Source organism: Zootoca vivipara, chromosome 10 (genome assembly GCF_963506605.1).
Source record: "Zootoca vivipara chromosome 10, rZooViv1.1, whole genome shotgun sequence".
In the NCBI taxonomy this organism is placed as follows: Eukaryota; Metazoa; Chordata; class Lepidosauria; order Squamata; family Lacertidae; genus Zootoca; species Zootoca vivipara.
Window position 1 is genome coordinate 32,023,946 of NC_083285.1, and position 144,179 is coordinate 32,168,124.

Genomic DNA, 144,179 nt, shown 5'->3' on the forward strand with positions numbered 1-144,179 from the left:
ATCCGATGTATGAACAGAAAAAAAATTCTGATGCAATTTCTGATTAAATATGCATGAGATTGGGCCTAATAGTTTTAAGATAAGTTTTCCAAATGATGGATTGTATGATTTTAAAGTTCAGAATATACAAGCACTAAATATATAGCACGGACCCTGGCTTCAATATTTCCCTAGAGCTCAGGGGAAGAGCAGAAACATGTGGGTGCGTGAGGCTTAACTTGTAAGCGAGCACAATATGCAAGACTTAATAGTGACTGTAACTGCTTGCCTTCACACAGGTTGAAAGTTAATGCAGAGGCCTTAAATTAGTGCTTTTTGATGCATGAGTGATTTACAAGACTTAAATATAATCTTAAATTGAAGGGTTTTTTTATCCTAGAACTCTGATTTATGTCTAGCATTCAGTTAATATAGACACTCTCAAAATAATAATCATAGTATCAACACTACCAATATAACACACACACACACACACACAAATTGCTGCTGTTGCTGCCAGTTTCACAAATGGCTTGATTTAAAGGCAAAATAAAACAAAACCACCCAGGTTTCTACAGACATTTATTTCTGCATAATTCAAGCATGCCTCTCGCATGTACTGTTCTTGTAGCACCAAATGTAATGTTTATCTTGGCATTTTAATTGGTTTCTAATTAATGGGATTCATTATTAGACCAGTCTCTAGTACACTCTGCTTCACATATGATATGGTGGCCATAAATCAGGATTGCTTAGCCTATTAAGAATTTACAGCTGCTTTCCTTTGCTTTCTGCAAATAGGCTCTTTTTGGTGTCTACCTATCCCCCAATGCAACCAAGTAAGCTGTGCTGTTACAGTACACGCGTAACAACAAGCAGTTCAATCTGATTAGAAACCAAATCCCTCTTCAATTTGATAGTCAAAAATAAGTAAATAAATGAGCCTTGAATTTAAACACTTGCCTGGCAGCTATAGGTGACCAGGACCTCAATGCAGGCGAGTGTGCCAGCTCCTATGGATCTGCTTGCCTCCAAGTGATGGCAGTAGAGGTAGCTCAGGATACTATGGATTTACACCTGCCTGTTTGGGCTTCTACCTGCCTGTTTGGGTAGATGCACCAGCAGAGTTTCCTGGCTAAGGCTGGCAAGGCAGGGGGGCACCTCTGCTCCATCCAAACCCCCTGCAGCATGGTGGGCTGGAGCGTTGGATTGCTCTGTAAATAAATAAATCTCCAAGAAGAAAGTGAATTTCTCCTTCATAGATGAAATCTTCGCATAACCAACTTCCTTGCATTAACCCTGCTTCAAACATTCTCTTAATGGTAAGCTTGTTGCTGCTCCCAGTTGCCCTCACACCAGTCAGATAATGTCTTAATGTAGGTTTGCCATATTTCAGAAAGTGAAAGTCTGGACACAAAAGTTGTTGAGCTGCTTTTTTTCCTGCAAGATCTCAAAGAAGAAGATTTTTAAAGGAAATTCGCCAAAATCTACACTTCCAACATGGGTTGCCATACGTCCGGATTTTCCTGGATGTTTAGAACGCTTTCCCATCCAGACACTGTTTCCGAGGCTGAATCCTGGCAATGTCCGGGAAATTCCAGACATATGGCAACCCTACTTGATGTCTCCTGCAAATAACATCTAAACCTGAAAAGTCTTTTTTGCCCATCCTTCTTTCTTTTGGCGCTCACTTTGTGTGTGCCTTGACTCTGCCTTGTCGTATCTGCAGACTACAGGCTTGTTTAATTATCTCCTACTTTTCAAAGGTAGTGGCAGCAGTAAAAAACAGGATTCATAAATTTGAAAAATACCGTAAATGAATCACATTTCAAATGCTAGATAACAGCTCACAACTGTTGCTCTCATCATTAAAACAAACCCATGCCTTTTACACTGTGTGCACAAGGCCTGTTTAAAGAACCTCATTAGATGTGAATTTTGCCTGCCTAAATAAAACCATCTGGTCTAAACCATATGGTTTGTCTAAAAAAATTCAGTCTCTGGAGTGTTACTCACACAGGCCTAAGTATCACCAATTCTTCACAGACCTTGTAGTTTTGTAGAAGCTTTCCCACAGCAATTTGGGCTTAATTGTTGGTCTGTTTCTAATCTTGTTTTTCTTTACAAGAGTGACATTTTAATATACTTCCTAATGTTCATGTTTCCACAACTGCTTAGGGTGTTACTACTGGCTATATTTTGCTTCCTGTGTGCACTGGGACAGCTGAAGGAAGAACACATATTGATATGTTAGATTTCTGAGTCATGAAAATGATATGGTTCTTTGGGCATAAAGAATAGCCCATAAATACATTCAGTTGCATGGCTTGTTTATCAGGTTTTCTGCATTCTCAAAGTGTTCAATGTGCTCAAGTCTGACAAAACTCCCAGAAAGCACCTGTATGTTTTTCTTATTTGTTTGTTTCATAAAAGTGATGCAGCACTTGATGGGTGGGTGGGACCTCAAAGCAGTTTATAAAGAAAATAAAGCAATAGAATTATTAATAAAACAACTATTTAAAAACATTTTTAATCAATTATCAGTATCAAATGCAGTTGGCAAAAGGCACTTCTAAAGCCACTGAGGCTAGCTGAGCCTCCAGCAATATGACTGGGTCCAGAAGCACCCTCAGACTGCAAGCCTGTTCCTTCAGCAGCAGCACAACCCCCATCCAGGGAAGGAAGTTGACCAATTTCTCAGATACTACTCACTCATGGTACCTCCGTCTTGCTAGCATTCAAGCTCAGAATGTTTTTCCTCATCCATCTCACCACTGCATCCAAGCACTGGCCCAGGGACAACATGGCCTCTCCTGATTCAGATGTTATGAAGAAATAGAGCTGAGTCATCAGTGTACCAATAATGCCTTGTCACCAAACTCCTAATGACCATTCCCAATGGCTTCATATAGATATTACAGAATTTTAGAATCATGGAGTTGGAAGGGACCCTCCAAGAGACATCTAGTCCAACTCCCTGCAATGCAGGAATCTTAACTAGAATATCCATAACAGATGGCCATCCAACCTCTGCTTAAAAACTACCAGTGAAGGAGAGTCCACAACCTCCCAAGGGGAAGGTTAAGGGGTGATATGATAGCCATGCTCAGATATATAAAAGGATGTCATATAGAGGAGGGAGAAAGGTTGTTTTCTGCTGCTCCAGAGAAGCGGACACGGAGCAATGGATTCAAACTACAAGAAAGAAGATTCCACCTAAACATTAGGAAGAACTTCCTGACAGTAAGAGCTGTTCGGCAGTGGAATTTGCTGCCAAGGAGTGTGGTGGAGTCTCCTTCTTTGGAGGTCTTTAAGCAGAGGCTTGACAGGCATATGTCAAGAATGCTTTGATGGTGTTTCCTGCTTGGCAGGGGGTTGGACTGGATGGCCCTTGTGGTCTCTTCCAACTCTATGATTCTATGATTCTGTTTCACTGTCAAACAGCTCTTACTGTGAGAAAGTTCTTCCTGATGTTTAGTCTAGCAGTGAAGACAAGAAAGTGCCCTGCAGCACCCCATAAGGAAGCCACCAAAGGGCTGAGAAGCACTCTCATAGTGCTGCTCTCTGGATTTGGTCCCAAAGCTAGGATTGGAACCACTGTTAAACAGTGGTCCCGATTCCTATTCCCAATTCCTATTCCTGGTTCAGGATGACACCATGGTCAAAAGCTGATGAGAGATCAAGAAGCAGGAGCAAGTTTGCACTCCCCCGTCCCACTCTCTGTAAAAGTAATCCATCAGAGCAACCAAGGCAGGCTCAGCCCCGTGGCCAGGCCTGAACCTGGACTGGAATGGATCTAGATAACCTGTCATCCAAGAATTTCTGGTGGTTAAAATTGCAGTGCCTGTTTTTCTTATACATCTGGTATGCTGAATTATGGTTACGGTTTTCTTTCCTTACAACCCATTTTCTGCCATGCATGCAATCATACAAACATTCCAAAGTTATCTCAAGGTAATTTTTATAAAACGGTTTGCTCACTGTGTGTTGGTTCATGTCACGATAAAGCTGCTTAACTAGTAGGCACAGAGGCAACTAGCAGCTTTGAGCAACAAAGCTCTGATAAGTATGAGCAATAGGGAGAGAGGTGTGTTGTCAAACACACCCCATATCAAAAGGAGCAACTCATTTAGCCCTTTTCTTGTCATGGGTCACGGCAGCTGGAAATGAGCAGCATGTCACCAAAGAGGCATCTTGGCACTGCCAAACTGGTTTCTGAAAAAGCAGGCAAGAGGATGACACACCCAAAGATGGACTACTGTTGCCATGACCCATGCAAATCTTCTGAAAAACTAATTTGTGCTGGTATAACACCCCCATGTGAAAAAAGGTATAACATCCTCATATGAATTTCTCATGTGATTTTAGGGCGTGGTACCTACAGTATATTTATTTTAACACAAGGTTAGGGAATCATTATCAGCCTGAGGGCCGCATTTCCTCATAGGGAAAATTCCAGGGGCCAGCGGCCGGTTATGGGCAGGGCCAGAGGATGGAGGGATGGACTCTTATGTTTGCACAATGGGATACATTCCAGCCATGCAAAGGGCAGAGGTTTCCAGACACACTTTTGCATATAAGTATCTCTCCACCCTCCAATAAAGCACTTATAGGAAGAGGCATTATTATAGGCCATTTCAGCCAGGCAGACACAAGGAGGATGTAGTGCAAGCTGAGGTCATACCTCGCTTTCCCCACCTGTCTTAATCATTAAAAAGAGTCATTGAAGCACCACACAAACCACTGCTATACATTAATAAAGCTCCATTATATTTTGGGACTTAAGAATTCCTCAAGTTATTCCAGTAGTCTTCTATTTTTTTAATTGGACATTTAAATATTGTATTGCTACAAGGGACACAGGTGGCGCTGTGGTCTAAACCACTGAACCTCTTGGGATTGCCGATCAGAAGGTTGGCGGTTCGAATCCCCGCGACGGGGTGAGCTCTCGTTGCTCAGTCCCAGCTCCTGCCAACCTAGTTCGAAAGCATGCCAAAAAGTGCAAGTAGATAAATAGGTAATGCTCCAGCAGGAAGGTAAACAGCGTTTCTGTGCACTGCTCTGGTTTCGGTGTTCCGTTGCACCAGAAGCGGCTTAGTCATGCTGGCCACATGACCCAGAAAGCTGTCTGCAGACAAACGCCAGCTCCCTCGGCCTGTAAAGCAAGATGAGCGCTGCAACCCCTGAGCCGTCTGCGACTGGACTTAACTGTCAGGTGTCCTTTACCTTTACTGCTACCACACTATTTTTTTACTGCCTCGCCAAAGCCCTAGCATGATGATAAAAGGGCCAGTTCTGTATGAGCAGGCAAGGCTCTCTAATTCAAGATTTCTTAGCTAGAACATTATAGCTGTTCAGTGACATATATAAAGAAAGTCAAATCACAGACCTTGGTAATCGGTCAATTAAAAAACTGAACAGATAATACAGTTTAGTCTCAAACCTTTTTACACAAACCCAGTTCACTTCAATGACAGTTTGAACCTGTGCAATATTTTTACAAAATAAGGCTGTGGAATTTTTTTGACAATAAGGCTGCTATTAGCTATTTCAAATTCAAGCTCTCCTCTGAGAGCATTTAAATGTGTGAGAAAAGCATTTATCCTTTCCTAGGGTGATCAGGTGCTTCCGTTTCTAAGGAAAACAGTTGGGCCTCTGCTTGATCTTCCCCTTCTGCCATATGCCATGTAATCAAAGGCAGAAAAAGTCAAAATTAAAAGGAGAAAGATTTCAACTAAAGACTTACAGATGAGTGCTGTTGGACAGCTGGGTTTTGGACCGACAAGCTCCAATAAGAATTGGGGGCCCTCTAGACCAGTATTTCCCAGACTTGGGTCTTCATCAGTTTTTGTACTACAACTCCCGTTATCCCTAGCTAGCAGGACCAGTAGCCAGGGATCATGGGAGCTGTAGTCCAAAAACAGCTAGAGACTCAAGTTTGGGAAACACTGCTCTAGACAACCTGTTTATGGAGCATTCATCCTGATATGCTTACCTAAAGCTTACATGGATATTAGATTGTATCCAGTCTTTATTGAACTTATGTTCTGATAGCTTTGTAGAGTGTTTGTACAACAATGAGCATTTGTTCTGCATTCATCCCGATTGGCTTGTGGGATGTTCATACATATTTCCCTTCATCGTTCCTTCATTCTACACTTTTCAATGCATTTCCCTGTCACTTTCTAAACTGGAAAAAGTCAGATCCTCTTCTAAAGTGGGTTTTTGTGTGTGCAGTTTAATCCATTTTAACTGCACAAACCTAAAATTGTGGCATGTGCTTGAATTCCTCCCGCAAAATAGTGAAAGTTTGGAGGTGCCCTTAGGAGGCACACAACTGTGGTGGTGATTATGGGAATGCTACATTTTTGGACCCTGCTTGCAGTGCTGACCTTTCTATTCCCAACAGCAATGCAAAGCCCCTCCGTGTTAGTTAACAGGCAGGGAATAGCAAGACCTGAGTTGCCTCACTTGATGTTCTGCCACATACTTCCTGTGGCATCACTCCCCTTCCTGTATCAGGGCTTGTGGGGAGATGTTTCTGACTGGTCTTTTGTCACAACTCTGCAAGAGAGGTGGTAGCTGCCTTGCAGGGAGAAAGGGAGCAAACTGGTCATTACAGGACTTAGTCCTTGCGTTTCTTTTGGGCTCTTTAGCCACCATGTGAGCCCAATCCTATGCATTTTCAAATCAATAGTAGAACTGGAGAAGGAAAATATCACACCAGAGTTGCTCTACTGTATATGGATATACTATACTATTAATTCTGGCAAGTTACAGACCCAAGCCCTATGTGTATCTAATTACATTGTTGGTTAGTCCTGCTCAGCAGTGGCACGAGAGTGTGTGTAGAGTGGCAGTGGTGCCTTTATGGTGGTAATAAAGCAAGTCGCCAGCATGAGGCAGGTTGGCAGTGAGGCTGGGGGAGATGCAGGTTGGGTGTAGCAGCCCCTCAAATGAACACGTATCTATGGGGCTGCTGCAGTGCCAGATTTATGTATAAGATAAACAAGCTATAGCTTAGGGCCGCACTCTCTTGGGGGCCCCAAAAAAAATTAAAGAAAAAAAGTGGATGTACATTTCCAAAATATAAGATAAAAAACAAATAAAATAAGACCTTCATACAGCAACAGTGTTTTGTGTTGTGTAGGCTCCTATTTGTTATGTGCAAATGGCTTTAGATACCTATTAGGTCCATAAATTACCATATAGCATATATTCAACACAAAAAACAGTGGCAATTTGTTGTTGACAAAGGACAGCTGGACATATAAAGGGCCCCATAACCTTCAGTAGCTTAGGGCCTCATCAAATCTAAATCCGGCCCTAGGATGCTGCTACAAGCCCAAATCTCTCTGAACCGTGCAACTACCTCACCTTGCCCCATCCAGCAAGTGGAAGCAGTACTGTACTCCAATCAGAAAGGCCTTGCTGCTCCTCCATTCTACTTGTGTCCTGCCGCTGGTCTCGCATGGAATGCCCAGCTGCCATCAGTCTCGTGTTCCTCACTACATTCTACATCTATCAGCCTTGTTCCTTCTATGCACAGTGTAGCACTGCTTTACATGTGCCATTCTTTCTATAAAAGCAGATAGGTGTACACTTCTGTGTGGTGCCCCCAACTTCAGTAACAAACCCGAACCTTACAAGAATAGAGCACTATGGCTGAAAATCCAAGGCAAAGTGTGTCTGAACAAAGTCTAAATTATAAGTTAACATGTTGGGAGACTGTAAAATGGGAGAGTAATGGTTGGACCAAAAGCTGTGCTTCTGATCATGGGAGGCACCTTTCTTCAAATGTAACAGACTTTGATCCAGCAGACCAACACACAGAGGAGTTGCTTTGTTTTGTTAATTTCTCCTCCCCCTGCAGCCATGGGCGTAGTCAGGATTTATTTTAAGGGGGGAGGGCAGGTTTTATGGGGGGGGGTAGAACCAAGTTATCTGTGATGCAATTGGTCAGCTAGTTAAGCATTTTTATTTGATGGGGGGGGGCAATTGCCACCTTGCCCACTGTTTTCTGTATTTAAAAGGTTTGGAGTACTGCAGTGTGGAGAAGGAATTCGTGAAAATTGTCTCCTACTTCTGTTTGTGGGAGGCTCTGGTGGAACAAAGGTTTTAGATCCAAGTCATGGTGCATAAGCTGAGGTGACTGCACAAAATCAAGGTAAAATAGTTTAAAAATTAAATAAAAATGTATTCAAAAATGAGAAAACAAGAACCAAAAAGAACAAAATAATCAAGTTAGCAGTAACATTTCTGAAAAATCAACAACTACTGGTAATATACTCTACACAATTCTGTTTTGTTTTTGTTTGAAGGATACAATATACTTCTTTTCTTCTATGTAACAAGATGACATCAGTTTAGTGCTGAAAATGGGAAAACAGTGCCAATTTTGTCTTAGAGGGGCTCATTAATTCAAGTCATGACACTGAAGATGCATACAGTATCTCCAAATATGATGTGCCTAATAATGCATTTGACTCAACATATACTGAGAAAGCCAAACATACTCAAGTTATAATGTCCATGTTGGCAAGAAAGAGCGAACTCACACTTTCCACAGCTCACTGAAATACCAAGTCGTTCATGAATGTCATTTATAAAATATACAAGAAAGAACAAGATGACGCATGTTCTCAGCAACAGTTACAGCATTCATGCTGAACGAATTCAATATGGAAATTATGTACTGTATGCTGAATGCAGTTGAGAGAGAACTCCATCTGTGAGCTTTGGATGTCATGACCAATGCCGTCCATTTGTCCAATGTAAATTTAATTACAAAACAAATGTGGAAGTACTTTACCTTCTAAGGAACATAAGCTTTGCTACAGTAAGGTAAAGGGACCCCTGACCATTAGGCCCAGTCATGACCGACTCTGGGGTTGCGGCGCTCATCTTGTGTTATTGGCTGAGGGAAACGGTGTACAGCTTCCAGGTCATGTGGCCAGCATGACAAAGCTGCTTCTGGTGAACCAGAGCAACACATAGCAACACACAGAAACGCTGTTTACCTTCCCACTGTAGGGGTCCCTATTTGCCTACTTGCACTTTGACGTGCTTTCGAACTGCTAGGTTGGCAGTAGCTGGGACCGAGCAACGGGAGCTCACCCCGTCGCGGGGATTTGAACCACCGACCTTCTGATCTGCAAGCCCTAGGCTCTGTGGTTTAACCCACAGCGCCACCCGCCTCCCTTTGCTATAGTAGGTCTACTGAAATCTCAGACGTTTGTTATTTATTCATCAATATCAAAGAAAAGAAAAATGTGAAAACAGGAATTATCTTCTACGTATTTTCATTAGCCCCACAACAGAAACTTGAGGGCAAGATAAGGGTTTGAATGTTCAAATCTCCCTCTACTTCAAAGCTCGCTGGCAAATAAGTGGTATTATTCCAATCCTGTGTTATGCTTATCAGTGATAAGAAAATATTTAAAATAACCGCTAGGTGGCATACCAATTCTGGCAATTTGCTAAACCAGTTAGTCAACATGTATAATATGGGAAGAAAGAAAATTATAAAACAGGAGGCTTCCAGTTCTAATAAATAAAATTTCTAGTAACATTTTATAGTTTTATTCTTATTACTACTGGAGTAACAACAGCAAGAGAGAAGGCAAACCTTGGATGAACTGAAAAATGTTTAATTTGAAGGAAGTCCCACAAAATTTAGAGAAATACATGACCTATCTAGAAACCATTACTTTCAACCCAACATTATTTGTTTACTCTAATAACATTTGTATTTAATGGCTTTATTCCTCAGGTATCCATTGTGATACATACCACAAAACTTAACTTATTTGAAAGTGAATCCCCCTGTATAAGTTGGACTGGATATGGGAAACAGGACTGACTACAACTAATAGATTAAGTCTGTGGCAGGGGCTATGCACCAGAAACAAAATACATACAGTGGTACCTTGGGTTTTTCGGGTTTTCCATGGAAAAAGTAGATAGTGCAAGCCTGTATGTATGAGCTCAGAAGCAAATCTCATGGGGTTCAATGGTATTTACTCACAAGCAGATATAGGATGGCAAACTGAATCAGATTCCCCTACATCTGTGCAACTGCAAAGCTGCAGCATGACATTATTATGCAAGAACTAAATTGTATAGAACCATCAGCTGCACTTTGGTCCAGTCAGTGGTTGCTGGGATAAGTGCAACTTGGTTCAGTTTCCTGATACTATAGGCTTAGTTCAACCCATGCACCTTAAAGATATTCAGTGGACCTTTTAAATTCACAGCATAATTCTTTGCCATGTCTAGGTAAAGATAAAGGGACCCCTGACCATTAGGTCCAGTCACGGACTCTGGGGTTGCGGCGCTCATCTCGCTTTACTGGCCGAGGGAGCCAGCGTACAGCTTCCAGGTCATGTGGCCAGCATGACAAAGCCACTGTTTAACCCACAGTGCCACCCGCGTCCCTCTTTGCATGTCTACTCATAAGTAAATTGAATGGTGCTTGCTCCTAGTGTGCGTAGGATTGCAGCCCGTCATAGTTAAAGGGACTTCCCTTCCCTTGTCTAGTCATACCAACTTTGGAGAGGTGTTCGTGGGAAGAGTAAATCGGAAAAATGTCAGGGAAAACCTGGATGTATGGCAACACAATAGAAAAAGCAGGGGAAACAGCTCCCAAAGCTTAAAACCACTATTTTGGGGGTAAACGTAACGGTAAAGGGCCCCCTGACCATCAGGTCCAGTCGTGTCCGACTCTGGGGTTGCGGCGCTCATCTTGCTCTATAGGCTGAGGGAGCCGGCGTTTGTCCGCAGACAGCTTCCGGGTCATGTGGCCAGCATGACAAAGCTGCTTCTAGCGAACCAGAGCAGCGCATGGAAACGCCGTTTACCTTCCTGCCGGAGCGGTCCCTATTTATCTACTTGCACTTTGATGTGCTTTCGAACTGCTAGGTTGGCAGGAGCTGGTACCGAGCAACGGGAGCTCACCCTGTTGCAGGGATTCGAACCGCCAACCTTCTGATCAGCAAGTCCTAGACTCTGTGGTTTAACCCACAGCGCAACCTGGGTCTCCATTTTGGGGGTAGGTTTCCCCCCAAAAGCTCAACAACTGGGGTTTGTTCCCAAAAAGAGCTCAACAGCTTTGCAGGTGTCAGGAATTTTACTTTTTGAAATATGGCAACCCTACACTTACTTATCTGAGTTTAAGCCCCACCAAAACTGCAGAACCTACGTATTTCTGAGTAAACAGGAATAAGGACGGCTGTAATCTCTAAACAGATTTACTTGGATATAGATCTCACTGCAATAAAGGAAATTCATTTTGAAATATAAGCAGTAGTTATGGAATGGGTGGCATTATTCTCACACTATCTGGGTTGTGGAGGGAGGATATAGCGTAATCAGGAGATTCCAAAAAATGCTAATTGCTACCCTGCAATAAAACGCATACTGTATATTCAAGTCTTCTGTCCGAGTATCCATGACGACCGCTTTTCTAATACAGGATGACGGGGGTGAGTAAGCCTGCGCACACACTTATAAAGCATATCTGAAGCCTTCCCTAAAATAATAATGGGAACTGTACTCTTTATAAGAGTTCCAGTGCCCACCAACCTTCAACAAAGTCTTTGGAAGGAGGAGGCTGGGGCGACGAATGCGCTTTAAAGCGTTGGTGCGTTCGGAGCTTCAGCAGCGCGAGCATCAACATCAGGTGGGGGGAAATGTGCCTATTAAACGCTTTACAGCATGAATGCGCCTGACTGCCTCCCTCCACCCTCCCTCCCTCTCCACACGGGAATGACCCTCGCGGAGGAACCCCTGCGAACAAGAGAGCCGTGAGCGCCGCCATTTCCCTCAGGCGACAGCGGCAACGGCGACGGGAGGCCAAAGCGGAAGCTTTGCCAGGCAGCGCGCGGCGTCGCCGGAAACGACGTCACGCTCCGCGCGACCAAGCCTGCCCCTGCGAGATAGGCCTGGGAAACCCGGTGCGCTTCCTTTTCTCTTCCGCTCTAGCTGACGGCAAGGTGGGTAATCCGTGGGGCTCCGGCCTTTTCTTGGTCGCGGCATTTAACGCGGGTCTCGCGAGCTGGTCTCTGACTCGCCCGTTTCTTTGTGCTTTTCTCCCCTCCTTCAGGCGCCATGCCGGCTAAGGGACCCCTCCAGAGCGTGCAGGTCTTCGGCAGGAAGGTGAGACTGGCGGGGCCGAGGGGTGGTGGTGGTGGTGGTTGGGCCTGGCTCCTTCCCTTGCCGACTCTTGGGCTGTCCAGGGGGAAGGAGGGAACGGGTACCGGACCTTCTCGGTTCATTCTGCCCCGCGAGTCTCGTCTGCTGCGGTGGAGGCGCCGCGTGTCTCCTTTTCCTAGCGTGCCTCGGTTCCCTCGCATAATTCATTGTCCTTTCTTCCGTTGCCCAAAAATAAAGTAACTGCAGCTGCTTGAGTGGAGGGCGGATTGGGTTCAGCGCCCTGCTCCCGACGAGTTGTCTTGTTTTCTCATAAGTTGGCGGGGTGATGGGAGGGCCTTCTCCACGTGGCTTTTGTAAGCCTCCCCACCCCCTCTTTTTTAAACTTAGAAGCCAGGCAAACACATTTCCCTCCCTTTGCCTTCTGAAAAACTTACAGTGTAATTTAAAAAAAATCAAATCTAGTTTTGTTTTATTGTCTATTTGAATGGGCTGTTTCTGCTTTGGTTTGTTTCAATTTTCCGTATTTGTTTGTGCATTATTCTTAATGTTATGTCAATAGTATTCGTTTCCCCCTTTCTATACAGTATTGTTAGCTGCCCTACCCCAGCCTTGGTATATATCAGGCATCCCCAAACTTCGGCCCTCCAGATGTTTTGGACTACAATTCCCATCATCCCTGACCACTGGTCCTGTTAGCTAGGGATCATGGGAGTTGTAGGCCAAAACATCTGGAGGGCCGCAGTTTGGGGATGCCTGGTATATATTAAGGTCACATGCTCTCTTTCTAATAATGGGTCTTTGCCACTCCATTGCTCCACCAATGCTGAAGTCTGGAGTTGTCCGTAGGAACATAAAAAAAGAGAAGATGATTGAATTGGGATGAGGGCCCATCTAGTCCCAATATCCTGTTCCTGCAATAGCTTGTGCAAATGCCCATTGGAAGCAGGGCATGAACGCAACAGTGCTCTCTCACCAGTTGTGGTTCCCAGCAATTTAGTGGTGTTGATCTCTGCAGCGTTTTTTCTTTAAAAAGGATTTATTTACATTGCATAATGAAAAATGAGGATAGGATTTTATAGATATATGTGAATAGCAGAAGCTACACTGAAGCCACAGCTACTGAAAGTGGTTTTAGTAGTAGTGATCTGTATATAGGGGTTGCTTCAGAATTATATTCTGGGAAATGGGAAAGAGACAATTTATGCTGCTCAATTATATACTATATGTTAGAATTGTTCTTGTTTTTTCCCTACCTTATTTTAGAAAACTGCTACTGCAGTTGCTCACTGCAAAAGAGGAAATGGCCTCATTAAGGTGAATGGAAGGCCTCTGGAAATGATAGAGCCCAGAACTCTGCAGTACAAAGTAAGTTGCTACTTCCATTTTAGCATCATGAAATGATTGTTGTATGGAGGTACCACCTAGCATACTAGTACTAACTGGAACCCCCCCCCCCAAAAAGTAAATAAAAGTATTTTTTAATTGACCGATTTCCAAGGTCTGTGATTTGACTTTATATATGTCACTGAACAGCTGTAATGTTCTAGCTAAGAAATCTGGCATTAGAGAGCCTTGCCTGCTCATACAGAACTGGCCATTTTATCATAATGCTAGGCTTTGGCGAGGCAGTAAAAAAATAGTGTGGTAGCAGTAAAGGTAAAGGACACCTGACAGTTAAGTCCAGTCGAGGATGACTGGGGTTGTGCCGCTCATCTCGCTCTATAGGCTGAGGGAGCCGGCGTTTGTCCGCAGACAGCTTCCGAGTCATGTGGCCAGCATGACTAAGCCGCTTCCGGCGAACCAGAGCAGCGCACGGAAACACTGTTTACTTTCCCACCGGAGCAGTACCTATTTACCTACTTGCACTTTGACGTGTTTTCAAACTGCTAGGTGGGCAGGAGCTGGGACTGAGCAACGGGAGCTCACCCCGTTGCGGGGATTTGAACCTTCTGATCGGCAAGCCCTAGGCTCTGTGGTTTAGACCACAGCACCACCCTTGTCCCTGATGCAGTCATACACTGAAGTAATTAAAAGAACAATCATTCTTATTATATCCCTGGGATGCAAACCTGTGCATATTTACCTGGAAGTAAGTGACACCAAGCACAGTGGGACTTTTGAGTTGACATGCATAGGATTGTGCTGTTAGTGATCTATTCTTTCCTACATACAGTAGGTTCAGCCTGATAAACATGTATTGGATGGACATAGAGCAGGCATGCTAATTTTTTTGTAATTGCTGTATTACAGAATCAGAACTTGTAGCTGCACTGCCAATTAAAGTGTGCTGAGATCATGAGTGCTTGAGCATTTTATAACTTAAATGTTCTTTCTCCAGCTGCTTGAACCAGTTCTCCTTTTGGGCAAGGAACGCTTTGCAGGAGTCGACATCAGAGTCCGTGTGAAGGGTGGAGGTCACGTAGCACAAATATACGGTATGACTTATAAGCAATACTTGTTTGGGCTGAAAACAGACATTTGTTTACATATATTAGCCGCTTCCTAAAATTCTCATAAGTATTTTTAACCCACCTTCGTACAATTATATACAGTGGTACCTCGGTTTATGAACACAATTGGTTCCGGAAGTCTGTTCATAAACTGAAGCGTTCATAAACTGAAGCGAACTTTCCCATTGAAAGTAATGGAAAGTGGATTAATCCGTTCCAGACGGTCCGCGAAGTAACCGTTCATAAACTGAAGCGAACCTTCCCATTGAAAGTAATGGAAAGTGGATTAATCCGTTCCAGACGGGTCCGCGGAGTACTTAAACTGAAGCGTTCATAAACTGAAACATGGGTGTAATTGTTTCCGGAAGTCTGTTCATAAACTGAAGCGTTCATAAACTGAAGCGAACTTTCCCATTAAAAGTAATGGAAAGTGAATTAATCCGTTCCAGATGGGTCCGCGGCGTTCATAAACCGAAAATTCATAAACCGAGGTGTTCATAAACCGAGGTTCCACTGTATGTTATAAGAATATTGATAAGTTTAGAGTCCCATCTATTAAATTTGCCAGCTAGTTCTTGTATCAGGTTTCCCCCCTCTCTCAAATTTATACATGAGATCCCACATCAAAAGAGGGCAGGATTGTGCAGGATAGTATTGCTGTAGATGTGTACATGTATATGCAATATGTGTGCATAGTCATATTAGCTCAGAGGTACTACCTAAATAACCCCAGTCACCCCATAGTTATGTGCTCTGGTCTGCATTTCACCTTGCTAACCAGCTTTTATCTAGTGCTAATTGTTGCTTTCTTCTACAGCAATTCGGCAGTCTATTTCCAAAGCACTGGTGGCTTATTACCAGAAATGTAAGTTTCTCCATTTAACTTTTATTCTTGTCTCTTACAAATGCATAACTTCAACCAGTTGTGTAGGGCAACAGTTTGTAGAGTATTATTGGTACTTAATTGTGTTGCTCTGAGCCAGATCCAGCATCACACATAAGTGAATGTTTTGAGGACTAATGCAAGTATTATTTTGTTTTCCCAAGATGTTGATGAAGCTTCAAAGAAGGAGATAAAGGATATCCTTATCCAGTACGATAGGACCCTTTTGGTTGCTGATCCTCGTCGTTGTGAATCCAAGAAGTTTGGTGGACCTGGTGCTCGTGCACGTTACCAGAAGTCTTACCGTTAAAAGAAAACTATGCATTTGTTCAGTCTTTTAAATAAAGATGGAGGAAACTGAATTCTTGTGTTTGTCTGAAAACTTTATTCTCTGCATATTTGGGTGTTCAAGAAGAAAATTGATCAGTTGGTTGAAGTTACAGGATATAACTTCAATGTGTAGAACACATATTAAAGCTGCATAGTCCTTCCTGGTGTGAGATCAGGGAATCTTAACGGGTCAAGGGACTTAAAGGGATCACAAAAGAAGTAGTAGATGTGATTGCTTCTGGCTGGCTACTCTTTCCTGGCACTTGTCCATTATTTGGTAAGGAGTCTGAGTAGCAAAGAGCTTGATAGCATTTTAGAAGCATCAAAAAGGTAAATGCAGAAGTTATATCATCACTGTTGCTGCTACTAGTTCTCTTGAGGTGCAATTGTATGGATGAAAGTCAATAAATGAGATTTCCTCTCAGGAAAGTGTGTATAAGACTGTAGTAGTTGACTTATTTCCACAGTTTGATTATACCGGGCGAGTCCTTTAAAAGAGGTCTCGTGGATACAGAGTACACATGTTCCACGGGGTCTCTTTTAAAAGACTTGCCCTGTATATGGGTAACTGATGGAGCGCAGTTATTGGGAACTAGCCTGTACAAATTGTGTTTGACTAGTAGAAGTCCCAGAGCTCTGATTACAGATGGCTGCTATTGCCCCACATGATAAGCCTGCATACTAGCTTTTTCCTATGCAGTTGTGCACCTATAGTTTTTGTGGGAGCACTAGCGTATATATCACAATGGACATATCTGAGGAATAAAGCAGTAACTTAAAAATGTTATTTGAGTAAACAATGCTGGGTTGTGCTTGACAATAAAGTAGTGATAATTTTCTAAATATTATCCCAACAGCTCATGTATACATCAAACAGAAATGCCTAGTGCAGATTTTCTAACCACACACATCATTACCATTTTGACCAAGGCCAGATAACATGCTAGTAAGACTATTTCAGGCACCCCCAAACTGCGGCCCTCCAGATGTTTGGCCTACAACTCCCATGATCCCTAGCCAACAGGACCAGTGGCCAGGGATGATGGGAATTGTAGTCCAAAACATCTGGAGGGCTGAATTTTGGGGGTGCCTGCTCTAGTTTATAGCCTATTTTCATAATGTGCCTGCTAAATTTATCTTAGAAATTCATCAGGGTCTTTCCTCAGTATCTGGCATAGGTCTGTGAGTTTCATAATAAGGTGGTTTTGATAATGCCAATGCTGGGAAAAAAAGATTATTAATCCTTGTCCTGAGACTTCCAGAAATTTAAGTGGTAGAGAACTGGCCTAGGGTCTTCAAATATTCCCCGTTTTGTTTGGAAGGCACCACATTGACTTCCTTTGCTCCAACTTCCTTCCATGCACACTACCGTTCTGTTAATAGGTTCTCACAAGAAGAGGCAGCTGGATCAGGCCAAAGGCACTTCTATCCCAACACTCAGTGGCCAACCAGATGCCCATGGGAAGCCTGAAAGCAGGACCTGAGTGCAACACTACTTTCTGTACAGTACTTGTGATTCCCAACAACAGATTTCGAGCACACTCCTTGGAGACAAAAAATGAAATTCAAATCTCTCTTTTGTAGAGGATGTTCTGCTTGTCGATATCTAATAGCGACAGAGCTGTGCTGCTTTCCATTAATAGAATATTTTCGAATCTTACAGGATTTGCAAGTTGCTGGGAGCTGTTCATTATTGACAACCAGATTTTGATCTCTTATAGGTAACCTAATTTTTAAAAAAATTAGGTTTGTATTGATCATAATACAAATAAATCGGAGATGGCACACCCTCCCAATATAGGTGGTGATGGCCAAAACAATAAGGCAGTATGCTACTAGAACAAGCAGTAACAAGTGAGAGATGGAAGGAAAAAAATGTTTTTCAATTCAAAATAACTAGTAAATCCAGCTTGCATGTTGCAGGCATATATTCATTCCTGGGTGTCACTGATAATCTTGTTTCATCAGTTCTGAAAAGGAAACCGTGCAATCTTGTGTATCTAAAGGTAAAGGGAACCCTCACCATTAGGTCCAGTTGTGACCGACCCTGGGGTTGCGGCGCTCATTTCGCTTTATTGGCTGAGGGAGCCGGCGTACAGCTTCCAGGTCATGTGGCCAGCATGACTAAGCTGCTTCTGGCGAACCAGAACAGTGCACAGAAACGCCATTTACCTTCCCGCTGTAGCAGTACCTATTTATCTACTTGCACTTTGACGTGCTTTCGAACTGTAGGTTGGCAGGAGCTGGGACCGAGCAACGGGAGCTCACCCCGTCGTGGGGATTCGAACCACCGACCTTCTGATCAACAAGCCCTAGCCCTAAGCGTTCCTTGTGTATCTAATTAGAAGCAAATCCTATTGAGTTCATGGGGCTTTCTCTTGGGTAAATGGACATAGGACTGCAGCATCCCTTTCGTTCTGTTGCCTTGTTACTAAGCTCATATGGTATCTAGTAGGCACCCCTTATTTGGTTTGGGACCCATTTCAAGCAGGATTACTGTGGCCCAAGCTTGACTTGGGCTCTGAAGTATGGGCCTTGCAGGCAGCAAGTGGGGTAGTGGTGGGGAGAGATGATGTGGGTGAAACATCCTGCATCAGTCTCATTCTTCCTCGTAACCTGATTGCTTCCCTGCTTTTGGCAAGTCCAGATCACTCGGAGTGGAGTTGCACCAGTCTGGAAGAATATCAGTTGAATCCAATTCATTTCAGGATTTGTGAACACAATTAATTCCTTGTTCTCTGTGAGCATTAATGTTGATGAACACTTAGGGGAAAGGCATGAAGCAGAAGATGTGGTGGTGGTTATACTCTGTATTTTGGTATTTGCACTGGGCTTGCTTGTCTGCAAAAACACTACATAGCATTACACTACTGCAGCGTTATCTCAACTGAACACCTGCTGCGCAAAATGTTTTAAGTAGAGGGCCACAATGGCTTTGTGTAAATCCACAGCAACAATAACCATAAGCTTTTAAATAATATTAGTGTCAACAGGTTACGTTTAGCTCCCCTCTAAGGACTGAGCATACTTTTTGACCCGTGTGGAAGGATTTGCATGATTCAACCAAGAAGAGCTGGAGGAGGATTACAGCGGGAAATACTAAACGTCATTGAAGCTGTGATTGCTGTTTCCACATCCCTTCAGGTAAAGAACTTGCCCATGTTCTCTTCTAAAATAGTTGCTAAATACAGGAAGTCTGGTGATAAAACCTTGTCCTCGTCAGATAGTTTTGCTTGTTTATTTGTACTTGCAAAGCTCGCGTTATACCAAAATGGCCCCCGGTTGAGTTACGAAAAATATCGCAATGAAAACAAGTACAGTGTGTATTAAAATAAATAAACCATGGCACCAGTCGTTACAGTCGTTATTAGAATAAAAGCACAGCAGTGAGGAGGGAAGACAAAACTCCATCAAAGGCTTGGGCAAAGAAATGTGTCCTGATCAGTTGTCAAAAAGCGTACTGTGATGGTGCAAGTTGTATAACCTGGGGTCCGACAAGTCAGCTCGAAGGGGCCAATGCACTTTTGGACCTCATAATGTTTTTTTGGAGGGGGCCAGACCCCCTCAATGTTCAGAGGGCATTCGGCTCTGCCCCCTGGCTCCTCGCAACGTCACAAGCGTGATGTTAGGACATCATCTCAGGCCCCCTCAAGCATCTTGAGAAGATAGCGCCTCTGTCTGGAGTCCACCACAAGCAAGGTCCTTTTATGTTTTCTTTGAACCAGGAAGGGTGGCAGACCTACCAGCAGGGCCTCCCTTATCTTAACATCCAAACATGTTGATGTGGGGTGGATATGCTCCTGTTGCATGACAGGACTAGTGTTCCCCTAGCCCCATCACTTGAATGGAACACATTCCTTTGCATCTCTTTTACGAGAGCTATTGAACTATTCTGATCAAGAGACGGTTATTCTGTCGCTTGATATGGTTCCATATCTGACGTCTTTGAGAGCCCTACACACATCAGAATGGCACCGCTTATTTCTGTAGACTATGCAAGAGAGAGGATTACGGTCACGTAATTTCAGAAATTCAGGTTAAACCCATTACAAATGGATGCTTGCTTGATGTAAATTGACAGCATTGCTATTGAAACAAATGTGCTTCAAATACGAACGTTTCTGAATGTTTGAACTCTTAAGTTGTGGTTGTAAGATGAAGATGGGAGAGAGGGAGGAACTCTTGGTCAGTATGGGCTTCAAAGCAGACAGATGCAAAATGATCTCTCAAAGTAATGTGGCACAGAAAGATTTCTTTCTGTGTCACTGTCCCCAAGCGTTATAAAGGGTTGATTCAATCCAAAAGAGGAGTAGGAGCGTCAGGTCTCGTGTAACTAATACTGACTCAGGTAAGGAGCTACCATGCATTACTAATGAGAGAAACCCAGCCAAAGCGCATGCTGCGTTTCCAAAGCTCTAAAAAAGTGAGTGTGGCAAGAAAGCTCCGTTTTGCTTCCCCTCCTTTTTTTTATTTCAGTTTACCAAATTTACAAAAGATCTGCGAAGGACGTTAACTTTTAAGATGCCATCATAGTTAAGGGCACCAGTCTGGACACTTTCCATTTTAAGAAGTTACCTTGAAATGAACATTGTGAGAAAAGTCAATTTCATGATACCTTGGGACATATTTTGGGTTCATTGTCTGCTGTTTTCCTTGGAAGGTACCGGTAAGTTTTGTTCGTTTGCTTGGTTTATTTTACTACAATTAATTGATAAAAGCTCTAAGAAATAAAATGCAGTTATGGTAGTTGCTTTCTCCCCTTTCTTGCAAAAGAATAAAAACCTATCTCTGTTACTGAATAAGGTGTATTCTTTATCTCAGGTATATTGGAAACAAAAGCATCTTTGACGCGGTTAAAAAAAGTTGTGGTCTAAATTGAGGAATTTTGGTTTAAAACAGCTAACAATGCAATTCTGTGCGTGTTAACTTGGAAGCCAATCCAACTGTATTCAACGGGGTTTGTTTCCAATAAAGTGTGCATAGAATTGGATGACAAATTTATTTCCCTTCCAAGTAACTTACAGCTTTTTTCTGGAGTTCTGCTTTTCCTTCAGAGTGTTGAAATGTTAAAAAAACCCACACATTTAACTGACAAAGTATTTCTTAGCTGGCTCTTTATCCCGCTTGCTAATAACAGAAGTTCTGGAGAGTTTGGGGAATTCTTTGAGACATTCTTGCTTTATGGCAAAACGAAAAATGTATAAATAATAGTTTGTCAAGCAATAGATATGGCTTGAAACAGATGGCTCTGTGTGTTGTCTAAAAAGGGTGCTAAAGAGTCCATTTTGCCATGTCAGGACTCTCATATTTAATGACAGTGAACCTGATCCTGGAAGGATTGCATAGGAATCACTGCAGGACTTACATTTAAGCCTTATATTTCATATGCATACCTACTTGTATGTAATTCACGCCATGACTTATCTCTCAGTAAACACAGTTTAGATTGTGCTTTGCATGCAGTTTTCTTCGTGTGTTCGAAAGCAGCAAGTTCTGAGTTCTCAAACGCTTCAGTGTTTTCAAATAACAGGCTTCTGCCACTCATAAAAAGTCTATATTCTACATTTTTTCTGGATGCATCTTAACTGAAAATCCTATTAATCATTTCTGTAAGAGTACAACTCATCCTTGTTTTTGAAACTGAACTCAGATTCATCATAATCTTCAGAGCTCAGTCTAGAGCAGATACAAGGGGGAAGAGTGAGAGTCTTTCTGCCTTTTTTTTTATCTAACAGGATCCCTCTGTGAATTGTCTCTTCTGAAAAGAGCTTCAAGGTGAGTCTGCATTCATCATTTGCAGGATATAATAGTCCATTCAATCAGAGCGTATAGCATGACTCTGATGCATTGGAAGCATATAAAATAAAAAGTATTATTAAGCAAGTATGTGCCAAACATTTTTTTTTTCATGGTGACAGCACTGATTTTCAGAGCATTAGCAGCCAAAATGTCACCCAAAGGCATTTTGTTGGTAATGAAATATGCCTGTTTTGTAACTGTGGTAATTGAATGTAAGGCAAGCTTGGGAAAAAAAGTGCTTTTGATTGAGTTACATGGTACTTGGAACTGAAAAGAAATATTTGAAAATGTATATCTGAACTACCAATTATAATACGTTACTTGCATGGGTGTGGTGGAAGTATAAAGTCAATATATATCAGTTATTTCAGTTTAGTTAGGATTCTCTTTGAGTAGAAAGATACCGTACACTATTTTGTAGACTTAAACACAATACTCCTCCCCCCAAAAATAGGGCCTAATCTCTTGTCAAATTATTTGCATGCAGCAATGTAGGACACATTACCCTCAATTAAATGGGATGCTCTTAAATAAGGAAGGGCACCCAGAAGCTGAAGCGTCTCATAATAATAATTTACCTGATAACTGCTTATGTTCTTGAAAGCAGAGGTAGTTATATTGGATCTTGAAACTATCCTTAAAGCCCATCAATTCTAATTTCTCTGTGTTGCTGTTGCCATAGTCCACACAGCAGTAGCTAAATTATATTTAATAATTTAACTTCCACTGCTTTGGTGGCAATTTCAGTTTGCAAGTCAGGGAAGATAATCAAGTGAGGTGTAATTATAATGCGCTATTCAGAATGAAGGTGGGAAAAAGAAAAGAAAAATTAACCTGACCTTGAAAAGCACTTGAGTGTGTCACCATTTGCTTCCCTACAATATTTCGTAAAACAGACTGAGATCTTGGTATCACATCATTTCAATTACCAGTTTCATAAAAAGCAAAATGGGGAGGAAGTTGCTCAAGCCATCTTGTCCACACCTTGCCCAATGCAGAGCACCCTCAAAAAATACCTAAATCAATTAGCTGGCTGGCTGGATGGGTGCTGTGTCTCACTGCAACCTCAAGCAGAGGCTAGATGACCATTTGCAGATGTTACAGGTAGGTAGCCGTGTTGGTCTGAGTCGAAACAAAATAAAAAAATTCCTTCAGTAGCACCTTAAAGACCAACTAAGTTTTTATTTTGGTATGAGCTTTCGTGTGTATGCACACTTCATCGGATACCAAATACATTTGCAGATGTATTAGCTATGCTGAGGTCTTCCTGTATGAAGCAAGAGTTTGGACTGGAAGGGCCTATGGAGCACCCTTCAACTCTCACTATTATTCAATTGGCAGCATATTTCTTTGTTCAAAACTGCCCGTAGGTCCACTGACCTAAATCTATTTATACTCAGCAGTTCGGATTGGGGGATTTAATTCAGCCCTTGTTTTACAAACTAAACTAGATCCAATTCTGAGTTATTTCTCTTACTAACTGTTCACGTTGAAAGGCAGATAAAAGGGGGAGGGGTCCCTCTTGTATTTTGTCATCCGAGAGAAGAAAAAGAGGGGACGAATGTTGAACATGAACTTTAAAAAGGGGGAAAGAAAAGAAGAATTATCTCAAGAAAGGTGTCTTTGATAAAAGGAGAGAAATCAAAGAGCAACACCTCTCTCCTGGGAGCCTGCCGATTCGGGTTGCTTCGAGACCTTTGATTATACAAGATTCTTTTTGTTTTCTTCCAGGAATGAATTTAATGCAATTCGTCAGAAAAGAGATCTCTTAGCAGCTGAGGTAGGTTATACCTCAAAGGGAGCAAAGAAAAACCCACACACTCTTACCCGCCAGCCTACAAGGGGAGCTTGCTATCCCTACAATGAAGCCTTTGTGCAGCAGAATGGAAATGGTAATAGCAAGGCAGGGATGAGGAGGAGTTGCTTTTCCATACCTGTTTTCCTGCAATTCTCAGAATGCAAACCTACATTCAGCCATTCATTCATTCTTTGCAAATCGCTTCTTGAATTAACCACCCCAACAAACCAAGTGACACACATCAAGCGGGGCAGGGGGTGTATTTCACTGTTATCTCTTTTGTGAGAGCAAACAAAGAGACTGGGAATTTTGTTAGTGCTTGGCAAAAGGCAAGATCACGAAACAGTAGATGAGCTGTTTTTCAGACGGTGCTGTTATTGTGACAGCTTCTGCTCCGCTCCACAATAGGTTCCCAGGACAGAGTTGCTTACTTGTGAAAAGTGCTCTCCCTGCTTCAGTGCCTCACTATATTGGAGATCTCTGCAGACTAGTTTTCTAATATAACAGTTTCCATGTCGGTTTTAATGTACAGCAGGGTTGGGGAGCCTCTGGCCTGGGACCAAATGCAGCCCTCCAGGATTCAGTACCTGGTCCTTGGAACTCCTCCCAGGCCACACCCCTTGGTGCCCCTGCATTAGACCCCAAAATGGTTTCACTCAGCTGCTCTGGATGAAGGGTAGAGAGGTGTGTGTGTGTGTGTGTGCATTGAAACCAGCCTACTACACTAAGGTAAAATTTAAATTCAGTGCTGTACCACCAGTGTCATGTGGCCCTTGGAAGGTTGCCCAGAAGGGGAAATGGTCCCCTGGCAGAAAATATTCCCCATCCCTAATGTTCAGTTCTTTTAGATAAGAGTGGAGTAGAGAACTGGGCTTTTGGGTCAGCTCTGAACCAATACCTATTGAACAAGGAGGGCTTTCAGGTCCCAGCACTGAGAGCCCAGACCCTATACTTGGGAGACATTCATGCCGGTTCTGAGATCCTCCTTCAGACTTGCCTTAAGATACTCATTAAGCTGCTTTGTTGTCTTAATTTGCTGCTGGGTTTGCTGCTCCATTTTCATTTCAACCAAATGCCTTTGCTGTTCCAAGGCATCCATCCTTGCTCCAAGCTGCTATTTTGACTATTGGGACGCCTTCATTTGCTGTTTCGATACATACCATTGAGTGTTTTGGGCTTGCTGATCAGAAGGTCAGTGGTTCGGATCCCCATAATGGAGTGAGCTCCCATTGCTCTGTCCTGGCTCCTGCCGACCTAGCAGTTTGAAAGCATGCCAGTGCAAGTAGATGAATAGGTTTCACTGTGGCGGGAAGGTAAACGGCGTTTCCATGCGCTCTGGTTTCCATCACACTGTTCCATTGTGCCAGAAGCGGTTTAGTCATGCTGGCCACATGACCTGGAAAGCTGTCTGTGGACAAACGCCGGCTCCCTCGGCCTGAAAGCAAGATGAGCGCTGCAACCCCATAGTCGCCTTTGACTGGACTTACCCATCCAGGGGTCATTTACCTTTATGATGATGATGATGATGATGATGATGAGTTAAGAATGTTTCTGCAACTTCCTCTGTTTTAGTTCAGTCACATCAAGTTAGTTTCTCTCAAATAAAAGGTCATCTCACTGCTAATGCCATTGTTCTGTATTTTAATGTTTTGTTGGAAGCCGCCCAGAGTGGCTGGGGGAACCCAGCCAGATGGGCGGGGTATAAATAATAAATTATTATTATTGTTATGTGCTTCCATTTTCCTGAGCAGTGGGATGTCCCAGGACCAGTGCTACTAATCTAAATTTGCCGAAAGAGCCTCTGCTGTCCAAAAGACCCTAAAGAAACATCTAAAGTTTTAACATTAACTCCCAGTAAGGAAACACCTACCACTATTAACAAGCAAATTCTCTAAGAAAGGAAGGTTGTCCTATCATGTAGCAGCTTTATGTGTGAAGGACCAACCCATGTGATAAAAAAGTAAGGGAAGAATTGCACAATGTCCATAATCTATATGTGCATATCACCTGCTTCACATGTGTAGCCTCAAAGGTATGTGTATTGGTGTACATCTCCTGCTTCGCTAGAAATACAACTTTCCCACCTTGGGTTTTGTGTGAACTGCAGTCTGGTGGCTTTTAAGAAACATCAGTGGTGGAAACAAATGACACAAAATGGCAGTACATTTAACCTGTACATTTCAGATATGGAATACAGTTTCTATTGTAATGTATCACTTATATGAATTTTAAGTAGTGCCCACATCTGTTAGCTTGCTGTTTGTGCAACATATCTAGTGTCTGAGTTATCGAGGCTTTTTGGATCTTGAGTGCCGTCTCTATGTAAATTCAGGATAATTTAGTTTAATTATCATAATTTTCTTTTGCACCATTGTCAGAAACATTGGTTTTGTACTTCCAAGGGCTTTAATTAAACTTGCATGATTTGTTTTGTCTCTGTCTTTCTCTCTTAGACTGCTGCAGTTTCTTCTGGGGCTCACATACATGAAGCCTTTTCTCGGGCTCAGAATTCATCAGGAGGTCAGTAGCATATCATTACTATGATGCCTCTTTGAAAAGACATTTGTGAAATGTTCCATACAATAATCCTTGCCAGTAATTCTAATCACGAATGCTGATATACAATTTGATTTTCTAGAGTTTATTACATTATCACATAGAGGATTGAAAGCGGTCTTGTGAAACCACAGGCCAAAATCATGGGATCCAGCAAACATAGCAACGATTCTATACATTAGTTGCTGCAACCTCTTTGTCCTCACCATGCACTGAAAAAGACTTTTCATTGTTTAAGTATTTACTGTGTTTCTCCTGCTCCCTGACCAAGTCAATATTTCGGGGGTGGAGGGCATCAACAGTTGGTAACCTACTATGCCTCCATATTGAATTTGAAATTGTTTTTACGTATGCTTTTTTAAATATAAAAACTGCTGTTATACATAGAAATCTAAAATTGTTTTTGATTACTGATGTTTTTACTGGTTACAGGTAGGTAGCCGTGTTGGTCTGGGTTGAAGTAAAATAAAAAAATTCCTTCAGTAGCACCTTAAAGACCAACTAAGTTTTTATTTTGGTATGAGCTTTCGTGTGCATGCACACTTCTTCAGATACAGTGAAATAGGAGTCCCCAGGCACTTATATAGAGAAGGGGTGGGGATGGGGTGGGGAGGGGGAGGGGGAGGGGAGGGGGGATCACTCAGAAGGGTGGTGGAAGTGGGTGATTGACTGACTGATAGCTGTTGATGACCGAAAACGACTGCAAATGGTTTTGCATGAAAAAACAAGGGTTGAGATGGCTGAAGATCGCTTATCATGTACAATGAGATAAGAATCCGATATCTCTGTTCAAACCAGGTCCCTCCATGGTTTTGAGCTTGGTGATAAGTTGTAATTCAGCAACTTCTCTTTCCAGTCTATTTCTGAAATTCTTTTGTAGTAAGACAGCTACTACATGATGTTTTTACTGTATGATTGCTTCAATATATTTTTATGGGAAGTAGTTCATAAGTGGAATCAAATGGCTAAATGCACTCTTAAGTTCCATATTTAATATGAAACAACCTGAGATTTTATAGTGTATTTCAAGTGTCCGGTATCTCAGTATCATCACCAAAAACTTTTATTGCACTAGCCAAAGGCCATGGCATCATCCCAAAACATCAACAGTCACTAGCATCCCAGTGGTAATTACAACTGCCCTGTAATGTATGCTAGTACTGTTCCCACCGTTATGATGGAGATTTTGGAGACTGGTACTGAAGCCGAGAGAAAAGTGGAATCCACCATGTGAATCCCTGCTTGAGAAAGATTTGAACAAAGGTTTTCCCATTTCACACTCATACACTGCAATTCTGCATGTGCTTACTCAAAAGTGCATCCTATTGGCTTCAGTGGTGCTTATTCCCAAGTTGTAGTTTAGCAATGCCTGTAGGACATTCTCACACCTGGGCTGCATTGTACCATCCAGGTTTTTCCTGACATTTTGTCAATTCGGCCACATTTTCCCCCATCGCCGTTTTTACCTCCAAAAATTAGGACATGTAAGGAATTTTCCTGATGTATGGCAAGCCTAAATGGGATGATCCTTTTAACTTATTATATACTGTTAATAGAGTTCAGTTCTGAGAGAACTCTTCCACTTCTGAAAATAAGGAACTGAATATATGCTTGGTGAGGAATGATATCTTGTAGCTTTTTGCAGCAATAAAGGTAATGGTGATTTCTGGTCTGTTTCTGCTGTGCAGGTTCTTGCCCTCAAGAATGCCTTAATGGAGCAGTTTGCACAGAGGCAGGAATATGTGACTGTGAGATTTTCCAGGCACAGGGTGAACGGTGCCAAATTGGTAAGTTCCAGGAAGTGGTTAAGGAGCTGAATTTCATATTAAGGTGAGATGTTACAACCTTGCTTGTGAAAACAGTAATGCATACAATGCTTTTGCAATTTGCTTCCAACAGTTTGTGGAAGTGAATTGTAAAAGTGTTACACATATCACTATTTTAACATTTTTGTTTTTTGGGATTGCACATTTTTATCCTTTGTAAGCTACTTTGAGACCCAGATGAGGTGAAAAGCAGGGTATATGGTTTTTTAAAAATAAACATAAAAAATAAACATAATCAAATGCTAGATCCCAGTTTAATTGCATGGAACTTTCACTAAAAGACCAGTTTACACTGGGTTATATTCAGCCACCTGGAGTTTCTGTACAGAGTTAGTGATGAATGGATACAGGAACTGATCCTGTACCATCACAAATAGCCTGTGCTGAAGATGGCTGAATATGCATGGTGAGTCACTACGTTTGAGTAAATTGTTGCATGAGGCAGCCTCCACATGATTGCATAGAAAGTAGCTGTCTACCCGTGTGAGTCTGCCATGAATCTCAGTGAATTTAATAGTACTATTTAACTACTGAACAAGAATAATGGGGTTTCAATGCAAGCAATTACAAATTTATCCCCCCCTCTTTAAGAGCTCTGAAGTTGAGCAACATTCAGCCTCTGTGCTATTTTCCTTCTCTTCCACACTGCAATGAGAGATGTTACATCTGTGAAATTATTTTCTATTTTATTTTTTGCTCCATCTTGAGCTCATGTTCTCTGGTTGCAACCCAAATTTGAATGCAAGTGAAGGAAGGAACCACACATATTGAAGGAACTTTCCTGGGTTCATTTCTCTGCAATAGCTCTGTCTTTTTCAGGAGAAAGAGATTATTAAAGGGAAAAATTCAGAGAATACTCAAACTGTTCATGTGGTGCCAACATGAATGTGAATTGATTTTTTTTATTGTGATCCAAATAATCTGGACTTCATCTGACAGGCATTTTTTAGATCATCCCATTTATAATCTGAATTTTTAATGTGTCATTACACACACACACACACACACACACACTGATATGATGGATATATTTGAAATGGGCTATGTTATATTTGCCACATGGGCTTCTTTTGCTGCACCTGAAAACCAACACTTTGCTCTTTCTAGTTCCAAATGCTGGCAAAGACAGAGATGGAATTTGCAAATCATGGGGTCAGCATCACTTTGAAACATTTGATGGCATCTATTATTACTTCCCGGGAAATTGTTCATACATTTTTGTGAAAGACTGCAGTGATCCAGAGCCTCAATACACTGTGTGGGTAAGATTGGGAATTTGGCTTGAGAAGGAAGTAAAAACAGAATAAATAATAAATTATTTCCACTTTCTTTAACTCCTCTGCAGTTGCTCTGCACAGATTGTAATTTTTTAAATTTAAATATGTATATCTGCTTTTCAAGACAACTCATACACACATAGCTGGTGTTGATGCCCAGGTTTAAGAGAGAAACATATATGCTTCTATGTCGGATCTCCTATGCATGGTATTTGTGCTTGCGAGTTCTGGCTAGGGATGTGGGAAAAATTTGATTTGATTACCAAAGCTACCAAATTTACGCTTTCCAAAGCAACACATGAAGCAAAAACCAACCATCCTTAAAAGTTTGCAGTGCGCTGAATTTTGCAATGCAGTTTCCCAGCTGAGTCCTGTGTATAAAAATGCTTATACAAGATCAAAGCATGCATTGAAATGAATATATTAGTGAAAACAACATGAAAATGTGTTACATTACAGGAAATAGTTATGCACTCTGACTATTAAAACATTGCTGATGAAGAATTGTCGAAACAGGGCCTTGTCCTGGGATCTTTTCACTGGAATTTATTTTTATTTGCCTCACTATCATACTGGAATTGATTCCTATTTGAATTCATCTCATCATTACATAAATAAAACCTTTTGAAGACTTACTTGAAATTCATCTTCCTCCTGGCCCGAGTTCTTGTAATTTACTGTTTATTTCTGGACTTCACCAAGAACTCCAATTTCTACAGTAATTCAACGTGCATTTCTACAGTAATTCAAATTGCATATAGGCATGTGTATATTAGAGGTGGGTGTGGGTGGTGCTGTGGTCTAAATGACCGATCCTCTTGGGCTTGCCAATCAGAAGGTCAGCGGTTTGAACCCCTCGAAGGGGTAAGCTCCCGTTGCTTTGCCTCTGCTTCTGCCAACCTAGCAGTTCGAAAGCACACCAGTGCAAGTAGATAAATAGGTTCCGCTGCGGCGGGAAGGCCGCTCCCTGCAAGGCCCTTTCCACCTGGCCTAGGGGGCGGGGCCCACACCCACCTGCCCCACAAAAGAGGCTCCTCATGAAACCAGAGGAACATCGCCCGGCTATTACTTTATTGCTTTAGTATGCGGTAAACCGCTTTGAGATTTTTATTTAAAATATAAAGTGGAAAGAAATTTTAAAAATATAATATAATAAAATAAGGTAAATGGCATTTCCGCACACTCTGGCTTCAGTCAGGTGTTCTGTTGTGCCAGAAGCAAATTAGTCATGCCGGCCACATGACCCGGAAAGCTGTCTGTGGACAAATGCCTGCTCCCTCAGCCTGAAGTGAGATGAGTGCCACACCTCACAGTCTCCTTTGACTGGACAACCGTCCCCGGGCTCCTTTACCTTTTTACCTTATATTAGAGGAAATATGCAGTAAAGTGCTCATGAATTTTCTTGAAGACTTGAAAGAAAAGGCAAACTGATGTGGAAATAATGGAGAACTGAATTTAAGACTGGAAAATGAGAGAAACCAAAACTGATGCATATGTATTTTGTACTTGAATATTTGTACAAAAAATATGGGGTAAAAAGCTGCCCAAAGTATTATTTGGGGTAAAGTTTATTATTCTTATTTCATTTTATAATTTATATAAAGCAGAGAGAACACTTATAACAACAGACAAATATTAAAAGATGAAAAACCAAACTATGAAATAGGCACGTAGAAAGAGTAGTTAGATGCACATGAGTTAAAATTGCCCAAAGTATTATTTGTCCCAGTCCTTGGTCTCTTTTGGATAACAAGGTGAGCTGCATGCAAATACCAGGCAAAATAATGTATTTGTTATTCACGTAAATCTATTTCTCTCCCTTTAAGATTAACAACAGCCCACATTGTGTTGGTTCAGTGTATTCTTGTTTGCGGTCAATCAGCTTGTTCTTTGCAAATCAGGAAGAAATAATCATATTGCGGCACGAAGTAAGAAAGGGCAGGATCAGGTAAACAGTCCAGAAGTTTTTATCTAAAGATGTTTTAAAATCAGAGGTAAAGTATTGTGATAATGCTTAGGGAAATAATGTAACCTAATACAGCTCTATTACAGGTCCAGTGTGAAAAAACTTTGATGTAGGAAATAAAAATTGATTTGGAGTATAAAAGTATTGCCCTCCCCCTGCCCCACTGTAATGTCATTAAATCAATATGGGGAATAACATGAGCTCACATTAATTTATCTAAAGTGACAATTTATGTTTGAATGATGGAAAAAGTAAAAAGTATAATTAAAATCAAGAATTTCAACTGTACATTTTTAATGTAAAGTGGCCCAGTTTGTGAAATACAGAAAGCTATAGTTAATGGTTTTCTGTGAATACGCCAATCTCATTCCCTTTGCTTCTCTTCAGTTGCATGCAGGAGAAAAAAGCCATGATTCCTGCCTTAACATTAGGTCTGAACTGAAAATTGTGCTTTGTTTTACTCAAACTGCAATCAGTAAGCCAGGAACAAATCTTGGCTTTAAATCATGGTTTGTTGGGAGTGAAACAAACCACAACCCCTGGTTTGGATGTAACACTAAGCCAAGGACCATAGTTTTTTACTCCTATGTGAGAGTGAGAGTGTGGATGAGTAAAGTGGTTGAGATCACCACATTCATTGTAACTATGGTTTACTGTGCTGTGAGCAAGGCCTCATGTTGAAAACCTTCAGTGCTGCCAGGTATATGTTGGCAATCAAGGAAATATCCTATAATAGTGGATTTCTGATTTTATTTTTTTATATAGTTTTTATTGTATGGTTTTATGTATCAAATGAATAAAAAGACAACATGAAATGCACTTGACTTGCACTTTTTGAACTGAAACTTGTTCTGCTTCCCCAGATTGAGATTGCCCCAAACAATTGGAAACGTTTTCATTGAAAGATTAGCAGATTATATTCTGGTGAAAACTACCTTTGGCTTTTCCCTAGCTTGGGATGGAAGCTCCGGGATTTACATCAAACTGACTGAAGAACACCAGGGGAAAACATGTGGCTTGTGTGGAAATTATAACAGCAACACATCAGATGACCTCATAATACAAAATAGTAAGCAAATAGCAGAGTCAGATACTGGTAATTTGTGAATGCAACCCTCATGGATCCTAGCCTCTTACAAGTGTAAGGGAACACTGCAAGGATATTGTATTGTGAACTGTCGTTATTCTCCCCCCCCCCAAGTTTTGTTCGGGCCAAAATGTCAATAGATTTATATAATGCTTATGCATGTTCAAAGTACACAATATCATTTTTTTCTTGCTGCAACCCTTACAATACAGTGGTACCTCGGGTTACGAACACGATCTGTTCCGGGACGCCGTTCATAACCCGAAATGGTCGTAACCCGAAGCGCCAGTTTGCTCATGCGCAAAGCACGGTTTTTGCGATTTTCGCGCTTTGCGCATGTGCAAACTGCGCAGAAGCGCTCGCAGCAAAAATACTTCCGGGTTTGCGGAGTTTGTAACCCAAGTTGTTCGTAACCCGAGGTGGTCATAACCCGAGGTATGACTAACCTTGTAAGGAAGGTCAGTGGTGTTAGCCTTGTATTACGACATAGGGGGCCGATGTTGAGAGAATGACTTGCATAAGGTCATCTAGTAAGTTTATTGCAGACATGAGATTCATGCTGGGTGTCTCTCAGCTGGGAGCCATTGATGCTTTGCCAAGTGATAACAAGATGCTCTCATATCAGCTCTACAGTGTATCCATAATTCAGAGCAAAGTAGATATAATGACAGAAGCCAACTGAGAAGCCAACTGAGTTATACTCAGAGTAGTGGAGGCAGTGATGACTACCAACTTGGATGACTTTTAAAGAGAATTATCCTGAAGGATAAGGCTACCTATGGCTACTGGCCACATTGGCTATGTTCTGCCTCCACAGTTGGGGACAGTTACTGTTAACCATGGTCTTGTGCCTGGAACTTGCTTGTGGGTTTCCTACACACATCTGATTGGACACTATGAGAATAGGATACTAAGCTAGAGGGGCCATTTGCCAGATCAAGTAGGCTCTTCTTAGGAGTAGACCAAGTGAAAATAATGGACCTAAGTTAGTCGCCTCCAATCATTTCAATGAGTCTACTCTGTGGATACAACCCCATGTGGTTGTTGTCTTTCGAAGCCACCAGTATGCCACAAATGCATTGTCGTGTGAGATATGTTGCAAAGGTTTAAGGTTTAATGTGCTCAGGTCAAGGGTGCTTCTGGACATGCACATGATGTCTGGAAATTGCAATCATTCCCATGACATATTTATATTTATATGCATAAATTAATGACTATTTTAATGCTATCTACAGTATATGCATTCACGCTATGCTAGCCATATGTGATTTACTCTTGTGGGAAATTGTGTTGTTTAATAGGTGACTATAAGGAGGATATTGCTAAATTTGCTAACAGTTGGTCTGTGCAAACTCCAGATGATGCAGCTTGTGTAGCTACTGCCTCTGATTTTCCTAGTCCATGCTACATTGACACAGAATCTTATGAGGTAAACTGACTAGATTTCTGTTTTTATATAGTGGCCTCTAGGGAATTTGTTTTTCTGCGCTTTGGTTCTGAGAGCATTGAATAGAAGAAATCTCATAGAAGAGACATTTGCCATTCTCTGATGCTCCTGCAGCCCCTTGAAAGCTTCTCAGGAGGGTTAGGAGACTCTGTGAGTGGGAAGTGGAGGCTTGCTTCCATATATGTTTAGGGGTAGGGGAAACTCCAATACTGATTTGTGGAGGGGTCACAAGAGAGAAGTCCTGTTGCATAGTGGAAGTCCTTATGCTAATGGGATGAGTTCACTGGATACAGCCCATGGATACTGGTAAGGAGGTTGGGTCAAGAAGTTTAATCTGATTATCAGCAGTTCAGTGTGGGACAATCCTTAATTCTTTTTTGATTTTGAAGAAATGTGAGGAAGTTAGAAGAGCTATACATTTGGCATGGCTCTCCTGCGAGTGCAGACGCTGCATAGACTATTGTTCATTTTATTGCCAAATTAAACTATGATTTAATTTTCATAGTTACTTAAAGAATGAAGAGTTCCTCAGGGGAATGTTCTCTCTTTCTTTATCAATTAATCTGGGAGATATTTTGCCAATTCAACACGGTTGGGAAGGGGCAAACATTAGAAATACAATGTAGGATAACAGGTGTTGTGGCAGAAATTGTATGGGTCTCAGGGAGAGTTATTAGGACATTTAAAAAGTGACCTTGGGATGGGGGTGGAAGCTTATGCTTGTTTTATGAAACATACATGAATTAATAATCAACTATATTCTTTTTTTGCACAGAACATATACTTCAAGTGCCAAATACTCTTGCAGTTCCCTTTTCTCAGCTGCCACCAAAGCATAGATCCTTACCCCTATATTTCCAGCTGTATGAATGACCTTTGTAGGTAAGCAGAGTAAAAGCATTTTCCCCTGTTTCTTTTTTTTATTGTCCCCAATTGGGTGGTGTATTGCATTTTCACCATTATTGTTTTTTGCCTTGTAAGTGATTTTCTCTATTTTAAAGTACGTACCTGGAACAGTTCAAAATGCCAAAGTCAACTACAATTAGAGGTAGGCAGACTCCCTGCCCCAATATCTCCCATTAGTTTAGCTAGGAAATGAGCTGACATTTACCTGGAAACTGTCTGTAGCTCAATTCATTGTCAGCCAATCCAGATACACTTCATTTTCTCAGGGACAGCTCTTCACAGTAGCCCCCTGCAGAGCTGCAGAGAAACATCTCTGCTGCTTTGCTAGGGGCATAGCTGCCAAGTACCCCGTATTTCCCAGGAAACCCCCGTTTTTCCTTACCGTTTCCCGGCGGTCCCCGTTTCACCTCCTCTCTCGTTAATCTGCCTTATTTTGGCTCCTGTCGGCGGCCATTTTTCTGGTGCCAATTTGCCCATCTATGAGCACCAGAAAATGGCCAGCGCCGGCACTGGAAGTCACATCTATGTACTTCCGGACATACGTAGACGCGACTTCCGGCGCCGGCCATTTTTGGTGCCCATCGATGGGCAAAGCGACACCGGAAGTTGCGTCTACACACTTCCGGACATATTTAGATGCGACTTCCGGCGCTAGTGCCAGCCATTTTTGGTGCCCATAGATGGGCAAAGCGACACCGGAAGTTGCGTCTACGCAACTTAGGGTGTTGTGCAGCTGCCGATCCCGGATTTCTCCGCGACAGACTTGGCAGGTATGGCTAGGTGACTGCAGAAACTGTAGAAAAATTTTCTGTGGGCAGCTCCTTAAACACAAAGCAATGCAGTATGTAGAGGTGCCCCATTTCCCCAGCTTGCCAAAGGATTTTATGTTAGATTTTAGCTTGGGCATTTCTAACGCTCAATTCTTGTATGAGATGAACACTATCAAGCCCATAAAGCTTGTTTCTATGCCCAGGCCCAGCAACCCTTTATGGCACCTCTTCACCGGTATCATTACTTATTTTTCCCAATGAACATTTGTGAAAACTAAGGATGGTACAAGTACAGAAAACTTTCAGATTATTTTATTTTATTTTTTGGAGGTGGCGGGGTGGGTGGGTTCATTAACTAGGCTTGGGCTATTTGCGAAAGTTGCTCTGTGGCGGGCTGCAGGAAGCAGTTTGTAGAATGACAGTTTATCTATGCCAAGGCATGTATTCATTTAATTGGATTATCTGTGGTAAGGTGAGGAGAGTGAGGGAAAGAAAACAGCATAATGGCGTTTGACATGGTGGCTTTATAATAAGGGATTTCAAACCACCAGCACGCATACGATGTGATACATCATTATATTAAACATAAAACTACTAGAAGCTGGAACATCTGCTGAAAGGTAGATTTCATTTTCATTTCAGTGTCTTTGGCACGGATTCCAACTTCTGTTTTCTGTTTTGTGAACATAATGGGCCTGTGTTCACAGAGCAGGGTTTTGCCACCTATGCACCCCCTTAAGAGTCCTGAAAATATACTCCTGAGGATTGAGGGACCCCATCCCCCACCCCGCTTGTGGTATAAGGGGGCTGTAGTAGGAAGGGGTTATTGCTGAAAACTGAATCCTAGCTTGTATTATATCAATTTTCTTATGAAGTTACAATAATCCTACAGATATAGTTTAAAGATTACAGATTTAATCAGTAAGGGTTCATTTTTGTATTTTCAGAGAGGACGATGATGAAACTTACTGCCGAGCGGTGACAGAGTATGCTCGATCATGTTCACATGCAGGCTACCCAGTGCGAGACTGGAGGGATGATTTTCCAGCATGTAGTAAGTTTGGTGAAGATTAGTACTTTAATACTAGGTCAGCCAAACAATAGCTTCAGTGTGTCAATCAGGGTTAAAGGTGTTTGTTGGACCAACCTAATACCACTGAGTCATTTCCATTGCAGCAACCTAATGGTATAGATGGCACATTGCAGCCATTCAGAGTGGAAACAAGAAAAATTGCTTTCATATTTTTGGATTTTGACTACTTGGCCAGGGTAATAGAGATGTTTCAATATCTTGTCAAAGCAGATGTGTACTCTGCATTACATTCATATAAATATTTATGTAAAATATTTATGTACCACCATTTTTCATACTAGATTTCAGGGTTATTTACATTCTCTCTCTCTCTCTCTCTCTCTCTCTCTCTCTCTCTCTCTCTCTCTCTCTCTCTCTCTCTCTCTCACACACACACACACACACACACTCCTAGTTCCTATATGTCTACAACTCCAGATTCCTATGAATGTGTCTATTAAATTTGGTTTTAAGATTTTTTTTACTTGAAACATATGCTAAATTTAGGATACTAGTAATTAGTTACAGTACTATTAATACGCTGTAGAACAATACTTTGTGGGTGGTATTCAATGCTAGTCTCAAGGTAGACCCACTGAAGCCGATGAACACAACTAACATAAGATCATTAATTTATTGTGTTTGTGCAATATGTCTCCTTATCTATATGCAATGACCAGGATCAAAGCAATGTTTTGAACTTCTTGTATTTTAGCTGATAAGTGTGAAGATAGTTTCATCCATCGGGATTGTATTAGCTGTTGTCCCCCAACCTGCACTTTTGAGAAAGATTGTCTTGGCAGTAATCTTCATTGCTTAGATGGATGCTACTGTCCTGATGGTAAGCAATCTACTTTTTCAATTACTTTATTTGAATGTTAAAACCTCTCGGCTCACAACAGACGTGTGTTTTAATGGGGACACTCCTTTTGACCTGCATCTTCTGAAGTTCCTGGGTTGCATGTGCAGAAGAACCTGTAGAGTTCTGTGTAAAGATAGTCAAAACCTCGGGAAAGTGTATGTGTGTTTCTATTTCATTTCTATATATCTTTTTTTCTTCCCAACTCTTGCAATATACTGTTTTGTATATTGTTTTAAAAAGGTATTGAATACTTTACAACTCTGGGTCAGTATGAAGGCTCACCAAACATGTAAATGGCAGATATAGATATACAAGTAAGGAATGCTATTTGAGAGTTGTAAGTATTGGTCACAGCAGTATTTGTTGTCTCTTAATAGGATGGTTTTGTTGTCTGTACAGAAGTTCCCAGTTTTAGGCCATAGTCTAGTCTAGACATGTATATACGCTGTGAATTGGTGCAGATATATCATGGCAGTCTCTTAATCCTGGTTAATGGATAGGGAATAAACTGACAGGTTATGAACTTCTTTCTCTATTTACTACCATTACTACTTATCACCCCCATCATCATTTTATTTGTACCGGTATGCCGCCTTTCCATTGTTACATAATCACAAACATAACCAAAGTGGTCATAAACAATAAAACCAAAAAGCATATAACCAAATCGAACAATTTCCACATAAATCATAAAATCTAAAAATAGGGATACAGAAAAATTAATATCAACAACAGCAACAAAATCCCCCAAACCATACTCTCAGTGTTCACGCTGTCATCAGCCTCAGCAGTGATTAAGCATGGAATGGCAGTGCTGATATATTCCTTAACCACAGTTGAGTATTAATGCTTCATTTAGTATCAAACTCTGTTGCATCCTAACCATGGTTGAGAAAACATGGTTTTAAACTGTCCAAGTCCAGAGAAGGCCTTATCAACTGTTCAGTTTCTGTTAATTGGTTAATTGGTTCTCATGGGAAACTTACAGATTCTGGCTTCACACAATTAACTCAAGGCAGTGTCAATTTACTCTTGGCAGAAAGCCAAGGTCTGCCTGACCTGGAAACTACTCTCTCTGATTGGTGACCAGCACTGAACTCTGTTATCTAGGAATGCTAGCACAGTTGGTTTTTGTTAGGTGTTAGGAGTAGAAGTGCTGTGTATATGGTTGGAGAGAGAAAGAGTAAGGATTTATTTTGCTTTGCTTTGTATGCAGAAACTCTGCTGCTTTTATTTTCTTTTAATAAATCCTGTAAATAGTTATTCTGCGTCTAGCCGACTAGTCACTTCCACCTCAACTAGCTTCTGCGCTGTGCAGGAAAACTCTGCTACGTTTGGGCTAAAGCCACTAGAGCTATGCCTGACACTTCAAAATTCTAAGATCAACACCCCTCCTTAAACTTCACTTGATGAACTTCTTTGCTACATAGTGAATGACAGGATACACACAACAACAACAACAACAACAACACACACACACACACACACACACACACAGACACACACAATCTGTTTATTGTGATAACATAAATGGTATTTTTTTCTATAACCTTAGGTCTCATAATGGACAATGGAACTTGTATTTCCCTCTCTGATTGCCCATGTGTTTATCACGGGACAGCATTTCCTGTTGGCTCAAAAATTGAGCAAGAATGTAGTAATTGGTATGTAGACATTACTTCTGTTATCTCTGTCTTGTGTCTGAATACCTTTAATTACCTGACTTTAAAGCATTTGCCTTGTTGTGCTATTATTGTGGGAGTTTTTATAGTTGCATTTATGCAGTAAATATCGAAAGGGTTACGATGTTTTCTCCTAACATTCTATTTTGTTAACACATTGCCTACTGTACTTTGTTTTAGTATTTGTATTGGTGGAATTTGGAACTGCACTGAACATGATTGTCCAGGTAATTTATTTTTTTCTCCGTTTTTGTAAGATAGTTTTCATTTACTTTTTATTAATATATTTAAATGTTGGTATCTTAATAAGTTCCTGCTAACCTAGCAGTTTGAAAGCACATCAAAGTGCAAGTAGATAAATAGGCGGGAAGGTAAACAGCGTTTCTGTGCGTTGCTCTGGTTCACCAGAAGCGGCTTAGTCATGCTGGCCACATGACCCAGAAGCTGTCTGTGGACAAACGTCAGCTCCCTCAGCCAGAAAAGCGAGATGAGCACTGCAACCCCAGAGTCGTTCACGACTGGACTTAACTGTCAGGGGTCCTTTACCTTTACCTTTTTATCTTAATAAGTAAAAATACTCAAAGTGATATATCAGTTGAAATCTAACCAATACAAAATATATTGTAAACTTCTAACCACTAACAGTGAAATCTTATACATCTACTCAGAACTGAGTTCCATCAAATTCAGTGAGCGATATCCAACTAAATATTTAACTGTTCTTGCCTTAAGCTGAATGTTCAATCATTGGTGATTCCCATTTCACAACTTTTGATGGTCGCCATTATACCTTCCTTGGGATTTGTCAGTACATTCTGGTGAAGGGCACTGGGAAAGACAAATTCACAATTACTGTACAGAAAACTCCATGTGGTCAGGTAAGGTCATGCTTAAAATATAATTTCATGCTGATAAATAAATACCTACACCATTGGAGCCAATTAATTAATTAATAGGATTAGCAATAATAAATCCTTCTTTTTTCTTAATATTGAGTGTCTACCTGATCATAACCTGGATTCCCTTTCAGTTGTAAGTATTGCCTTTTTGCAAACCCAATTGCGCCTTTGACTGAGATTAAGTCTACAGAGCTTTTCATTCACGCATGATTACACAAGCATCTACATATTTGGTTACAGTCTGAGCAGGTGTCTTAGGCAGATAAATGCTCTTGGTGACAGGGCTGAACAGGTTTGATATACTGCCAGCCAGATAAGAGGCATTTTGAAATGGACTGAGATATTTATTTGATATTTTATAAGCTCTCTTGTGTTTTGGTGGGGTGGGGTGGGGTGGGGGAAAACAATAAATCTGAGAGCTCACAGAATATTAAAATATTAACGATAGGGCATTTCAGCTGCTGGCTAGTTAAATCCAGAATACTTCAGCATTAACCTCTTCCTCTTATGTATGAAACCATTCTTTGAGTTTAATATGTGTAGCTCAAGGTTAGCCAACATGACACCCTCCAACATGACTCCCATCAGCCCCAGCCAGTATGGCCAATGGTCATTGATGGGAGTTGTAGTACAAGGAAACTCTAGAGGGTGCTGCTGCATTCCACGAGTAAAAGGAAATTTCCTTCATTTATTATCTCTGAAGTTTTTTTTAATGGTATATTACAGCTTTTTCCTCTAGGCCTGGTGTAGTGGATAGAATGTTAGATGGGGAGACTAGGGTTGAAATTCCTGCTCACTAGGTGTCCTTGGGTCGGTTACTACCTCTCAGTTTAAGTTACTTTCAGGGTTGTTGGGAAGATGAAATGGGCAGGGGGCGAAAAAGAACATTGCCCTCTTCCTTGGAGGAAGGCCTAATAAAAATGGAATGTTGCTCAAAATGGAATGGAATGAATGGAATGCAATTTAGGAAATACTTGACTATATTTTTCCTTTCCTTGTGCTCCCCGTTGCCCTGCCTTCCTGGGCCCATTCAGAACCTTGATCACGTCTGCATTCAGTCTATAACCCTAGTTCTTGAAGATGACTTCAACAAGCAAGTGACTCTGAACCGAGGAGGTGAAGTTCAGTATAGCTCTTCCAATCAGGGTTTGAACCTAAATGGTAAGACATTTATTACAATACCCTTCTATTAAAGTTCTTATTGTTCCTTTTCTAGCCAGTCTGCTTCAATGAAAATACACACATTTTTACATTAATGTCTCTCTGTGTGTGTTTTCTCATGCCTGGCACAAAGATGAGTTAAGTAATGGTGTGGTTTTGTTTTTTGTTTTTTTTAAAATGAACTGCTATCAGTTGATATGAATCAGGGTTTCCAGCTGCAGAAAACTCTTCTTCAGTCTGGGAACTGAGGAATCGTCCAAATTAAATAACTGAAGGCATTGATAGATTAGTATACAAGACTTCATTCATCATGTGACTTGAATTAACTAGTTGGCCCACATCTCCGGAATTCTATATGTGAAAGCAAAAACGCATGAAACGAAGCAAGTTTTATAGCCCTAAGCCTGATCTTGTTACAGTTAATTGATATATTATGCTTTCAGCCTTGAATGATTAGCATACACATTTCACTCATCATGTGAACCGAATTAGGTAGTTGGCCCACATCCCTCAGGTTCTGTATGTGAAACAGAATATATACGAAACGAAGCACGTTTTATAGGCTTCTCTTGTCACGGTTAATTGATATATCATGCTTTGGGCACCTTGTCAGGAGGCTCCTCTCTGGAAGTATTTTAGGCTTCTTTCACTCTTGTATATGGTATATACAAAATATCTGCAAGGGACTATTCTATCTAAAGTACCTGTCACTTGAGGCTGAATAAACCACAAAGCCCTTCTGGATAACTTGTCACCCAATCTCTCTCAATTTCCCACCTTGAGAAGGCTCTAAAGGGGTTTGGAGAAGGTTGTCATCTTTTCAGTTCTTTTTGTTTGCCTGTTTGCTTTTAGTTAAATGGAATAATAGTGACAGAGTATATTAAAAAATACTCTGTATTTTAAAATTTCATTTTTATAAGAGTTGACATTATGAAGATGGAATTACTGTTTCTTCCATATAGGTTACAAATAACACCTCTCTGTTTTGATACTATGTTAGGTTGTGTTAACAAAAGAATGCAGTCTTGTACCTCTGGGCAATTATTTAACGTTGTTTGGGGAATTATCCCACCTTCTGTTACGTGTAGGGTATGTTGAAGTGCGGAATCTGTCTTCATTGTTTGTGCAACTGAAAACTAAATTTGGTTTAAGAATTCAGTTTGCTAAAGATGGCGAGAGAGTGTATATTCAACTCAGTGCTGCTTGGAAAAGGAGAACTTTGGGTCTATGTGGAACATATAATGGAAACTTGAGAGATGATTTTCTGTAAGTTTGATTTCTACTGTTACTTCATTATTCATTTAGTTAGCCCATAAGCAAAATTCATCCCATATGTAAAACCTGAGTAATGTTCTGGTTACAGGTAGGTAGCCGTGTTGGTCTGGGTCGAAGTAAAATAAAAAAATTCCTTCAGTAGCACCTTAAAGACCAACTAAGTTTTTATTTTGGTATGAGCTTTCGTGTGCATGCACACTTCTTCAGATACTGTGTATTAAATCCAGATATACAAAATATAAACCAACATATAGAATATATAGCACTACACTTTATTAGGTAAAGCTTAGCTACTCACTCAGCCCAAATGATCAGCCACTAGAGTTCTTTGGGATACATGTTTATGCTTGGGTAATCTACTGAATTACATAACTCTATAAAAGCCACCCAACATGATTCTGTATACCCTTGTTATAAGTTCTTGCCACGTGGTGACCAGCAAGCATCAAGGAACTGCTCTCAGGTAATCCTGAAAGTACAGCAGAGCAAAAGGCAAAATGTATAAGCCTGTTTAAGTAGCTGTCAAATAGTTTAAAAGGCAAACCTAGCAGCTTGAACTGTTCTCAGAAGACTACAAGTAGCCAATGGTCAAATGTTACTTCAGTGAGGAAAAAAGAGCCCCATATTAAGTTTCCAGACATGTGAGCATCTTCTATGCTCACACTCTTCCACTTGTGCATGCCTCCCATCATTCCTGCCCAGCAGACATGCTGGCTGGAGCTGATGGGAGTTCCACATCTGGAGGGCATCCATTTGCCTACCTCTACCCTAGGCGTTGTCGGGGAAAATAGATTATTCCCAGTGTCAGGCATTTTCTCTTGGCCTGTCTGGTTCTTCTGCCTAATCACTCTCATTTTCCTTCTCAGATCTCCAGCAGGAATGATCGAAGGGACTCCGCAGCTCCATGCCAACGCATGGAAGGTTTCATCAGCATGCCATGTGCCCGTCAACATCCCTGTGGTTAATCCTTGTAACATTAACCAACAAAATGGTGCACTTTTACTTTGGGGTTTTGATGTAGATTTATCATAATACCGTTCTTAGATCCCAGTACATTTCCTGTGTCTGAACTTTATTGTCTCCTACAGATGATTTTGGGCTGTTTCTTGAATCTGCCATTTAGATTCAGAACAATCCTTCTGGTAAAGGCAAATCTCTCTCTTGTTTGTTTAAACCCCATTGATTTCAGTGGCTAGCATATACACCTAACTTCCTGGGATGGTGCTAATTAAGGTCAGTAGGATGAGGACTGTGCATGTATATTTGCACGCATTATGTTTTGCCGGGCTGGTGCTGTGGTGCAAAGATCCCTCCGGCGCCCCCCATGGCAACTCCAGAACAAGGGAGGGGACGGTAGAAAATGTTCTCTGCCTCCCCCACTGCCCTGATCCCTGGCGTGGTGGCGGCGATCAAGCAGGAAAACGTGCTTCGGTGTTCTCCGGTGTCAGGGTGCCTGAGAAGGCAGCCCGGGAAGGCTGCACGCTGCCTTTCGCCAGGAAGCAGGAGGAGGACATTGACCAGGAGCAGGGCCATCTTTAGCAGATGCAGAGGCTAGCTTCCATCCTAAGCCTCTGCGGGAATCGCTCTCTCCTGCGGAGGCTTGGGAAGGAAGCTGCACGCCCGCCAGCCATATAGTTGGCGGGGCGCAGATGGCAGACGTGCAGGGAAAGGGGAGATTGCTGGCAAAACCATGCAGCTCCCCCACTCGCCAGGGCACCACGAACCACTAACACCAATGGGAAAGACGGCTCTGATGTTTTGGCCAGTCCGTAGTTTTGGTGTAGTGCAGGCATCCCCAAACTTCGGCCCTCCAGATGTTTTGGACTACAATTCCCATCTTCCCAGACCACTGGTCTTGTTAGCTAGGGATCATGGGAGTTGTAGGCCAAAACATATGGAGGGCCGCAGTTAGGGGATGCCTGGTGTAGTGTTATCAGTCTTGGCTACTTACTTTTCACTGAGTGCTTTAAATAGTATGAGTACTGCTATAAGCCAAATGTTGCTTTCCCTTAGTTGGGTATGCATCCCAGTGTGATCTCCTCAATCAAGAACTCTTTGCTCCATGTCACGTCTACATCAGCCCAGGATTATACTACCAGCGGTGCCGCTTTGATGCTTGCAAATGTGGGAGCAGCTGTTTGTGCAGTGCTCTTGCACACTATACTTACCTATGCAGCAAGCATGGAGTTACTATTGACTTCAGATCTCATGTCTCATACTGTGGTGAGTCACTGAACTATGAATTATTATTATTTTTAAAATCGAAGCATTACTAGGATACACGCATGCTTCAAAAAACGAAAACAAAACCCCCTCAGACTGCTTATTTCCAAATCTGCTTGGATTAGTAACCCAATACTGAACATTAAGCAGATCTGGCCTGTTCTTTAATGTCTGAATTCCTCTGCTCCTTGATTAAGCCGGTAAGATGGAACAGGTACTAGCCTGGTCCTGGGGGGTCACTGAGAATTTACCAGCCTTTCTCAGTTTGCTAAGAAGCAAGTGATTTAACACATCACAAAACCAGCCAGATGCACCTATATGTTTAGAACAGGCATCCCCAAACTTCGGCCCTCCAGATGTTTTGGACTACAATTCCCATCTTCCCCAACCACTGGTCCTGTTAGTTAGGGATCATGGGAGTTGTAGGCCCAAAACATATGGAGGGCCGCAGTTTGGGGATGCCTGGTTTAGAAGGAAGAAACCTACATGCAAGTTTGAAATGCTCTTCTATCATCTTCACCTGAAATTTAGAATCTTACTATCAGCCAATTAACCCTGACCATAATATATAGTTGGAAATAAATATACAGCATTGGCAACAGATGACAACTGCAGTGTTTGGGCCAGTTAAGGTAAGGGGAGGTAGTCATTGATGTATCAGGGTCCTGAGCCACACAAGGCTTTATAGGTCAAACCCAGCACTTTGAATTGAGCCCAGAAACTAATTGGTAGGCAGGGCTGTCAGGCAAGGATTGGTGTTGTGTGCTCAGACCACCTTGTCCTGGTGAGCAACCTGGTTGCTAAATTCTGCACTAGCTGCAGTTTCCAAACTGTCTTCAAATGCAGGTTACCAGAGCATAGACGTCATGCTACTCCTGTCCAGATAGAGGTGTAGCCACCAGTTGAAGGCAGTCTACACCAGTGAGGCCTCCTGAGGCTCAAATGACAGTAATGGACCCAGAAGTACTCCAAGCTATGTACCTGCTCCTTCAGGGGGAATGTAACCTCATCCAGAGCAGGCCACATCCCATCAATCCAGTCTAGAGAACAACCCACTTAACAGCACCTCTTGTCTGGATTAAACTTCAAGTTATTGGCTCTCATCCAGTGCAGGCAATACATCAATCTAGCCTCAGTCCACTGCCACACCTGCAGGTTTAAAGGAGTATCGGAGCAGTATGTCATCAGCACATCGCTGACAAACATACTCCAAAATTCTGGATAACTGCATTCAATGGTTTCGTGTAGATCAGGCATAGGCAAACTCAGTCCTCCAGATGTTTTGGGACTACAACTCCCATCATCCCTAGCTAACAGGTCAGGGATGATGGGAACTGTCGTCTGAAAACATCTGGAGGGCCGAGTTTGTCTATGCCTGGTGTAGATGTTAAACAATATGAGGAATAAAATCGAACCATGCAGAACCCCCAACTGAAGGTTCCGCTCTCCAGGCACCACCTTCTGAATACAAGCACCCAAGTAGGACTGGAACCACCACAGAGCAGTGCCACCTGAGACAGCCACTCCATATTAATGTTTAGAGGAATTAAAAAACAGTCCTGTTCACCTAGGCATTTGGGAACAGAAATACATTATCAGCAGCTTTGACATTATTAGTTTTGTGGATATTCATTTGGTTATTTGTGTGTTTAAGGTTTAAATTTTATTGCTTTTATTGTTTTGTTTCTGTCTTTTGGAAGGAAGGGTCAGATAAAAACCTAATAAATAATGCTAAAGAGAAAGTGGGTTTTGTTAAAGTGTAGCAGTGCATCTTGATGTCTGGGCCTGACATTCGAACAATATGTTGTTTATTTGTAGCGTTATTGTGCAGAAGTGGCACGCTGTACCACCCGTGCTCCTCTTTCTGCGAGCATTCCTGTTCCTCCCTCTCATTTTTGGATGCCTGCGATCATGATTGTGCTGAAGGATGTAATTGCCCGGATGGAAAATATTTTGAAGAATCTATCAACTTTTGTGTGCCAAAGTAAGCCATCTTAAATTTATTTAATTGCATTTTTAAAAGAAGCAAACACACCCTAGTTCTAGCCTTTAGAATATTTTCCCTAATTATTGTGCCAATAGAATTGAAATGGACGGACCTCCTCATCTTCTTATCATAGATTGACTGATGTATGTGGATGACAGGCAAATCCCATCCCTGCAACTAATAGCAACAGTAACCTGGAAGAATATTGCTCCCTCAAATTCCTTGCTCAGCCAGGTTCTGAGCATGAACAAAACTTATCCCTTAATACTTGCTGAGGGCCAAAATCTACGCTATTCTGCATTCTGGTTCCTAATACACCATACATTTAAAGCATATTCTCCACCAGCAAATAATCTTGAGCTTTATCTGAAATTTATCCCCTATAGAGCTACAGTTCCCAGGATTCTTAAGCGGGGGTGGGGGTGGGGGTGGGGAATAGAATGTGCTTTAAATGAATGGTGTGTACACACACAGAAGGTTCAAGGTATTTTGGCAGAAAACCAAAGCACCTTTCTCTAAGCGTGGTAAAAGTATAATCAAATGAGCGACAGGTTGCTACCTTTTCATGGTACACTGAAATCTTTCCCCTGAGAGTTGGGACATTTCATGTTGTCTAATCACAGGGTCAGTCATGTCTGCTCTAAAGACACCTTCCTATAGTTGAACTAGTTCTTGGTTTAACAACATTTCAGTGGCTGTTCGTTTCCCAAGTACGCATGCAAGTAACATTTGACTGAACCACCAATCAATAGTTGTATTAATGCCAATAATATTCTTGAGAACAGAAAGAAAACCTCCTTTCTCTAGAACTTAAGGATACACACACACACAAAATCAAATATTTAAAGTTCTAGTATAATATGAAGGAAAAGGGACCCAGGTGGCGCTGTGGTTAAACCACTGAGCCTAGGGCTTGCTGATCAGAAGGTCGGCGGTTCGAATCCCTGTGACGGGGTGAGCTCCCATTGATTGGTCCCAGCTCCTGCCAACCTAGCAGTTCGAAAGCACGTCAAAATGCAAGTAGATAAATAGGAACCGCTCCAGCGGGAAGGTAAACGGCATTTCCATGTGCTGCTCTGGTTTGCCAGAAGCGGCTTTGTCATGCTGGCCACATGACCTGGAAGCTATACGCCGGCTCCCTCGGCCAATAATGCGAGATGAGCGCGCAACCCCAGAGTCGGTCACGACTGGACCTAATGGTCAGGGGTCCCTTTACCTTATAATATGAAGGAAAATTTGTACTGTTATTAATGAGCAAGTCAGTGATGACTTCAAAGGATATGCCTATTGTAACAATTAGGATATGGTGTATGAATTATACATCACCTTCTGTTCTGTAATGCTATATTAGTATACTATAATGGAATTCATAAGCTTTCTTTTATTAGGGTTAGTTGCAGATGCCACTATAAAGGCAGAAGTTTTCAGCCTGGGGAAATTCTACCCACGCCATCAGGCTCATGGTAAGAACCAACTCTAAGAGGTTTTTTTTTAATTCATTCAAATTTACAGAGGGGGTAGATTTGCAGGCTGACAGTTGTACATATTGTTTTGGATGTGCAGTTCTCGGTGCATGATCAGTTGTTTCTGGAGCTGCTTTACTTATACTGTATCTAAATTTTAGCAGCCTTTCCCCAAATTAGTCTTGCATGCTCCTCGCTGAGTTTTTATATATAAAAATAATAATAATAATTTATTTTTTATACCCCGCCCATCTGGCTGGGTTTCCCCAGCCACTGATAACTTTCTATTTAGTAAACCTGTGATATATTAAGGAACAATACAGACTATTCTATAAACTCTGAACTGCTTTACTTGTTTGATGCATTGAGGACCAATTCACATGACCTATTCTATGTATGATGGCTGTCACTATATGGAGGTGATTGTACGAAGTGCAGAAGTAGGAATTTAGCTTAAGTTTCTTGTGGACGTGTAGACTTCATGCTCTACCCAGTTTACGTACATGCCAATTTGGCCTTGTGAGACTGCAGTATGGACACAATTAGCAGTGGGGTTTTGGAGAAATTCTCCCAGATCTTGGACATCTTTGTCTTAGGAGAGAGGATAAGCTTATCAGACTTAGGCAGCATTCACATTGAAGTTTATTCCATTTTTCAACTATAATGGAATACAGTGCAGGTTTAGCACTCATTTGCAAATGGATTTTTCTGGATGCAAATAACATGGAAAAGATCACTCAGCTTGGACTGTTGTTGTTGTTGTTTAGTAGTGACCCCATGGACCAGAGCACACCAGGCACTCCTGTCTTCCACTGCCTCCCGCAGTTTGGTCAAACTCATGTTCGTAGCTTCAAGAACACTGTCCAACCATCTCGTCCTCTGTCATCCCCTTCTCCTTGTGCCCTCAGTCTTTCCCAACATCAGGGTCTTTTCCAGGGACTCTTCTCTTCTCATGAGGTGGCCAAAGTATTGGAGCCTCAGCTTCAAGATCTGTCCTTCCAGTGAGCACTCAGGGCTGATTTCCTTCAGGATGGATAGGTTTGATCTTCTTGCAGTCCATGGAACTCTCAAGAGTCTCCTCCAGCACTATAATTCAAAAGCATCAATTCTTCGGCAATCAGCCTTCTTTATGGCCCAGCTCTTATTCCACTATAATTCCAGAAGTAGCTTTTATGTCATGTGAAAGCTCAGCTATAATGCAGAACTTAACAGTTAGGGGGGAAAGTCATGAAAATGATATAAACTGCTGTGTGAATGCAGCCTTACATGCTTAGTATAAGAAGCAATAAGTACAAGTTGATCGTCCATCTAACCAATCTATGTTATCCTCAGCTGTCAGACAATTTCGATGTTTAGAATGTCATGCTTATTGCATCTGTAAGTTATACTGCATTTAGTTGCATTATATGACTAACAATGTTATTCTGCTATATAAAACTGTATTTTAATATTAAATTATTATGATGTGTTTTTTATGTGCACTGACTAGCCAGTGTCTAAATGGAACAATGAGATGCACAGAAGCTGCTGAAGTTCCTCCAGGTAACAAAATTCCCTTAGTTTCTTGAGCAAAGGAGTTCTAAAATGCTTTTCGGTCACTTTTTTCTTCTGTATAGATTCATGGACTGCATGTTATAAGGAAGGGAGTTTAATTTGAATCCCTGCTCACCTGAAAGTGTTCTGCATAGCCATTCTTTTTCATCCCCATTTTGTCCTAGATCAGGCTTCCTCAACCTCGGCCCTCCAGATGTTTTGAGACTACAATCCCCGGCATCCCTGACCACTGGTCCTGCTAGCTAGGGATCATGGGAGTTGTAGGCCAAAAACATCTGGAGAGCCGAGGTTAAGGAAGCCTGTCCTATGTCAAAGAACATCAATAAAATTCAGAGTTTTGGACCAGGAAAAAGGGGGCCGGAATCAACTAACCTAGTGTGCTAGAGGAAGCCAACACAAAGACTTGCTTCCCCCATTTGCTCCCTGCATACATTCCCTGCAGCTCCCCCAGATCTACTCTGGAGTGTTGGGGGAACCCCCAGCACAGGGTGTGGAGGATAGGAGGGAAGATTGTTCCATCTGGCAAGCGGAAATGCTTGCAGTGACAGAACAATCATGTTAACATGTTGTTGAATTCTACCCTGTGTTTTCAAAGGAACACGTTGGTGGATACAGGATTTGAATAGAATCACTTGAAATATTAGCTTTTGACCAGCACTTTTGAAGTTTTGCTGCAAAGTTAAACTTGATCCAGTGAGGGTAGATTTGCACAGTTTTGTTCAGTGAGAACAAGTACAGCATATGTTAATTACTTTGGTACTCTCTGTACGGATAGAACATTTCTGAAAACTCTTAACACTTGTAAGAATTAATTGCAAGTGGTTGTCAAGGAAGTATAAAAAACATTTTACTAACTCCATCAAATAAAAAGCAAAGTATAAGTCATATTACTCCAACATTTAAACCTACTATAGCAATATTGTATGGTTTCACATATCCCAATTTGGCTGAGAGAGATCCATCAACAATTTAACATGTTTTTAAGAAACTGATACTGCAACATTCACATGAAAAACATACTTTGACACATAAGAGAGTTTTTGATCAGCACTTGAAATGAGCGCTGCTTTAAAGCTTAAGATATCAAGTGTCTGTATTCATGACTGATTTGCAAAATTCTGGCAATCCCGAATGCTTTCAGACTGTATCCATTCAGAAAATGTACGCCGAAACGACCAAAGAAATTTAACCACTTGAAGGGTAAAGAAAATGTTACATTTGTATTTAGCAGAATATGCTGTTGATGAATTGTGTTGAAAGATTAGGGCATGAACTGGCAAAAATTAAGTACTTTAAAGTGTATTTGATTTCAAGGGAGAGTTAAGCATATGCTGATCTCATGTAGTTTGCATTTTGAATTTGAAGCTCCCATGTGCCCTGAAGAAAAGATCTACTATGACTGCCGGTCTCATGTGCCTGGCTTGCCATCTGCTGGAGTGAACTGTGAGCTTTCCTGTGCGAACCTTGCCATGAACTTCACCTGCGCACCATCTCCACCCTGTGTGAGTGGTTGCATTTGTCCCCCTGGGTAAGTGCTTCTGAGATCTAGAGTAATGGAGAAGGAAATTGTACCTATGGATTTGATTTTTTCTTTCTTTGGCTAATACTGTCACACATTTCTCAACTCCTCAGATGGTGAGAAGTTTCCAGGACTAGAGCTTAGAGGTTTTGGTTTCCTTTAGATCAGAGAGTACTGGAACATTTATTTATTTATTTGCACACTACCCAATTAACAATGTCTTCTGGGTAATTAAAAACCATATAAAAGACAAGGAGAGACAGATCAAAACCAACCATAAAGTACAAATCATGGTGCCACTGCCAAAAATGCCCTTTCTCTGCATAGCAGCCTGCATCTGAGGATCTTTAGGTCCAAGTTGGAGGAGGTCATAACCTGGCCTGAAGCCACCCAGTGCATTAATGGTTAAAGCAAGCACTTTGTATCGGAGCTAGTAAATACTGGTAAAGTACTGATCTGATCTGGTCAGAATGCGCAGTCCCATCTTGCTTTAATTTGGAACAGCTGAAGTTTCTAGGCAATTCTCAAAAGCATTCCCACATTACAGTAATCCAAGCAGGTGATAACAAAAGCATGGCTAATGGCAGCAACGCTATCTGCTATCTCTGCCCAGATCAGGGCGCAGTTGGTATATCAGTTTACGCTGATAAAGGGCACTCTGCACCATTGAGGCCACTTGTGCCTCCAGCGACAATGACGAATCTAGGGCATCCCAAACTGAAAGACTGCTCCGTTATGGTGAGTGTAAGTAGAAAATCACTCAACTGGGCAGACGAAGCACCTACTAAGAGCTCCTTCATCTATCTGGATTGTATTTCAATGTATTGGCCCTCATCCAGTTCATTACTGCACTTAGGCACTGATTCAGAACATCTGCTGCCTTCCCAGGAGCAGGTGAAAAGGAGTCACACATCTGGGCATTTGCATATTGTTGACACCTCAGCCCTATTTAATTTTCCAGTGCTGCAGTGCTCCTGTTTGATGCACTGGGAAACATTTCCCCCCTCTTTAGCTGCAGAAAGAATTCACTCCCATCAGTATTTTGAAATACAGCTTTCCTTCCAACTTCCAAGCTTTTAGTGATAGAATTAAATGTTGTGTGGTATGTGGCTGTGCAAGGATGTTGTTGTTGTTGTTGTTGTTGTTGTTGTTGTTGTTGTTGTTGTTGTTGTTGTTGTTGTTTAGTCATGTCCCCATGGACCAGAGCACGCCAGGCACTCCTGTCTTCCACTGCCTCCCGCAGTTTGGTCAGATTCATGTTGGTAGCTTTGAGAACACTGTCCAACCATCTCGTCCTCTGTCGTCCCCTTCTCCTTGTGCCCTCCATCTTTCCCAACATCAGGGTCTTTTCCAGGCAGTCTTCTCTTCTCATGAGGTGGCCAAAGTATTGGAGCCTCAGCTTCAGGTTTGATCTTCTTGCAGTCCATGGGACTCTCAAGAGTCTCCTCCAGCCCCATAATTCAAAAGCATCAATCCTCATCTGTATCTATGGCAATAAGGTAGGCTTTGAGCATATACACATTTAGAAGCATCAGAGAATGATTCTGTCTTTTGTAATAATGCAGTAGACAAGGATTAGATTATTTGGGAAATGGAATGACTTCCATCTCTAACACCAGCACAGCCCTCTTACTCCGAGAAAAAGCAGACAGTGAAGAAAACAGCATGTAGGTGCAAACTCTCAGCTGCCAGCAGCAGTACGAATCTGTAGTTACAATATGTGCGAAAACTATGATGGAAGTGAGCTGAAATATATATGGCAGCACAATGCCTTGTGCATGTTTGCTGAGAAGGAAGCCCCATTTACTACTAAGTAAGTGTGCAAGTCCATGAATGTCCATGTAGTCTTGCTTGGTAAATTGTATAGACCAGTTATTAAAGATCACAACTGGTAAGTTATAGCAAATGCTGAAATGTCTGGCAGACTAAGTTTACCATACTATTGAATGGCATATCATTCAAACAACCACTATCTGGCACGGAGCTGATGTCTTCTGATTCATGCGATAGCATCATTGTGACTGCATATACTGAAGGTAGATTTCTGTTTTGAATTCATGGTTTTGTTTCTTTGAAGGATGGCAGAGCATAAAGGAAAATGCTACGTGCCCGACAGTTGCCCATGTACCTGGAAAGATTGGGAATATTTGTCAGGTGAAGTGATAGCTACCCCTTGTTACACATGGTAAGCAATTTGTATTTCACTGCGGTTTTTAATGTTATAATTATTTTTAGTGTTACAGATAAGATTGTCTGACCATAGATATGCTCCCTAATTCATGTATGTTTAAAAAGAACATTTAATATTATTTATTAAAATAAATGAGGTTGAAAGATCATATAGTATTTTAATAAATAGATTATTATGAAATTTATATACCACCCAATTATAAGTAAATATAAGATATATATTAAAATTGTCAAATGGTTCTAAACTCCCCCATGTGATCATGCTAGAGGAAAGGGGAAGGTGGAGTGCTTGTTCGCTTCATACCAAGCTATAATATAGCAAACACAGCCAACTGCATATTCTAAAGTGCCACTAAGGGCACACATTTCCATTAATGTGGCTGACACAGACTTGTTAGCTATGAAAATGTGCCATGTTTTCGTGTGCTGATTTGCAGAAGAATCCTGCGGAACAGATTTTGTTTTCTTTGGAGCAGAGACTTGTCCTTTTGTGGCCCCATATAAATGATACAAGAAACTATACATTCTCTGCTATAAATTCTCTCTCTAATGTTTTTTGTTTCATGACAAGAGTGTCCCACTTTCATCTTCCACTCGTAAAAGCTCTCCAATCAGAACGCCTTCATTTTTTCCTCCTCTGCAGTATTTGTCGACGTGGGGTATTTAATTGCACATATTATCCTTGTCCTGCTGTTTGCACAGTCTATGGGGACCGGCATTATTACACCTTTGATGGACTAGAGTATGATTATGTCAGTGACTGCCAAGCTTACTTGGTAAAGGTAAGGAGGCATTTGGTAAATGCTGAAGATACACCCCTTTGCCCTGGCTTTTGACATCTGAGATGTATATTTTGAAGACCCACCTTATTTCTGTGATTGTAAGTTGTTTTTAACATTGTGTTTAATTGTTGTAAACCCACCCTGGGATCTTGGGCCGAAGGATAAGTAATTAATAATCATAATAGTAATAATAATAGAATACATGGTCTGTTCAATTACAAACGTTAGAGATATTGTATATGCAGCAATATATTTATATAGCCTAGGAATATATTATGCCTTCGGCTAAGCCTATATATCAAATATAAACTAGTTTAAAATTGGTTTGCTAGCACTGCTGGGAATTCCGGCTGCAGATTACTACATTAGAATTCTCCAACAGAGATCCTTAACAGCCATGCACACTCATAATTCCTAAGGATCCTTGGCTAGATGCCCTAGCAATTTAGCGGACACAGATTTGTAGAGACATGAGCCTAATTTGTGTCTCTTTTTCTGAGATGTCAACATGAATGCTGAGAAAACATTTTAAAAAATGTTTTCCCATCCTTTACTAGGCATATGGGTTCACTGCATTTTGGTAATTCCCTGGTCACATGCCACAAGTGTTTCATATTAAGCCACTTATTCTACCAGGGACATGAGGAGTTCTAAAGTTCAGGAGAGTAGTTGGCATTCACAAAAACAAGATTCGTGGCACATTGCCTGCAGCCTTTCATCCAACAAGCAAGATGACACGGGTGATGAAAACGCCGCCTGTGTAGATTCACGATTTTAGAAGTAGCCTTGTTATTTTTTAGACAGGTGCAATGCTAGCCCTACCTAGACTCCTTTTCAGACTTCGGCTTTTTTTAAAAAAGGACGATCTGATGTTTCATAATAGCTAATTTGTTCTTAGGATTTGGACTGTACGAGACTGTTGAAGGATTTCTCTGGCCTTACTGGAAGTTTGCAAACTGTAGTCTAGACTAGGTATTCTCAGACTATGTCGTAAGGGACCTTTTTAGTTGATCTAGGGGTTCATTGATGGGGAGGCAAATTCTCCATACAAATGGAGGTGGCAGGACCATGTATCATATACCCATCATATAAGGCCAGAAATTAAGCAAAACTCCTACATAAACTAGTGATTATTCCATTGGCCTACTACATGATTAGTCAAGGAGAGCCAGTGTGGAAGACCAGGTAGATAGTCAACCTTCAACAAACATGCTTACCACAGTGAGTGTGACATTGCCTTCTGGAGAGCAAGATCAACAGCTAGTCTTCCTCCTAACTTTGAATCTGGAAAGTGGGCACAGTGGTCCTAGCAGCTTCATAGTGATCTCAAGCATCTCACTAATTCCATATCTGGCTTTGAGGCTTCAGAGTTGTTTAGCATTTATGTGGCAAACCTCAGCCACACAGCGGTTACCCTACCCACATGCTGGTCTTCCCTGCTTAGATCAGGAAAGTTAAGTGGAGAAAAGCATTGGATACTGTTACCTGAATATCCTCCAATAGCACAAACTCTGTCATTCTGTGCTTGGGAAGCAGCGCCCAGTGGACTCTTTCTCTCCTACCCAGCTGGGGGTGGGAAAGAATTATTGGATGCTGCTTAACAAAGAGGTGCCTTTCCTCAGGAAAAGCAGCAGAAACTTGACAGTTTTTTGCATTGCCGATGAGGCCTGCCAGAAATTGTAGGCTCCAGTGGATGGTGTCTCAGACCAAGAAGACCTGGACTGAAATCTCTATTGAACCATGAGACCTGTTGGGTGAACCTGAGGCATTCACCATATCTAAGTTTTCTTCTTCTTCTTCTTCTTCTTCTTCTTCTTCTTCTTCTTCTTCTTCTTCTTCTTCGTCTTCGTCTTCGTCTTCGTCTTCTTCTTCTTCTTCTTCTTCTTCTTCTTCTTCTTCTTCTTCTTCTTCTTCTTCTTCTTCTTCTTTCCTGATCACTCATAGCCGAGTAAGATTGTCTTCCATAAACAGCTTTAACAGTGCGTCCATAAGTGACTGTGGAGGCCAGTTCTGGATCCACATGTCCTTCCACGGTGGGGACATAGGTTTCTGGGTGGGAGTTGATAATGGTGAGGGTTTGTCGAGCATGCCTTCCTCTTAGCACATTTCTCCCTTGTGTCCTGAGTTTGAGTGTCTTCAAAGCCCATGACACCTTTGGTAAAGGCTGTTCCCCAATTGGAGCGCTTGCAGGCCAGTGTTTCCCAGTTGTTGGTGTTTATACTACATTTTCAAAGATTTGCCTTGAGAGAGTCTTTAAACCTCTTTTGTTGACCACCAGCATTACGCTTTCCATTTTTAAGTTTGGAATAGAGTAGTTGCTTTGGAAGACAATAATCACGCATCTGCACAACATGACCAGTCCAACAAAGTTGATGTTGAAGAATCATTGCTTTGACACTGCTGATCTTTGCTTATTCCAGTAAACTGGCATTAGTTCGCCTGTCTTCCCAAGTGATGTGTACAATTTTTCAGAGACCTTCTTAAAACTTTCTGTCAACACTGCAAATATGAAGCAGCATGACTTCCAAGGAATTCCACATTTCTACTGCTTAAGGAATACTAAAAATCCCTAGTCGAAACAAAAAAAGTATATATATATATATATATATATATATATATATATATATAATATCACACTGTGATGACAGCCTGAGCTGCTAGACTGAGCTGAGACTTGGAAGTTGGCCCTTGCAGGTATCTACCTCAGAGCCTGCATGAGCCACCTCGAAAAGGAGAAAAACAGGAGTGTGAGGTGCTGCCACGACCTGCCTGATGGTGGAGGACTCTCCTCCCTTCTCCCTCTCTTTCTTGTTTCGACTACGTCAGACCAACATGGCTACCCACCTGTAACTAAAAATTCCCTAATCAAGGTACTTCGCCCACTGATTCCTAGAGATCCTTAGATGGATTCCTGAAATATACTCGGAGTCGAGAGTGAATTTCATGCTCTTTATTCAGCTCTTAGTCATCCAGGAGAAGAAGAGAAGAATGCCCTTTTCCCAAAACCATCTGCTTATATACATTATTTACACAATGGGCTTTGCGTGATTGGCTACTTCAGGGCTACACCTGTGGGCCAATCAGTTTGTGGATTGACTTCTGCCAGCAGCCTGATTGGCTGCTCCTGCAGGCCAATCAGGTTGCGGATTCACTTCCACCTGGAGTTGGATTGGGTGGCTCCTGCGGACCAATCAGACTGCTGATTCTGGATCCTATTGTTCTATGACAGTGTTTCCCAACCAGTGTGCCTCCAGATGTTTTGGGACTACAACTCCCATCATTCCTGACCACTGGTCTTGCTAGCTAGGGATGATGGGAGTTGTAGTCCCAAAACATCTGGAGGCACACTGGTTGGGAAACACTGTTCTATGATTCAGCTCAGTACATAACACCCCTCCCCTCTAAGTTCCAGTCCTGCCCGGGAGGTTGCATTTGTAGTCCCCAAGGTATGCTGGCCGCCCACGTGTGCGTTGTGGTCTGGGGTGTTCCTTGGTCAGGGGTCATAGTTGCCAAGTTTTCCCTTTTCTCGCGAGGAAGCCTATTCAGCATAAGGGAAAATCCCTTAAAAAAAGGGATAACTTGGCAGCTATGTCAGGGGTTCTGGTTCTGGCTCATGTTCCAAGGCTGCTGGCTGTGCCGGGGCTGTCTGGTCTGGCGCCACCGGCCCACTAGGTTGCCAATCAGACTGCTGATTCTGGATCCTATTGTTCTACGATTCAGCTCAGTACATAACAATTCCCATCAATCTTACCTGATTATGATTTGTTATGTAGATAAACTTAAATGAAAGAGTTGCTGTGAGGACAGATTGGGGGTCCTGTATGCAAAACTGGGGGAAAGGGTAAAATAAAAGTGTAACAATTATTCAACAGTAGATGAAGGACTATACAGCCTTGTGGGGTGCAGATTGCAAGAGAATAACGATTTACATTTTGTGTGGAAATAGCAAGGGCTTCTTTGAGCTTAAGAATGCAGGCATTTATTTTTTTAGTTGTAGAACTTTCTCCCCTGCCAAACTGTTTCTGCTGTGGGAATAAATAACCTAGGCTTCTGGTATGAACCGGAGAGGGTTTAAGTATCAAAATGCAATATTTGAGACTTTCAACTGAGTATTATTGCTTCACTCATTGCTTTACATTAGAAGGATGATTTCCTTAATGGCAATTTGGACCTGTATTTCTGTCTTCATTTCTCCGCTTTGTAGTTGGGGCCAGTCCATTTACCTGGCAGTTGTAGCTTGACTTGGCCACGAGCCTTTTGGTATCTGATGCACTTTGTTTAATCTGCTCTCTTTTTTATGGACCAGGACATCCAGCTGTACAAAAGAGGCTTTGCAATTGTATTAAAGTTCAATAAGCTCCACCTGTGTGCATTAAGAAGACTGGGAGGTTGACAGCAAAGTGAATGTGTGTGTGCATGTTTGCACATTCTGCAATCTGTGAAAACTGTCATGCCCCCTCCAACATATTCTGTCAGTCAGTATCTGGCTCTGGGTCAGGACTGGGCATGGCAGAAGCTAGGTTTGAGATCTGCAACATAAATTAGCATGCAGGATTAGATGGTGTCCCTGACAAGCTCTGTAGTATAGTCTCCTGCCGTCAAAGATCTTATGGCTTCAATCATTATTACTTCAGAGTAAAGGTTATTGTGACAAAAGATTCTGAAACAGATATTGGTTCCACCTCTATCTCTCTTTATCCAGCTATTTTAAAATTTTGCCTTTATTAAGTAATTTTTTGGAGAAGAAATACTGTTTTCACAGGATAATTGGCTTTTTCAGTACAATTGTCCCTTTGGGCAGATCTTCAGATTGATGTGCCTTCATGCCAACCAACTTTTTGTAGCCAAATAGAGAATTTAAGTTCCTCTCATGCTGTGCATTTCCTTTGTGCCAAACGCTCTGTAGGCACAGGAAAAATAGCCGTGTGTGTGTGTGTGTGTGTGTGTGTGTGTGTGTGTGTGTGTGTGTGTATTGGTCTCTTATCACACTGTGATGACAGCTTGAGCTGCTAGGAGGTCAAATGAAGCACATAGACTGAGCTGATACTTGGAAGTTGGCCCTTGCAGGTATCTACCTCAGAGCCTGCATGATCCACCTCGAAAAGGAGGACAACAGGAGTGTGAGGTGCTGCCAAGACCTGCCTGATGGTGAAGGACTCTCCTCCCTTCTCCCTCTCTTTCTCCCTGGGTCCAGAAACATATTGGTAGTTGGTGCAGCTCCTTAAAGGCAGGCGGCCACAGTGTCCTGGATTGCTAGCTCTGTTTCAGTACTAAGGGCTTACCTCTAATTGGGACATAGATCAATTTCTGGCTAGTTTAGTGTGGTATATAGCAGGAGCATAGCTGCGAAGTTTTCCCTTTTCTCACGAGGAAGCCTATTCAGCATAAGGGAATTTCCCTTAAAAAAAAGGGATAACTTGGCAGCTATGAGCAGGAGTGAAGAGAAAATTGGAAGTTGGTGACAAAGGAAGACCTACCAGTTGAAGATAGCAAGCACCTGATGATGTGTCCATGAAAGCTAAGGTCATAATAAATTCATTGGTCCTTAAAGTAGCAAAGACTTGGTGTTTTTGCTGCAGCAGACTAACACAGCTATCCTCAAAATATATAAAAACTTGTAACAAGCACATAATATATTTTGCGTGCAGTCCTCCTAAAATGGCTGAGTTGACTTGGCGGTCCATTCATTTGGTGATTGCATTTATCGTAGGTGTGCTTTCTTCTTCCCATTGGTCTACTCTTTCCAGTTGTTCCACTTCTTCAACCTTTCTCCAGCAGGCAGAAGATCCAATTACAATTGGCACTGAATTTACGTTCTTCTGACTGAATCTACTCCAGATAAGCAATTTCAGCTTCATTTACCTTTTATACACCTGGCTCCTTCAGACCAGTAAATGCTCTCAAGTTTTGTTCTTCAGTGAGCTTCTTTTAAATTGTGCAGATTAGCAGGAAGAGCTATCCCCAGAAACGGCAGGAGAAGAAGGGAGAGCTATGATGATGCAATACAATCACTGTAGCTTCTTTTGAAAGGGGTCCAGTCATTCAGCAGTGACAACAGGGCCTGGAGAAAGGAGCTTGTTTGTAACAGACTCCTTCACTAAAGATGAGAGCTAGGTAATGCGACCAATTTTCTGGCTGTTTAAAAGTTTCAACTCTTCCTTTTAACAACACTAGAGAGGTCTGTGTTAACTGTTTGTGGTATCGTTTCTTTATTATACTATAATGAAGTGTTATATTTGTCTGAAGGATGCCCTATGCCCACTTATCCCCCTACAAAGAGGCACTTCTGGAACAAATCTAGACTTTTAAAAAAATTAATTACACTCCTTGAGGGTTTTTAAGCTTGACTTAGGCAAACAAACTTTACAGAGAACTTGAAAACCTTATTCAATAGTCTTATTTAAACCTAGTGTCAGGATATACTATTTCACCCTAGAGTGTCTTTTAATATTACTACAACTGCAACAATCTCCCACTCCCTTCTTGAATTCTTACTTGAATTCTTACTCAGGAAATCAAATCAGGTTGCCCTGCCTAACTAACCCATGAACTCTTTCAGAGCAGGTCCCTTTCTCCCCAGGCCCTGAACTAAGTAAAAGGCAATCCCTCTCCAATGGACCAATTTACCATTTGGATTTTTAGTTGCACCAGCCATTTGTGTCTCAGGATAGACTATTTCTACCCAGGGATGCTTCATAGGGACATGGAAGAGGGCCTTCTTGGTAGCTGCCAGCGGACTCTGGAACTCCCTCCCTAGAGAAGCTGGACTGGCTTCTGCCCAAGCCTTTTGACACTTTTATTATGAATAGATATTGAGAAATACTTCCTAATCATCTACTAAACTTCACCAGTTGGTTAGCTGGTCAATAGTGCATGTATAGCCACTCTCTGTTCTAGCCCTTATCATAATCAGTATCGATTGTTGCAAAGTTTTGCAGTGTAGCCTAGGAAGTATCTTTCATGGGAACCATGCTACAAGTAACAGTGTTTTGCTGCTGTAACAACCTTAATGTATACAGTCGTACCTTGAAAGCCAAATGCCTTGGCACTCGAACGTTTTGGCTCCTGAATGCTGCAAACCCGGAAGTGAGTGTTCCGGTTTGCAAACGTTCTTTTGGATGTTCTTCTGCAGCCTCCGACTGGCTGCACTGCAGCAGCTTCCTGCAGCCAATTGGAAGCTGTGCCTTGGTTTCTGAACGTTTCGGAAGTCAAAAGGACTTCCAAAATGGAATCTGTTCAGCTTCCAAGGTACGACTGTACATGTTTTGCCTTGTACTGCAGGCCATCCAATTGACCAGTAAATTGCTATATTCTTTTATGGAAGGATGAGAAATGTCCGTGCTACTTTACTGCTTGGATGTTTAGCTATGGTTACACTCTGTGCAACCTGCACCCAGTGTAGCTCTGTGTTAATGTTCAATGAGTATTTCACTTGGAGCTTCTTGGCATTTTAAGCTTTCGCCACATTTAACTTCGGCTTTGGTTTCTCTTCGGCAGCAGCTTAAACCCTGTTCAGTTTCTGAAGACTTTAACCTTGCCCTATTCTCAGCACATAGCATCGCTTACAATTAAAGGAATTCTGTTTTGTCTTCAGCTCGAGAAAAATGAAATACAGGAAAAGCATGTGCTGGTGTTGCCTTTTCTGCTAGTCAGATGCCGAAGAAGAGATATTTTCAGAGCAGTAAAAATGAACATAGAGCATGCAGCCCAAATGGAGATGTATACATATGGGGCTTTCTTTTGTCATGTTCACTGTGGCTTTTAAATTCCACATTTGAGTCGTGGATTGAATTGTCTATTAGCTAACTCAGGAATCCACACTGATTTCAGTGGAACTTCCCGCCAAGCAAATGCATAGGCTCTTACGAGATTACGGGAATGGAACTTGTTTGTACAGAGATAAAAAGAAATAGATCTGTACCATACTAATTAAAAAACAGTATATAACAGATTTCAGATCATTTGCAAGCACAGTAATAATTCCTCTTTTCTTTCCCCTGCTCCGTTTCTTTTCTTCATTCCATTCTACCTGAGACCAAAAGGGAAAAAAAATCACGAAAGCAGAAAAAAGCAACACTTCATGAATGTGTGTATAGACATGAAACAGAAATAGAGGACAGGGTATGCTTCTTAATGTAAGATGATCTCATATAGGTGACTTTGCAAAGGCATGAAAAATGCCAAGATCTTCACCTGTTGTGCTACATGGATACCAACAGTAGGACATTGCTAGGGATTATATCACTTGGTAATGGATACTCGAGCCTTCTCAAACCTTAATCTTGGGACTATCATGTTTTTAATTAGGAAAGGATTGCTGCAATGTAACCCAGTAAAATGCCAAATCTGATACTCAGTGGCGCAAAACCGAATAAATGACACAAAAGAGAACTGTTTATAGGAGTAGTTGTATTCTTCAAAAACTACATTAATTGTCTTTCCACATTACATCATTAGTAAGAGTTTTTATTGAAATCAAAGAGCAGCTTTAGGTCTTTTATTAGTTGTTTCATTCAACACACCCATCCTTTTTAAAAACACTTTTATAGGAGTCATTGAATGTCCATTTTATCCTATTTATGGAATGAGAATGCTGCAGAAATCTTTTGTAGAAAGACAAAACAGCTGCTAAGAACTCTGCTCGTACCATGGCTGTTTATGGAAAGTCCTCTTTATATACCATAATTATTTTAGGAGCTCTTTGCACAGCTTGTCATCTGCAACGGCAAGGAAAATAACTAAATAATTATGGGTTGTTGTTTTCCCTTGCCTTTCTTTCATTTTGAGGGAAATGGCCAAATAAACAACCACATAGTCAAAATCTCATGTTATTTGCTGTATTCATACCCAGCAGGTGACAAGTAATAAATTGATAAATTGCAGCAGGCTTTAAAAATAATAATTAAAAACACCACAATAAAATGTGTGAAATTGCAACAGCAGGATAGTACAACACAGCCATGAGCTGTTTTTCTGGACAGACCCTTCTGAGTCTCTTCATCAAGGAAGGGAACTAATAAGTTTATTATGAAGCAGGTGGCAAAATACCTGAATTTTATCATAGACCCGAAGTGATTTTTAGTGCGTAGCTTGTTATTTTTTATGCATTGCATTTTCTCATATTGGTTGGTTAACCAGGAACCTTTGTGGCCTCCAGTTGTCTCCAGTAAAGATCTTTCTGTGAACTATATTTCTGTAAGATGCATGTGTAAGCAGATCTGGTAACTTATTTAATATCTCTTTGACTTATCTGGCACCACAGTATCTTCCTCCGCCCGAAATTATGTCAGTTGTGGCACCACAGTGATATTGGCACAGTACTCTCTTCCCTAACATCCTTCCAGCTCCCAGGGCACATAATTATTTTATATGAAGTACTTCATCCTGTCTGCATACTCTTTGCAAGTGTCCCAGAAAAACTGGGACATCTCATTTTTTTCTCGTGAGAGGGCGAGTCATGAACTTGGGGAGTCATGAACTTGCTTGATTTTGCACCACAATTTCCACCTCAAACCAAAAGCACTTTTTCAGGGGGAAATCATGGCACGGAAACATACAAGATCACAGTGCCCCAAATGGCTGTTGTCCTCTTGTGAGAAAAAACAGAAAGCTAGCGTCCTGGTTTTTGCCTTCAATGTGTTGGAGAGTAGGTGTCTGTTCTGACTCTACTGCCAGCCATTCCAAAGGGTTTAGTATGATGAAAGAGATTGGGGGGGGTGGAATTTCTTTCTCTCTACACTCTCTTCCATCATTCAAGAGACAAAAGGGCACATAGTGCCTAGTGAGCATTAGTATGCACTAAATGAAAATAATTCATTTTCGGTTGTAGAAGAAATGAGATATTGGATGGATCCCTTTTGTACTATTGCCAGTTTTTTCCTCAGTGTTTTCAATGGCTGCAATTGCAGGTCTAGCTTACCACTGTTTGTTTCATATTCTAATTCTGAATGTTGTAGCCAGCTTGGGTGTTGGGGTGTTATATCTCTCTCTCTCGAGAGAGAGAGGTTATGATTAAAATAATGACATTAGATTGTGAAAGCCCTTGGGTGATTTCCAGCGTTAGTCATATTCAAAGTAGCCCCATTGATTTCAGTGGGTTTACTCTGAGCATGCGTTAGCTGGATATCATTCATTATTAAGCTAAGATTTGGGGCATACTTGTAATAGTTTGTTGGCTGATGTGACAGAAATCACAGTTTAGTTTACCTTCAAATTCAAAATAGTGACCCTTAGTTCTTCTGATAGTCTACTTTTTTTTCCATCCAAAGGGTATAAAGTTCATTATTTAGTCAACTTATGATATACTGCTTTCTGCAAATGCAGGCCCTTTGCTGAGTTTTTGGTTGCTTGCCCAGATTTCTGTCCCTGTTTATCCATTGCTTAGCAACACCCCACTATCCCAAAGAAGTTGATACCAAGTACGAACAGGCTTGTTTTGGTAACTTAATGGGAAGACAGGAGCAAGGCTTATGGGGGTGGGGCGGGGGAGCATTTTGTTTTTGTTTTCTATCAGTGTAAGTTGACTTCACATGGCAGACCATGATGCTTCCTGGCTTTGTGTATTACCTTAAAAGGTAAATGTAGCTCTGCTCCAGAAAGTGGTTATGCAAAGATGGCTTTTTAAAATTGAATTTCATTTACTTAAAGTATTTTTACGGTGCTCTTCAGCCAAACACACACACACGAGAGAGAGAGAGAGAGAGAGAGAGAGAGAGAGAGAGAGAGAGAGAGAGAGAGAGAGAGAGAGAAGACAGGCTCTGCCTACTGGCTTTTAGTCTAAAGGATAGGATAAAAAGTAAAAAGGGATGGGGAGGGAGGAAGAACAAAGTAAACTCAGCCACCAGTTCTGAAAATTGCACTTCTTATAGTAAATAGCCAGGATGGAAATGGGATGATGGAATAACCAATGCCTAGATGACAGAAGAAAAAGAGATAAAGGCAGTTCTCTCCACAGAGCTGATGGAATAGCTCTCATTTCCCTCTGTTGCAGCCTCATGGAAATATGCTTATTCCTCTCTATGTAGCACTGTATGCTGCTGTTGTCCCCCTAGATATCCAGGGATTCTGGGGTGTAATGCTCTTCAAATCCCTGTTCGCTTGACTAGACTGGTTATTGTGGCCGATGCTCAGGGGAGCACCCTTTTGACATACTGGTTGTCGCTTGGCTAAGTCTAGACTATCAATAAGTTCCTGTAACACTGTATGCAGTGAGGCTGGGGCCAGATGTAATTACCCATTATAGTAATGTGTGTTTTCACTCTTTGCCATAGCATCATTGAGCCAGCATAAAAAAGGTGGAGAGGCACATGCTTTGCACACAGAAAGGCACACCTTCTCTCTCCAATAACTCAAGTGTCTCAAGTAGCAGGGCCAGGAAAGGCTACTGCTTGTGAATTTGGAAAGCTGATGCCAGCTGGGATAGACAGAAATTAAGCTAGATGGAGCAAATGGCAGCATAAGGCAATTTGTCTACTCATATGATTGACAAGAGTTATATTTTGGTTGATCTGTCATCTCGGCAGACATGTTGGGGTTAAATAAATATAGACATTCTTATGTAATTGTATGTCCCATTTCCCATGTTGCAGGTTGCTCAGAGGCTTCAGCATAGGCAACACACACATTTAATTAATTAGTAATAATATTAATTAAATTAGTAATAAAATTAGTTAATTGGTAATTAAAATTATGTGGTCAGTGTCATCACCTGTAGTCATGCAAGTGTCCAACAGGTAAATGGTTGTGTGTGTCACTTCAGATCTGCTGTTTGACACCTCCCCAGCCTTTCTTATTTTTTACACAACTTAGTTTTACAATTGACTTGTGAAATACTTATCAGTAAGGTTGTCTCTCTCCCCTCTCCCTCCTGCCCACTCCCAGGATCGGATTTAAGTTTGATGAGGCCCTAAGCTACTGAAGGTAATGGGGCCATTTATATGTCCAGCTGTCCTTTGTCAACAACAAATTGTTGCTGTTTTTTGTGTTGAATATATGCTATATGGTAATTTATGGACCTAATAGGTATCTAAAGCCATTTGCACATGCAGAATGTAGGCACCCTATATATAGAAATGAACAAACCAGTGATATTTTAGGGAGCAGGCTAGCAAGTGAGGCCCATTACTTACATCATAGGAGCCTACACAACACAAAACACTGTTGCTGTATGTAGGTTTTATTATATTTGGTTTTTTTAGCTTATATTTTGGAAATGTACATCCAGTTTTTTCATTTAATTTTTTTTGGGGCCCCCAAGAGAGTGGGGCCTTAAGCTATAGCTCATTTAGCTTATACGTAAATCCAGCTCTGCCTGCACCCCGACCTGCTTCTGGGGTACTGTGATATAATGAAATGCAGTATTTTATAATTGAAGGCCTATTGAAACAAGCTAATTTGAGCTTTTCCTGGGCTATGCTATTTCAGGTTGTAGTCAGGAACGTGTCAAGATTCTGCAACTACAGATGAAATGATACAATTGCACAAGTGCACTTCTGCCGGTTTTGTACGTTCAATTTGTACTAATTTGTACAAAGGTAGTTTTGTAGATTGTTTTACAAGGGTTTTTCACCATAGTGCGTGCCTTGGAATGAGTTGTTAACCCTCAGTTTAAATGGGGATGATGAAGGTTGAGAAGAAGCAATTTGGTTAGGATCCTAAAATTGGATAAGTTACACAAGTAGACTGTAAGGAGGAACCACATTCCTTTTCAATCTGTGGATGAGTTTGCAAGTCTGCTTCTGGGAAGATTCCATAGACATAGAATGTTGGCTGACAAATTCAGTCTTCAAGATGGAAATGGTGTTTTCAGTCATCCTAAGTTTCTTCATTCCTGCCAACTTGAGTTGTACTGTGACATGACCACTTATACATTATGCAGCCCAATGGGTAACATCTGTTCCTTGGGCTGCATTCTGGTTTATCTCAGTTTATATCTAGGTCAACCTGACATAACTTGATTTAAAACAGTGTTAACTCAGGCTGAGCCAGAAACAGCCCAAGGCAGCTGGAGTCCAGTTAAGGGAATCGCATGCAGTATCTGACACATAGCCTGTAGTTTTGTCAGGCGCCTGCTGCAGTGATGTATATCCGTGTTTGTTCACAATAATCCTTTCTCCTTTACAGGGTGTAGACAGTTCAAACTTATCTATAATCATTCAGAACAAAAAGTGCTTTGATAACGACATTGTGTGCTCAAAAAGTGTCTTTATCTCTGTGGGAGACGCCGAGATTTTTTTCAATGACCCCCTAGCCATACAGGTAAGTTCTGTTTTCCCTTTTCTGACACGCCCTTTACTCACTGAAGCACAATACAACTTGCTAACTAAAATGCAATTTGTCTAAACAAATATAATATAAGGGGAAAAGCCCAACCCTCATAACAGCAACAAAAAACTCGTTTTCCTTGCTCCCCACCCCCACATGGACCTCTGTTCAGTTAGCATCCTGCTAGACATCGCTGTACTTTTTCGAAACCATGGAATTGTTCAGTTTTTTACTTCCCAGCCCATGGGGTTTCTGAGGGAAGACCTCCATTATACAACCCAATATAACCTTCAACTGAAAGAAGAAAGCTTAAAAATAAAACCACACTGGTCATAAGCCTAGGAGAAATGTCAATGTAGTCATGCCCAAAGAGATGTCAACAGATGACCAAAGGAATATTATCTGTGGTAGGAAAATGTCTAGCAAATGTGGCTTCTCCTTCCCCAGGGATGTGAGAGAGCCAAACGTACAATAATTATTATTCTTGAAAAGCCTCTGCTTAAAGCAACCTATTTAGGCTAAAAAACTGACAGACTAATGGCCCAGTTTTCACATCAACTTTTCATATGGCAAAGTAATTTACTCATCACCTCCATGTGCTGAACATTTCACTTGATTGTGCCCCTATGCACTGGAACTTCATTCATTCGTAACATCTTGCACAACTGTAGTTTACAGTGGATCTCCCTTATGTTGGCCACAATCGAGATGGCTGCTTCAGGTAGAGCCAAAGGCTTATGCACATATCCTGAAATTAAGAGGATACCTGTGTGCGGTATCATAGAAAGCTTTTGAAACTTTTTAGTTCCTTGTTGTGTAGTAGAGAACTGGAATGTGGCAATTGCTTTTAAATCAACACAAGACCAAAGCCCTATAGGGAAGCGGAGCTGATTATCTAGATCATGGTTGTGGTTAGTACAATGTTTTATTATGTTAGGCTGTATTGAAAGTAACTGTGCACCTCATGAAAATGATATGGTAAAGTACCTTTGCAAGGGTTTGGCCTAATGAAGAATCGAAGATATTCCTGGAAATAGTTTGGATCTTTCTAAAGAGAAGCTATCTAAGCTATTTCCAGAAATTTCCAGAAAATATGCCTCAGTTTGGCTTCAAGAAACAATGTCTCCTGGGTTCTGAATAATGATATTCAGACATTTTAATGAATTCATTTTAGTGCTCTGGCTTGGGTATCTGCGGAGAGCATATCTTCATTATTCATCACATCTGGCTGATCTTATTGGCCTTTTTACAAATATAAATTTCTTCACAGAGGATGCGGAGGAGACATGAAGTCACAACCAAGTATCAGCTTTGGAAGGCTGGATATTATACAGCAGTGCACTTTCCAGATCAGGAGATCACAATACTATGGGATAGGAAGACAACAATGCATATCAAAGTGGGAGTTCGATGGAAGGTGAATGGATATGAGATTGGGTGGCTTGTATTTTGCAGCATCAGAGTTTTTATAGGAAACAATTTGTTAATTCAACAAATATTGATTGGTATAAATTGCACAGTAAGTCAGAGATAGGGCATTCTTTTCAGACCATGGGTGTATTCCCATTGGGGCAACCTTTCAGGTACCACATGCCAGTAGTGAGCAGAGCAGCTAGTATAACATTTATCTTTGCACAACAGGCTAGGAGCACAATTACATACCCTTCTCTATCCCCTCACCAGGCACATTCAGGGACACATTCCAACCAGACAAAAGTGGGGTGAAACAGGACTGGTGAGGGGTGTGGTCTGGGGAGAGGGATGTGGCTAAGGAGGGGGTGTGGCCTGCGGAGAATATCATGGGTCACATAGAGAGGCTGAGAGGGACTTGTTTGGTCACAAAGCCTAAGATTCCCTACCCTGTGGTAGGTCTATTTCAAGTTGCAAACTATATTTCCTCACAATATAGTGATTGGTACTGACTTTTGTCAACATTTTCAGAGTGTTCTAAATTAACAAGGGTTCCATAAGAAGGTGATCCATAAGAATGGGCGGTGCTGTCTCATTGCAAATTGGGGGAAAGGACAGCTCCAGGTGTGTTTTTTTTAGTGTGTGGGTGTGGGTGGGTGTAAACTAAAGCATCTCCTCCTTTCTGACTGGGGCTGCTCCAAATCTCCCCCCATCCACTGCCAAAGATGAGCATACTATCCTGCAGTGTGGTGAAAAGCTGGGTCAGTAACTGGATGGAAGCTTGTCTTATTTACCTCGGCAAAAGCAACCTCAAATATTTTCTACCAAGCGTAGCCTTTGATTGAAGTGTGTTTCTATAAGCAGTGTATAGAAGTCTTAAAATGTAGACATAAATTATGTACTGAGATGGTTCAGTCAAGCTGTATGGAGAAGCACAAGTGTGTGTGTGTGTGTGTGTGTGTGTGTGTGTGTGTGTGTGTGTGTATCTCGTTACTGTGTTTTGATTGATTTGACTATTTTGACTGAAAATAATAAATATATAATCCTGTTTTAATTCTAGGGTAAACTGGCTGGTTTATGTGGCAATTTTGATAAATTCACGTCAAATGACCTGACTACATCCAACAACATGGAAGTAAGAAACGCTCAAGTCTTTGGAGAGAGCTGGGAACTAGGACAGGTAAGCATGATATATCCATTCATTTTGAAAATAAACAGGCAACTGATGTTGAGGGTGTAAGAAATGTAGAAGCAGCATTACCATTAAACCAGCAACTAGTAGGCCATCTATTTGCCAGGTTCTGGGTGTGGTAGTTCCCTGTCCTATCACCAACCATTTCTCATGCTTCTGCACATTCACCTTATTTCCACTGTGTCACGTGGTTGCCATGTGAGGCGAGCAAATATGAAAGGAGATGCAATGCATCTTGGCCCTGGTGGAAGCTGATGGGACTGCAGCTTCCATGGGGAAGGAATTTGTATATTCCAGCCACATCAGGAGGGCCCCACGCTAGTACCTACAAAGGTTTTTGTTTCATTGGCACAAGACAAAGAGGATGACAACAGCATCACAGTGAAACCCGTTAATTGATAGAGCCAAAAATTAAAAATCTTTCAAGGATGTATAATCTATTGTTGGAATGGCATACTAAAGATGAACAGACAAAATCGGTAATGATTGAGTGGGCAAAAGATATAGGACATAATATAATGATGGAAGACTGGGAAAGGTTATGGAAAAGTAATATGAATTTCACTGCATGTAATGTTTTAAAAGAGAATATGTTAAAGATGATGTATAGATGGTATCTTACACCAGTGAAATTGGCAAAGATTTATCATAAAAAAGATAACAAATGTTGGAAATGCAAATAAGCGGAAGGAACCTTTTACCATATGTGGTGGACTTGCCCCCAAGTAAAGAGCTTCTGAGACAAGATTTATAATGAGTTGAAGAAAGTGTTTAAAAACACGTTTGTCAAGAACCCAGAGGCTTTTTTTACTTGGGATTACAAGAAAAGAACTGCCAAAGAAAGATGTTACTTTTTTCCTGTATGCCACAACAGCAGCTAGAATTGTATTAGCAGAGAATTGGAAATCTGAAGAAATGCCTACAGTGGACGATTGGCAGATGAAGCTGATGGAATTTATGGAACTGTCTGAACTGACTGGGAGAATCCGGGACCGGGGAGAAGAATCAGTGGAAGAAGATTGGAAGAAATTTAAAATTTATTTAGAGAAGAATTATAAGATTAAAAATAATTAATAAAGGAAGTGGAAGTATAAAGTGGTTGTAGAAGCAAAATTGATTAATGGAGGATGATTTAAGATAAATGAAAAATACGTAATTAGTTTTCAAGATCCAAACTATATTTTGATGTATTGGTAAAATGCCAGGAAAAAGAATCAAGAATAAGATTTACAATGAGTAATTTAGAAAAAGAAGGTGAATAAGAATTAGAAAGTGTTGAGTTAGTTATTAATAGAAATGTAGAAGGGAGGATAGGAGGAAGTCCATAGAGATAAAGAATTGTATTTGAGCAATATACGATTATGTAAAGTTAATTTCAATGTTATCAATGTTCAAATGTGCTTATGATAATGTATGGATTTGTTTTTATTTTTGTTTTTATTACATTTTTCTTGTTGTCTTTTGTTGTCTTTTTTACTTTTTTCTTTGTTACTATAAAAATATTATATATATATAAAAAAGAGTTTCTGTTTGTGTATATGATACACAAAAGTGCGGACATTTACCGTGCTGTAGGCCAAACAGCTCATATGAACATGTTTAAAATTTATTTCCTGCTTTGTTTCCCCCACCACCACAAGACTGTAGTCACGTAGCTCAGTGTAATATCTCCTATTTTGCTGAAGCACAGCTGCTTGAGAGGATGCAGGCATCTTTTCCCCATGACTCCCCGCCTTTGCCGTTGCAATTCAAAAGTGCAATGACCTCCCCCCCCCGCTCCTGTGCTGCCACATCAGATTACAAATGCTCTGACTAATTTCTTTCTTTTCTTTTTAAAAAAATATTTTTATTGAAAAAAACTTTTAAACGATACAAATTACCAATAACATAACCAATTATATCCCCCCCTTTTCCCTCCCTCTCCCACCCTCCAAGTACTTCCCTCAGCTCCCCTCTCTAGTTTGTTTGTATATATTATTCTCTGCATGTTATAAAATTGTACATATCCTTGCTTTACCTATCACGTGTTCTAATAAATTGTGGGTGTTTATTCCTAACCTGCCAAGGAGTCCAAATCCTTTTGTTGTCTTTTTAAAATTTTCCATCCTCTGCTTTCTCTCACCATTTTTACGGCTCCCTCTGAGGGCTGCTTCATATAAGATTATTCCCTACATGAATCCACTAATAGATTTTTTTTATTTAAAAAAACCACCCCTGTATATAATGCATGTATTTTGGCAACATCTGACAAATAGGCACGCGTCTGTTTTAATACATGACTAGAAGCAGCAATCTCCAGGGACGAAGTTGCCTTCTGTATACCCAGGGAAATAAAACACAGAGATCTGCAATACATCATGGTGTTTATATGGTATATAAATAATAGGTGGTAGTTTTACTCAGAGTAGACCCATTGAAATTGATCAACATGTCTAAGGTAGTTCTGTTCATTTCAGTGTGTCTACTCTGAGTGAATGGCACCCAATATTTGTGTACAAAGTTGTTTTGTGTGTGGCTCTTTGTATATGTTACAGATAACATCTCTTCCATTGTGGTTCCCACCTTTATTTAGAAAGCTTAGGAGAGTTGTTGTTTACCACTAATGTTGAAGGTCTTTTGTGTCCCTCCACTGCCCATGAATTAATTTATTTCTAGTGTTGCTTCTTCATTTAAACTTTTTAAATTAATTACAATTGTTGTTGTTGTTAAAACCATCCGTATTAACCCCCGAAAAATCATATTCCAAAATGTTAAACTGGCAGTTGCAGTTAAATCCTTTTGTCACACGCAGCATTTACCAAACGTATTCATTTAAAGTTATTGACTCTTTGTCCTTATTGCCAGAGCACTAAAGTTTAAACTAAATGGTACATTGGGTAAACAATGCTTTGTTTATGATTTACAGATGGCTGCTGTGGAAACAGTGATGATGTGCGATAAAGAAAACATGTTGTTTGCCAAAAAGGATGGGTGGGTGTGGGGGGAACATGAGGGTTTTTTTTTCTTTCCAAAAAACAAAACAATAAAGAAGGATCTATTGTAGCTTAATGTTTTCAGCTGTAAGGGAGGTGTGAGGTTTAGGAGAAAAGAGAACAACAACATGGAATGCCAGGGTCTTATTTCAGAGGCTGGGAGCGGATTGGTGGGCATTTCTAAAGGGGTTTGCAATGCAAGAAATGTGTAGTGTACCCAAAGTTATTAACACGTGCTTGTGATTTCAGTGTGCGAGCCCAAATGAGACCATAAAACCATGTGAAGTACATCAGAGCAAGTTCCCTTATGCCAAAAAGGAGTGTTCAGTTTTGTACAGTGATGTTTTTGCCCCCTGTCGCAATGTGGTAAGTATATATTTCCTAAGCTATCTAAAAAGCACATCTTTGCTCTGGATCTCTGCTTGCCAAACATAAAGAGTTGCTGTGGTACTAACACCTGGCTCACAACAGGCTTAGTTAGCCCTGCTATTAGGCACCAGATGGCGAGGTGTGGTGCTACAGAGCTGTGTGTACCATGCATCCTATAGTTGCTGCCCTCAGGTGAAGTACCGGTAGAAGACACTGCCAGAGGATGAAGTAAGATTCTGCTTCCAATCTGGTTTGCTTCTGTATGGGGAGACTGCCCCAGGCAGCAAAGTTTGTTGGCTCAGTCCTGGTCCACAAGATGAGCAGCTGCCCATCTGAAGGGCTAGGGAGCCACTACACCACATAATGTCTCCGGGCTCTGTGCTAGGAATCTACTTAGCAGATGCTACAGAGGAACAAGCCATAGGCTGTTCCTCCATATCCTTCCAGTTTGGGCTTAGTAGTCCCCACCTGAAGACTTTGAAACTTGTGGCCGCCTCCTTTCAAGAGCAGCATATCAAAAGCAGGGTAGCTCCAAAACATTTTATTGAAAAGATGTACCAAGATATTTGCTGTTTGGGTTTGAAATGCTCCTGTTATTGGCTCTTGTAATCTGTTGGTAGGTTCTGATTTCTGTGTCTAGGATGGAATGAAGAAACTGACACAGGGAGATACCAAACTGCACCATGGAACATGGAACAAGGAGGCCTGTATTACCCAGGAAGCATACCTGGGGAAGTTACCAGAAGCCCATCACTACCACCAGTTCCATTTTCCCACTGTTTACTTCCCAAGTTCACATCAGGATTGCCATTATTTTCCTGGCACATTATTCTAGGCTGCCTTTAGGGGGGGGATATATAAATGTACAAAACAAATAAATAGTGTTCTGGACTATCTGAAAAGAGCACCTGGGAAATTGGAAAAGCACAACCCAAAGGTGGTGGTGATATCATGCTAAGATGACAATAAGCAGATGGGATGAGCTGCTGGCTGAATTTGACAGGCATGTTAGTTTCAGCTGCATGGCCAATCATTACAGTAGATGGCAGCATTTGCTTTGTAACTGAAGAGCATGGCCGTTCTTTGGCTTGGTTATAACATTTCTCTTTACAGGCAATTATCTAGCCCCCCAAAGTTACTTTAATTCAGTATGAGTTTATGCCATTATTATTATTATTATTATTGCTGTTCTTAATTGCACTGCTGCTGCTACAACAACGTTTGGACCAGTTTTGGTAGTCAGATTTATTCTATCCACTTCTGGTTTCCATTAATCTCAAAGCAAATGTCAAACTTCTGCATGCATGCTTTGTTTCTCAAAAGTGCATAATCAGCTAAGCTAGTTTTCTCATAGTTTTTCAGACTTCTAATTTTCATGTTTTCTACCCATTTTTGAGGACAAACGTTAGGTTGACAGGTCTATTATTTCCCAGGTCATTAAAACAAAAACAAAATTTTTGTACTTTTGTACTTGAATTTGTAAAAGAACTCCTGCCTTCCAGCCCTGGATAATTGATTGTTCTGAATTTGTCAGTTTAACTCTAAAGCTGCACTCTTTGTCACTTCTTTGTGAGACAGATCTCCTCCTTGAAAATAATAGTTCACCTGCGGCTATTCGTTTAACATATTGTGCTGTGAAGGCTGAAGCAAAGGGTCAATCCAGCTTTCCTGCAGTTTTCTTATTCTCATCCTCTGTATCTTTGTCATCTAACATCTTGCTGTCTCTCTGGCTGGTTTCCTGCTCCTGGCGTCCTTAAATCAATGTTTGTTACTTGATTCTACACTTTCAGTAATATGCCCATCAAATGACTTATTTACTTGTTTTATCCTTAGGTTTGCGAGAGTTGACTCCTTGTAGAATGGATTTACAGTGGTACCTCAGGTTAAGTACAGTGGTACCTCTACTTATGAATTAATGCGTTCCGAACGCATATTCATAAGTCGAAAAAAATTGTAAGTCGAATCCCATAGGAATGCATTGGGAGAAAAAATTCGTAAGTCGAAGCAACCCTATCTAAAAATTCGTAAGTAGAAAAAATTATATCTAAACCGCATCCAAGATGGCGGACGGAGCTCCATTCGTAAGTAGAAACATTCATAAGTCGAGTCATTCGTAAGTAGAGGTACCACTGTACTTAATTGGTTCCAGAAGTCTGTACTTAACCTGAAGCGTACTTGACCTGAAGCAAAGTTTCCCATTTAAAGTAATGGAAAGCGGATTAATCCGTTCCAGACGTGAAAAAAACCCTAATACAGCAATTTAACACGGATTTTACTGTCTACCGAGACCATTGATCCATAAAATGAAGGCAATAATCAATGTACTGTACTATAAAATGAATAAATACAGTTTTGTAGATGAAAAAAATCAACATTTACAGTGGTACCTCAGGTTAAGTACTTAATTGGTTCTTGGGTGCCATTCGCACCCCCAAAGGTACTTAACCCGAGTGGCGATAGCACGCGTGCGCAAAGTGCCGATAGAGCGCTCCTGTGCATGTGCGTGTGGCAGAACCTGGAAGTAAACACTTCCAGGTCTGCGGAGTGCTTAATCTGAAAGTACTCAACCTGAAGTGTACTTAACCCGAGGTATGAATGTAATTGTTTTCAGCAACATCTCAAGATACTTGAAGTACTTTGACTTTCCACAACAATTTCATTTCAACAGATCCCCTCATTTCCCTGCTCAGCTACTCCGAATCTGACTTTCTCCGTATTTTTCAGATTGATGTGACATCATTTATCAAAAACTGCCATACAGACACTTGCAACTGCAATCTTGGCGGAGACTGTGAATGCCTGTGCACAAGTATTGCAGCTTATGCTCACAAATGCTGCCAGCAGGGTGCAGTAATTCACTGGCGATCTCCATCTCTCTGTCGTACGTATGTTTATGCCATCAAGCATAATCTCTGGAAAGCAGATTATTCCATACTTTCTTTAATTGATTTCTAGTACATCAATATTTACTGTGCAAATGCTGGTAACTAGTGGCCTGATACTAGATATGGGTGCACAGAAGTAATTCAAGGGTAAACAATAGCTGTGCTCCCCTGTGGTTCTCCACCAAACAAGCTTAAGATCCATTAGTAGGAGAATGTAGAATAGTTAAGCTTCCAAGACTCCAGACACATCCAAGTAAGATGCATCATGTGGCAGTTTGCCATTCTTAAAAAGAAATCGTGATTCTGGTCTGTATTTTTACAGATGGACCTTATGTTAAAAGTTGTACCTTTTTACAGCTATAAGAAATATTCAGTGTTGGCCATACTTGGAATAGACCATTGATTTCCATGATAATATTATCTGCCTGTGTATCTACATCATATTACTTTTGTATTCTACTCTTCTTAAGCTAGCAATTTATTAGCATTGTTGGCTGCTGCTGCAAAAAATAAATAAATCAGTGAATGTAATAATGATAATAATTTATTATTTATACCCCGTCCATCTGGCTGGGTTTCCCCAGCCACTCTGGGCGGCTTCCAACCGAATATTAAAACAGTACAGCATGTACATTTTAAGGGATTTTTGTTGTTCTGCCGTGCAGAAAAGACATATCTCAGAAATTGCGGTTAAGGTTAGGTCTTCAATTGAGTGACACTAATTTATTTACTAATAATAGAATCCAAGGAAAATGCAGGTTAAAAGTTAAAGAACAGAAGGGTGGGTTTTGTGAATCAGAATTTAGAGCTTGGCTATGTGACCTGGTCTTGTTGTTACTGACAATCACAAATTCTCTAATTATTCTCTGAGTTGTTATGTATGTCGTTAAATGGTGTGCCTATTCCTTCTTTCAGCTTATGACTGTGATTATTACAACCAAGGTACGTAGCACTTCTGTGAGCTTTAAAAATAAATAATAGTCATATACAGTACTGGATATATAGATTCTCCCCAAACACTGCTGTAGTAGTGATGGTAGTTCCAACTATTTATAGACCAGTTTTCACCGTACATGGTCACAAGAAGGTTTACACAACCATCAATAAAAAGAAAGCCATCAGTGTTTCGAGTTGCTTGTTTCTCTTGCTATAATTTAACATCTGACTGTCATTTTTCTCCGCTCCAGGACTTGGGGAAGGACCATATATTTTGGCCAGCTATGGTCAGAATGACACTGTTATAGGAGTCAATGTCACCAGCAAAAATATCTTTCCTTTGCCAAGAAGCAGTGTCAGTGGGAATGTGTATTTTAATTTTATGTTAACTCCAGGACTTTTCAAAGATAAAATACTATGTGAGTTCTATCTTCAGTATTTCATGTACTTAAACATCAAGTTTTCAAAGTTGAAAAAATGTTAATCTTTATGTATCAGAAAATAATTTTTCATTATCTTTTCCAAAATCTGAGTATATCTATTTGTGATAGACCTGAATACAAGTGTTGTAAGAGAAACAAAGGCTTTAGTCTTTTTTATCATTAATATTTTTGTTTTATTTATTTTTACTTTATCAGTGTACAAGTCCTTTCTCCCTTGATTTAGGAGAAATGCTTGACAGCATCGTAAAGTTAACCGGAAACATCTCAGCTGTAGTTCTTTCCTTTTTTTAAAAGTAGTCTAAAATAAATGCCTACAATTATCATTTGACTTTCATCCTTGAATTTCTAGACTGAGTTGCCCTGAAACATTCAGATACATGTCTTACATTTCAGAAAATATTACTTCTTATAGGTTCCTTGCTGTAGTTCTGTAGGATAAACACCCAGGGTGAACAACAGATTCTCATTTATATTAATCAGATTCAAAGTATCAGGCTACAAACCTATGCACACTTTCCTGGGAATAGGCACCATTGAATACCATGGAGCTCAATGAGCCTATCTTTTAAGTAGACATGTATAAGATTGCACTTGATGTTCAGCCATAGTTAATGTAGGCCAAGAACAGGAATAATCACTATGCAAAGAAGTCATTTTAAAATACTGTTAACAGAATTTTAATGTAACCTTGCCATGACTAGTTTGCCATTGAACAGATTTTAAACAGAAGTATCACATTTGGTAGTGAAATCTTATTAATATATTGCTGTGGATTTAATTTGCGGCAGCTCCGTCTCTGGTTTCGCTTGAGTCTGCCGAAAGGCCAAACTACTTTCTATATGTCCATGACGATGAAAGCATTTCCTTAGAACAATGGGAGGCAAGTTCCTTGTTTCGTAGAAGAGCAACTTTTTTCCATCATCAAGGCCTTTGGATCCCAGGCTACAGTGCATTCGAGCTACACAGCAAAAAAGGTTTCTTTATCATACTCAGAGCATCTTCTGTGAAAGTATCAAAGTTTGATGATTCTGAGGAATTCAAACGTTCAAGCAGTTTCAACATAGAGGGTGAGTTGTACATGTTCCTGGGTACAATGTGTGTGTGTCAGGTGTCAGGGAATCCGATCCCCCCCACAGTAGGCTGCCAGGAATAAATAGACAAGGAAGGCTCTTAGCAATGTATTTTATTCAATATTCACAGAGAGAGAGGCTTAGGAATGCTGCCTTTTGCTCCGAATGACGTTGCTTAGGGCCATTTGTCTCTGAGCCCTTTGCTCTCCTACTTTCAATGCTTGCTGGGTTCTGGGAGAAGGGGTGTCTGGAATGCTTTCTAGTGATAACGTGTCAGCCAGCTGCTCCAGCTCTGCCTCCCCCTCCTCTTCTCCCATTATTTCCCAACTTTGCCCCTCATCTACCTCTGAGCTGTGACCTCTTGCAAACCAATGTAGTAAATCTATACTATCTTCCTCTTCTCTGGAAAGTTCAAGCTGGGGAGGCAGTCTCCACCATCCCTCCTCTGTCCAGTCCCTGACAGTGTGGAATGCTGCGAATATATCATTTTCAAGATTTATAATAGCAGCAGTTACATTGTAACTTCAGAATGGACAAATCAGTTAATCTCAGTTTTTATGTGTTCATTTGCAAGCCCATTCCATTGTGCTTCCATGTCTGTGATTTTAGCTTGTTAAGAAAGCACAACAACCACTTTATTTTCAAACACCTTTTGATACGTTTTGTTGAGCTGAGAATTGTATTGAGCTGAGAATTGCATTTGTATTGCAAAATTCAGACATGCCTGAAAACTGAACCATAACTCTACACAGGAGTCCATGAATCAGGTCACCCTGAAAGAAACCCTCATTTTGCTGTTACCAATTTAAAAATTAGGATCAATCTGTTCCATGCAAAGGGATCTTCAGATAGCCTTCATTTATACACAACTAGTGTCAAGATTTCAGATCCCCCCGGCATTTGCTGGCCTTTGTGTCTGCATTGATTTTATGCTGCCTCTTTTGTGCTATGACCTCTGCTTTCATGCTGTTGTTTTATGTTCTACTTTTAATTAGCGTTGTCATGCTTTTCACATATATTACCTTAATAGTTGTTAAACCAGAAAGACAATTTATAAATTAGAGAGATATTCTACTTCATGCATTGTATGGAAATACTCGGCAATGACCCTATTTCCCCCCTTATTTGTACCCCACCTTTCAAGTCACAAATCCTTCCAAGGTGACTTACAAGTAACAAAAATACACCACTAGCATCACTGTATTAAAAATTTAACAATTCATTGGGATCCATCTCACAGGGCAACTTGCTGTTGAATGCCCAGCCTTTGCCTCCCTCCCTCCCTCTGTCGTACTCCCTTGACCCAACTTTCCTGTCACACGTTTCTTCAGTATTCAAATGGTGAAGGAGAAGAAAAGACCACCTCAAATGATATGCAATAGAAACTGGTGGATATTAATCTTATAACAGCCATCTGTTTCTGTTGTATCACTCAGTGTAGACAGAATCTGTCTCCAGAAGAAGAATAAAACCTACATGTGCAAGGAGGGTGGTGGCACTGGGAACATGTCCTCCCTTGTCCTCCATAGAGTGGACTCCCCCTTCAGTTTCATTGTGGGTATCCAGTTAATGTTTACACCCATGTGCTCAATCTGATGCTTTTGTTGTTTCTTAGAACTCCATACAGCAGTACCTTATAGGAGGATGTGTGAATGGAGATACGAACCTTGTACAAGTCCTTGTGTTAAAACATGCAGTGACCCTGAAGGAGTAGCATGTAAATTTCTTCCACCGTGAGTATAGTTAATATTTCATGTCATACTTAACATACTTAACCATGGGATATTATTTTCCACCGTGTTGCCACATTTGCATGTTCAACCAATTACGGCTGATTAAGTTTCGTATTCAGAAAAAAATATATCCTTCTGCGTAGCATCCTTGGGAATGAAGTAACATTTGAAGAGGACTTGAGTTCTGCTTACATTAGAAACTTGCTTATACTTTCCAGCAGCGTGTTTTTTGAAGTTCCTAGCAATTTTCAGACAATATCTTCCATTGTCATGAGCAAAGGATGCCTTGTTCAGAGCTGAAGTATAGAACTCAAGTATTGAAACAGAGACTAGTTTTCAACCATTTCCATTTTGCACCATGTATTTTGAATTCTATGGAGCAGCCGTGCAAACTTTAAGCTTCTTGCCTTTTTGAAATGACTACAAAAAAATTACTGTGTTGTTGCTGTTTTCCTTGAACCTTTTAGAGTTGAAGGATGCTTACCATACTGTCCCAAAGATATGATTCTTGATGAAGTCACACTTAAATGTGTTTATCCAGAAGACTGTAAGTGTCTCCTATATATTTCGAGTAGATTGTTAGAACACTGTAGTATGTAATGTTTATCACCAATATAAACCAACATACAAGCTATTTTGATATAAAGTTTTCAATTACTTTAAAGGTGTTATATTATGCTACAGTAAATTTAAAGGTATAAGTCGCTTAGTGCAGCCCATGAAAAATACATTTTTACTGATATATATCTGAAAGTTTAAAATAAGCAAATATAGCAATATGCCTGTTGGCATATGTCCATGGAGTTTTCTTGGCAGAGATACTGGAGTGGCTTGCCGATTCCTGCTCCAGGTGGATCATGTTTTGTCAAAACTCTCCACTATGACCTGTCCGTCTTGGGTGGCTGGCCCTGCACAGCATAGCTCATAGCTTCTCTGAGTTATTCAAGCCCCTTTGCCACGACAAGGCAGTGATCCATGAAGGGTCACAAAGAGTAGGACATGACTAAACAACTAAACAACAACAACAACAACAACAACAACCAATAGCAAACTCAGTTATCTGAGTGTTGCTACTTATGTAGCCAAAATGGCTTGTACATGAATAGGAGGGAAGGTATCAGTCCACTGGGGAAACCTCCAATTTTGCATAAGCCCCACAAACATCTTTGTGCTGGTGGGGGAACCCTATGGAGGCAAAAATCTTCGAAGAGCTCAATGCAGACTAAGAATGCTGAGTAGACATGGACTGCTGACTGTCTTTTGGAAGGTGGGGGATGGAATAGGCATGGATGTTTGGCTGGAATAATGAATAGGAGCACTGCAGCATCCTGGATACATTTTATTGTAGGCCCCACTTGTTTTTATTAATATATTTCTGGAGAAGCAATCCTATGCAGCATTGCCTCAGGAGCAGGACCCACTGAACTGACTGAGATTTCTTGGCAAACATATATAAGATTGGACTATTAATTGTAGAAGTGAAAGATCACTTATATGAAAGATAATTGTAGAAGTGAAAGATCTCTTATATGTGAATAAGTAAAAGAAAAGCTGATTGTGTGTGTATTGGCTGCATATTTTTTTAAAAAAATGTTTATGAAATGCTTTGTTCTCGAATGAAACTGTGGAATGCAACTTTTTAAAATAGACCTCATTGCTGCTTGTACAATAATTTTATTAAGCAAAGCAGCAAAAGCTACTATTGCTACTCATTCAGACCTAGGAAGAAGAGTTTGGATTTGATATCCTGCTTTATCACTACCCGAAGGAGTCTCAAAGCAGCTAACATTCTCCTTTCCCTTCCTCCCCCACAAAAAACACTCTGTGAGGTGAGTGAGGCTGAGAGACTTCAAAGAAGTGTGACTAGCCCAAGGTCACCCAATAGCTGCATGTGGAGGAGCAGAGACGCGAACCTGGTTCACCAGATTACGAGTCTACCGCTCTTAACCACTGCACCACACTAGGTCTGACTTTCTATCTTCCACCTTATTAAGAAGCTGGAGAGCCTGAATCTAGATTGCTTCCTGCTTCCCTTCCCTTTCATTACTATGGAATAATACTGAAGCATGCTTTTTTTACAGGCATACCTGTGAAAGCCACAGAAGCTTCAACTACAGCAAAGCCACTGAGAACAAGGCCCACCGTATTAAGCCCCCATACAGTGGACACGGCACAAACATTTCCTCATATGCCTCCTGTGCTCGTCACTGAAGCGGTTGATACAACATATATTAATCTAACTACACAAATGGCAACTGAGAGAGTGGTGACATTTGGAGGACAAACTACGGAGAGAATAGTTACGGATCTTCATTCTACAACACCGTTACCAGTTCCAGAGCACTCTTCTGAAGGTAGCTACGGCACTACAACACAATCTGTGCTACTTGCGCCTGTATCCCCAACAGCTCTGCCAACCACTAAGGAAGCCACAGCAGTTACAGCAAAGGTGACATCCTACACCACAAATCCTATATTTTTTATATCATCGCTCACTGCAGCAACAGCTGAACCATCACTGCTTGCCTTTCCTTTAATATCCACATCAACTATACCACTGAGATCCACTGGAAAAGAATTTGCCTCTGCTAAAACACCTACAAGCATCATAGTGACTGGAGGTCCTTCCACAATCAAATCTCTGGTAGCAGCAACACCACAGCCATCTTTATCAACTGAAAGAACATCTCGTCCAAGTCTCGTGCTGTTTTCAGGTTCCCCGTTAACAGAAACGCTTACCGTGACTTCAAGAACGAGGTCTACTATGACCGAACCATCCATTCATTTGACTCATTTGCCTGTGCTTACAGCAACTCAAATTCCCTTATTGGCATCTAGATTTACTGCCTTTTCTTCAAATCCTCCTTATAGCATAGCGGTTTCAGGCTCAATGACAACTCGACCTGACTCAGAAATGTTGCTGCCTACATCTCTGTCATCACCAGAAGCACTTATAACATCTTCTGAACATACTGTTCCCTTAACCACAAAGCATTTTTCTACTACAACACCATCCCCAGCTGCTTCACCAAGCCCTACAACCACGCGGTCTTCATTGAGTCCCCAAGTGACACAGGCAATGTCTACGCTATTGTCTCCTCCGGTTACGTCTCAAATGTCCAAAGCAACTGGGGAAGTTACAATGATCTCAAAGAGCTTTCATATAGGACCTTCCACCGCTTCGCTTCCAGACATTCCTCAAACCTCCCAATCACTTGAAACAAAAACAGTTCCAACAGAAAGCAAGCCTGCATCGCACATTGGTTCATCTCCAGTGCCAACTGTTTCTGTAAGTTCATTAGACTTTGTTGGCACCAGAGCTTTGCCAAGTAGAACCCCTTTGTTACCTACGAGTATTTTATATGATACAACACAAATGACTCGGAAAACAAGTATGCATTCAGTTGGCCCCCCCACAGGATTAAAAACTGATTCTACTGTTAAAAGTGTGGGTAGTTTCCCCACTTCTGCAGTGCTTCCAGGGCATCTATCTGCTTTCACAAGTTCGTCCACATTACTTACAGTGTTACCAAAAACTTCTTCTGTCTCCGCCTCTTATTCTGAAAGTTCATCGGTGATTCCCACAATTGGCATAACTTCTGCTGTGATGCCAGCTAGCACTCTCATACAAATGCCAGTTGGCGAACATCCTACCTCAACAAGCCCGGGTTCTTACCCTGCAGCTCCTTCTTCAGCTATTCCTTTGTCAACTTTAAGTCCAACTATTTCCACAATAAATGCTTCATCTTTGTCTCCTCTGGAGGCCTCTGATAGGCCCATGCTATTTTTAGGAACCAGGAGTTCCTCTTCAGTGGATGGTAGAACGTTATCTTCATTACCCAGTGCAATCAGTACTCAGTCTTCACCGCCAGCATTTACCATGGGTGCTCTTTGGAATATGACATCAACCCCAACAAATGCCACTGAAAAGTATACCCTGAGCCCACCAGTAAGTTTACTACCTTCCTCTGCAGCCACGATAGTTCCTAGAAAAACTGCGCTAGTCACTGAACGTTATCCTATTAGTTTTGAACACCACACTGCTACTACTTCATTCCCAGTTCCTACTACCTCCCAAACACTTACGCATACTCCAAACTTTACTTTGTTTACACCCAAACCTTCCACAGAAGCCTTCAGAACTATACCCATTAAAATGGATGAAGGGACTACCTCAGGTTGGATAGAGCTGGGAGCGACACATGCTACTGAACTTCGAAATGTGACCGCATATGCCTCAGAAAGTAACCAGACCTCAGAAATACAAGAAAAAGTCACTAAGTACACAAGCACTGAGGAATCTTCGCTGCTTCCCACTCAGATGACTCTGGCTGTCAGTGAAAGCAGAAGGGCTTCAGTGAAACCAGTCTCTTTTTCAGACGATCTGATAGATGTAACATTATCCGATTGGTCTGGAGCTCCACCACCAAAATCAATTAGGCCTTACTATAGTGTGGCTGAACCCGAGGAAATGAGAACAACCAGCTTGCAGAATGTCACAATAGCAGATTCAACTCACTCAACTGCAGAGCAATTGGGGGCCCAAACTTCACAGGCTGAAATGGAGATGGTGACTACAGATACTGCAGAATATGCTTCCTTTGGCACAATGATACATACATTAATATCTGCGACATCCCCAGAATGCACGGTGAGGACATTTTCACCTACTTATTTAATTTACTTAACATTCTAAAATTTTATTAGACCATTTATTATTTTGATTTGTACATTATTTCTTTTTGTTCTTCAAATTTGCTTCAAAGACAATATCTTTATCATCATAATATGCAGACATACATTCTATAAAGTTTATCTTTCCATTTTTGTATGGTAAAGGGACATCTTGGTTCATGGAATAAAATCAAGACTGGTGTTAATGTCTCCCAATTCTCCCCCCATTATGAAACAGCCAAGGTATCTTGATCCAGTAGACAGATGTAGTCAGTACGTGTGCATTAATATGGGATGGATGCTGTACAACCTCTCAAAGAACTGCCATAAGACTGTGGAGAAGCCTGACTGTGGTTTTCGTGGGATGCCAGTCCAAGTAAACAGTGACAGCTGCTGTCCAGAATGGGAATGTCCTTGTAAGTTCTAAAACGCTGACCAACAGTGAAGAAAGTATATTCTTAGGATATACTCTACTGCTGCATAGGAATGTGCCTATTGACTTAATAATACAGTGGTCCCTCAACTTATGAACTTAATCCATTCCGAATGCACATTCGAAGGTCGAAAAGTTCGTAAGTCGAAAAGCGGTTTCCCATAGGGAAAAAAAATCCGGAAAAATTCGTAAGTCGAGGAAACCGCATTTAAACCGCCAACGGTTTCCGTTCGGATGTAGAAAAATTCGTAAGCGTGCGGCCATTTGTCCCGTTCGTAAGTCGAAAACTTCGGATGTCAAGTACAGTGGTACCTCTACTTACGAATTTAATGCGTTCTGAACGCACATTTGTAAGTCAAAAAAATTGTAAGTCGAATCCCATAGGAATGCATTAGGAGAAAAAATTTGTAAGTTGAAGCAACCCTATCTAAAAATTCATAAGTAGAAAAAATCCTATCTAAACCGCATCCAAGATGGCGGACGGAGCTCCATTCGTAAGTAGAAACATTCATAAGTAGAGTTATTCGTAAGTAGAGGTACCACTGTAATTCGTAAGTCAAGGGGCCTAGTAGTCCTAGGAAATGATGTAATGATGTCAGGAAATCCTATTCAAGCTTCCTTGAATGTAACCCCTGCAGTTTAACTTCAGAGCAAACATGTATTAGGATTGTACTGCTGAACAGTTGTCATTTTTTTAAATAGTATTTTTCTATTCAGTGGACTTTCTGTGCATTTCAATATGTGAAGTAACCCCCTCTAGCAAAATAAGTCCTTTGTCATTATTATTATTATTTTTAAAAAATCTATCTCTGAATTGTTGGTTATTAGATGTCACCTTTTTTCCTAGGTCAATGTTCTGTCCTGTCTGAACTGAGCATTATTACATTTGATGGAAATAACGTGGCATTGTATAAAGTAGCATCCTATATTTTAGTCAAGCTACCCACAGAAATTATTGTTGCTCATATTGAAAAATGCCCTACAAATCAGGTAGGATCCGTGTGTATTACTATGCAATATTAAAAGGGTTACTCCCCCCCCCCACAAATGTTTACAGTGCTTTTAAAAGGAAATTTGCAGATAAATATTATCTCTAGTAACAAACAAATGAGATCATTGTTTCTATTATGTATTATAATCAGATAATGTGCAATCCTTGTGTTAGGGATTCTGGTCGGATTCTTCATTGACCAATTAGCAGAACTGTAGAATTAGAAATATGGATCTTATGTAATGCTGTAATTATACTGATTTATGTAACCGTGATTCTAACCCATGTTTATACCTGTTTTTCAGAGTGCCAATTCAATAAGAAGACTAGTGAGTATTTTTTAAATTATGATTTTAATATATCTGTAAGCAAATACCTTTACCGTCCTAAGCAAACACTACAATTAGTGCTGATGGTGCCATTTCATTCTCTGTGTTTGCTTTCTTTCAAGGTTCCACCTGGAAGTGCTTCAGGTCTTTGTTTTAAGAAACTTAATGTAACAACACCTTCACATATAGTACTTATCAATCGTTTAGAAAGAAAGGTGAGTTAAGAGGAATATTCAGTGAAGACTAATACTATTAGAAATCTATTGTGGAGAAGTAAAAGAAACAGGAAAACCTTTTCCAGAATTGCAAACATGTATTTAGATATTTGGGATTATGACAAGCAAGCCATATCTCCTAAGACTACCCCATTGGTTGGCTTTCAGAGGGTCAAATTAGATATCATGTGGGAGATTTGAGACCGGATCTCCTTGACAAATAATTTATTTTCCTAGCCTGGCCTCAAGGGGACAAACTAAATGGTAGAAACCCTGTTTCCCCCTTTTTAATACGTAGTCATAAAGTAAGCCATGGCAGGGTTTTTAAGCATTTGAGAAATATAAGACATACCCCGAAAATAAGCCATACTTCCGCGCCGCGGAAACCAACCCCCACAGGCACCTCCACTCACAGAGTCACTCCATGCGGCCGGCACTGCAGGAGCGCAATCAGCTCCAAGAGCGCCGCTTTACAGCTGATCGCGCTCCCGCCTTGCTGGCTGCATCCTCACGCTCCGCCTTCTCATCCACCGCCGTCCCTGCCGCTTCCGTGCTTGCCGCCACTGCTGGGCTCACTGCTTCTTCCTTGCCTGGCCCAGCCAAGGAGCTCGGAGCGCCCTGCACCGGCAGGCGGAGCGCCTGAGCCAGCGGCCTCCGCCTGGCCCGGCCAAGGACGCCTGCCGCCCCGCCACCCGGTACCAGTGCTGCTGTAGCGCCGAGCACTCAAGAGAGCCCAGCAGCGCCCTGAGCCAGCGCCCTGAGCCGTAAAAACCGTACCGGTAATTAAAAAATAAGACATCCCACTGAAAGTAAGCCACCCTGTGTGTTTTTGAGGGGGAAAAGTTATAAGACAGTGTCTTAAAAACGGGGGAACATGGAAGCAAGTGATTAAAAATGTGCTTTGATTGGCCATGTGTATTTATTTTCAAAGAAGCAGCAATGAGGCTGGGGCAGATTGAGGCATTTCACCTAGATACAGTTATCCTGCCATTTTTTTTCATTTCTTTATTTTTAGGTGGTCGTGGATTCTATGATTCAGTCTTTGCCTTTCTCAAAACATGGTTTATGTATTCATGATACTGGTGCTATGTATGTAGTCAACACACCAGCTGGCATCAACATTAAGTGGGCTCATGTCACAGGCATTATAGATATCCAGTATGGCTTTCATTCTAATACATCTACCAAGACTGAAGGACTTTGTGGTGAGAATATGGTTTCTAATCAATATCTTCATTTTGATCCGCTACTGTAGTATTTCTTAAAAAATAATAATAGATTATGCTTGCTATCCAGTGTCCTGCCAACCAAAACCAAAACTCTTATCCATGATCTGGTGTCTGCCTGCCTGCCTGCCTGCCTGCCTGCCCCCCCCTCTCTCCCCACCACCCCAGATACTGGTATTGCTGGTAAAGCTTGTGTCTTTCAGCAGCAACTTCCAATGATCATGTTAATATAGAAGAAGAGTACAGGCAGTGATCATTTTAGGCATCCAAATGATGCACAATTGCCAACATATGGGTACTTTGGGGCCTGGAAGAAGGAAGAACGGGTGTGGAATGAGGGTGGAGTGGGGCCCATTGGTGCTGGGAACGGAACCCCTGCACCAACCCCTGCCTGTAGTTAGTAAATGACTTACTTGCATCTCTCTACCGGAAGATGACTGGATCATAACAGGGCCTATTTACATTAATGCTCTGTCGTTCTGAGGTCCAGTGCTGAGGGCCTTCTGGCAGTTCAATCGCTACAAGAAGCCAAGTTACAGGGAACCAGGCAGAGGGCCTTCTCAGTAGTGGCGCCCATCCTGTGGAATGCCCTCCCACCAGAGGTCAAAGAGAATAACAATTACCAGACCTTTAGAAGGCATCTCAAGGCAGCCCTGTTTAGGGAAGCTTTTAATGTCTGATGGATTTCTGTATTTTAATATTTTGTTGGAAGCCGCCCAGAGTGGGAACCCGGCCAGATGGGTGGGGTATAAATAAATTATTATTATTATTATTATTATTATTATTATTATTATTATTATTGGTGAAGGAAATTTATACTAGATTGTATCATTTCACACATCGAGATTAGCTTTTCTGCCTGCTCTCATCTCTTTCCCTATTGCTCTTTCCCTGTTGCAGAATAAATCAAACCTTTTGATTTACTGTCTAATATATTCATTGTTCTATGCTCATTTGTTAAGGTGTCTGCAATGGCGATCCAGCGGATGACCTGAAAATGCAAAATAGAACCATAATTACAAATGTGGATGAAATCGAGGCTTTTATTAAGAGTTGGGAAATCGAGAAATCCGTCGATCTAACAACAAGGAGACCTGTAAGAAACTGTACAGAAGATAACTGTACATACTGCATGGAACTCTTACATAGATGGGCTTTTGTCCCATGCCACAAAAAAGTAAGTATATACAAAGGAGCGAGCACTGTCTCTAGAAGATCACATCTAGCAATTCAGGGCACGCTTATATAAAGCATATAAATTAAATTTGAATACCTATGAAATGGTTTTAATGGTTTCATCACCTGAGGGCACTGTTCTAGAAATTGTGAGGGGAGGAAGGGGATTAACTTTCTTTGTAAGATAAGCAGGGGCGTACCCAGGATCAAATATAGGGGGGGGGCAAGTGGCGGGGCCAAGGCACGGGAGGGGAGGGGCTACAGTGGGAATGTGGGCGGGGCTACGTGGCCTGCGCCTTTCAGATGTCCCGAGGAGGTGGCCCCAGGCTCCCGCTCCCCGCGCGCTGCTCCAGAGGTGCGTGGGGAGCATAAGCCTGGGGCCGCCACGCTGCGCCCCTCAGCCCTTTGCTTCTAGGGGGACAACTGCCCCCCTGCCCCCTGCCTACGCCCATGAAGATAAGTACTTACCAGTGCTTACTAAGAGAAGTGCTCATCTAATGTATTGTGAGTGGACTCAGTTCCAAGATGGAGATTACAGGCTGAATAAGTGCCTCACAGTTGCTGCAGGTATCAGGCTGCACATCCAGGAGAGCCTGAGAACTCAAATATTTGCCACACATCTCTGATATTTTGGTGCATCTCCATGAAGGTATTGAACAACTGTGAATTTGAGAGTTTTTTTTCTTATGGACCCATGAGGTTGTCTTTACTATTTAAAATGACATTTCTCTCTCTCTCTCTCTCTCTCTCTCTCTCTCTCTCTCTCTCTCTCTCTCTCTCTCTCTCTCTCTCATTTTTTGTTCCTAGTGAAGATAGAAGAAATTTACCCTTGATAATGAGAGCCAGTGTGGTGTAGTGGTTAAGAGCGGTAGACTCGTAATCTGGTGAACCTGGTTCGTGTCTCCGCTCCTCCACATGCAGCTGCTGGGTGACCTTGGGCTAGTCACACTTCTCTGAAGTCTCTCAGCCCCATTCACCTCACAGAGTGTTTGTTGTGGGGGAGAAAGGGAAAGGAGAATGTTAGCCGCTTTGAGACTCCTTTGGGTAGTGATAAAGCAGGATATCAAATCAAAACGCTTCTTTTTCTTCTTCTTAATTGATCAATCACTATATAATGTATTTTAATGTAGGTTTCACCCCAAGACTTTTGTGAAAAAATGTGGATCAACAATACATATTTTTGGAATTATGAATGTGATGCTCTTTCTGCATACGTAGCGCTGTGCAACAAACATAATATCTGCATTAAGTGGAGAACAGCAGATTACTGTTGTAAGTATAGTATTTCTCCTTCTCTCTCCCTGCTACCTCAGCTGCTTCAATTAGGAGAAGAAAATGTCAGCAGTGTTTATTTCCCTCTGTGTGTCTGACATGTAGCTCTCCGTTGTCCTGATGGGAAAGAATACCAGCCTTGTGTGCAACCATGTGCTGCTAAAACATGCCTAAATAAATGGTTCTATGAAGAATCACCATGCTCCTACTTAAGAGAAGACTGTGTTTGTAAAAATGGAACCATTCTTCACAGAACAGACTCTGATCTCTGCATTCCAGAAGAAAAATGTGGTGAGTAAACCTATAGCTATGTAAGTACATTTACCCGCACTAGGCCCAAGCGTGCTTGGTTTCTGGTGGGGCAGAGACATGGTTTTTATCTCTGTCGTTTATTTATCCAAAGAGTTTGAAATTAATAGACAGACCAGAGTACCTCCAGTTTTTTCTATTCCCAAATGAGTGCAGCTTGAAAAACTGTGCTCCATCTACAGGCTGCAAAATCACTGCCACTGTTTATCCTATGCATGTTGATTCAGAAGTGAATTTCTGAGCAACAGTCCATAGGATTGCAGTCTGCGTTTGTTTTAAAATTTGCCGTATTACAAATTTCTTGGTAAAAATCCTTCAGTGTGCCTGACCATATCCCTGATAGTGATTCCAGAAAGGTGGATTCAAAAATTTTCTGGGCCAAGGTGAAACAATGTTAAAATTGTAGTTGAAGACTAATTATAAAGGAGTCAAAAGGCTTCACAGTGTGATTATTCATACAACCCAGTTGTTGCCATTTCCACAGGGAGCACCTAAATATTTACTGATGTCAATATGGGGTCCACACTACCTTTCCCCGCTACTTGCCGTCTCGAAGCGGGTCAGGTATCTGTTTTTGCATTGCAATAAAAATCAAACTCTATAAAGGAGGCGATTGTAGATGGTAATTCTGGGTTTGGGTTCTAGAATTAGTTAAATGAGCATGCAGTCAAGCTGATCAAATGGAGATTAGGAGCCATTAAGCTGCTATTAATTTAACAACCACCTTTTGTATAAGTCTCAAGGCGATTAACAATCATACAAACAACTGGGTTTTAAAAGAATACAATATAGGTTTTAAGGCAATGCACATTCACACCCAAAGCACAATAAAAATATTATCTAAAAAAAACCAACACACCCGAAACAGACCTACCAAAAAATCATCCAGAAAAACTTTGTCAAAACAAAAATGTCTTCGACTGTTTCTGGAAAGTATGTATTGTGGGAACCCACCTTAGCTCAACAGCAATGCTGTTCCACAAAACTGGGGCAACCATACTGAATGCTGTGGAGCAGGCTTCTAATATTTTAGGGACACCCATAAAAGAGACTCTACTGCAGCATGCAGTGGCCTTACTGGGCTGGTAGGGTGGTCTCTCAAGTAACCTGATCCCAAGTTGTGTTGGGTTTTATATGTTTGTACCAAATCCTTGAAATAGGCCTGGTAGCATGTAGGCAACCTGTTCTTGTAAAGATAGCAAGCTCAAAGGTTGCTAGGTCTTAGAGACAGGATACTTCTGGCGAATGAATATCAAATGCACGGGACATTTTCATGCCCTGTTTTGTAAGCTTCAAGAGTCATTGAGCTGTCAGCTGCTAGAAATAGGATGGTAGGTTAGATGGAACTCAAATTAACCCTGTATGGCAAGTCTTCATTTTCACAATGGTTCATAAAATCACATCAGTTCTTTTAACTGGACCATGATGAAGTAAATCGGTAATTTGTGCAGAAACATGAACTCTGATGTGCATTAATTGCTAGTCAGGAAAGCAGATAATTCTATTTTGGTCATAGATATTGAGTAACTGGGACCCAGGTGGCGCTGTGGTTAAGCCACTCAGCCTAGGGCTTGCTGATCAGAAGGTCGGCGGTTTGAATCCCTGTGACGGGGTGAGCTCCCATTGCTTGGTCCCAGCTCCTGCCAACCTAGCAGTTCGAAAGCACGTCAAAATGCAAGTAGATAAATAGGAACCGCTATAGCGGGAAGGTAAACGGCGTTTCCATGTGCTGCTCTGGTTTGCCAGAAGCGGCTTTGTCATGCTGGCCACATGGCCTGGAAGCTATACGCTGGCTCCCTCGGCCAATAATGTGAGATGAGCGCGCAACCCCAGAGTCGGTCACGACTGGACCTAATGGTCAGGGGTCCCTTTACCTTTATTGAGTAACTAAAAACTCTTTTAAGTTGCACAATTTTTCAAATGATAGTCTACAAATATGTTCCAGGAAGAAATGTAAGCCCTTTAATTAGAAGTTGTATATGTACTAATTTCCTGATTTCTAATTGGATATGGTTCATATTTTCTGTCTTTCTGAAGGATGTTGTGCTCTCTTTCGTTTATAGCATGTACTGACAATGCAGGGCATCCCCGTTCAGCTGGAGAGGTTTGGAATGGCTCCCAGAAAGGGTGCTGCATGTATATGTGTGTGGAGAATGGGAGCATTATTGCCGTAGAGCCTGAATGCAATAAAGAGGCTCCTCCGATATGCCGGCGAGAGGGTGAAGTGATTATCAATGTGGTCGAAGAAGGGGCTTGCTGTCCAAAGAAAGTCTGTGGTAGGTAATGTTTATGAGGTGTTGAAAGGAATTGATCTGCGTGCTAATAAAATTTGTCAAATTGCTTACGGTTAGAGAAAATTAATAATTCCTCATAGATAAAATCAGTGCTGAGGTTTTGGAGAAAAAAAACAAATGAACATATATCTATTATGGTTCTGATGGAAATGTCCAATCACCATTCAGCTGAGGAACTGGTGGTGGTGGGTGTCTAGAATCAAACACCTATCTGGTTACAGAGATGGGACTGTGGTTGAAACACTTCTCCACAATTAAGGAGCATAATTAGGCCATCCAAAAGGCTTGCTCGGATGTGTACAGAAGTGCAAAAAAATGTATAGCACTCTTCTTAGCATCTTTGTGATTCTCCACTTCAAACTCTGACTTCTCTGTTTCCATTTCATTGTTGTTGTTGTTTAGTCGTTTAGTCGTGTCCGACTCTTCGTGACCCCATGGACCAGAGCATGCCTCCCGCAGTTTGGTCAAAGATGAGCCCCTCCCAGGGCCGTCTTGAGCAGATCGCGCGCCCTGGTGCTGAGGGGCGGAGATCGCTCCGCCGCCCGCCCCACCCTCGCAGGGTGCAATTGGTTTCCGCGCGGCTTTGCCGCGCGGCACCCTCCTTCCCAGGCCGGCGCCCAGCTTACCAGCCCCCCGCCATGGTGCGCTGCGCCACCGGGGGTCTATGAAGAGCCGGCCCTGGCCCCTCCATTTCATTGTGAACTATCATATAGCTGCACTATCTTAATGTCATGGACTGGCTGCATGCAGATGGGGGGTGGGAGGCACCAGCTGAGGAACCCCCAGGGGAAGAGGGCTCAGAGCCAGAGGATTGGTGATAGGACAACAATGAGTGGTCAGAGGGAGAAGACTGGGAGGGGGAGGTGTTGGAAGCTGAAAAGGCAACAGGGTTTAGTGAGCAGGGAGAGGCTGGGGCAGAGAGAAGTGCAGAATCCAAAGCTGAAGTGGAAGCTGGAAAGAATGGTAGGCAAGAGGTAGAGATGAGACAGTCTGCTGAAGAATCCAGGGAGTCTCCTGCTGTTTCTGCTGTGACCAGCTCCCCTTCTTCCTGGTCTACCAGAACACAGAGAGAAATGAAAAGAGCAGAGCAGAGATTGGTTGTGTGCAGACACAGTCTGCGACAGCTTACAAAACACACTGAAGAGGAGGAGCCTTAGAGAACAGTGGGACCTTCAGTCCTTGCAACTGCCTCTTTGGGGCAAGACCTACTAGGATCACTAGGCATGTACTGTTTTAGCTTCTTTGAAGAAAGAGTTAACTTCCCTAACACTGTGTTTTTCAATTGTTGGCCTACACTCGTCTCTGGCTGCTGACACTTAAGTCTTCCTCAGTAAATGAAGAAAAACGGATTTGGACATTGACAGGCTGAAAATGTTGATATACTTTGTTCACCTTTGATTTTGTGCAAATAAGACATTGTTATTTTTTTTTCTGTCCTGCCTTTGAGAAAAAACTCTTCTGTATTTAAAATGATTGACCCATATCCTAATAAATAATAAACCAAGGTATTATAATATTAAGCATGGCTAATTGTAGGATCATTTTTTATTTGGAACATACTTCCTTGTAGGAAGTGAACAGTTGCTTCAGTATTTGCATCTTCTGGTAAATAGTAGATTTAATAAATAGCCTTGAAATTATGAACAGATGTCATCTTCATGAGACATGTTAACATTTGATAGCACTATACTGAATGGGCCAGTCTTTTTATTTTTATATTCAGAATGCAACATGACTCTATGTGACCCTCTTACTCCAACTTGCAGAAGTGTTGAGAAATTGGTAGTGGTATACGACCCTTTGTCATGCTGTCCTCAGTACCGATGTGGTAAGTGATAATCAATGTTCATTTATTTTTATTTTATTGTATGTATATCCTGCTTTTCTTTCACCTTGGAACATAAGTTGGCATACATGTGGTCAGACTGAAAAATTACATCAAGAGATAGGTCATCTATGTATGTGTAGCTCTTCTGAGGATTTAAAAATAACAAGTTTTTACTAGAGAAACTGTTTTGTGTTGTTTTTAAATTCAGAATGTGATCCATCAGCATGCCCCAATGCTTCCCGTCCAGAATGCAGAGAAGACCAATTTCTTGTTGAGGCAAAACAGGAGGATCCTTGCTGTTTTTCTTATTTGTGTGGTAAGGAAGCTTTCCCCTGCTGGTAAGTCCATGAGTAAGCAGGGGGCTCCAGAATATCTACAACTGAAAACGCAAGAGCCCTGCTAGATCAGGCCAATGGCTTATCTGATCCAGGATTGTCTTCCCACCATTTGTGTCATCAGAAGATCCAGGATATTATGAGAGAGGGAGGAAGATGTCACCCTATCAACTTCTCCACAGAGTTACAATGCATAATTTGTGCGTCTCTATCATGTCCTCCCTTCTTTGCCTTTTTCTTAAGCTAAAAAGCCCCAAACACTGCAACTGTTACTCACTAAAATAGTTTTGGTAGCTCCTTTATTATTTTGGGTGTTCTTTCCTGCAAATACTGTATAGAGTTTGGTTTCTCAATTTAATTACATAAGTTGCCTGTTTTTAAAAGTATGGTGTAAATGCAGTCAATTTTAATGGCTGGTTTTCTCCCCAAGGTACAAAAATTGCATTATTAGAGAGTGATTGGATCCTAAGTTTAATTTAGGGAAACTTATTTAAATGTACATGCACCATTCACAGTACTGGATGGATATATATATATATATATATATATATATATATATATATATATATATATATGAAGTAGCTATTGTCCCCATTTTTTTTAAAAAAGTATGAATTAGCTCTAAAAAAAGCTAATCTGGAGCAACTTTGTACAACTGCATAGAATTATTTGGACTTGATTCTCAGAGTAATTTTATTTATATATGAAGTAATTGAATTTGCTCTAATATAGCACTTCAGATAGCGGGAGATGAGAACTTAACTGAAGGCATCTAGACTTCAGCTGAGACTTTTCAAGGCTATGCCATTTTTTAGATTGTTATGTATTCCAAAGTGTTTCAGCTGAAAAAGAAACTTCAGGAAAAAAGAGGAACACAAATCTCAATAAAATAAATTTATAAAAGTTGTTTTACACATTTGTATGTCAGTGTAGATTTGAGGTACCTGCAAAATTCATCTGATTTCTCTCAGCTGTACATTGACTGCATCTAGGAATTGCGGCAAGTACAGATTTGGTGAAATCTATACCAGAATGAAGAGTGACCAAATGCTACGGTTCGCCTCAGTATCAAGTGAACATTAGATCTCTACATTACTATAGCTGTATAAGTTTTAACCTACTATTAGCCATTTTTCATTGTCTTCCAACACTTTTTAATGGCAATAAAGCAGTTTCATATATGTTTTAAACTGGATGTTTGATTTATTTTCTCCTGCAGTTTGTGAATCCTGCATCGAACCTATTCCGTTATGCAATGAAGGGGAAATTCTCACTGTAGATCTTAGCTCCGCACATTATTGTTGCCCTCGTTACCACTGTGGTAAGGTCTGCTTTGTTAATATATCTTGGGTTAATAGGAGTGCTTCTATTACTATTCAATTAATATTGCAGTTACCAGGCAGTGGTATCAATGTGGGACCTGGCAACCCTTTATTTGTTGATGTTTTACTAGTGCTAATCTTTTTTCTTTTTCTTTTTCTTCTCTTCCTGCAGTCTGTGATGAGAATCACTGTCACTTACCTCTTTTGAACTGTTCTGCTGATATGAAGCTGGTGAAGAAGAAAATAGCTGGGCAGTGCTGTCCAGACTGGAATTGTGGTATCTGCGTTTTATTTTTTATCAATAATTGTTTGAATAAGCACCATATGGCCACTTTCCCCACTGACTGATCCTTCTCTGTCTGTCCATCTCTCCTCAGAATGTGACTGTGAAAGTGCTACTATCCCATCTTGTAAACTGGTAAGACATGTTTGCCTTGGAGGCAGTTTAGTAACATATATAACGCTCCAGCTTTTTAGAGGAGAACAGCAATATCTCAGGGATGATATCGACTCTTTAGCTTCCTCCACAAAGCAAAACATGGTCACGCATATTTCAAGCACTGCTATTTCTCATTAATCTGACAATTTATTTATTTAAAATCAACACTTGAGCCGCAAAGTGTTAATTATTTGTTCTGAGTCATTCCACGTTGATGGATATTAACGTATTATTGTGAATGCATAGTTGGTATTTGGGGGAGGGGTATGTTTGTTTTACTGTTTTTATTCTGGTTTTGGTTACAGGTAGGTAGCCGTGTTGGTCTGGGTCGAAGTAAAATAAAAAAATTCCTTCAGTAGCACCTTAAAAAGTTAAACAACAGATCAACAGAGCCAGACTGATACCTAGAGAGAACCTGCTGCAAGACAGACCCAAAATGGAAAATAACAAACTTAGTTGGTCTTTAAGGTGCTACTGAAGGAATTTTTTTATTTTATTCTGGTTTGTTAGCCACCTTGAGTCTCTTTGGAGAAATAGATGGAATGGGAAAAATTAAAATAAATAAAATTGAATATTCTTACGTTGAGGCCTTTTTTTGGTCTGTTCTACTATCATATTAGGGGATGCGGGTGGTGTTGTGGTCTAAACCACTGAGCCTAGGGCTTGCCGATCAGAAGGTCGGCGGTTCGAATCCCCGCGACGGGGTGAGCTCCCGTTGCTCGGTCTCAGCTCCTGCCAACCTAGCAGTTCGAAAGCATGACAAAGTGCAAGTAGATAAATAGGTACCGCTCTGGTGGGAAGGTAAACGGCGTTTCCATGCGCTGCTCTGGTTCGCCAGAAGCAGCTTAGTTATGCTGGCCATATGACCTGGAAGCTGTCTGCAGACAAACACCGGCTCCCTCGGCCTATAGAGCGACATGAGCAGAAAACTCCAGAGTCGTCCGTGACTTGACCTAACGGTCAGGGGTACCTTTACCATTACTTTCATATTCTGTTCTAACACCTGTTCTATATCTGTTCTGCCATCATCGGTATGCAGAAATGATATAAGATATGTGAAGGATAAGATTATGCCTAAGTCTGTGTATGACTTAGTTGAATATCGCCCTATGGTTTTAAATATTATCCTGTTTCAGTTTGCCAACACACATTGAAATGTATGAGCCTCTATATTATCTGCAAGAATGTAGACTTGTTCTGAAATGTATATACACTTTAAATTATGTTGACTTTTGTAATATGTGAGCTTTCAAACAAACCGCTTTCATTCCATTTTTCTAGCTTTGCTTAAACAAATATTTCCCGTGACCTGGAAAATGTCTGATTGAAAATCCCTATCTATCACAGTGTGATAAAACGTTGATTTGTCTGTTATACCCTTCCTAAATAATATAAAGAGTGTGGTGCATAGTTCAATGTGGTAGATGCTTTATCATGTGCCTAATATTGCTGTTAATTCTAAAATCATGACATTATGAGGAAAGCAAAGAAGTGACCTGATTAAAAATATGCAGTGGTACCTCAGGTTACAAACTTAATTTGTTCCAGAAGTCCGTTCTTAACCTGAAGCGTTCCCAGAAAACTGAACGCGGCCCCAGAAACAGATTGCGTTTGTTGTTGTTGTTGTTTAGTCATTTAGTTGTGTCTGACTCTTTGTGACCCCATGGACCATAGCACGCCAGACAATCCTGTCTTCCACTGCCTCCCGCAGTTTGGTCAAACTCATGTTCGTAGCTTCAAGAACACTGTCCAACCATCTCATCCTCTGTCGTCCCCTTCTCCTAGTGCCCTCCATCTTTCCCAACATCAGGGTCTTTTCCAGGGAGTCTTCTCTTCTCATGAGGTGGCCAAAGTATTGGAGCCTCAGCTTCACAATCTGTCCTTCCAGTGAGCACACAGGGCTGGTTTCCTTCAGAACTGTTAGGTTTGATCTTCTTGCAGTCAATGGGACTCTCAAGAGTCTCCTCCAGCACAATAATTCAAAAGCATCAATTCTTCGGCGATCAGCCTTCTTTATGGTCCAGCTCTCACTTCCATACATCACTATTGGGAAAATCATAGCTTTAACTATATGGACCTTTGTCGGCAAGGTGATGTCTCTGCTTTTTAAGATGCTGTCTAGGTTTGTCATTGCTTTTCTCCCAAGAAGCAGGCATCTTTTAATTTCGTGACTGCTGTCACCATCTGCAGTGATCAAGGAGCCCAAGAAAGTAAAATCTCTCACTGCCTCCATTTCTTCCCCTTCTATTTGCCAGGAGGTGATGGGACCAGTGGCCATGATCTTGGTTTTTTTGATGTTGAGCTTCAGACCATATTTTGCGCTCTCCTCTTTCACCCTCATTAAAAGGTTCTTTAATTCCTCCTCACTTTCTGCCATCAAGGTTGTTTCATCTGCATATCTGAGGTTGTTGATATTTCTTCTGGCAATCTTAATTCCGGCTTGGGATTCATCTAGTATCCTGGGTCAAAGTTCACAACCCGGAACACCTACTGTACTTCCAGGTTTGTGGAGTCTGTACCCCAAAGTGTTTGTAAGCAGGACAGTTTGTAACCCGAGGTACCACTGTATATTCTGTAGTGTTTTTTAAAAAGGTTCTATGGGGCTGTGATGAGGGAGTAGGGAGGGCATTGCTGAGCACTTGCCAAGGCCTGCTCCACCTCAGGGAAACCTGCAACATTCTAAAAAGTCACATTTCACCTGCCTTCTCCGAGTATATAAGCAGTGAGAGGAAAGAGCAGCAGCTGCAAGTACTTTGCCCTCTTCTGCTTGGTTTCCCCCCTGAGGAATAAAGAAATCCTCTTGCTTTTGTTAACATGCGCGTGTAATTGTGCCAGTTTGTTTATCAGAAGTTAGTTTTCTCGGTCTCATAGATGAAAATGCATGTGCTTAACTTTGGATGCGTATGACACCGCAACATCATTTTTAATATCACAGGGAGAAGTTCAGAGAATAGATGGCAATGTTTCTAGCACGTGTGGCTGCTCGCAGTACACCTGTGGTACGTTGTGATAATATTCAATATTATCAAGATCTGTATATATATCAAATATTGTCAATATTTGTATTTAATAGATTCATATGTCTGTTTGGCAGCAAACCCCAGAAATCTTCTACTCTTAAAATTCTCACTGAACTCTTGGCATGCAATTAAAGAATTGCATTTAAATGCAATTAAATTGAGAAAGGGGCTACCTGATGGAATAGAAATATTTCATACTCACTAGCTTTCTATCAGCCATGTTTCTCAAGGCTATTACATCATACATTGTTGATACGGCTTCTTGTTCTTTTTATATCTGACTTTGGAACCAAAGGGAGGGTATAAATTTTAAAATATATAATATAAATTTAATTAATTGATATAAATTTAATTACAATTAGATACAAAGCTACTTCTGTATAGTGTGAAAAGCATAATTAGATAAGCATTGAAGGCCTATCTTTTACTGAAAACAGAGACATTCTGGATTTGTAAGTAAAATCATGATCTGAATTTATTTCTCACAGAACTACAAACATTCCAGGGGATTTAGCAATGGTAGACTTGATAGAACACCAGGATTATGTGGGTTTTGTTGTTGTGTGTACACATATAGAAATACATAAATTTTCAGTGTCAGGTGGAGGCTCCAATGCTTCTTTAAGGTAGAAGATTTCTGCAGGTTTATAACTTGTTTTACGTTCAACATTTTTAACACAACTATTTCATTTTTTACATTAGAAAAGGATAATGTCTGTGTATTCCAAGAAGTCACCATATTGAGCCCTGGTCAGTCCATGATCCAATACTTGGATGATGATCATTGTTACATAGCAACGTGTTCACACGAAAGAGACCCTGGCACAGGATTTCATGCCATGGATCTGATAGTAGTTAACTGTTCCCAAAAATGTGAAGCTGTAAGTATTGCTAAAATGTAAGGGTGAAGTCATTTGTGAATATAAGCTATAAGGATGTAGTTGTTCTTTAAATTTACTCCAAAAATGGTAGTCAGTGTCATGTACAGAAGTTTTAAGTTTTGCTTCAACAATGTATTCGTTATTGCTTGAAAAACTTTGAACCAATGGGTCGGATTCAGCGCTTCCATTCCTCCGATGGAAGCTCCTCCACTTAGTGAAATGAAATATATTTGGCACAGCTTCCTTTGTTCCTTTGGAGATATTGCTAGGGGTGTAGCTAGCTGCTCTGGCACGCTACCATTTCGGGCAGTGCAGGGCCCCGAGCCATCACATCACTCCCAGTAGAGACGCGTGGCTTGGGTGCACTGCAGGCGGTAAATGCCAACCCCCACAATGTGCCATTTTGTCAACCCCCTCAAGGATGACACCTGGGACGGACCGTACCCCCCCCCACCCTTCCTACACCCCTGGATATTGCATATCCACAGGTCAGCTTTGCCTTCTTGCCAAGCGCTGTGGTCTAGACAACTGAGCCTATTGGGCTTGCCGATCAGAAGGTCGGCGACTCAAATCCTCGCAATGGTGTGAGCTCCCATTGCTCTGTCCCAGCTCCTGCCAACCTAGCAGTTCAAAAGCACGCCAGTGCAAGTAGATAAATAGGTACCACTGTGGCAGGAAGGTAAACAGTGTTTCTGTACGCTCTGGTTTCCTCCATGGTGTTCTATTGCTCCAGAAGCAGTTTAGTCATGCTGGCCACAAGATCCGAAAAGCTGTCTGTGCACAAAAGCCGGCTCACTCAGCCTGAAAGCGAGATTAGGGCCACAACCCCATAGTCGCCTTTGACTGGACTTAACTGCCCAGAGGTCCTTTTTTACTTGCCATTGAGCAAGATAGTTTTAGACCTGCATGATGAGACAACTGGAAGACATCCTTTTTCTTTCTGTTTTTCTGGAACAGTGGCACCCGTTCTGTACCTCTCTCCTTATTTACTTATCTTAGGCAGAGGCCTAGACTGTGAATAGTAAAGTAAAATCAGTTTTAGTATGTAAATTGCATGAGAATGCTTTTCCTCTCAATTGGTTTAAGGGCTGGTTATTAGTTGTTGTTGTTGTTATTGTTTGTAGTTATTAGTATGTATTTCAAAATAATACTTTAAATATTATCTTTTTAAACACAAAATATCTATCTTTTTAACAGCACCAAGTATATGTCCCATCTCCTAGTCAACACACTTGTTGTGGTTCCTGCATAAATGTGTCCTGTATTTTCTATTCTGGCAATGGAACCTCAGTCATTTATGAAGTAAGTCCTCCTGAAAAGCTGAAAAAAATAGACCATGTGATCAGAATTCAGACTATTTAAATTATAAAAAATATTAAATCCTATTGAAGTCATTCCACATATTCCTACTCTTGATTCAAACTTTCTTTGGTTGGAAGCCACCTTGAATATTTGGTGCTTGTGCACAAACTCTTGAGTAAGTCAGGTGATGTCTAGGCACATTCAACAGCAGCACCTCTTACAGACCTCTTGGTACCAAATTGTTGTTCTAAAATTATGGTCCAGATCTTTATGGGATTTTTCATCCAACAACACCGCCTCCCTTCTTACTTTACACGAGGTGAAAAACAGCATAAACCTTGGATGCTTTCAGGCAACCTGTATTTTCAACAACAACAAAAAAGGACTTATAACTTACTCCTGCATTTGCCCTGGTTGTTTGTGTGAGTTACGTTGTAATGGCCAAAGCTACAAACAATTTAAAAAATCTGACCAAAAAACCCAAGCAAACCTGTAAGAAGCCAGAAAGAAGCTATCTCCTCTCAGTTGCACATCCTGCTTTGTAAGTCAATTTAAACTCGAGTTTCCCCATTTAGATGTCACAGGAAAGTAAGATGCTATGTATACAAACAGAGGGACAGGGCAAGGAGGGAGTGGACGGGCACACCATTCACAGACCAACCCTGTTACATCTGAACTGAGCCAACAGTTAAAAATACTGGATGCAAACCACAGCATGATGTCTTAGTTTGAAGTGGATGTGCAAACTATGTTCCATCTTAACTGTGACTGAGTACAGTCATACCTTGGATCTCAAACAGCTTGGCTCCCGAACAAATTGGCTCCCGAATGATCAAAACCCAGAAGTGAGTGTTCCGGTTTCCGAACAATTTTTGGAAGCTGAATGTCCAGCACAGATTCTGTGGCTTCCAATTGGTTGCAGGACGTTCTTGCAGCCAATCGGAAGCCATGCCTTAGTTTTCAAATGGTTCTGGGAGTCAAATGGAATCCCAGAATGCATTCTGTTCAAGAACCAAGGTACCACTGTATTGCAATGGAACTGAGCAAATCACGGTTAAAGCCGCCTCTATGCCTACCTCATAGCAAGGTAAGAAGCAAGAGTTCTGGTAAGTTGTTATATATGCACTCTAAAGGCATAGGCAAACTCCAGCCCTCCAGGTGTTTGGGACTACAATTCCCATCATCCCTAGCTAACAGGACCAGTGGTCAGGGATGATGGGAATTGTAGTCCCAAATATCTGGAGGGGTGGAGTTTGCCTATGCCTGCTCTATTCTGTGCCTGGGAATCCCCTAGTGGTGTGAAGGCAACAAACCATGGTGAGTGCTAACAGTAGCTACCCCTCTTGGAAACTGTGGCCTTTGAGAAACAGGAAAGTGTCATTATTGTAGTGAAGATGGTTAATATGGTGTTGTCAGAAAACATTGATTGTGGTCAGCTCCAGAGCCATTTAACCCTAATGTCAAGTAAATGTTCTTGTGGTCTTTTAATCAGTTCTCCCCCCCCCCAGAAGAATAACCTTCGATGTCTTACTTTATAGGAAGGAAGCACATGGGACTCAAACTGCACTAAATATGAATGCACAAAGACTGCTGGCGGTGCAATAGTGCTTGGCTCCAGTGTGGTTTGCCCACCCTTTAATGAGACTGAGTGCACAAAGGTTTGTAATCCTATGCATATTGTATACAAATGAGGAAATATATGAAATAACATTTTTCTTGAGGAGCACACAATCCGCTTGTAATTGTTTAATATAGAGAAAATGTCTACATTTCAGTGTTTTCATTCATCTTTTTTTCTGAATTACGCCAGAGGGCAAATAATATCTTACTTACATAAAGTCTTATTTACATAAATGAAAATGTTGTTATCTGGAGCCCATGAGCTTTCTGGTCCAAATGGGGTACTCTCCTTGCTCACGTGGGCAGTTCTGCATGAATGCTTGTGGATTTGCTTCTTTCATCGAAATGAATACATCAGAACTGATTCTAATCAGTGGATCAGTGGCTCATGCAAAGGCTCATGGTCTTCAGATTTTGTGACTCGCAGTGTGTCTGCTCAGAAGAAAACCCAATTGAGTTAACTGGGACTTACTCCAAGATGAATGTGATAAGGATTGCAGTCCCCATTCTTAACATGGAAGTTATACTTCATCATCGGCACCTGGAGTGCCAAAGGTACAGCTGCCATACGTCCGGAATTTCCCAGACATAGTTGGGATTTGCCCACTGAAAATTGCGTCCGAGCAGAATTTCTGAAAATTGGAAAAAAATGTCCGGGAAAACCCAGCTGTATGGCAATCCATGTCGGAAGTGTAGATTTTGTGGCAGATTTCCTTTTTTTTAAAAAAAAGCTCAAAATCTTTTTGAAATATGACAACCCTACCAAGAGTCATTCAGACTTATCAAGATGTTCCTTTGGGCACAGTCTGTTTTGAAATATTCTTTTTTTTATTTTCCCAGAATGGAGGCACTATAGAGACATATAACGATGGCTGCTGCAAGGCGTGTAAGTGGAACAAAAGCTGCATTCAGTGCTAGTTGTATGCTAGTTTGGCTTCGGTTTTGGATAGCTGTGTGTGTTTTTCACTCCTTTTACATGGGACATGTGGAAATAAAAAGCATGCCATCCCAAATCATGTAATGTATGTGTAGTCTTAACAAATGTCATTGACAAGCCTTGCTTTATATGGCTGCTCACATGGTGATTTTGGTTGTGTGTGTTTTTTTGGTTAAACTTTTTCTTCTTCTGGAGTATAATCAAATCTCGCCAAATATAGCAGGGGGTGAAACTAAAAGCTACTTTGTATTTTTAATAAATGAGGTTATATATACACATATATATAGCTATAGATATAGATATTTGCCTAGATTGTTCCAATTCATGCAAACATGTTTGAAATAAAAGTTCAAAAAAATGGAGAATTGATTTATAACTTAGTGCGATGGTGGTTTTAGGTTCTCCTGTTATGTGTTCTATAGGAATAAATGTTTTTCGTCTTCAGTCCAAGTCCATATATAACAAGATATTTAAGTGAGCAAAATTATGCATAAAGAATTTTTAAAAAGAGACAATTTCCCTTGTAAGAAGTTATGCATCAAATTGTAATGTGCAAATGTGAAGGCATTTGCACAAAATATTGTATGGCATATTCCAGTTTCAGGATCAAAAAGGTCTTTCTGACATGAATTAGCACATCTGGATAGTAAAGGACATTGTACACTTGGATTCTCTTTTGACAGCTCCCCCTAGGCTTATTTTGCAGTGACCTCAGCATTTCAGCACTTTGATAGCCAATGGGAACTCACAGGCCTCATTCACATACCACATTAAACCATAGTTCAGGCATCCCCAAACTGCGGCCCTCCAGATGTTTTGGCCTACAACTCCCATGATCCCTAGCTAACAGGACCAGTGGTCAGGGATGATGGGAATTGTAGTCCAAAACATCTGGAGGGCCGAAGTTTGGGGAAAGCCTGCCATAGTTCCAAAGCAAACAATATTTAATGTGAATTTGAAGCATGCTGCTGCAGACTGCTCAAAAATTTTGCTCTGGTCCTCCCCCATTCCTATTGTTTCCACATCACCAGGAAACAGCCAGAGTCTGGCATGCTCAGGTGTACAGAGCCAGGACGGTGGTTTATTTCTATTCAAATAAACCACAGGGCAAGATTTGTTCTGCTCATTTTTGGGGAGAAACAAACTATGAGGCCAGGTTCAGATATCATGACAAACAGTCTTTGGGTTGTTTCTTGGTGGCATGCAGCAGCAGAAGCATGGAAAGAGTGGGAAAATAATTACTGAGCAGTGCAAATTCACATCAAATCATAGTTTGCTTTTTATTAAGGTGTAATGGAAAGTATGAACTGTACCAATGTGAGGAATTGCAGACATTTTAACAGAGAAGGAAGAAAAAAACTTTCAACACCTGCATGGGCTCTAGAAAGAACAGAATTAGGGGGATCATGTACAATTCTAAGCGAAGCACTAAAAAAATACAAAGCAAGCTACACAGATGTTTGTTCTTTATATTCCTTGGGAAATCTTTCATGCTGCAGTTCACTAAAGCAGACTGAAATCTAGTCAGCCCAACAGGAGATGCATTTGATTATCTCCTAGAAAACCTGTCTCTAACAATTTGCCAAATGTCTTGGGAACTTCTATCCCATGCAGCTGCTTTTTTGTTTCTTTAGGATGGGGAAAGCACTTCTTGCTTGTGCCTGGAGGGCCCCCCCAACCAATTTTCCTTTGCATATAGGCCACACCCACACCTTTTCATTTGAAAACATAATACTGCCTGAAGGCATGTATCTGCATACATGTGTTCAGGGCATCTGGTATGGGCCCTGCATATACGACTAAAGCCCTAGATATGGCTTTGGCCAAAGAGATCACTATTTTGAATGATAGATATGAATGGCCTGCACCTGGCCACCCCCTTAAAAAAGCTAGGCATGGGCTGATTGTAGCCCCTCTGATTGGCTAAGTGGGCAATGCCCACCTTTACCTAGGAGCCCGACGTGGTCAGAGGTGGGCAGTGCCAGGTGACCATCACCTCTCCTAGCCATGTCGGAAGATAGCGGTCGCACCATGTGGCAACGGCCACCCACCTGGAGTTCCAGGTGAGCAAATATTTTGAGTGACAGACATTAGGAAAAATATTAAGGAGAATTATTCTGCTATGTAGATAACCAACGCTGAATAAGCGCTCAGTGAAGCCACATCGTTCTCCTTCTCCATTCACTATATGAAGCAGACTTACCCTAAGAGTTCACTGTACATGGTATTATGAAAACTCTGTAGCTTTTGCAGAATTCCATAGTCTTAGGAAAGGCACTGTTATACTTCAGAACCATTGGCTGAAATGGCTTCTAAGAACAAAAAATGCAACAAAATTAAATGCTATTTTACATGCTAATAGAGAATGTTTTCTTATATATATAAAAAACTAAAAGCATGTGCTTTCTTTGGTAAAGCAGTTTAAAAGTCAGCTCCAAGTATAGCTTGCGGCTCCTTGGGTTTTAACGGGAACCAATAATCTTCATTTTAACAGGAGAATGATTAAATGCATGCTAAGTGAGTTCATATATTTAATTCTTACCTTGCCAGAGTCATAAGATGCCCCCTAGAATTATTACTTTTTAATCTCTTGTGTGAACATTGTAGCTTTGTTACCCAGGCACGTCTTAAAGCACAGGTTTTCAATAATTGAGAAAAATAGGAAGACTTGTTCCTATTTTTCAAAAAGAAAAAAAGAGAGAAATCACAGTTGGCAGTGTAAGAATTAATACAATGTTATTCATGTAAAAAAAATGTTTTTATATTACAAAAAAACTTATGTTCCCAATAATTCTGCCAGGTTCTGGACGGGGTGTATTACCCTTTGCCATTACCCCCGTAGTCTCTACTGATAGTATTAATTGTGAACCAGGTATTACTATTTTTAATAATGTATTTTCTTTCCTTTAAAAATTGTTAAAATGTTAATATTCTTTACAGAGATGTTGTCGATAAGCTTCTGTGACTCAGCGTTTCCAGTATTTATTAGATGACATTACACACCTTACTTAGTTCATTGCTTATCGCTTTGCAGAATTAGAATATTTAGGCCATTTTTTTTAAAAGAGAAAATTGCTGCGGCCTTTTCTTTCCTAATTAAAGAGCCACCTTGCAGTGATGGCTGTCACAGTCCTGGGCTAGGAAGCAATTAAGTGGTGACTGAGGGAAAGATGGTGCCCTTATTTGTGTTGTGAGTTTGTGTTGTGAGGTGGTGGATGTGGGGGCAATTGTGATATAGACACATGCATCTATTGGCCTAGCTGTGTTCACAGAAGGAGGTATACCATAGAACTGTTTTTTAACATTGATATAATGCTTCAATGCCCATGGCTGGTAGAAGCTTCATGAAGATTGTATTGGCACTCCTATGTAGATTTAGCTGAGAATATTTGTGTGAACCAGACCTTCAGTAAGTTAGATTTACTGCATCTGGTGCAGTCTGGCTTTCCCTCTTGATTTTTGTAATGTACGTTCAATTTTCAATTTTCATTAACTAAATGACAAATACTAAATGACAGCCACATTTTTATCCTTGAATCCTCTCAACATATGCAGTGGACATGGTGGTGTTAACAATGGATTCAAAACCTATTTCATCTCTTCCGCACAAAACGGATTCTATCAGGAATGTTCCTGCATCACAAACTAATACTGAAGAGTTTACTCTTAAGTTAACCCTTAACAAATGCTCGTTAAAAGGCCATTGTCCATAGAACCATGAGATAGATTTTAGAAATGCAATATGGCTCCTGAGTTCTCACTTTTGAAACCAGTCCTAGAATCACCAGTCCTAGAATCACCTAATGAGAGACTCCCAGAACTTATGGACTGATATCTATCTATAAGGATAGCAGGTTGGTGGGAAGGATGAACTGCTCTGGAGCACGTTCAAAAGCACCAACACAAACCTAAAGGGCTCTTTGAATCATGGCCTAATGAATGTTATTTTGAAAATTATATTCCTGGTTTAGCAAGTATATATGAGTAAATGGCAGGTTATTTTATATTCCATTAGGCAAACGAGATGAAAAGATTTGCCAAAAAGTGACCGTCAGAACAACCATAAGGAAAAATGACTGCATAAGTCGGAGCCCTGTAAGTACAAATGCCTAAAAGGGGGTATTGGGTTGTTGTTTTAATTTTGAATATGTATTTTGTGGTTTTATATTTTGATTTTATTCTGTGAACCGCCCTGAGACCTCCAGGTATAGGGTGGTATAATAATAATAATAATAATAATAAAATAATAATAATAATAGGTTACTTCCTTCTAGTCAGTGCGCGTAATAAAACAAGCCAACCATTAAAACACTCGTGGGTAGTGTGCAAAATAAAGACACACCCACACCTACAGACCTAAATAGGGCCCACAACTGCCCTGACATCTGGGAAATATCTCACCCTGGCAATGTCCTCCTACTCATATATGTATTTACAGTTTAATTGCCTCTTCCCTGAGAGAAATGCTGAGCTCTTCTGTTCAGACTCCAAATAAACTGTACACAACGTAATTGCTGACACCAGGGAAAAGCACCGACATCTATCATTAAATGTCCTCCTACTCTAAATGAAGTGTGCCAGTATATAACAAATGCACATAATGTGCTTTAAAAACAAACAACCCTCCCCTTTGTCTTCTCACAATGGGTATGCCTTTGATGTCATACAGAATAAAATCTCCTTAAGAGATCAAGATATAATACCTCTGTTTTGTGAGGTACCAGATATCAGATAATATATTTCCATGTAAATATATACAATAAATCATTTACTGTCTCAGAAAACAGAGCTATTACATCTTAACACCCATAAAGGGGGGGGAATTTCATTTCTATATGTATATATTAATTACAATGTTTTTGAAGTATACTTGATATACCGAGGTTATAGAGGTACATTTGCAGTTGCAGCTTAACCAATGCAAAGGTTAGGATTGGGATGAATTCGTTTTTCAAGTTACATGAGTTAATTTTTGCAGATAAATGAAACTATCAGAGCAAGGTGCATATTTTTATGATAACCTCAAAATGCCTGGCAAATTTGGCATGTGAGGCGAGTTCTTAAGCTCTTCTTTCTTCCGCATCTCCTGGGAATGGGTGCATCTCCATGTTTGGCTTGAACAAATGCTTTAGATAAATGTTTGGGGAGGTGAATGGAGACAACACCCTATCACCAAATCACCTTCTCTTTCTCTCTCATTTGTGTTTGCCTTAGATTGGAGGCACAACAGATGTTTGCTTGAGGGCACATGTGTACTTGTAAAGAGTTGGACTCTGAGACTCTTACGCTTTAGTTGAGGGATCTATTCCAACTCTACAATTCTGCCATTCTATCTTTCCTGCGAAGTGAGAGGTGGGGAGTGTAACTTTGCCATTCAGCTCTGAAAACAGCCTGTAGCAACCAGGGCTAACTAGTTATAGTACCTACAGATAATGTTCTCTTTTTGGGAAGCAGCCCTGTGAAGCCATTAGAGGAGGTGTGCACAAAGTGGACATTCACCAAAAAATTGCTTCCTTCCTTCTCACCCCAAAGCATCAACTAACGGGTGATTTCTTGCTTCTTTCTGTCTCTCTTAACAGATTAATGTGGCTTCTTGTGATGGAAAATGTCCATCTGCCACAATTTTTAATATCAACATTAATAGCCATTTAAGATTCTGTAAATGCTGTCGTGAAAACGGAGTGCAGAATCTCACCGTGCCACTCTACTGCTCAGGAAATGGCACTGAAATCTTGTATGTCATCCAGGAGCCCACAGACTGTTCATGCCAGTGGAATTAAGATTGTCTGGAATCTTATGGAAGACCATAACCAAACAGACTATTGTACGTTTATTATTGTATTTGGATTTAATAAATATCTGATTAATATATACACATATTTTTCGTGTTTTATAAGTATCATAAAATTGATAGTATTCAGTGTTTTAATGCTACATGTTACATATATGCAAGATTTAGTTCATTTTAGTCATCGACTTAACTTCATTTAGATGTGTGAATTAATCAGTTCATGGTAAACAATGTTAATCACAAACACATCCCTAATTATAACTGGAAACCTTTTGTAGCTTATTAGCATGTCTATTGGTATCACTCATTTATACTTACAATGATTGTAAACTTTACACCGTGCAGTAAAGTGTTTGCAATAAATTACTGGTTACTTTAAAAAATCTATAGAAAACTGGTATTCCTTGTTTCAATTGTTTCTTTCTATTTGTTTTCTGTCTTTCAGTACACTTTACATTTTTTTGTGTTCCTTTTGAACATCCCCAGAATCTTGTGGCCACTATTAAAGTGTATCTGAAAACTACTAATTAATCCCTGCTGACATGATTTGATATTTACGGGGTTTAAAAAAGAGCTACAGGTGTTTGTGATATGTCCCTTGCATTTAAAGGTGATACAAAATATATGTATAGTTCTGTTAAAGAAGAAAATGCACCTTTACTTTGGGAGGACTGCTATTATTATTTAAAGATATTGTATTACTATTTTGATGAAAATATTTGATGTCTTTTTGTTATAAATATATGTGATTGTTCTGCAATAAATACTACAGCTTTGGAATAAGCTGTATATTGCCCGATACTTTGACAATAGTACCAGGAGAATTTAAAAATGTACATTAAGTCAAAGAGCATAGTTACTTCTGGAGTTAGTGCCTTATGTTGAATCTGAAAGCTCCTCCCTCTGTATTAAAACCAATCTGAGGATTTCAAACGAGCACATCATCAGATTAAACCTTAGCGCAGTCATGAGAAATAGGTGCTCCACATCCGATTATGCATATTAGATTTGGGTTAGAGCAAATTGAGATAAACGCATGTGAAACTCTGGACTGTGAAACTATTTACAGATACAAATCTGTTGATCTAAGCACATCTTGAGAACCATGGTGCATTTTTGAATTGTTAATGTGAGGGACAAGGGATACAGGGAAGTCCCTCCCATCTTAAGTTCCAGCCCATCCCCAAGCGCTGGAGAGAGTAAGGAGAGCTCTGCCTCCAGCGGAGAGTCAGGAAGTGGTGTCCGAGGCTCAGGCAAGGTTGTGGAGCCCATGCCTCAGGTGGGACAGGAAGTTGGACGCACGGGGGGGAGGCCAATCCCCCCAACTCCCGAATTGCGACGCAAACGTAGGGGGAAGAGGTTGGGTCTGCCAAAGCTTTGGTGCTGGAAGAAAACGCGCCAATCGCCATTCGGAGGTTCTGACACCTCACCTTAAGGATGCATTTTTACTGCTCTGAACACTGTAAATAATCAGCACTTAATAAAAGCCTTAAAAGACCATGCTGGAGTCGTTACTCTAGAGTAGCCATATCAGGCCCTCTGACAGCAACCTCCGAATCTTTTTTTGGCTACTTTGGAGTGCAGCGATGAGCGCTCAAGAGGCTGAGCAGTGGAGGCTGGAGGCCGAAGCAGCGAAGCAGGAGCTACGGAACCTCACAGCGCAGGCACAGCAGCAATTGCATGCCGCTCAGGAGGAAGCGCGAGGGGCGCAGGAGGAGCTGAACAAGCTGGTGGACCAGGTGAGGACAAAAGAGGAGACTGAGAAACAGCTAAGGGTGATGGTATTGGACCTGCAGAAAAAGTTGGAAGAGGAGAAAGCCGCTAGAGGTGGGGGGGCGCCCCAGCAGCAGCTAGTCCAAGTGAGAAGGGGACAGAGCCTAGTCACCAAGTTTAGCGGCGACCCTAGGGAGTACCTAGGATTCGAGACAGAAATAAATTATGCGCTGGAATTGCATGCAGCAGAATTCCCAGATGACGCGCACAGAGTCTCCTTTATCATAGAGCATTTGACGGGGGCCGCCCGGGAATGGGTAAGACCGCTCATCGTGCAAAAAAATCCTTGCATGAAGAACGCAAAATTATTTCTAGAAGCTTTAAAAATAATGTACGCTAGTGACAGTGAAATGGAGGCCACTAAACAGGAGCTTCATAACTTAACACAAGGAAAATCGACAGTTAGGGACTACTGGGCGAGATTCACCATGCTGGTGCACAAACTGGGGTGGGATCTGCAAAGTGAGCCAGTGAAATCAGCCTTCTACCTGGGTTTGCACGCAGACGTTAAGGATGAGCTGGCAAGAGGTCCTAGACCGCGGACTATGGATGAGTTAAGCAAAGCGGCGCTAGCGGTGGGGGTGAGACAGGAATCCAGATGGTATGACAAACAAGCGACGCGCGCAGCAAAACCTTGGTTCCCACGCTCCCAGGACAGACCACATCACCAAACCCCACCCCAGGGCCCGCCCCCAGACCCGCCCAGACCAAGCCCAGAGCCGGAACCGATGGAGATCGGTGGAGCGCGCGCGCGGGCTTTTCAAACCCCGGCGGCGCCAAGACGCAAGGAGGGAAGAGGCGGGAATTGCTTTCTCTGCAACTCGCCCCGGCATCGCGTCAGAGACTGCCCTCATCGCAGAGAGTGGCAAGGAAAGGCGGGAACGGTTGTACCTTCCCCCACTGAAGCAGCACCACAGCAGGGAAACGAGACAGCCTGGCTGCAGGAGACAAGGGGCAGCAGCCAGGCACAGTCAGCAGACAACAGCCCCAGCCCGCCCACCCGCACAGAGAGGAGCAGAGCCAGCCCACCCCTCCCAGAGCAGGAGTGGTTCTAGAAGTCACGCTAACGCTCCCAAATGGCTATCCCCTGACAGTCCTCGCCTTAATTGACAGTGGTGCCTCAGCCAACTTCTTCTCGAGAAACTTTGCAGAAGAGCACCAGATCCAGCTTCTGCAGCTGGATTTTCCCCTGCACGTAGCCACCATTGATGGCAGAGAGTTGCTGGGAGGGGCCATCACTCATCAAAACCCCCCCCATGAGAATGACGGTGGAAAGGCACTCAGAGACACTGGCTTTCAACGTCACAACCATCTCAGACCCCCCCATCGTTTTGGGAATGAGCTGGCTGGCGCGCCACGACCCCTCCATAAGTTGGCACCAGAGATGCATCACGTTTGGGTCGGACTTTTGTCTGGAACATTGCATGCAGCACCAACCAGGGGAGGGGCCTCCAATAGCCACGGTGGCCACCATGCATGTCAAAGGGGGTGAGGCGATACCCAAGCAGTACTGGGACCTGCAGGAGGTCTTCAGCGAAGCGGAGTCCGACCACCTACCCCCACACAGGTCTTTCGACTGCCAGATCAACCTGGTGCCAGGGGCAACGATACCCCCAGCCAAGCTGTACGCCATGTCAGATCAGGAACTCGAGGATTTGCGTGCGTTCATAGACAAGAACCTCAAACGGGGGTTCATCAGAGAAAGCAAGGCAGCAGGGGGCAGCCCGGTCTTCTGGGTGGACAAGAAAGACACGCAACAGCGCCGTCTTGTGGTGGATTTCAGACGGCTCAATTCAGTGACAGAGCCAGTGGCTTTCCCCATGCCCAGAGTGGACGATCTCCTGACAGCGGCACGCAGGGGCAAGATTTTCACCAAGCTAGACCTGAGGGGGGCGTACAACTTGATCAGGATTCGGGAAGGCGATGAGTGGAAAACCACGATGTTCACGCCTCTGGGCTCTTTTGAATATCTGGTGATGCCCTTCAGGTTGCAAGGGGGCTCAGCATGCTTCCAGGCCTTCATGCACCACGTCCTGGTGTCCCTTCTCTTCAAGAACTGCTTAGTCTTCCTGGATGACATCCTTATCTATTCCGCTGACCCAGTGCAACATGTGAAGGATGTCAGGGAGGTATTGCAACGCCTGAAGGAGAACCACCTGTATGTGAAGCTGGAGAAGTGCAAGTTTCACACCAGGGAAGTGGACTTCCTGGGCTACAAACTGTCAGACAAGGGACTGGCGATGGACAAGGACAAGGTGCAGGCCATCCTTGACTGGCACAGCCCCAGGACGCGCAAAGATGCCCAACGCCTCCTAGGATTCGCCAATTTCTACAGGAAATTCATCAAGAACTTCTCGCGGGTTACGGCTCCCATCACGGACTGCCTGAGAGGCAAGCAGAAGTTCAGGTGGACGCCAGAGGCGCAAGCAGCGTTCGAAAGCCTCAAGAGGGTGTTCGCGTCCGACCAGAACCTGTTCCATGTGGTGCAGGATGCGCCCCTACGCGTGGAGACAGACGCTTCAGACCGGGCGTTGGGAGCGATCCTGTTGCAACTGGACGCCAACAGAGAGTGGAGACCTTGTGCCTTCTTCTCCAGGAAGCTGACACAGCCTGAACGCAACTACACGGTGTTTGATAGGGAACTTCTTGCGATCCACGCTGCTTTCCAGCACTGGCGACACTTCCTGGTGGGCGCCAAGCACCCCATCCAGGTGTGCACAGACCACAAGAACCTGGAGTTCTGGAGAACGGCCAGGGTGCTCAACCAGCGACAGATACGGTGGGCAGAGTTCTTCTCGAACTTCAACTTCTCCATCCACTACATCCCGGGGGAGCAGAATGTCAGGGCGGATGCCCTCTCCCGCAAACCAGAGTACATGGAGCAGGAGTTGCCACCAGCGCCCAGGCACATTTTCCCCCCATCAGCATGGTCCTGCGGAGCAGCAGTGGTGAGCGAGGCAGAACTCACAGCACTGACGGCAGCAGATGAGTTTGCCTCCCGCATCTTCAGAGACTTGCGAGGGGGGAGGGAGCAGGCCAAAGACTTTGAGGAAAGGAGGGGTTTGCTTTTTTACAGGGGAGCCCTGTACCTGCCCACCAAACAGCTGAGAGGTAAGGTCCTCAAGCAGATGCACGACAACCCAACGGCGGGTCATTTCGGAAGGGACAAAACCACTCACCTAGTCATGAGACACTTCTGGTGGCCAGGGGTGCGGGAGGATGTTCGGGATTATGTAAGGGGATGTGACACCTGCCAGCGAGCAAAGGTGGTCAGAGCGCCACCAGCAGGTTTGCTGGAGCCATTAGCCACACCGCACAGGCCGTGGGAAGTAGTGTCCATGGACTTCATCACAGACCTGCCGTCGTCCAGGGGCAAGACCGCAGTGTTGGTGGTGGTGGACCTCATGTCCAAAATGTGCCACTTTATACCGTGTGCCAGGGCGGTCTCGGCAGAAGAGACAGCCAAACTGTTTGTTGACCACGTATTCAGACTGCATGGATTGCCTTTAAGAGTTATTTCGGATCGTGGCCGCCAATTTGTTTCCAGGTTCTGGCGGCGGCTAATGAACCTCCTGCAGGTGGAGGTCAGTTTGTCTACGGCTCGGCACCCGCAGACCAATGGACAGGCGGAGCGGGTCAACGCCATTCTGCAGCAGTACCTGAGATGTTACGTCAGCCAGAGGCAAACGGACTGGGTGGATCGCCTGCCACTGGCAGAATTTGCCTACAACAATGCGGTGCACGTCTCCACAGGGGTGTCGCCCTTTAAGGCCAACTACGGGCGCGACCTCAGATCTTTCCCGGAGAGGGAGGGGGAGGAGGAGGAAGAGGGCCCACAGGCAGAGGATTGGGCAGAGGACCTGGAGACGGTGCACCAGCAGCTCAGAGAACACTTGGAGAGGGCCAAGGAAGCGTACAAGAAGGGGGCAGATCGCCACAGGCGACCGGGAGAGGTCATCAGGGTGGGGGACAAGGTTTGGTTATCCTCGGAAGGTCTTCCCACCAGGGGGCGATGCAAGAAGTTAGCACACAGGAGGCTGGGCCCCTTCACGGTCACGCAACAGGTCAACCCGGTAGCCTTCAGGCTAGCACTGCCTGAGGACATGAGAGTGCACCCAGTGTTTCATAGATCGCTGCTGTCGCCGTACAGAGAAAGTACCAGGTTCAGGGACAGCGATCAGCCTCCAGAGGGAGGGGGGGAGACGGGAAACGCCCGACAGCTCAATGAGGCAACTGAGATTTTAGACTCAAGGAGAGGGGTGAGAGGGCTGGAGTACCTGATAGCATGGGAGGACACTCCGCCGTCCCACAATGAGTGGATACCAGCCACGGAAGTACCTGAGGAATTTTTAGTGGAAGAGTTCCACGCCCTGTTCCCCCACAGGCCCAAGCCCTGGCACATGGAAAGGGAGGGAGAGGGGGAGGGGCGGGAGGAAGGGATCGCAGGCAGCAGCTCTCCATGGAGATGGGAAGCGGAATTTGAGGATACGGAAGAAGAGGTGTGGGTTTCACCGAGGTCGACTACGTCAGAGGCAGGAGAGGACTGGCAGAACATTTTTACTCCCACCAGCTCTGACGCCACTGACTTCTTGGGATTCCCGTCTTCTCAGGGAGAAGGAGAAAGATCGCAGGATTGGGGGGAAATTTTTACACCCACAGGCTCGGATGCCACAGACTTCTTGGGGTTTCACTCGTCCCCAGCAAGCAGAGAGCCCCTAGGGAGGGGGGGAGAGGAGCCTGGGAGGGGGGTGGATGTGAGGGACAAGGGATACAGGGAAGTCCCTCCCATCTTAAGTTCCAGCCCATCCCCAAGCGCTGGAGAGAGTAAGGAGAGCTCTGCCTCCAGCGGAGAGTCAGGAAGTGGTGTCCGAGGCTCAGGCAAGGTTGTGGAGCCCATGCCTCAGGTGGGACAGGAAGTTGGACGCACGGGGGGGGAGGCCAATCCCCCCAACTCCCGAATTGCGACGCAAACGTAGGGGGAAGAGGTTGGGTCTGCCAAAGCTTTGGTGCTGGAAGAAAACGCGCGAATCGCCATTCGGAGGTTCTGACACCTCACCTTAAGGATGCATTTTTACTGCTCTGAACACTGTAAATAATCAGCACTTAATAAAAGCCTTAAAAGACCATGCTGGAGTCGTTACTCTAGAGTAGCCATATCAGGCCCTCTGACAGTTAACCTACCTGCAACTTCTGAATACAGTGCTTTTGTTACATATCCGATTAAGTAAATAAATATATTTTAAAAGACACTTACATTACTGTGAATTATTCCACTGTGTTTGCATGTATGAGAGAGAGAGACTGAGAGACACAGCTAGAGAGGGAAGGAGGGAGTGCCTTGCAGTCCTGCAGTAATGCAAACTCTGACTTTTGGCTCTGGCTCTGCTCAAAGCTCCCAACAGAAAGAATGTGCCCCATTCCTGGTGTAACCTGTGGCTTGCCCCCCCCCCCCGGTTTTACTTTGTGAATATTTTTAATTAACTCACAATGTTCACTAGAAGCAGTGGGAAACAAAAATATTTTTATTTAAGGAGTATCTACTTAATTAAGATTTTAAAAAATGCACCACCCAAGCATAAATAAGTTGCTTTGTTTTTAAAGGGGCATTTATGCTGATTGTTCAAGACTGGCCCTCACTTAAAGTGGACGCTTGGCAAAAGTTATAATGTGTTTGTTGCGCTCTCTAGATGATCAGTGAACATGACCCCCATTATATGGAGGAAAAGTACTGTTGCACAAGAAAGCCGTATCTATGCTTATCCTCCTTTTAAAACTTATTTATACGCTGTGTCATCAGTATTACACCAATCATCTAATATGGCCTTGGCAGGAAATCCTACAAATATACGCAGATACAATATTACTTCCTGCAACATAAACACAGTTTTGGATATATCTGAATTGTATGCAACAAACTGAGACCAAATGTTAAATAATTGCACTGAAATGTAATCAAACAGCAACATGGTTTTTTATTTCTACAGTTTGTTTCGGGTGCAGGGAGCTGTTTGATATTAAGACATTGCATCACATTTACTTTGTCATTGTTCTTAAAACTTAGGGACATAAGAAGATCCCAGCCAGATAACACCAGAAGCCCATTTAGTTCAACTCTAGACGAATTATGAAAACAAGTTAAAAGGGACAGGGACTCCACTTTCTACACCTCTCCATTCAGAGACCTTTCAATTCATTCCTATCTTAACGAGTTACTGACTCTTATGCTAAGCTTTATGCATCTTTGCTGAGACTTTATCAGAAGTTTTTTTTAAAAAAAGTCCAAGAGCACCATGCCAACTAGATAATCTCTTTCTATGCTTCTTGACACATTCAAAGAAATCGAAAAGGTTAGCGAGAGGACTTAACTGCAGAAATCATGCTAGTTCTGCTTCCGCAAGTCTTACATGATTTCTGCCAGTTTTGCAAGGACAAACTGACTTGTTATTTCCTGGATCCCACTGGCTCCCTTTTAAAAAAATTGTGTTCAGTGGCGGAGCTTCATGCTCTGCCACCGGGGGCAGAGAGCAGGCACGCTGCCCCCAGTGATGTGGCACATGTTCTGGGGGCGGGGCGGGGCGCACGTTTTGGGGGCGCGGTGCGCCGTGCGCAGTGACGTGGCGCACGTTTTGGGGTGGGGTGCGCCGCGTGCAGGGGCGGGGTGCGCGTTTCGGGGGCGGGGCGGGCAGCAACAATGGCGCCCCTGGGATCGCGTTGCTCAGGGAGTACCGCCCCCACCGCCCCTATCTTCCTACACCCCTGTTTGTGTTAAATGTGGCAACTGATCTTAAGGCCGAGTTACATATTTTTGTCATAAGACCAGCAATTTCACATCTGAGTTCTTTGAGAACTCTCAGGTGGATGCTCTATCCAGACCTGTAGTTAATTTGTCAACCGGGTCTAGAATTTCAGCTCTCATCACTGTGATTTGCTTTATCTCCATATTTTAAAACAGAGAGAGTTATCAGATTTTGGAATGACCTGCACAGGTAATTTCAAAACATTGCAGGAGGCTAGAAAGAGGTTTTTAAAATGTAGTTTTTAAAATGTGTAAATATCCCACCCCCAAAATTAGTTTCCACCTTTCATTTGGGATGTTTGGTGTTTTGATAAAAGCCAGATTTAGAACCTAACAAGAGCCCTGCCAGATCAGGCCAAAGGCCTATCTAGCCCAACACTCTACAATGGTACCTCGGGTTACAAACACTTTGGGTTACAGACTCCACTAAACTGGAAGTACCTGTAGGACCTCGGGTTAAGAACTTTACCTCAGGGTGAGAGAAGAAATCGCGTGCTGGAGGCATGGCAGCAGCGAAAAGACCCATTAGCTAAAGTGGTACCTCAGGTGAAGAATGGTTTCAGGTTAAGAACGGACCTCCAGAACGAATTAAGTTTGTAACCAGAGGTACCACTGTATTCTCATAGGGAGCAACCAGATCCCACAAGCAGGATGAGTGCAACAGCACTGCAATTCCCAGTAACTGCTAGTTCAGAGCACATGGCAGAACATGTCCATCCAGGTATGAAGGGAGGTATAGAAATGTAATAAATAATAAAATAGCTCAGTCTGTAGAGCATGAGACCCTTAATCTCAGGGTCATAGGTTTGAGCTCCATTTGGAGCAAAAAATATAAAAAACAAATCCTGCACTGCAGGGAGTTGGACTAGAATGACCCTTGTGGTCCCTCCCAACTCTACAATTCTATTTTTCTAACACCCCCCTTCCCCCCTGAAATGACTTTTGGCTAGTTCAGATGCTCTAGGGTTGGGCTTTTCATCGAGATTGGATAAACCTTTGGTCAACTCGGTTTGAATCCTTGAGTGATGATATTAGCATGCCATTTTCACTGTCCTTTTCAGTGTGAGGCCATAATGTCCATGAACACCTGTCCACAAAAATGGAAACAATTTTCTTATGGGGTGATCTGGAGCTTTAGGCATCTGGTGAATGTAACTATATAATTGGTCAGTTTGATTAAATTTGGGGGGATTTTTTATTTTATTTTTTTGCAGAAGTCAAGCAAATCCAACCCTCCTCTCCCTGCCCTTCAGGTATTCCTCCTCTGAAGAAAAATGGATTTCAAGCTTCCATTTCATTTTCTCCGTGACCCTTGAGCCATTGTGTGCCTGTGGGTCCTCCAGCCTTAAGGCTTTGCTGGGTCGTCTGCATTGTCATTAATGCAAATCTCCTGAATCTTAAAACAAACAAACAAAACCAATCCTAACCCCCCTCCTCCTCCCCCAAACAGAATCTCCCCCTTCTTTAAAAATAAGTTGAGTGTTTATAGCTCTCCGGGTTTGTCTAATTCCAAATGTAGTTTGGAGCTCAGGATTCAAATTGGATTTTTAAGGCAAAGTTTTTAAAGGGGGGGGTTGAGAGTGCTCGTTCCCTATGGACCTCAGAACGAAGGTGTCATAGCCTCGCCTTCCTTTCCTCCCATCCTCAAGTTTCCATGGAGACCTCCCCTCCCACGCACCCCACGCAGCAGCCTAAAGAAGGGGAAAAGGCGAGACTCGCCAGAAGTAATTGGACGCGGGGATCTGAGCGCGCGCGCGCCAAGGAAGAGCTGAGCACAGAGGAAAAGACGGCGGCTGCTCTCCGAAGGCGGCCTTCCCTTCCCTTTGCCAGCAGGTGGGTTCTGCGCGGCTGGGGAGAGGGAGCGCGAAGATTTGAAAAGGGCGCCGGGGAGGAAAGGGAGGGAGGTTTCTTTCGCACGTGCGTTTGAGGGCTTCCTTCCCCACCTCCCTCTTAGTGCGTAAAAGCGCATGTGAGAACTAAATGGATTGGACAACAAACTATTCTAAGCACACCCACCCTTTCTCGCAGTAAGGCAGAAAAACAACCCCCCAATGTTGCTTTTTTTGCTGGCAAGTGTGTATAACTGAAAATTTAGCATTATGGGCTAGCCAAGGGGCGGGCGGGGGGGGGCAGAACCTCCCCCCCTAAATCAATCAAAATCAATACAAATCTGAGGTTCTGCCCTTCCTAACACAAGCCTGCCCCCCCCCCCAATCCTGGCTATGTCGATGCTTAGCTAATAACAATGCAGTAGATGGAAAAAAACAATGCAGCAGAAATGAAAGCAAGTGGGTGCTGCTATATTAATTTTCTTATTTTTCTACATTTATACAACCATAATTTAGCTATTGGGATTCTGACCCAAACCAAAATCTGAGAGCCAAAGCAATCCCACCAATGGGCAAAGCAGTGCGGTTACTGATTGTTATGCAGTGTGCATTTCAGGTAAGACACCGGTGAGCTCTGTTTTATTTAGCAATATTTTCATGTTTGCATAAAGTGAGCTATTCTTCAATGTTTCAATTACAATAATAAATTGCTCAACAAACTATGGTTTGATTTGTTAAACATCACACATAAAGAGAAAGCTAAGGTGAATTTAAAGCTTTTCTGAATACAGACATTGACTGCATTATCCCCATCTAAGCTTCACAGCAAACCATTTGGCAAACAGTATCCTTTCAAAGCAACTCAAAAAGGTTACCAAGTGCCCTCATGTAAGATCTCCTTGCTTCTGGGATCATGTTGTGAGCATGCAGATTTAAGTCCTGCAATATGCCATTTTCAGGGTGTCCAGTGTCCATACTAAATACTCATGAATGCTTTGAAGGTTGTGTATCCCCAAAGATTCTTGCTGATTTGCATGTGCCCAGAAGTTTAGTTTACTTTCCTAGTCAAAGAAGAACCTCTTGGGAAGGTGGCAGCTTAAAGCAGCTGAGCATTACAATCTAGATAAGTTCATAATATGAAGCTAGGTAAATATGAGCTTTGATGACTGCTAAGTGATACGTAGCAACAATATATTGGTTCCCCCCAAATATGCAGTTGATTGGCATTTGACATAAACTGCATCTTTGCATTGCAGGTATCTGGTGGCCTGAAGTGTGGTCAAGAAAAGAAGCCATCTAGAGCCGTTTTCTTGGAGTGGTCAGAGTTTCCGAAAGGGAGGAATCCAGATTTTTATGTTGTAACATATCACCTCACTGATGACTTGGCTCAAAAAGTAGGCTGTATGCTTATCACATGCTTATCACACATTACACTAATTTGATCTGATCACAGGATTTGGTTGAACATGTTTGCTTAAAAATAATGTTGGCAAGGATGTTTGCGTTGTCTAATGAAAGTTTAAGAGAAAATGGTTAACCTTTGAAAATAAAATCTATGTAATCCTATGGGTTGGAAAAAAGGAAGTCTAAAAAGGGAAGGTGTTATAAGGGCCCTTCCAATCCACATGGTTTTAGGCAATCTGACCTTTATTTCTCCTGAATGTAATAGTAAATGAATCTGTTGCTGCACTTGCTGGACTCGCTATAGCTCTTTCAGTTATAGACCATTCCAACAGAAATGCCATTTGAATGATTATAACCTGGGCGCTTGTGATAAACAACAAAAGAAATTGAAACCACAATAAAAACAAAAACCAGTCAGCAAAACAGAAAGTCCATACAGTGGTACCTCTGGTTACGAACTTAATTCATTCTGGAGGCCTGTTCTTAAGCTGAATCTGTTCTTATCCTGAGGCGTGCTTTCGCTAATGGAGCCTCCTGCTGCGTGCATGCCTCTGGTGCATGATTTCCATTCACATCCTGGGGCAAAGTTCCTAACCAGAAGCAGCTACTTCCGGGTTAGTGGAGCTCGTAACCTGAAGCGTTTGTAACCAGAGGTACCACTGTAACAATATAGTTTAGCAGCAAAAGGGAGGAAACATTGCTGCAGAAATATTACAGGGTGGGAGGCATATATCCATGGAAAGGCATGCCACAATTTGAGAGCTGCAATAGAAAATGACCTTTTTCTCATAGAAGATGGAACTTGAGGGAGGGGAGGATGAGACGCTCTTTAATTAATACTGTATTTAGAACTGCTGCCTCAGATACAGTGCAATATTAATTCTTAAAATAAAATAAAATAGCACTCTTTTAAATTGCAGAATGTGAAAAGTGTTTCCACAACTCAACTAAAAGCTCAAAATGTTACAATTCTGCTTGAAGAAGGGCAGAAATATGATGTGATGGTGCAGTCACTGAAGAATGGGAAAATTCTACATGCAAAATCATTCAAGACACGTAAGTACAGGCAGCCCCCCCGTTTACATGGGCTTTACATTCTAAGACACCATGCACTTTGGTGAAATCACATATAATTGAAACCCATTGAAAAAGCCTGCCAACACCTTTCTCCGCCCTTTTAGTGATGTTTTAGTGACATCTTTCTGGGTCACTTTCGGGTTTGGTATGATGCTCGTATACACGGTCGCACACATATTGGATGTGCCTAATGGGGGGGAGGGGGGAGGCTGTACAACAATGTAGGACTTACTTTTAACAGAATCATAGACTAAGATGGAAAAGGTACATGATTACATATAATATTTTATAATAGCCAAGTTGATATTGAACAGAAACAGTCTCTCATACACCCCAATCTATTACTTTGGGAAATATTATTATTATTATTATTATTATTATTATTATTATTATTATTATGTGAGTATTTTCCCCCTATTAATCTGATGAAATTTTCTAATTTGGTTTGCAGGTGGAATTTCAGACATTGTCAAAACACATGTGACAAGTACTAGTGCATTGTTTAGCTGGAATATTCCAGCTAACGATTTTTCTGTTGAAATTTCATGTAATAACATTTCTCGGATGTTTAAGAATAATGAGGTCTTCTACGAATGGACAGACCTGAGACCTGCAACTTTGTACACTTTTAGTTTTAAATTTAAACAGCTTCACTTGGATTTTGTTAATGTGTCTCAGATGCTGGATGTTCACATTGAAACAGGTGTGTGCTTCAAATTTTGTATTGTTGCTACTCCTGGTCTAAAAGCATCTAATATACTGAATTTAGAAATGACCAATGCCTGGCTGGGAGAGTGTCTGGTAGCTCCATGTAGGCCATTTGTAATTTCTACAAAGGAGTAGAATACAGGTATAATCGGGGCTTTTTCCCAGCCGGAACTCAGTTCTGGCACCTTTCAGGTGGGTGCCATTGCCATTCTAAGAGAATAAGGGAGGTGTTCATTGTGAGTTCTGGCACCTCTTTTTCTAGAAAAATAGCACTGGATCTAACCAATTAAAATATGAGTGAAACTAGGCTGGTGTCACTGCGTGCTTATGAACCTATGAGTCACTGGAGTTAGAAGATGGCAGTGCCCCATAGATTCACCTAGTGACAATCCACACTTCCACCGCCTGGTTCTGGTCTCTGACATCTGCCCCACCCTCCCACCACAGCCTATCCCATGTTGTTCCAGAGAGGCCTTAGTTGGCTGCAAGTGGAAGGAGGTACACTCACAAGACAAATGCCTCGCACAATGAAAAACTCGCAAGACGAAAGCATTTTGCGATGTTTTTGGTGACTCGCAAGATGAAGTTTTCTATGGCCGTGCTTCGCAAGATGAAATTATTGCAAGACTTGTGGAACGAATTAATTTCGTCTTGCGAGGCATCACTGTAATGGGAAACTCCCCCCCCCCCCGCTGGGAGCTTCCTTAAGTTTACCTAACATTTTACTAATACAATACAGTGAAAATATGCCCATTCACAGACATAATGCTATTCATGGTGTCAATCTACAAACTGCAATGTGAATGCAGGCATTGTTATTCCAGTACAACTCAAGTAGACTTTTAAGAGCATCCTTTATGAGACTTGTATAAAATTATGATGATTTAATTTGTTTTAGAAAAATTAGTGGATGTGGTAGCTATGCTTAACTTAACTGTCATCATATAGGAAAATAGATTTATTTGGTCATGTGTGTGTGTGTGTGTGTGTTGAAAAATGATTTGGAATACTGGAATTATATGTCCATTTTAGGTTTATGTTCAGATGGTTGGACAGCTTTCAAGCATGGCTGCTATAAAATAAGTAAAGAAAGCAAGCCCTGGAGTGTGGCACAACAGAGCTGTGAATTATTTTCAAGTGGGGCGCGTCTTGTTGATATAAAGTATAAGGAAGAACATGCATTTCTTACTTCTTATCTGTGGTCATTCAGTCACATAATCATGCTATGGACAGGTCTCAATGACATTAAGGTCAGTATGCTATATCTGAGGTTAGTATGTTAGATCTTAGATAGTATGTCATGGAAGTTACTGGGGAAGTTCCAACCCACCTGTGTCATGGAGTTTTTGTGTCCATCTGTAAAATGAGATTAATCATGACCTACTTCACAAGAGATTTTGTATAAAGCATGTGTTTGTATAAAGCATGTTGTATAATGCAAATTATAAGAAGTGTGTGAATACAAATCATTAATAATGTTCCCTGAAGCTATGCTACAGCCATTATTATGTGCGTCACTCAACTGTAGGAAAAACAACTTTGGTGTTGTGTATATTTATTAAACAGGCATATTCATATATTTTAAGGTTTTATTTCTTTCAGAAAATTGGCAGCATTTTCCAAAGCCTAACCCAATGTTTCTAATAATATTAATAATAATATTTATACCCTGCCCATCTGGCTGGGTTTCCACAGCCACTCTGAGTGGCTCCCAACAGAATATTAAAAACACGATAAAACATAAAACATTAAAAGGTTCCTTAAACAAGGCTGCCTTCAGATGTCTTCTGAAAGTCAGATTTCCTTGACATCTGATGGGAGGGCATTCCACAGGGTGGGCGCAACTACCGACAAGGCCCTCTGCCCTCTGCAAGTAGATAAATAGGTACCACGCCAAGCGGGAAGGTAAACGGCGTTTCCGTGTGCTGCTCTGGTTTGCCAGAAGCGGCTTTGCCATGCTGGCCACATGACCTGGAAGATGTACGCTGGCTCCCTCGGCCAATAATGCGAGATGAGTGCGCAACCCCAGAGTCGGTCACGACTGGACCTAATGGTCAGGGGTCCCTTTACCTTTGCATTCTGCATGTGCAAATGGCTTTAGATACCTATTAGGTCCATAAATTACCAAATAGCATATATTCAACACAAAAAACAGCTACAATTTGTTGTTGATATATAAAGGGTCCCATTACCTTCAGTAGCTTAGGGCCTCATCAAACCTAAATCCGGCCCTGCTCAGTCATTTGTACTTTTAACATGCATTCCAAGTTGGAGCCCTTGCAGCTGGTAGAACTTAAAAAGCTAAAGGGACCCCTGACTGTTAAGTCAAGTTGTGGACGACTCTGGGGTTGTGGCGCTCATCTCGCTTTACTGGCCGAGAAGAGCTGGTGTTTGTCCGCAGACAGCTTCCGGGTCATATGGCCAGCATGACTAAGCCACTTCTGACGAAACCAGAGTAGCACACGGAAACACCGTTTACCTTCCCGCCGGAGTGGTACCTATTTATCTACTTGCACTTTGATGTGCTTTCAAACTGCTAGGTGGGCAGGAGCAGGGACCGAGCAACGGTCGCTCACCCCATCGTGGGGATTCGAACCGTCAACCTTCTGATCGGCAAGCCCTAGGCTCAGTGGTTTAGACCACAGCGCCACTTTGACTCAAAGTGCCCTGACAAAGCAAGGAAAGTATCTGTGGTTTTTGAGGGGAGAATTAGATAATCAAACACTGCTTCCAAGGATGGAATGGCAGCTTTATTTTAATTAATTAAGTTACGGTGCACTTTTAATTCACTTGAATCTCTCAAGTGGAGTACAAGAATAAAAAATAGCTGAATTCGACAACTGATCTCATATAGTTGGAGGAAACAACCCAACAATACCCGGTATACTAGAAGGTCAAATGCCTGCCTAAAAAGAAACATGTTTTGACAGCCTGCCTAATGAACTTGCTCAAAAGGAGCAAGGCATGACACTTGTTTGAAGTACGGTATATCAGGTGTATTGTGGAATGCAATTAACTAATACAAGAAGGAATTTATTACAGTAATTTTGATTCTTGCAGGAAGAAGGAAATCTCTCATGGACAGATGACTCCCCATATTTTCGACAATCTGAGTTCTCTTCTCTGCCAATGATCCCAGAAAATGAAACTGATTGTTATGCATTCCAGCGTAATTCTAGTGGTCCAAATTACTTTTTCATGCCTTTCTTCTGCTATATCCCATTGCCGTATATTTGCAAATATGAATGTAATTATTTTATTACTGCTATCAATTAAAAACATTTTATTAAAAGGTACTTTTAATGAAGAATGATTTAAATTTTATGTTCAGAATTGACATTTGGATTTAAAGTTTTCTAAATTGTTCTTTTCAGTGTCCTCTGTTCCTGAAAACTTCACATTTAAGGTACAGGGTATTGGCGCAGATGAAGCGACACTTTTTTGGAGCAGTTTGATTGGCTGGTTTACTTCAGACTTTCAGCTCAGTATTAAATACTACTTTGAACTTTCAGAACAACATTCTGAAACTTTTACTCTAAATTCAACGCAAACAAAAATTTTGAAATTATGCCCTGGTCGTTTGTATAATTTTTTATTATCGGCAAGAAGCCCTGAAGGGGCACATATTAGCTTACACCCAGTGAGGATGCTAGAGACAAGTAAGTTACATTACAATAAAATATGATATTAATGTAACATATTTTAAATATATGTCATCCATGGAAAAAGAATATATTGTGTGTTATTATGATCTTTAAATCTCTGCATAAAAAAAAATCAGAATCAAATGTTGGTTGGAACAGACCCACTTAAATCAATGGGACTTAAGAGTTATTTATGAGTAGGGATGGAAAGACCAATTTTGGTTCTTCCACTTTCTCATTTTTCAAATCTCATAGTTCTTCACATTTCTGCAGAATTTTTCTATTCAGCTTTAACAAATGTACAGTTTTTTGCAAGTAATTTTTCCTATCCTGCTTTTTTGTATGTTATTTTCACTAATATATTAATTTTGATTCACACTTTTCTTTAATATATGCATTTTTGTAAACAATGGTTTGTTGGAGAACTATACTGCAAAATTTGGATAAGCTCAAATTGCACAGGATGCCTCTGTGTTTTGGTACATACATAGCAGGGTGGATTTGATTTAAATCAATCTGATTTAAATCACGATTTAAATCACTAGTCAGTAAGGCTTGATTTAAATCATAGTTTTCTACATAAAGACTAATTCTTGCTGGTATAACTTTAATATGCAAGTAGATGAATATTTTTAGAATAACAACTTTTCATATTACTTTTTTTATCCCCAGTTTAATGGGTTATTCATATTTGGACAACTTTACTGTTGTACTTAGGAAGGAGAAAAATAATCATTACCTTAATAATAACAATTTAAATAGATTTATTCAACTGAAACAATAACATTACAGCATATGTTATTTGCTTAAACAAACATCCATGTTTGTTAACTAATTTGGCTAAACAAAAACAATATATATATATATTTTAAGAAACTTAGACTGTCAGCCCAGCCTACACATGAAAAACTTAAATACTGTCCACTCCAAACAATCAGAAAAATATTGTTTCTATTCTATTCACTGAACTTCTTGAAACTTAGCACTGAAGGGGTTGTTTCTGTATTCATAGGTTTGTAGAACAATAGGATTAAGGTCTTTTTCTAAACTCTGTTCATGTTATAACATTTTTGCTGTGAAGAAGAGGCATGTGATCTCTGTTGAGTCAAATTCAGTTTTGAGAACTGCAAAAGTAAACCAAGTATCTGTGATAATATCTTGTAGGCAGAGAAACTGCCCAATAATCTTACAAAAACCTCTGGAAGAGCATGACATTGTGAATGGATTAATGGAATTTATTTACCCAAAAAATTAAACATATACAACCTTATTCTACATAATTAAAAAACTAATCTTTATTTCATGATGGAATAACCTTTGGATGGTAATATATATTTTCCTCAAAAAGCATTTTATTTAAAAAAATCCAATTTAAATCAAAAAAATTGATTTAAATCAAAAAAATCCGATTTAAATAAAAAAAATCGATTTTTTTGATTTTTTTAAAAAAATCACTGATTTTTATCCACCCTGATACATAGAGTCACCTTTAAATGTGAACTGAAGTAAATTTCGTACCCATCCCTAGTTAGCAGTAACTTAAACCCCATTGATTTCAATGGATTTCCTTTTAAGTATGACAGGAAATATGGATCCAACCATTATAGTTATTTTTTAAAGTTTTGCATTTCATACTGTTTTGTATTTTGTTTGTAAGCTGCTTTGGAAAGGCATTTGCCCAGAAAAGCAACCTAACATGTTTAAAATAAAATAATTTGGAGCACATACATTTTAAGCTTTACCCCTAAATGAAGTATCACAATGCATAGTGAGAGTTAGATGGGAGAATTACACCGATAGAGGGGGTAGTTTCAACCCTGTAAATTGGTATTGAGGTCATAAGATATTGTTGCAAAGGTTTGTGACCTTCTCAGATGGCAAGGTAAAGCTAGACTCGATAGTAATGAATAACATAAATATGGAGTTAGTCTTTTTTTATCGCCTGCTATATAGGTCTTTGTGCCTCACCCTAGGTTTACATTTTTAAGTATGCAGTAAATTAGTATCTGCCAACAGTTAATAACGTTAAAGGTGTATTAAAGTGTGAAGTGCAACAGAAGTTTTAAAAAAATATAATCTATAAAATGCAATAGAAAAGTGTATTGCCTATCTGCCGCTTTATGTCTGTTTAGGCAGCAATTGTATACACACATCCTAGGTGAACAAGATAGAATTGCTCCGTTAAAGTTTTGCTTAAATATTTATGTATACTGTTGGCAAACTGAAGTGATTAATTTATTTGAAACCACATGAAAGACAAAGGAAATTTTAAAAAATGTCCACAAAGTTAAATTCACATCTTCAACAGCAATTTGTAAATTATCCAGTTTGCTGGAGTACTTATAATTTTATATGTAGGTAGCAAAACTGCAGCAATTTTATAAGCAGAAATCATACATATTTCTCCCTCTCCTGCCGCTGTGTGTTAGCAGACCTTGCAGCTTGGGTGAATTAAATTGGAATAATCACTGACAGTTTATGGAGTTCAGAGGCTTTGTTCATGCAGGAACTATTTACAGGAGGAGTAGAGACGAAAGGAGAGAAATAGTAATAGTATTGCCTGGAGAGAAGAGCAAACAAAAATTGTTCAGCGTCTAAGAGAGGAGTTAGCATAGACAGAGAGGCTTACAGATACACAGTGTGGTTTAAAGTAACACATGTTTTAATAGAAGCTTAAGAGAAGGAAATGTATGTGCTTTCTTCCAACACTGTGCATCACTAAATTGGTGAAAACTGGGCCAAAAGTGTATGTGTGAGAAAATATCATGTTAAACAATAATATAGGGAGATAGAGATTTGAAAACTTTAAATCTAATAAATATTTAATCATCATCAGCAACGGGGTAGTTTAGTCCAGCCAATAAACTGTAAATATTTTATTTATTGCACCTTCTACTATTTGTCTAAAAGTATTTGTACCAACAGCTACTTTTATATCAGAATTCTGTTTTCCCATCTTTTGATTATTAGGGCCATTACATTTACTCAGTGTAAAGGCAACACGGGTGACATCATCAGAAATAGTGTTGCAATGGCATTCTCCAATGAGCCCATGTAATGCATCCTTTCATCACTACCTAATTAGCATCTTAGAGAGTGGAACAACAAAGTGGGAAGCCATTCCATTTGGAAAAAATAACACTTCTGCTGTAATTGGAAATCTCAAGCCATACCACCAGTATCAGCTACAGGTTCAAAGTGTAGCTGAAAAGGGAACTCTAAGCTGCTACGAGGATCCTATGTTAATAGTAACAGGTACATAATTTCTATTTTATAAACAATGTACATAATTACTTTTAAATGGATTAATTTAGGATATCTGTGGGCCAGACTATTGGGGGGGGGGAATGAACGAATTCCTATGCCCCACAAATAACCCAGAGATGCATTTTAAATAAAAGGACACATTGTACTCATGTAAAAACACGCTGATTCCCAGACCGTCCGCGGGCCAGATTGAGAAGGCGATTGGGCCGCATTCGGCCCACGGGCCTTAGGTTGCTTACCCCTGATATATGTCCTAGGACTCCTAAACAAAAGGAAGAAATATAGAAGATGATAGCATCTACAGATAAGTTCAGCATGCAGTTAATTATTTAGTTCACAAAATTTATACACCACTTGATTGTAAGAAAAACAACCACCTCAAACCCTCATTCTTAAGCAATCTTATTTTCATTCACTCCCCCCCCTCTCCCTGCAGTCCCTTATGGTGCCAGATGTTTGCTCCTGGGTTGTGAAGGAGATGGAACTGTAGGGGAAGGGGTAATTAGTAAGAACATCTCTTCCTTTTCTGCTAAAATTTAAAATGTTTATCGAAGTTGTTAGAGAACATGTGTTACAATTTATGCAATTCTCCCATTTTAGTAACCATGAAGGAATATCAATACAGTCATACTTCGGGTTACAGACGCTTCGGGTTGTGTGTTTTTGGGTTGCACACTGCGCCGAACCCGGAAGTACCGGAACGGGTTACTTCCTGGTTTCGGGGCACGCACAGAAGCACTAAATCACGCTTTGCACATGCGCAGAAGGGCTGAATCGCAACCTGCGTGTGCACAGACACAGCACTGTGGGTTGCAAATGCTGCGGGTTGCGAATGTGTCTCTCCCACGGATCACGTTAGCAACCCAAGCGTCCTCTGTATTCTAAAATAATTATGCTTTTCCCATCAGTGACTGCATGCATCCTCAACTGAGAACCGAGTTTTAAAAGGGAGAGCTAATCAACTAGGAATAATTTTGTCTATCTGATATGCACTGTAGATATCATTTTCTTTGTTTAGGTGTCAGCCCACCTACGAATGTATTCATCCATCCAGAAGATATAGGAGAGGACCATGTAATTATCTACTGGAAACTGCCACAAGAGGGCCAAGAGTCCTATATCCAAGCAAGACCATCTGCAGTTGAGGAGAAAAAGATGGTGTTCTTAGTAAACAATACAGAGAGTTTTAAAATTGAACTCCTAATACCTGGAATGACTTATGAAATAGGAGTGGCTACAGTAACAAATGGAAACAAGAGTGAACTAAATACCATTCAATGCACGCTTAGTAAGATGTTTTGAGACTTTTTTGGGGGTGGGGGAGAAACATTGTTATTAGGACACACACACACACACACACACACACACACACCCCTCTTAAATGGTTCTAGATCAGTAGTGCCATTGCAGACACATGTCTACTCAGAAGTAGGTCCTGTTGAGTTAAATGGGGCTCATTCATCATAGTGGGTATCATAGCTGCCAAGTTTTCACTTTTCTCGCGAGGAAGCCTATTCAGCATAAGGGAAAATCCCTGTAAAAAAGGGATAACTTGGCAGCCATGGTGGGTATAGGAATGCAGCCTAAAAGAAGTATGGTACATTTATTAGTAGTAAATCCAGTATGGAAGTTTATCAGTTGGATCAGGATTAAAGCCTGTGAAGGAAAGTCTTATGGTGAGATCTAACATTACACGGGGACCCAGGTGGCGCTGTGGGTTAAACCACAGAGTCTAGGGCTTGCTGATCAGAAGGTCGGTGGTTCAAATCCCTGCAACGGGGTGAGCTCCCGTTGCTCGGTCCCAGCTCCTGCCCACCTAGCAGTTCGAAAGCACATCAAAGTGCAAGTAGATAAATAGGGATCGCTCCAGCGGGAAGGTAAACGGTGTTTCCGTGCACTGCTCTGGTTCGCCAGAAGCAGCTTTGTCATGCTGGCCACATGACCCGGAAGCTGTCTGCGGATAAACGCCGGCTCCCTCGGCCTATAGAGCGAGATGAGCACCGCAACCCCAGAGTCAGACACGACTGGACCCGATGGTCAGGGGCCCCTCTACCTTTACCTTTAACATTACACTAACAGGACTTCTCCTTCCTTTCTTCTCCCTGCAGTCCTGGTACCCTAACCCTCCAAAGCAGATAGATTATGGGAGTGGAAGAGAGGAAGGGAAAGTCTGATTTGTGTGAGTGGAAATCCATTGCACTAGAAGGTTGCCATAATATAAAGTAGATGGTAGAAGCAGAATTTATTTCAAAGTACGCTAACATAATATTTTGGAATTGTTGCCTTGTGGAAATGAGAGATGCTCAGCAACGGAAATCACTTTCATTGCAAACCATCAACAGGCTTGATTGAGAGCAATCAAAATAATGACACATGGCCTGAGAGCAAGAGAACATGTATGGTAATGTTTTTTCAAATGTCATTTTAGAAAGAATACATATAATTTACTTCAAATACGTGTATGGTTGTGCAGAAAAGATCGTATTCTAAAACAGTAGGCCACACGAAATATGGACACTACATAGTTCATCAAAGTGGCATGACCATTTCCATTGTTCCATAAATTTTATTTCTTTAGTTTAGTAGTTGATACCCACATTTTGATGAGATGGCTTAGATGTGAGAAAATTCAGCTGGAACATTAAATCAGGCCTTAGGCCAGTCAATCAGAGGTTGATTACTCTTCTGAACAGCTTGGATTTTCAAAGCATTAAACCCTCTTGCTGTTTCCATTGAAATGAATTGTATTTGTGCTGACCACCTAGCAGACTATAAAATCCATTTTTTGCAATATTGTATCTGACAATCCTTACTTTATAGTCCCCTGCATTAAAAAGATGTGGTCTACATTTACTGTTCTAATTTACAGCTGTTTATAAAACACGTTTGATCTGATCCCTCCTTCTGTTGTCACTCTAGAACCCAAACCAGTAAAGATTGCCATCCCTTATGAAGTTCAAAGTAATTCTGTGGTTTTATTTGTTCAAATGCCTGCTGTTGGAGTCATTGATGGCATACATGTCATGAGTAAAAGAGGCCCTAATGCAACTACAACTTTATCAACTGATGGGAAAGTAAATATAGAGAATTTAATCCCAGGCACGGAATATGATTTTTTTGTTTCCACTACAAGTGGAGCTATGTTAAGTTCTGCATACCACCTGCCAGCTATAAGAACATGTAAGTTATTTAAGTTTATGTGATTACATCCTCTTCCTTCAATATGAAACCTTGCTGTAATTTGTCTAGTCCATATATTGTTTTTATAACTATACAGTGGAACCTCGGTTTATGAACACCTCGGTTTATGAATTTTCGGTTTATGAACGCCGCCGATGCATCTGGAACAGATTAATTCATTTTCCATTACTTTCAATGGGAAAGTTCACTTCAGTTTATGAACGCTTCAGTTTATGAACAGACTTCCGGAACCAATTACACCCATGCTTCAGTTTATGAACGCTTCAGTTTAAGTACTCCGAGGACTGTCTGGAACGGATTAATCCACTTTCCATTACTTTCAATGGGAAAGTTTGCTTCAGTTTATGAACACTTCAGTTTATGAACAGACTTCCGGAACCAATTACACCCATGCTTCAGTTTATGAACGCTTCAGTTTAAGTACTCCGAGGACTGTCTGGAACGGATTAATCCACTTTCCATTACTTTCAATGGGAAAGTTCGCTTCAGTTTATGAACACTTCAGTTTATGAACAGACTTCCGGAACCAATTGCGTTCATAAACCGAGGTACCACTGTATGTGGAAGTATTTGTCAGGGCCATTTCTGATTAACTTATGTTGATAGTTGTGGACTCATGTTGGCATTGCTGATTTATTAGCATCTTAAAGTTTTTATTGATGACATAATATATTGTCTATAAAACTATGGGTTGTATCCAACACTGCAGCAGCAGACATCATGGTGCACAATGGAATTTCCCTTACTTCTCCACCCTACAGCCCTGTATCTCAAAAGCAAATATTGGGTTTACACCAGGAGAGAAAAGGAAGGGGGAGTCCCATTACATGCCTGGAAATCTACTTGACTTATTATATTATATCATAATTTTTAAACTTCTCTGTAACTTAGTAGTTCAAAATATTCAGCCTAAGGCTGTGCATGTTTTATTGGATGTAAATTGCAGTGGAATTCACTCCCTAACAAGTAATGCATAGGATTGCAGTCTTGGGTGATATAAACAGTATCAGCGTTTGTGATGGTGTGCAGTATTTGAGACCACCGATTCTAATGTACATTAGCATTTCTCTGTGTACAGTAATATTTAGGGCTCAGATGGATCTTCCAATAACTGCAATCAATGTTTATAGGGGAATGTTTATAGATGCTGAGTCAAAGTATATGAACCTTAATTTTTTTTGTATGTTCATGTGGTCCTGCTACAATACAGAGAATAGGGGCAAGAGTAACCTGCCGATTTCATAGCTGTTCAGCAATCTCCTTTTAAGTTGCATGTTTTCCCACCTCCTTGTATGCATATTTTTGGCATTGAAATGAATGGAAGTGGGTTGCACTTTAAGCAAATAGTAAAAGTGTAGCCAGAAACCTGACATTTTTAACACAGTATCTTTCTGGTATTTAGATGTGCAATATTATGACCTATTACTGCATTTTCCCACAAGAAGGGAAAACTGCTTCGAGGAAATGCAAAACATGGAGAGGTGTATCACCATCCGATTCTATGTTTTGGCATTTGCTATGCCTTCACTGGGACATGGGTGGCGCTATGGTCTAAACCACAGAGCCTAGGGCTTGCCGATCGGAAGGTTGGGGGCTCAAATCCCCGCGACGAGGGGAGCTCCCTTTTCTTCGGTCCCAGCTCCTGCCCACCTAGCAGTTCGAAAGCATGCAGTGCAAGTAGATAAATAGATACCTCTCCAGCGGGAAGGTAAAAGGCATTTCCGTGCACTGCTCTGGTTTGCCAGAAGCGGCTTAGTCATGCTGGCCACATGATCTGGAAGCTGTCTGCAGACAAACGCCGGCTCCTTTGGCCTGTAAAGCGAGACGCCAGAGTCGTTCGCGACTGGACTTAACTGTCAGGGGTCCTTTACCTTTACCTTTTATGCCTTCACGGCAGCTCATCTTTTCCTAAAATAGTAGGAGTTTGGAGCTGCAATAGGACTTTGTGTAACAAGAATTAACTTTTCAAAGAGAATGGGAAGAACACAGATTCAGGGAGAATGGGCTGTAGCGGTAGGGAAATGTAGACGAGAGTCTTTGGGATTTGTTATATGGAATCCCACAAATTATGGAGGACTGAATTATCCAGTGTGTGTGTGGGGGGGGACCCCCAAGATGAGAATGGATGGAAATACAGTATTTCATCTGAGCAACTAGGCTAGGGCCTACAGAAAGTCACAGATAGGAAAGCAAATAGGATTGTATCCAGTGGAGTTATCCTGTTAGTGTAAGGACTTCTGTCTGCACAATGTTTCTCCTCCTCTCCCTGTGTGTCCCTTCCAATTCTGCTCAAGAAAAGATTTTTTTTGGGGGGGGTATTGATGTGCACAGGGCGAGAAGAAGTCCCATTGCACAAACTGCTGACAAATTATTGGATACAATCCATAGTCTCTAAAGCTGGAACAGCTACCTGGTAGCTCTAGAAGGTCCTAGATGTCTCTACTAAAGTTTAATGGCACTGTGGTAAAAATTGAGTTGTTCTTGGCCCTAAACAAGCACCGTATTTGGGAAAACAGAATTTGGGCATACCTGCTCTCTCTCTCTCTCTCTCTCTCTCTCTCTCTCTTTCTGACATTCAAAAAAAATTATGAGCTTCTTTATTGCAGAACTAATTTTGAAAATAAAAGATAACCCATAAGCTGAAGTAAATTGAGTGCTGGGGTTGAACATAGTTGATGAAAGGTCTCTGCTGGTACATTTGGATATGGCAGAAATCCAAAAGGCTCAGACATTCATCCACTCTGGCTCTTTATTATGACATGAGAAATGAAATGTATGATGTACATGTTTCACATATTTTGCAGGCCTTGCAGATCCACTAAATGTACGTGAAGGCAGAGTTACAGATATTTCAATACAGATTATTTGGGATAGAGCAGATGGAAACTTTCAGCAGTATGAAGTCACATGCAGAAACTATGCAGGTATTTTCATGGTATGTTAAAAAAAACCCATCTGTTTTATATCACCAATGAAATCACTGCTGTCAAGTGAATTATAGTCATTTTAAAAAGAGATGAACCCACACAGACATTTTACTATTGTATTGCTGTATTGAATGCATTTTTATTCCAGCTGATATTACGTATGTGCCTAGGTTCTCAAACCCTTGGTAATTGGGTGCTTGCAAAACCAGAAGTCCACAGGGAAAGATGAAAGAAAATGAACTGCTACTTTGTAGTCTCCGGTCCCTGCCATTCAGCTTGCACAGGTCCTGCAGTGTCAATAGGGGCAGTGATTAATATGTGCAGGATGAGGTCACAGCACAAGTTGACTGCAATAATTACATGTGCATTGATTGTGCTCACACGCACACACACCTTCAAAACTGCAAAGAAGACACTACCTCTGTTTGATTTGTAGGTCCAAAAAGTCACAAAAGAATTGGCAGAATTTTCCAGTCTGATCCCTGGCTCACTATATAACTTCACAGTTAAAACTGAAAAAGAAGGATATAAAGACAGCCTTCCTGTAAGCATACAAATAGAGACAGGTAAGAATGACAAAATTCTGCTTGTAAAACATACCGCTGCTGCAAACATCCCCTTTGTTATCCTGATACACTAAAGGGCTAATCCTTAAAAAAAAAAGATTTATGTGTGATGGGTAAATTGAAAGCGATAAATGCTTTCTCGTTTATATATTTTTAACAAGGTATACTGGGATGTGCAACTCGTATAAGAGTCTTAAGATGAAGTGAGGGTCAAGACTGCAAACATTCAATTGTGCATAGGCTGTTTCTGGGTAAAATATTATTTCCATGCAATAGCAAAGAATACAAAATTACAAGAACATTTATACAGTAATTATTAGAGATGGGGAAAGTTAATTGTTTATTTCTGCGCTTTGTACAACTGTAAAAAAGTGGTAACCTCTTGCAGAAACATCAAGACTGCTATTGTTTCCTTCCTGTGCTGTACCTTATCTGTTTTCAGAAGCTGGAGAATCAAATCCTATTATTTTATGTAAGGAGTTATTTATGCAAAATTAGACTTGGCCATTCCAACTTTAGGCTTCCAGGCACAAAATCCTATCCATTAAGCATTGTTAATAATTTCATATTTACTTCCTCTTAAAAACTTCCATGGATGGAGATAATAATTGTTGGCTTACCAATATATGCTTGAATTGCTAATTTTCAACATAATAATCTTTGTTGATAGTGCCAAGCTCAGTTAAGTATATGAATTTCAGTAAAGACTCTGGGTCAATAACTATTACCTGGCCACCAGCACTGGGTATATTTGATGGATACATCATTACATTGGCTTGCAAAAACTACAGCAAAGAAGAAAAGTTTTCTTCAGATATAAGGTATTGTATAAAGATAACACATTATTTTCTGGCCACAGAATGATTAGACAATGTTTTTCTTAATTATATTTTTCTTAATTATTCAGGAAGTACAAATTTGATGGCCTTTCCTCAGGCACTGACTACTTTATTAAAATAGTTACTAAGAACAGATTAAAGAGAAGCTTCCCTACCACTTTAAAAATCAGCACTTGTAAGTTTTTTTTTTTGCTTTGTATTCTGGATTTTCAAAGTATGTCCATGCAATCATTTGTAATTTAAGAGCACTTCACTACGGATGCAGTATCTACATGTGAGGGATGTTTCTAATTGTTTGCAGTTTTTGATACATGATGCAAAGCTATCCCGCAAAATGGTGATTAAATGATTAATTGAATGGTGGCATTAAAATCCCTTAGTAAATAAATAAAGCACCATGGACTCAAGGCAGCCCTGTTCTCTCCCCTTCCTAACACATAGGCACAATAGACTAATAATAATAATAATAATAATAATAATAATAATAATAATAAGCCACCCATCTGTCTGGATTATCCCAGCCATGCTGGGCAGCTTCCAACAAAGTACTGAAAGACAAAAAAACCCTCAAACATTAGAAACCTCCCTGTACAGGGCTGCTCAGGTGTCTTCTAAAAGTCAGATAGTTGGGAGGGCGTTCCACAGTCTAAGCACTACTACCGAAAAGGCCCTCTTCCTAGTTCCCTGTAACCTCGTTTCTCGCAATGAGGGAACTGCCCTCAGAGCTGGATCTCAATGTCCAGGCTGAATGCTGTGGGTGGAGACTCAATGGGTTGAGTGGGAGGTTCATGCCCGCCTCCCATATCCCCATCCAGACTCAACGTAAGTTAGCTGTCCTCCAGAGAATGAGCATTAAGTGAAAGGGGAGGCCTAGCTAGAGATCCATGCCGATCTTGTTAGCATTTCACTCCTCCGTTGCTGGATGTGTGATTGTTACATCACATGTCAGTGTTCGTTTTCTAGGTTTGGAAAGTGTGAGAACGGAAGTCAGTCTTATCTCTCTTCTGCTGTACAGTACTTTTGTACTGTACTTTTCTTTCTCTCTCTCTCTCACTCTTGGAGAAGAAGTGAAAGGTCAACATGATTGCTTTGTCCTGTATATATTGCTTAATAAATACTTAGAATGCACACACTCACGCTCCACAATCATTTCTGCTATACTCTGCTGATAGAGCGTGCACACACATTCCTTTTGGTGCACACTGGGACTGATTTGCCAACGTCCCGGGCTGCACTTCATCAGGAAGAGATGCTCAGAGAAATCTGTCTCATTCCGGGGCTGCGTGTGCTCCCCAGACAGATCTCCCATTCACCTTGAAAATTATTCTCACTGCCTGTGTGTACAAGAGAGCTCACCTTGTGTAGTTGTTTATTTTCTCCTGCCATGGTCCTAATTAAAACCAGCCCCAACTTTGTGCCTGCTATTTACAGTGGGAGGAAAGAGTAGAATGCACTCAATCAACCTACAGGGGTCTCCATATGCAGGTTCTTCACCAGCAGTAGACTGGGATCATGCCTTTAATCCCAAGCATAAGCTAGCTAAAACAGAGGTAAGGATCCTTTGACACTCCCAAGGATTGCTCGGCTCCAACTCCCATCATCCCTGACCATTGAACACATTGGCAGGGGCTTTGCAGTCTGGCAACATCTAGAGGGCAACACTCCGCTTGCCTGAGCTACAGAGAGGCATGCACCTCATAATTCTTATCCAAGATCTGAGAACAGATAATCCCGTTCTACTCTCTAAAGACCGTGAGAGAGGAACCCAGGAAAGTAAAAAAAAAAAATCCATGAAAGATTGAATTGACCTCTTGGCCCTCAGTACCATAAATCAACACATCTTTATATTCTGGCACAGCCATGATTCATACCAAAACTGAATTGGAGAAGAGGTCACATTCCCTAGCAACTGTCCTTACTTCCTTGCTCATTCAGAACTGCAAATTTAAAGGAGACTATTATAATTTCTTTAATTTTATCTCTTTAATGTTATCTCTTTAAACCAGGTCCCAATCCACCCATAGATTTACAAGCATTTGGAATAGAAGAGAACACAGTTTATTTGTCATGGGAATTGCCCAACGGAAGCTTTGATCATTTTGAGGTAAGAAAAATAGTATGTAAATAATTTTGTTATTGACCTACTTCCCCTACTCTTATAGATTGACAATCACAGAGGAGGTTCTTCTGCCTGTGTGCAGAAAACAATGCAAAATACATAGGCAACACACACAAAACAAAATACACGTGCTTGCCCCAATCCATGTATTTTTCCCCAGCACAGAAAAAGGCAGCTTGAGGTTATGATATACAGTATAAAGAAAAAAAATGCCCCAAGAGAAAGAGATAAGTAGTTTCTTTCCCCTTACTCTCACTATCCATTGTAGCCTCAGTGGCTGTATTGTATCAAACAACCACAAATATCTCCTTATTTGCTCCTTTGACATGGCAAAGCAAGAAAAAAACATCAACCACAAATCTATTTTGTTATTCGTCCTAGAATATTTTATGAATTTTAACGTGTTTTTTAAAAATATGTACATGTGTGGAAATTACAAACTCCAGATTGTTTGTGCTTTTGTACAGATGTTCTTATGGAAAGAAAATGTCATTTAATATGGCTCATAATGACATCACATTATTGTCTGACATACCGCAGAGCAACCAGCCATGTTAGAGCAGTCCTTCTGAATAAGTGAGATTAAGTGTGAAATATTAATAAGGGAGGCTTTGGAAGAGTGGTTGCCTAGCAAAGTGCCCAGCACAAATGGGATCATTTTACTACCCATTTAAAATTAATCAGCCAAGCTCATCCAATTTTCATTACACGCTTAGGAATTAATGGCATGAAAACAATACAAAAAAAAGCAGCTTTAGTCATTTGTTTCCCTTTATATCCCTATTTTTAGTTCATTACTTTGCATTTTGTATTTTGTATTCAGTTATAATTCGCAAGTGTACTTGCCTCAGTTTAAGTTTGGTGCACACGTATCTATTGGGACAGATCCTCCTTATTCCCAGAAATCCTTTATCTCTAGAACTGTGATTTTAGTTTCTTGCTCGCTTTCTTGACTGACCTGAAGCAGTCAGCCTGGGCATTTCACAGCCCTGTGACTGATGAGCAGGGCAATCCTGCAAACTAGATCCTGGCCCAGAGGTGCAAATGAGACTGGTATAAAACTATGTCAGATCCTGAGTCAGTTCGGAAGCCTGGTGTGTGTGTGTGTGTGTGTGTGTGTGCCAGCAGAGTCTTGGGCCAGCAGAGCAAGAATTAAGTACACAACAATCCAAAACGCAGAGTCAACCTCTAATTGGGTATATGTGCACTGTAAGGCCTTGGGAAAACACCAGCACAGGAATGGAAACACACGTGGGGGGGGGGTTGCACCCCAGCTACATCCACCACATGCTGTTCCAGTCAAACAGCCACATGCAACAACAGTGTGACGCAGGTAAACAAATGCACACAAAGATCATAAGAACTGCAATCACATATACAGGCTCTTGCAACCCCCCCCCCCGCTCCCTAAGAACACACAGCACACCTAGGGAGATGAGAGTGGATGACTTATTGAGAGCATGTTGCACAAGACCAATGGAGAAAGCCACAGTGCAAAGCATGAATGGGCTGGGCACAGTGGGGAAAGAAGGGGGGTGCAGTAGAGGCGGCCCACCCTGGGTGTCATCCCTGAGGGGGGGTGATATTCGGTGTGCCACCTGCCCACGACTCCCAAGCCAGCTGCCTACCCTAAGCTGTCGTGGGAAAGAGGGGAGCTGTGCCGGCGGCCTTCACCCTTTGTTTTGACAGCTCAGGACTCCACTGCCTCCCCCCGAGCTGTAGGGTGGCTGAGTGGGAGGAGGCAGGCAGACGCCTTGGAGGCTCCGCTGGCGGCTGGCCCCACTCCCGTGTGTGCCGCCCCAGGCGCCCGATCGGCTTGCACTGCCACTGGCTGGGCATACACAAGCGCCCTGATCAGCTCACCTGAGAAAAAGTCATCAGCGGTAGAAGCAGTCCTAGAGACAGGCCACAAGCATTCACTTTTCTCTTAGGCCTGGAGTGTTGTTCAAATACTGCCATAATGGGACTCCATCACTTCTGTCAATAAGAAGAGTGGAATTGAATCCAAATATATTCTCCTCTCCTTGGCAAGAAAACTGCTGTAGTATTTATTTTTTTAGAGCATTGCGTGAACTCTTCTGGTTTTCCACATATGCAGATTCAGATAATGCAGGGATTTATCATCACTATTTTTAAAATAACAAATGCGGATAGTTTACTAAATTACCATAATGTTACTAAATTACTAAAATATTACTTAATGACTATAACCTGACACTAGCACAATGGCACAAATGTGTACATCTTTCACTGTGTTACTATTGGTGGGTGCTGCTGCTGCCTTGATGACTGTCTCCCTAAATTATATTAAATTACTTGGGATATAATCTCTACATGTGCTTTTCTTCTCTAGCTTTCCCATGGTTTGGCAACGAGCGTTGGTTTTCTTCATACGACTGCAGTTGCTGTTGGCAGGGCTGTAGTGAAAAATCTGATGCCTGGCGTAGAATACGTTTTTCAAGTAAAGACCATTAAAGGAAAAGACTTTAGTGTGGCTGTGGAGAGAAAAGTCACTACAAGTAATTTCCTGATAAATAATTTATATTCCTCCCTCCCCAAAATACAGTGTAAATATTTTTGAACAGCAGTCAGGGCCGGCTCTAAGATAAGCCCGGGTAGCGCAGGGCACCCGCCCGCCCGCCACGGTGAGAAATGGGGCGGGTGGGGCGCCGGAGCGATCATCTCGCCCGGGTGCCCAACATTCTTAAGATGGCCCTGACAGCAGTACAGAGAATATTGGAATATGATGTGAGACACTGGGCTGCTTCAGCATATCATGCTGGTTCAGATGCCATGGTTTAGCACTAGGTGCACAAAACTCAGCAAACCCAAACAAAGCATTGGGGTCATGTGCTTCTTGCTCCCCACCTCTTCCTGCAAATCCCAGGAGAGGACTTCTACCGACATTACTTCCGGATTCAATTAATTTCAACTTAGTTGTATGTAAGAACCAGGAATCCTGGTTTAAAACAAATAAACAAAACAATGTGACAACCGATGGTATAATTTCAATACAGTGGTACCTCGGGTTACAAATGCTTCAGGTTACAGACTGCTAACCCAGAAATAGTACCTCGGGTTAAGAATTTTGCTTCAGGATGAGAACAGAAATCGTGCTCCGGCGGCGTGGCGGCGCCAGGAGGCTCCATTAGGTAAAGTGGTGCCTCAGGTTAAGAACAGTTTCAGGTTAAGAACGGACCTCCGGAACCAATTAAGTTCTTAACCAGAGGTACCACTGTATTCTCTACTAACCACCTCTATGGGTACAAATGCCATTTGTTTATAATTCTGCCCTGTGTGAAATGGACAAAAAGCCAATTGTGTGCTTCAGTTTTCATGATAAACTTCCAGTAGCTTAGCCAAATTTTGTATTCAATTAATTTATTGTAGGCCACACCCCTGAAGCAAATTTGTTGTGAATAACCCTACAGCCATTATTGAGCAAGATCTACCACCATATACATGA

At 41.5% G+C, this 144,179-nt stretch overlaps 2 protein-coding genes across 2 annotated transcripts; both read left to right on the plus strand.

Annotated features, from left to right (window-relative positions):
• The first annotated feature begins 11,874 nt into the window (after positions 1 to 11,874).
• Positions 11,875 to 15,827, plus strand: RPS16 (ribosomal protein S16). Its single transcript, XM_035128437.2, has 6 exons — positions 11,875 to 11,972; positions 12,083 to 12,135; positions 13,396 to 13,497; positions 14,471 to 14,567; positions 15,400 to 15,447; positions 15,630 to 15,827. The coding sequence occupies exons 2-6, from the start codon at positions 12,088 to 12,090 to the stop codon at positions 15,773 to 15,775; spliced, it is 441 nt and encodes a 146-aa protein (XP_034984328.1). The 5' UTR covers positions 11,875 to 11,972; positions 12,083 to 12,087; the 3' UTR covers positions 15,776 to 15,827.
• A 4,549-nt stretch (positions 15,828 to 20,376) lies between these two features.
• Positions 20,377 to 111,023, plus strand: OTOGL (otogelin like). The gene is made up of 57 exons (XM_060279428.1): positions 20,377 to 20,461; positions 21,531 to 21,570; positions 23,326 to 23,374; positions 25,846 to 25,912; positions 27,637 to 27,735; positions 28,882 to 29,036; positions 30,878 to 30,999; positions 31,881 to 32,086; positions 33,406 to 33,533; positions 34,327 to 34,433; positions 36,175 to 36,281; positions 37,015 to 37,140; positions 38,717 to 38,825; positions 39,024 to 39,070; positions 39,576 to 39,721; positions 40,777 to 40,903; positions 41,992 to 42,169; positions 43,045 to 43,169; positions 44,192 to 44,401; positions 46,220 to 46,385; positions 47,777 to 47,851; positions 49,341 to 49,393; positions 50,771 to 50,933; positions 53,002 to 53,109; positions 53,758 to 53,896; positions 67,019 to 67,153; positions 68,430 to 68,576; positions 69,630 to 69,749; positions 72,983 to 73,099; positions 75,827 to 75,983; positions 76,903 to 76,929; positions 77,175 to 77,342; positions 78,155 to 78,433; positions 80,052 to 80,169; positions 80,637 to 80,716; positions 82,251 to 84,820; positions 85,082 to 85,259; positions 86,124 to 86,266; positions 86,573 to 86,596; positions 86,719 to 86,811; positions 87,827 to 88,016; positions 89,000 to 89,214; positions 90,344 to 90,485; positions 90,591 to 90,776; positions 92,858 to 93,070; positions 94,812 to 94,916; positions 95,125 to 95,232; positions 96,471 to 96,572; positions 96,746 to 96,850; positions 96,951 to 96,991; positions 99,948 to 100,011; positions 100,735 to 100,913; positions 102,111 to 102,215; positions 103,754 to 103,873; positions 104,676 to 104,721; positions 108,788 to 108,867; positions 110,352 to 111,023. Exons 1-57 carry the CDS (start codon positions 20,377 to 20,379, stop codon positions 110,550 to 110,552), a joined length of 9,495 nt encoding a protein of 3,164 aa, XP_060135411.1. The 3' UTR covers positions 110,553 to 111,023.
• The last annotated feature ends 33,156 nt before the right edge of the window (positions 111,024 to 144,179 follow it).

Excerpts from the sequence above, each read along its gene's own strand:
- RPS16 (XM_035128437.2), top strand. The coding sequence starts at position 12,088 with ATGCCGGCTAAGGGACCCCTCCAGAGCGTGCAGGTCTTCGGCAGGAAG. Across the intron at positions 14,568-15,399 it reads TCACGTAGCACAAATATACG|CAATTCGGCAGTCTATTTCC; the intron begins GTATGACTTATA and ends TTTCTTCTACAG. Across the intron at positions 15,448-15,629 it reads GGTGGCTTATTACCAGAAAT|ATGTTGATGAAGCTTCAAAG; the intron begins GTAAGTTTCTCC and ends TGTTTTCCCAAG.
- OTOGL (XM_060279428.1), top strand. The coding sequence starts at position 20,377 with ATGAACATTGTGAGAAAAGTCAATTTCATGATACCTTGGGACATATTT. Across the intron at positions 39,071-39,575 it reads CACTGAACATGATTGTCCAG|CTGAATGTTCAATCATTGGT; the intron begins GTAATTTATTTT and ends TCTTGCCTTAAG. Across the intron at positions 100,914-102,110 it reads GTTCCCAAAAATGTGAAGCT|CACCAAGTATATGTCCCATC; the intron begins GTAAGTATTGCT and ends TCTTTTTAACAG.